General features: G+C 38.7%; 6 protein-coding genes across 7 annotated transcripts; 2 read left to right on the forward strand and 4 right to left on the reverse strand.

The window, feature by feature from the left end:
- Positions 1-17,505: 17,505 nt before the first annotated feature.
- Positions 17,506-20,029, reverse strand: LOC149004824 (wax ester synthase/diacylglycerol acyltransferase 4-like). Its single transcript, XM_089169309.1, has 5 exons — positions 19,786-20,029; positions 19,079-19,657; positions 18,612-18,971; positions 17,967-18,104; positions 17,506-17,725 (listed from the first exon to the last, which is right to left on the reverse strand). Exons 1-5 carry the CDS (start codon positions 19,987-19,989, stop codon positions 17,579-17,581), a joined length of 1,428 nt encoding a protein of 475 aa, XP_089025435.1. The 5' UTR covers positions 19,990-20,029; the 3' UTR covers positions 17,506-17,578.
- Positions 20,030-37,071: 17,042 nt separating this feature from the next.
- On the forward strand, positions 37,072-43,577 carry LOC149004825 (uncharacterized). The gene is made up of 3 exons (XM_089135723.1): positions 37,072-39,669; positions 40,540-42,543; positions 43,539-43,577. The coding sequence occupies exons 1-3, from the start codon at positions 37,072-37,074 to the stop codon at positions 43,575-43,577; spliced, it is 4,641 nt and encodes a 1,546-aa protein (XP_088991849.1).
- A 5,165-nt stretch (positions 43,578-48,742) lies between these two features.
- On the forward strand, positions 48,743-53,012 carry DRP5A (Dynamin related protein 5A). The gene is made up of 8 exons (XM_089169652.1): positions 48,743-49,241; positions 49,511-49,702; positions 49,783-49,989; positions 50,107-50,535; positions 50,639-50,866; positions 50,967-51,165; positions 51,717-52,410; positions 52,521-53,012. Exons 1-8 carry the CDS (start codon positions 48,870-48,872, stop codon positions 52,705-52,707), a joined length of 2,508 nt encoding a protein of 835 aa, XP_089025778.1. The 5' UTR covers positions 48,743-48,869; the 3' UTR covers positions 52,708-53,012.
- Positions 53,013-53,705: 693 nt separating this feature from the next.
- LOC149004827 (endochitinase At2g43590-like) lies at positions 53,706-57,303 on the reverse strand. The gene is made up of 3 exons (XM_089135725.1): positions 57,286-57,303; positions 56,841-56,928; positions 53,706-53,812 (listed from the first exon to the last, which is right to left on the reverse strand). Exons 1-3 carry the CDS (start codon positions 57,301-57,303, stop codon positions 53,706-53,708), a joined length of 213 nt encoding a protein of 70 aa, XP_088991851.1.
- A 5,563-nt stretch (positions 57,304-62,866) lies between these two features.
- On the reverse strand, positions 62,867-100,480 carry LOC149004828 (putative bifunctional methylthioribulose-1-phosphate dehydratase/enolase-phosphatase E1 1). 2 transcript variants are annotated; one of them, XM_089169618.1, is made up of 9 exons: positions 100,101-100,480; positions 99,783-99,919; positions 84,445-84,615; positions 84,071-84,226; positions 81,449-81,598; positions 81,274-81,375; positions 63,458-63,567; positions 63,243-63,361; positions 62,867-63,137 (listed from the first exon to the last, which is right to left on the reverse strand). In XM_089169618.1, exons 1-9 carry the CDS (start codon positions 100,333-100,335, stop codon positions 63,046-63,048), a joined length of 1,272 nt encoding a protein of 423 aa, XP_089025744.1. In that variant the 5' UTR covers positions 100,336-100,480; the 3' UTR covers positions 62,867-63,045. The 2 variants fall into 2 exon arrangements, with proteins under 2 accessions (XP_089025744.1, XP_089025743.1); XM_089169617.1 differs by having other exon boundaries at positions 100,026-100,479.
- A 6,980-nt stretch (positions 100,481-107,460) lies between these two features.
- Positions 107,461-108,117, reverse strand: LOC149004829 (uncharacterized). Its single transcript, XM_089135726.1, has one exon. The coding sequence runs from the start codon at positions 108,115-108,117 to the stop codon at positions 107,461-107,463; it is 657 nt and encodes a 218-aa protein (XP_088991852.1).
- Positions 108,118-121,896: the final 13,779 nt, after the last annotated feature.

The following is a 121,896-nucleotide window of genomic DNA, read 5'->3' on the forward strand; positions in this document are numbered from 1 at the left end:
CGTTCTTGTAGGTTTACTTGTTCGTGTGGTCAAGCAGAATTTTGCAGCAACATCCACCAACTGAAGTGTGGCTGAAGGAAAGCAAGATGAAATCAAGTGAACTAGGAAGTGAGTTTTTTTTTTTGTGTAATTTAAATATTTAAGTGTGGTTTGGTAAAAATCAAAATTTATATTTCCCTTTACCAAATGGGCAAAATAGTCATTTCAATTTTAAAGTTAACACTGTGGGACATTTCATCTTGCCTTTCGCTAGTTGTCGAAACCAGCGAAGCGTCGAAATCTCGACAAGATTTTCCCAATTTATATGGTAAATTTTGTTCAAATTGAAAAGACCTCAATACCTCATTAATGGGTCTATAGTTCCACGTAAGGCTAGAGCATTGCCTCAAATTTCAAGTTTTCAACATCATCCCTCTTCATTTAATGCTCTACCACGTGGCTGTCATGTCTGTCTGTTTCTCTTTCTTTTTTTTTCTTTTTTTATATTTTAAAAACAAGGCAATTTGGCTTCGATTCTTGCCATGCTTATGCGACTACACCAGCAGAAGTATAAGACCCCTTGCTGCGGCCGCTCCGGCAGAGGCCAACACGCATGCACCAACCGTAGAGGAAACACCAAAAGCAGAAGAGGTCATCACAGGGAAGGTAGAGGCAGTAGAGGAGAACTCCGCAAAAGAAGTCAAAGCCATAGAAGCAGCAGCACCAGAGGAGACAAAGGCAGAGGAACCTGCCGCAGTAGAACTGGCAGCGGCTGTTGAAGAAGAAGCCGCACCACCTGCTGGCACAGCTGAGGAAAAGGTAGAGGAACCAACGACCACCGCCATTGAAGAACCAAAAGCTGAGGTAGCCAAGACAAAATCCAAAGCTGAAAAAGAGACCAAGATTGAAGAAGAGAAGGTTGTTGCTGCTTAGTAGAAACAGATTAATTTGCTTTGATATGGTGTTGGGGTTTGTTTGGTATCTCTGGTTACCGATGACGTTCTAAGGCGATATTCTCTGTATTTCGCTAGTTCGCCAGAATATCGCCGGAAAATCGTTTTCCCACAATTTTTGGAAAATATTGCTTTCGCCAGCCGTTTTGGTTCGCTGTCCACCGAAACGACTGAAATTCGCCAAATTTCAGCAAAAAGTTGTTCCTTGGTTAACACAAAAGTTAACAATTGGCAACTTGGAAATTTTTAAAAAAGTGAATTGAGGGCAATTTGAAATTCTTCCCCCCCCCCCCCCCACCCCCCCACCCTCATAAGTCGGCAGTCAATAATTTAAATCTAACTTAAGTGGCCACCATGAACAAAACTTTTCCAACGTATCACATGGTAGACTTTTTTTCTTTTTTCCCTTTGTAAACATCACATGGTAGATATAGGACAAGTATCTCCTATTGGGTAAAAGGTCAGTACAATTATTTACGGAAAAAAAAAAAAAGAAAAGGGATTACCAAAATTAAAATGTCAAAGTTAAAACAACTTATATAAAATCCATATTAAAATACACATAACCAAAATGACATGTTGAAAGATAAAAACCCACTAGTATATACATGGCTAGAAAGTTGTAGTCCATCCTTGTGGACCACGTGGAGTTTGAACCCAAACCCCTGACATAAGGCATAGAAGATCCCATCAACATGGCCAAATTCGAAAGGGAGAGCACAAAAGGCTTTGATATGATATTCATGCATTGTATTGTGGTTAAGTCACACACTTTGAAAACACAAAGATCTCAAACCATAAACATGTTCTTGGTAATCCATTGAAACCTTAAGCATTTTAGATATGCATATCAACCATATTTGGGTCCAATTAAAGAGAATTTACATAGGGAATCGGACAAATATGTTTCTTCACGTGAAATGAAGCTCTTTAAGTCTAGTTTACAGCACAAAAAGAGTCATAGCATTTGAAGTTGTATCAGAAAAGTTATGGCCCCAAGGTTGAAAAGGAATCACAGTATTTGAAGTCGCCTCTATCTCACATGCTAAAAATGATAGAGTCAACGTTCTTAATTGTTTACCAAGAAAATGTTCTCATTGATTCACAGTTATTTAACCAATTTATTAACTCAATGTACCTTCCTAAAGGCATTTTGGTCATTTCTTAAGCTATCTATCTCGGTCATTTATAAGACACTTCAAAACATTAGTTGTATAATACATCTAAGGCTATATATAGACACACATTCTTCATTAATATGTCTTCAATATCACTTTGCATGCATCCAGGGGCGGACCCATGAAGGGGCCGGAGGGGGCCATGGCCCCCCCCCCGGAATTTTTAAAAATTTATGCATATTCGCTTAATTCCTTTAATTTTTCCGGTTTTTTCTCTTCTAACATGTGAAATGTCACTATTTGGCCCCCCCCCAATATTGTGAACAATTTTTAAAGGTAAAATGATGGGTATAAATGTCATTCCTGATAAAAATCTAATTCATCAATCCCTATTTATTCTCCGCTCTCCTCTCTCCCCTCTTTTCTTCCTATTTATTCTCTTCTGTTTCGTGGGTTAAAGGCAATTTTTGAAAAAAAAAATCTTATTAAGTATTCAAAAATCAAAATGTTATTTCTAATTAAAAACTAACTCTTCAATCCCTATTTATTCTCCTATCTCTTCTCTCCTTTTTTTTTTTTTTTTCCTATTTATTCTCTTCCCTTTCTATAAGCGTGGCTTAAGAAAATTTGGAAAACAAATCTACTACACAATTAGGTCTCTTTCTCTTTCTCAATTTATTTATTGTTTCTCTTTTCTTTTTTTGTTATTCTTTTTAATTTGATTTTGTCTATAGTTAGTATATAACTAACTACCATTGATTTGCATCTCTTACCTAAAAAAAAAATTTTGGTTTACATTCTACCAAAGAAAATTTTGATTTGCATCTAACTTTTTAGGGTTGAAGTCATGTGTATATTTTTTTTATAATGTTGCTTTAATTTTACCTATATTTTGTTGAAAAAATATCATTATCAATAATTTATCATTTTTTCAAATATGTGTGGGCCCCATAAAAACATATGTGGGTCTAATCTTTAATTTAATAAAATAGTTTAGAGGAGACCCCAAATGGGAAGGTTATCTGGCTTTCATTCTTTGCCCCCCCCCCCACTATTGCATCCTGGGTCCGCCACTGCATGCATCTACGGTTGGAGCTACTAATTGCACTAGATCTTCCACTACAATCCTAGAGTTTATATTTATTTTCTATGCTTCAAGTTTGTTCCACATGTAAAAAACTACCACTTCTTTTTGTGAAGTTACGATTTTCCATAATATCACAATATGGTGCAATAAATTGGGATAAAAACTAGAGAATGTTTGATAAGTGCGGTCGTTGAAAATCCATATGAATTTTGCTCACATGTAACTCCCAACAAAGAAATATTAAAATGCATTTTTCTAGTTTAAACTAAGTAAAACATGTTATCATTGCTTATACTTTCAGCTTGCATTTCATATATGTACGTTTTTTCCCTTTTTTGTTGGGTTACAAATGCATGCATTACGATTTTCTTATGGAAAACATTGATGTCATGCAATCTATTATACTTATATGGATGTTACCAATTTACACCACTTACTAGAGAATGATTAAATAACGTTGCATTTTCAATTCAAACTAAGAAAATCACATGAAATGTGTACTTGCATTTTATAGTTTATATCAAAAAAATATTTTTCCTTATTCAATTAGGATACAAATATACAATTGGTCATAAAGAAAAATTAAATTTGCAAACATATATAGTTATTTGATGTTACTATAGGTTACAACCAATGACTAGGGGTGCAAGTCTAGCCCTGACGGCCCTGACCCTCCCTAAGCCTGCCCTGAGCCTAAATAGGGCTTGGGCTCAAGATTTTGGCCCTGAGGGTGGGCTAAGGCCAAAATATTCAGGCCCTGATTAGGGCCAAAGGTGAGCCTAAGATTACTCTTTGGCCCGTCGGGCCTGTTCCGACCTGTCCCTGATTTTTGCCTTGACCGTAGCCCTGAGTTTGGCCTTGATTCTGACCCTAATTTTGACCTTGATGTTTGATCTCAATGAATTAGGAACAGGGATAAGGATAGGGCCAATCAGGGCAAGGGCTAGGGACAGGGCCAAGTATAGGGCCAATCAGGGCTAGGGCTAGGGACAGAGCCAAGTATAAGGCCAATCAGAACTAGGGCCAGGGATAGGGCCCATCAGAGCTAGGGCCAAGGATAGGGCCAGTCAGGGGTAGGGGTAGGGCCAATCAAGGTGGGAATGGGCTTCGATTAGAATACATAGGGCTAGGCTTGGGGTTGCAAAAGCCCGCCCTAGCCCGACCCTGTTGCAGCCCTACCAATGACACCTGTGGAACCTATATGGATTTTGTAAACATGTAGCATTTTATAGAAAAGCATTAACCTATTCAACCTGAAAAATGCATATAATATTTTATTCATATTTTTTATATCTCATAAATGCATTTTCCAAATTTAAGTATGATACAGTTCCTTATATTTAGAAAATTGAATGGGCGAATGCATATTTGGTGACCGTTTCCACTATTTTTTGTTTGTATCTCATAAATGTATTCTAAATTTAAGTATGATACAGTTCCTCATATTTAAAAAATTAAATGCGCAAACGCATATTTGGCAACCGTTTCAGAAATATATTGAATAATTCAACTATATAATGTCGCCTTCTCAATTTTGAAATCAGAGTTCCTAGCTTCCAATGGAGAATTCTTCCAGGTAGGTCTCTATTATGGTCTTCTCCTTCTTCTCTTTCTTTCTTTCTTTTTATCAAATTTTGTATCTATGTCCTCCATAAAAAAATTTCGATAGCCCTTATGCATCTCTACCATTTTTCTTTTAAAATATTAGTGAATTACTGTTCTATTGGGTTAGCGTACATTGTCCTTTTCAATTGCTTATGTTCAATCATATATAAATTATTAAATCCTCAACCAGTTGATTCATATGATGAATCTACTTTCATGGATTTGGTTGTTTGTGTTCATTAATATCTAATTGCTTTCATTATTCCTAAATATCACTGATTAATTCCATTTCAATTTCAGGAAATTCAAAAAATACAAGATCCATTGTTTCTGCAAAAGAACAAGAAAAAAGAAAAGATTGGATCATGAAAGAACTTTAGAAGCGAAAAAAATACACTTAAGAAGCGTCATCATCGGATCAACGACTTACCAAGTTCAATGTATGTTCTTTCAATCATATTTCTTTCATTCTTCCACTTTGATTATCTAGGTTCAATATTTATATTTTTGTTTTATACTTTACAATTCCTTTTCTTTTTCTTCCCATTTTTTAAGTTATAAACATCATTCATTTTCTCATATCCTCTGCGTGGTTTTTGAACTTCTCCTTCTAACAAGCCTAGTGTCCTAGCACTCCTAGCTAGGAGTGCTGGTTTCAACCATGGCTGTTTGAACTACCTTCTTCCTCTTGCAATTTTGCATCGGATGTCCCTCAAGGTGACACTATGTGCATTTCTAACTGGTATCCTCATAAATAAACTTCTGCGGCAAACTATAAACATAGGTGGCACCTAGTTCAAGGGGTTCAATCTGAATCTCCTTTTCATAATCTTCCAATACCACAAAAGCAAGTGTATGGTGACCTATTGCACCACTACGAGTGCATTTGTCCGGTGAAACCAGCCTTCCTATAGTCTTTGTATTTGATAGTAGGATTTTTTTCATGCCAGTATTCAAGAGGTAACTTTAGAAAACAAACCCAAACCAATTTAGGAGCCCGATGAATGTCGTTAATGTTGAAGTCTGGACAGAATCTTTGAAATCTAATGAACTATGAAACTTCCACCATCCACAATGCCAAATCTCTACCATGTCACTTTTGCATTTGAAATGAAAGATGATAAAACCTCTCCCTAATGAGTGCATGATCACTCAATCCCATAGCAATAGTTGCCTCAAATACACCGAATATCATAGAAACCTCAAGATTTAAACTTGTGGTCATTATTTAAAATGATATCGAGGATGCCTAGAGGCATCCCAATCTAATTCACTCTTAATCATGGCTGAACAAGGTGAATTATATTAGAAACTTCTAGTCTTACTGCTGAACCAACCAATAAATATGTTACTATAGTGTTCGTCTCTCTGTACCAATTAGAGACTATTCACTAAGTTCAGTTCAAGAATGCCTCAAAACCTCTCCATCTTTGAAGAAGACAGCATGGAATGCATTGCTGTTGACCAGAAAAAAAACACAACTATAGTGTAGTCGCATTCCACAAAAAGACAAGAAAAGTTAGAGTGCATGCCCAGTCTAAGCCATTTTAAAGAGCTTCAAATTCTGCTTTAAAATTTTACTTGATACCCAAAAAAATCATAAAATACCACAGCACCTTTGCCGTATGATATCTAAAAACTCTTCCTGCCCCACACTTCCTGGGTTGGCCAACGAGCTACCATCAATATTTAACTCTACCCAACAATGTGAAGGAGGGAAATGAAATGTTCATTAATGTATTTATTTGTGATTATTTAAATTTTATTTATTATGTGTTCGCTTAATTCCCAAGTGTTAATTTTGTTATTTATCTCTTGAGCTGATCATCTGTGATGGTGACGTCAAGACAAAGTTAAGTGGACTTTAACTAGGATGTGACTTGACCTTGGTCTATGACAGCTCTAATTGGGGGTTGATGTGAGTCAAACATTGTAATGCAATGAGACTTGCACCTAGAGCAACCATGCAGCAAGGTCCATTGGGTTCACCAAATAAGAGCTTTGTTTCAGGATCTAATGGACGCCATCTAGAGGAAACTTCTCCTTCATCCCCATTCAGTATTAGAAGGTAGAAAATGATAATCGACTTGCACAACAATGTCGGAAGAATATCGAATTCTTGTATCTAGTTCAAAGATTAACTTAGTTGGACAAACTGCAATGGTGATTAAGATGATTTGACTTGATGGATCAACCCATTTATTCATTCAGAGTATTATTTGTAAGCCTTTTCTTTCTCCCCAATCCAAATTTTCACTATATCACGTGTCCGCATTTTAGACCACAAGTTAGGATTGGTTTCTTCATCTACTACTGGTTTGATGCCTATAGAGTTGGCTCCTCTTGGTAGCTTGGTGCCTCAAAGCTCATCCCATTCTCACTATTTTGCTTAAGGATTGGCTTCTTCTTCTATTACTGCTTTGATGCCTAAAGAGTTGGCTCATTTGGTGGCTTGGTGCCTCGAAGCTCATCTCATTCGCATTATGCTTCTCAAGGGTTAGGTTATCCACTGGCTTGATTCTTCTAGAAATAAATCTTTCTAGTGGATTGTTGCCTCACGGATCAATTTCTTCTGTTGGATTCCCAAGCAAGACTGGGATTACCCATTTTGCATTGTTTTTTCTTTTTCTTGGGAATTTAACATTTAAAATGAGGTTTTAAGTTCTTTCTTTCTTTGTCTATTAAAAGTTTTATCTTATATGCTATTATCTTAACTTGATTGATACTGGTTCTTTCTTATAATCAAAATGTTATAGTTACTTTCAGGGAGAAGCCCTTTATTCTACCATTATTATAGGAAATGAGGTCCACTCTGAATCAAATAAACATCAAGGTAGCATATGAGTCCTGTTCTGATATCAGTTCTTCCAATTCTTCTGCAGTTTGGCAGCAAAGTACACAGAAGCTGCTTCACTGAAATCATTGAAGTCGACACCTTTGGGAAGTGCCACAGGGTCGCCCCTGTAGGGATCGATACTTCCTGATAAATGACCATCAGGAATACCCAGTGGAACTTGAAGTCAGTCCAAGATCTTGTCCCTTCAAGATTTGGTTAGATTTATGCTTTGAAGCACACTACGTCTCTCACGAAAGGGTCCCTTCAAACTTCACCTACAGCGCCTCTGCAATGCCGGTTGAATCTTCATCCTCTCATGTCTCAGTGCCAGCTGCACCAGTGTGGTGCATTGGATGAATCATATTGACGTGAGGTATTCTTGCATGGTGAATCATACCTTCAGGTGGGCTGAGATGCTGACTTCTCCGGTTTCTTTTTCATCAGAAAATAGTAACCATGTCGGAGCTGTTGTGGCCTTCGTTTTGAAAACTTCTTACCAGCATCTCTCCAACTCACACATGCAATCGGATGCAAAGCTGAACTTTTCTATGCAATCGAGAAGATTGTAAATCATCTCTCAATTATAATCTGGAAGAGTAGACCACGGTCTGTACATTTCGCTCTTCTTGTCATTCTTCTTCTCTGTTTGGGAGTTGGAAACAACAGGTGATGAGACAGAGAAGTCAAAAAGATGGGTCCGATCCCCTTTATTATGGATTGAATTGGGACATTGGCCTCAACATCACCACCAACCAAGCATGGAGCAGCTGTTTTCTTAATATATTTTCCTCTTGACTTTGAATAAAATGAGATGGATTTGGCTTGCTTCTCTAATGTCCTCTAGATGATTTCTGCTAATTCTAATTTGGAATGAGGGTATTACATAATATACTATCAGGTAGAATTGAACCTACAATTTCTTCACTAAGAGGTGATAGTCTTATCGACAATGATTGTTTTATAGGTTTTTCTATTTGATGAATATGCATTCTAAGTTTCTTTTTTCATACATAGTGAACTTCTCAGTTCCGTGCTCTGACATTTTTCTTGTTTGACCCTGTCTATTGCATGTATGACAGTTTGGTCGCTTTCCGGTGAATGCCTCGACTGAAACATCAATCCTATCTTAATCTTCAGCAATTGATTTCCAAACAGAATGTGGTACTTGGATCGCCCAAGTAGTAGTTTCTTCTTTAGGGTATATTGAAACATCATAATTTTCGTGCCTCCATGAAATGTTTTTTGATTGATTAACAACCATAACAGCAACCTTAGTAAAGTTCTTGGCCTTGTAGATGGTATCAAACTCCAAACAAACCTTGCATCTCCATGTTCTCAAGTTGAGCAACCTGAAAAGATAATGACTGTGATTCACTTCGAAATTGAAACCACCTTGGAACTTTTTCCCCATCCAAAACAATGTCAAAGACCTTCCTACTTCTAAGGATTTGGCTCCCTTAAAGTATCTAAAAAAATTATTAAAAAAAATCAAAAAATAAACTAACTAAAAAACGCTCAGTTAATAAGAAAAGGGTTTTATTAGTTGGTCAAAAAAAGGGGTTTCATTAGTTTAGTATTTTTTATGGCTAAAATATCCATGTGTTGTTTTAATATTTTTTTTTTCTTCTTTTATCCAATTTATCAAAATAAAATTGCTAAAAAAACTAAGAAATAAAAAATTATCAAAACAAAGTCCCTCACAAAATGCGAAATGAACAAGTAGGAATGCAACAATCTTTTGGCAAGGTTTCTTGAGTTTGGCTTACATAACAGTGCAAGAGTCGAACCATCTTTGATTGTTCTAGAAGGAACTCTTCATTTTTAAACCTAGTTCTATCGTAAATTATGCTTCTTTGGTTCTTTGGAGTTTTAATCTTAAAAGCAACAGAGTGTTTAGGAAGAGATATTATATTAATTAACCCTTGCAGCCTACTAGGGTTACTACTACCAACTGTGCTTTCTGTTCTTGGTCCAGTTTTTTGTGCCATGGGGGGTTGATGGAGGTGAAATGTACTTCTTGATGTCTATCAAATCCTAGTGTTGAGCCAGGTGTAAAACCCAGCAGGCACCAGAAAAGGTCTTGTAATTTTAATTTAAAGTGATTTGCATTGATTGGTTCTAATAACTAATCTGAAAATTTTGGTTTTCAATGAATTTTTCTATGAAATTCCGTTTCGTTTTCTACAGTTGATGGAATAATCAATAGGGAGTCGATGCCGATGGCAAGGGGACATGTATTGTCTTTTAAACTTTGTTTCAAACTTTGCAGAGGGATTTTTTTGCCTTTTATAATAACAACATAAGTGTACATTGCCATAACAAGTAATCTAATGATAAAAGAATGGTTTCCTTAAGGAATATAGAGTAAAAGTACCAAATCAATTATCAAATTTTATTTGAACAAAAAATAAGGAAGAGAATTATTCTGTATTATATTACAAATTTAAATTTAAATTAAGATCTTTTAATAGCTAAAACTTAGGGGTCAGATTTCATCATAACTATCACTCCCACCCTTTGATCCATCTTTATACTTTGGAAATTAATATTTTTTATTGACAGTCGAGATTCCCTTCCCTATTAACTCACTACATTTCTAGGTGAATTAAAAAGACTAATAGATTAATTAAATTCTATGAATTCCCATGTAACAACTACACAAAGCCTTTAAGTATATTTCTATCCTAAAATGTAATTGATAGTGTTTACTCCAACGAACTAAACACATAAGTTCTCTATCAGTTCATTATGATTAGTGGTCAATTACTTAAAAGCATTAAAATCAAAAGTAAAAACTCAATCAATGAAAACAATATTCAGATTATATCAATGAATCCAATAATAGAAATTCAAAATTAGGCTACATCTAATCAGTAGAAAAATTAAATTAGTTCATTCTAAAAATTAAAAACATCACAAAAGAGTTCAAGAATATTGAAAGAAGATAAAGAAAAACTTATTTCCAACCTCCAAGTCTCCAAAGCCAACCAACTTCTTCAAAATTCGTCATCCACGCTTCTCCCAAAACATCTTCAAGCAAGAATTGTTTTTCTTTTTTACTCAATTTGGTATCATTCTAATTTCCTAGTCTGACTCAACCAAGTAAGGATTTGGCGTACAAATCAGATTGACTTCGAGAGCTCAAAGGCATAATCTCACCATTGGATTTGAAGAGTAAGAAGTTATGAAGCTCCTGTCCAAAAAAATAAGTTTGATCAGACACTAGATGACCGTTCGATGAAGAACTTGATCGAAACTGGACAAAGATACTCAAAAACAAGATTTTTTTTTCCTCTTCCTTCTTTAATCTAGTCCTAAATAGGAAATAAAACCCTAAAGTATGCAAAGAATCTTTCTCTCCACGTTTTTGACTTGAGAAATCCTCTAGAATCTACTCTAACTTGATGAAAAAGACTTTCATTTTTGAGTGGAATAAAATTCAGTTTGGTTCTTTAAGGGCCTGTTTGGTTACTTGAGTCTGTAGATTTCAAAAATTTAGAGATTTCAAATCTACAGACTTCAAATCTCTAGAGTCATGGTTCGTAAAATTAACTGTTTGGTTAGTTTGAATTTTTGGAATGAAATTTCTAGATTTATCCTAAAAAAATATTGATTGAATTATGGTTCAAATCTTTAACGCTTTGATAGTATGGGTGAAATCTCTGGATTTCACCTCATACCCATAAATCTACAGATTCACGTTTTTAGTGTAAAAATGTGAATCTCTAGATTTCATGAATCTAGAGATTCACACAACCAAACAGGTAAAAATCTCCCATTTGTGAATCCAGAGATTTGAAATCTCTGGATTCGCGTAACCAAACAGGCCCTAAGATTCTTTTCGCATAAATTCTCAATAATACCCCTTACAGATTTTGTTCATTTCCTGCAAGCAAAAATAAAAATCTTAATTAAAATTTGCTAAAAAATATATAAAATTACCAAAATTATAGAAGTAAAATCAATTAATTAGTAAATATAAAATCTACTCATGAGATTACCATACACGTTGTTCCATGTTTGTCATATATGGCACAGATCAATCAAACGACTAAGATAATGATTGAATTGGTAAATTCAATTATTTTTAGGTCATCTACTTGTCTATTGTGTTAGTTAACTAAATGATAGTTGGACACTTAGACCTTCTTGGGATTTTTTTTTGGGTAAATATCACTTAGCTCCCCTCTTACCCTGCATTGACAGTTAAGTTGAGATTTCATGAGGCTATCATGATATTATATATGGAGATCATTCCAGGCATTTGAAGATGAATTGATTTTATCTCCTTTAAGCATACCCTTAGAGAGGGTAATAGTGTTGCTGATCGGTTGGCTTCTTTTGCTGTTAGTTCACAATCCTCTTTATTTTTCCTTTTTTCTCCCCCTCCACGATACATTGGCCTTTATATTTTGACTATACAGGTTGTAATTACCCAAGGGGTTTTACTTTCAAATAAATGTCTCTTGACACCAAAAAAAAAAAAAGTGTTTGTAGATGAATAGAATCATATTGTGTATTATTCACCGAGTGGGTACAAACGTATATATACACAAAGAATCAAGTCCACTCAACAACCTAAGAAATTATATGAATACCCTCTACATGGATCTCCCTTCAAATTGGGCCGATGGATGAGGCCCAGTTTTGAACATATGCCTTAATAGCACCTCTTAGTAGTGGCTTATTGAAGGGATAACCCAATTTCTATGGCCACTTTCTATCTTACAAAGTGATAATTTAATTTGATGTGCTTCGTTCAGACATGAAAAACTGGATTCACTGTCATGGGTAAGGCACTGAGATTATCACAAAACAATATTTAATTTGATGTGCTTCGTTAGAACTCTCTCCCATGTTTTTTGTATTTTAGGAACTCTTGTGTTTTAGAACTTTGTGAATAACTCTTGTGTTTTAGGACTCTTGTGGGTGGGAAGATTTTGATTCAAGGCTTTATGGCTATCTTATATGGGATAATTTGAATTATCATATATACTTTAGTCCCACATTGGAAGGGAACTAACGATACTATCACTATATAAAAAGTAATTGCTCCTATAAGGGATGTGTTTAGGAAGAAAATTAAGTATGGACCATATGCATGCACTTCGAGCAAGCCAGGCCGTGGCTGTGGTCCAGGGTCCATATTCATGTAGTGCGACACAAGCCTAGGTTGAACCCTAGTCCAGCCGCGCCATGGGATATATAATATGTATTTAATTAATTAATATTAATATGTTGCATGAGGAGACCTATTTGGTGGATGGGCAGTTGAGTAGGGTGGATCTCTTGGTGGTGCAACATGCTAACATCAAGGTCAATACAGAACCCAGAGAGGTGATTTGGCAGAGGCCTCCTCTTGGGTGGGTTAAGTTAATCGGTCAACTCTTGGGGCCCTTGGTAGGGCAAGAGTGGGTGGTATGATTAAAGATGCAAATGCAAGTCCCAGGGTTATCTCATCGTTCTTGGGGGTGAAGACCAGTAAGAGGGTGAATTTATTGGGGTTTGAAGGGGGCTTTGTGGATAGTATCAAATGGAGGGTCTCACATAACACTGTGTGAAACAAATCCAGTGGCAAACTTTCTTGCAAATCTACAGCAAGGGAGTACTCTGAACTTTCTTTGCTTTGTCATTGGTATGGGAACCAGTGAGGTTAGGTGTAATGGGGGCAACAATGTTCAGCGTATGTTGGTTCTTTTGAGCATGTACTTCCGTTCATAATTTTCATAAAAGTTTGACCCTTTTAATAAAAGTCTAATCTTTTTAGTGAAAAAAAAAAAGTCTATTACTTGGGTCATGGGCCTTGATCTAGAAAGCCCATTGTTGAGTTGTTGTAGAGAGGTGACCATACTGTCACGGCCTTAGTTATTGACTAAGCCAACCGTGCCGGCACTTAGCACTTTCTTGCACTAAGTCAGCCTAAAACCCAGCTAGAGAGAGTAGAAGAAAGCTTAGAGCTCAAAGAGAACCTTGAGAGAACTTGTATTGCTCACTTGTTTGATCCTTTGTACAAATGAGTCCCTCCCCTATTTATAGGTGAGGTAGGATACAATGAATGGTTGTGATTTGTACAAGTGTCTAGAATCTAATGGTTAGGAATATTCTAGTGGGTCTAGATATTTCTAGGGATATTTCTAGAGACAAGATACTTTATAGATGTAGATTCCTCTAGAATCTCCCTCCCTTCTAGAATGTGGGCTAAGTGTAGCCCATTAGTGTTATTTCTAAGTTGGGCTAGTCCATGTGTGGCCCATGAATATTATACCATTGGGCCTATAATAAATTGGGCTGTGTCATTCTCCCCCACCTATTCCGTCGACGTCCTCGTCGTGTTTTCATCGTGGAATCTCCTTATATATTCTTGGAACTGCCACAATGCGTTTTCTGGTTCCCAACTTGCTTCGCTCTCAGGCAATCCCTTCCACTTCACCAAATACTCTCGACTTGGAGGCACCCCACGTTTGCGCATTACTCGATCCGCCATTATATGTTCCGCCTCCTTGTCATAGGATGTTGTTATGCTTGTAGGTGCCCTTGTAGAAGTCCCACGACTAGGATCCTCCGCATCTCCTTGGTAAGGCTTCAACATACTTGCATGGAAGACAGGATGGATCTTGAGCTTTGGTGGGAGGTCTAGTTGGTAGGAAACCTTACCCACTTTCTTCACGATTTTGAACGGCCCTTCATACCGACGGACCAGTCCTTTGTGCACCTTTCGCAAGGACTTGAATTGTTGGGGTAGTAACTTCACCATGACCATGTCCCCTATTGCGAAGTTTGCAGGTCGTCTATCTATGTCGGCCCACTTCTTCATCTTCTTCGTGGCTTTGTCTAAGTAGGACTTAGCCACGTCCAACCTTTTTCGCCTTGGTTGTAGGCTTTTGGGCAACTCAGGGGGCATCACGTCCTTGAACTCCTCTAGAGTTCTCTTGACCTCCTTCGGTCTGGCTGCCTTGGGGACATCCTCCTTGTCTTCCAAGAGTGCTGCCAAATGTGTGACTTGCCCCTCTTCGGCTCCCTTCTTCAATTGCATGGCCGAAAGAAGCTTCGGTCCCTCCTTAGTCCCTTGTATCGTTGGGACCATACAAGGTGCTCCTTCCTCCATAATGCACACCTTGTTTAAGAATGGCATGGGTACGACCTTGACCCGTGTCAAGAATTCCATGCCAAGCACCAAGTCAAAGTCGTCCATTGTCACGACCGACAAGTCCACGGTGCCTTTCCAAGCCCCAATCGTCATCTCGACTCCCTTGGCAACTCCCTCGATAGGGCGTGCCTTCGAGTTGACTGCTTTAAGGCTCCCTCTTTCCTTGCTCGTTTTGAGCCCCAAACGCTTTGCCTCCTCCGTTGAGACAAAGATGTGTGTTGCCCCCGTATCAACTATGGCCCTTGCCATTTTGCCGTTGATACGCGCCTCTACGTACATCAACCCCTTTGTTGATGTAGGGGTTTTGTCTTCCTTGGCCTTGATAGCACCAAGCCGCTGCAATGATCCCATGTGCACCTCCTCTTCACCCGTGTCTTCAAGGAGTGCACTTAGGGCCTTCCGTTTTGGGCAATCCCTAGCCCAATGTGGTCCATCACAAAGGAAGCACTTGTCTTTGGGCTGGAATTTCTTCTTCTTTTCTTGCTTGCCACCCTCCTTGTTTGAAGAGAACTTGTTTATGCCTTCCCTTGTGTGGTCGGTCTTCGACCCCTTCTCTCCCCCACCTTTGCCATTATTGCTCTTCTTGGCCTTAGACTCGTCCCTTCGAAACTCTATTAAGGACTCCGCCGCCGCTATAGCCGTAGCAAGATCTTGTACACCTCGACGTTGTAGCTCTTGCGAGGCCCAATTTTGGAGTCCATCCATGAAGTCGAAGAGAAGTTCCTCTTCGGTCATACTCGGGACCTCCAACATGAGTGTTGAGAACTCCTTCACGTAGTCTCGAATCGACCCCGTGTGCTTTAGCCTCTTGATGTTCTTTCGGGCCAAGAATGCAACATTCTCCGGATAAAATTGTTTCTTAAGCTCTTTCTTGAAGTCTTCCCATGTGTCTATGGTGCACGTACCTTTTTGCATGTTATTGTACCTTCGTCTCCACCATAGAGCTGCGGTCTCGGTGAGGTAGAGTTGCACGGTCTTGATCTTGGTAGACTCGTCCTCCATCGACGTAGCTTCGAAATACCGCTCCATGTGCCATAGGAAGTTGTCAACCTCCCGAGCATCTCTCGTTCCCTCGAATGCCTTAGGCTTTGGCACCTCCACCCTTGGTGCTTCACGCCACACACTCCCACCAGTCGTGGTTCTCCTGCACGTTGCTACCTCTCTACTCAATTCCTGCACACGAGCTTCCACCGTGGCGATCCTTTCCACTACTTGGGTCTGAAGGGCCTCAAACTGTTGTTGTTGTTTGTGCTCCATGGTGTTGAGAGCACCCAATAGGAACTCCTTGAGCTCGTCCATCCGGCCATCGAGCTCATCGGTCCTTTGCTCCCCAACGTCAAGGCGTTCCCTTGCCTCGGCCATCGCCAACTCCACCCGCGTTAGACGTGGCTCCATAGTTGCACTAACTTCAACAGACTTCTCCTTGCCCTTGCGCCTATCCTTGGTGGTGTGGGTCTCCCTCCCACGGTTTAGCTCTTCTTGTGCACCATTGAACGTCTCGGACTCGCTTGTCATCGTGTTTTCCCACACGCTTGACACACCCAACCGAAGCTCTGATACCACAAATGTCACGGCCTTAGTTATTGACTAAGCCAACCGTGCCGGCACTTAGCACTTTCTTGCACTAAGTCAGCCTAAAACCCAGCTAGAGAGAGTAGAAGAAAGCTTAGAGCTCAAAGAGAACCTTGAGAGAACTTGTATTGCTCACTTGTTTGATCCTTTGTACAAATGAGTCCCTCCCCTATTTATAGGTGAGGTAGGATACAATGAATGGTTGTGATTTGTACAAGTGTCTAGAATCTAATGGTTAGGAATATTCTAGTGGGTCTAGATATTTCTAGGGATATTTCTAGAGACAAGATACTTTATAGATGTAGATTCCTCTAGAATCTCCCTCCCTTCTAGAATGTGGGCTAAGTGTAGCCCATTAGTGTTATTTCTAAGTTGGGCTAGTCCATGTGTGGCCCATGAATATTATACCATTGGGCCTATAATAAATTGGGCTGTGTCAATACGGACAATCATAACCCTATCCCTACACCTATTGAGGGCCTGTATGTAGGTGCCATAAGAATTCAGCCAAAGGGCATGTTGTTTCAGTGAGTACAAGTTTTGAATATGAAAATCTTCTTTGTATTCCCTTTTTTTCTTTGAGTGCTGCATATTGCCTTCATACTTCCTTTGTAGATAGTTCTGTTGGGGTGCTAAACCTTAGAACTAGTGGAGTTACTGTATCTTGAAGGTGAGACTGCGAGGTCAAATGGGTATACACTATTTAAGGGCAATCAAACAGCTTAAATACAGTACATCCATGTACACCTTAAATCTTTGTTCGTCATTACTTTGTTGGTCTGGGATTGAAGATCTGCTCTTCACAGGTAAGTGCTTCTAATTGGAGTAATGTTACTTTTATTCATTCTTCTATTCTGTCTATCATGCATTGTTGATTTGTCCTATACATAGTTTATTTTCTATATTTATTCTTAGTTTATTTCTATATTTATTCTAACAATAAGTAAGAGGTGAAGAATTTAAAGCTCATTGACACCAGAGCTTCTCCCCTATATCTGTATCATCCAACCACCTTTGATTTGAAGGTAAAGCACCCTAGTTTCCAGACTTCATTTTTCACACCTATCTTTTTGACTTCAGAGAAATGTAAACAAACTCAAGTTGCTAAAAAAAAATTCACACACAAGTTTTCAATTTACCAACCAAAATAAAAATCCGAAGTACATAATATATATGGAATACATTTTATTTTTTAATTAAAAATCTATTATTATCATACTGAAAAGCCAAGGAAATGAAGAGATTTCGAAAGACACTAAAGGTGAATTATAGTGAAGGACATCAAGGACTGCATGCAGAGGCTCTCAGAATCCTTGTGAAGGCTTTCTCCAAGCAAGAAATATATAATTTCTCATTTATGAAACCTTTTTCTGCTCCGACTGCCACCCTTACTCTTCCCATGTAACTCACAATGGTTATTGCAAGACTCTGCAAATCCCAATATTCATTCCACTAATTACTATTCAAGTAAAACCAAAACCAAAACCAAATCCAAATTACACTACCAAAACAGACATTTAAGAAAAGGGATTCATGGGCCAGGTAGGAATGGGTTTAAGCCCAATGTAAGACCCAAACAAATCCATGTTTGTACTGGTCCGGCCCATGAACCCCAATTCCCTATAGAAGATGACTCTGAGGCACAACAGCTAGGGTTTTGAGTTATTACCTGAGGTGAACCAATCACCATGAAGTACATACCCCTAACAGGATGATCAGCCATTGACATTTTTTCCATTGGTCCAATCATATTTGTGATCGCCATGCTACTGTTATTTAGTGTGCCATGGACATATTGAGCTGTTTTCTGTAAAGAAAATAAAATAACATAAAATTAGATACCTTCCCCTTCTCCAATCAAAGTACCGAAGCCCAATGGGTACTGTGAATTTTGGTTTGTTATCAAATGAATATCTTCTATGAAATTCACAGATTATGACACGTGGCATTTTTAATATTCAATGGTTGTAATCTCTGTGTCGTTGTAATCACAGCTTTTGGATCTAGATTATGACACATAGTATTTTCAATATTCAATGACAATAATCTCGAATCCAGATCATCACCCCGTCTCTGTGCTCCCCGACGACTTTACAACCATAAATTTTGTGAGACCCACAGGTAAAAAATAAATAAATAAATAAATCTTATCACCTAACCCCTGGGTCCTGTATTTATGGTGGTAAAACCGTCCTCCACGGATAGCTGATCCGGACTCAATAATCTCTCCGTCCTTGTAATCACAGCTTTTGGATCTCGAAAATGGTGTGTGATGATTTGAGTAACACTTGTTAAAGTTACAAGCTATACTTGCCTCAGGACCGCTAATTTTCCTCATGGTTTCTAGTAGTGCACCAGTAAGATAAGCCCCTGACGACTGTCTTTTCTTCTTAATTATCTCCCGCACTTCTTGAATGATGTTGAGCGGGTTCACCATTTCAGCATCAGCTAAATTAGGGATCGACAAGTGTAAGAAGACGAACCGGTTGCCCCATGGTGACTTGGAATCTGATTTATTCATCTCTTCGAGTGATTGTTTATAGTTGCTGATGACTCTGGTGTTCAGGAGCACCAGTGCTGTAGATTGTGATTTGCTGGAACCTGGAGGATCCATAGTCTGCATGTAGAGCCGTGTTCCATAGAATACTATCCCAGTAATGACATCATTAATAGTCTGGATTAAGATTAAAAAAAGTAAAATAAATAAGAAATTAATCTTGAACTTAAATGGTGTACGATCTACAGTACTGAAGCTAGCTGCCAGTGTTAAGGAAACATTACCCCACCAAGCTTGTCCTTGATTTGTTTGATCTGCTCCAGAGAGAACGTTACAGTTGAAATGGTGATTGGCCTGAACTCCACACCTTCATGGCCAGACCTGATACGTGACCGATCATCTTCCACAAAACTGCTTTTCAGAATGCTGAAGGCGAAATCTGAGGTGGTGTTCATGAAGGTTGAGAGAAGATCAGTTACTCTCTTAAAGAAACTTCTTTTGTTGCAATCAGAACTCATGAGACCCTGCCTTGATGAAGGAAAAGTTAAAGGAAGAGAAGGGTTATCAGCCCTTCTCAAGCAATTAAATAAGGCTCCCATGAGTGAGAATCCATCACCCAATGCATGGTGAAGCTTAAATACTATATTCCCAGCTGCGTTACTTGTTGGGTACTTGATCAAGTGAATCTCCCACAAGGGCCTGTTCTCTGGGAGCTTTCCCATGGCTATCTTTGACAAATATTCTTGCAAGCACTCCTCGTATGATTCTGGTGATAACCCATCTGGAAAGATAGGGATATGAACATGGTCTTCCACTTTCACATCCACCCTCTTCCATTGTTTCCCACAATGCTCATCTCTAACCTGAGAACCACCAAACAAAATGAGCCAACCAAAGAAATGGTTAAGGTGTTTATAGATAGAGAGAGATAGAGAGAGAGAGAGAGAGAGAGAGAGAGAGAGAGAGAGAGAGAGAGAGAGAGAGAGATTACCATGATAGAGGAGAAGCGAGGGTTGATAGGGAGGAAGAGAGTCCTGAGGAGAAAGTGAGTCTGTGAGGAATCCAAGGGGATATCTGTCTCAAAAATGGCAAGAATAGAGATGGAGAGCACTGAACTGTTGAAGTACTGACCAGTAGGACTCACTGGTTCATCAACTTCTACAGTACCATCAGCTCTTTCTCTCTTGAACTCCATAAGATCCTGATTACTTTGAATACTTTGATATGATTGTTTTTGGTAGAGAATCCTTTGATATGGTATGCCTTACTAAAAGTCGAACCTAACTTTTATAATTGAAACATTTTCCTACTTCATTTTCCTTTTCGTTTTTTTTTTTAATTTTTTTTTTTCTTTCTTTTTGGGAAGAACAATAAAAATTTCTGTACCCTGAAGATGTAAATGCAGATATTAATGGCATATAGTAACTACTAACTAGCAATTATGCAAAGTTGGTACTGCTGTAATTGTGGACATCAAATATGCTAACCGACCTCCCCAGGAATTATAGGATAATATAAAATATTTTCCCAAATTGAGTTATAATTTTCCAAGTCTCTAGTTATGCTTCATTTGATAAAACTATATTAAACATAAAAGCAATGTCTATATGGTGCTTAAACACCTTGAAGAGGAAACAGCCTTAGTTTTGATCAATTGAATGGAATTTCATCCCTACCACTAGGAAATCGTGCTTGTTTCTTTTCTTTTCTTTTCTTCTTCTTCTTTCTTTCTTTTTTTTTTTTTTTTTTTCTTTCTTTTTCTATTCTATCTATCTAAAGATGATTTATATCAAAACTCTACAGAAAAATCATAAAGACAGAAAATGAAATTACTTAGGCAGCATTTATTTCTGGTAACCAACTATGACTTCTTGGGACCAAGTAAAATTACTTAGGCAGCATTTAGTAACCTTTCTTAATGAAAATGAAAATGATTCCACTTCAGCTAATATCCTCTTAGTCTTACTTGGTCCATATCGTCAGAACCAAGTAAACATCTAGGGTTACATTTGATGTATGCATGGCCTCAGAATCTCTGGATTTTTCATTGCCCAGTTCAAACCGAAGCTTCTCTACACTGATTTTTCTTTTTTCTTTCTTTTTTTCTTTTTTTTCTGGGTAAAATCTCCACACTGATTCTGAGACTGGATCTGCCATTCTGATTTCTGTAACAATGCTTTAAAAAATAAATGACACTGTACTGGTTCCCGGAGCCTAGAAGTTTGAAGGAATTAATGCATAGAAGAACATCAACTACTCCTAGAATTTTATTTTATTTTTTCTACCAGAAAAGTCATGTTTTCTTTTTAATTTTAATATTACTAAAAATAAAAGTTACAATTTTTTTTATAGACAATCAAAAGTTTGTTCGATTTACAATAATCAACACCAGGATTGAGCAGGATTTAATCTTTGGCCTGGCCTAGCCCTAGCCAACACCGATCCCAACCCTAATGGTGATTTTGACCCCAGTGTGCAATTCTGATATTGATTTACGTGAGGTATTATGGAATCAATATCTTTTTATTAAAAATAAAATATTTACAAAATCATAAAGAATAATGTTTGATATTTATTACTATATAAATAGTGGAAGGCTATGATAAATATCACCTTAATCATTTTACCCCACTAACACATCCAACCATATGGTGGGAAAGTAATACGAACTTGGACCAAAACATGGATTGACCTAACATGGAAGGGTGGGTTGCTCTTTGATAATGATTGGCATTTCTTAGCGAAGAGGTCATGAAATTGATGCTCCATGTGATATATGTAATAGTCTCTGCTCCTAATATAAAGCTACCAATTTCGAGGGGGGACAAATGAATTGACCAATATTGATTCATGTACTTGGTTTTCACATAGATGTGAAAGTCCTCATCGCTGATTGGGGATGTATTAATTCCTCATTGCTCATTAAATTTTACAAATCATAAATTTGATTTGTTGTTTTATCTCATACCACGAGAATGTAGTCGGGTCTACAATAATTGTGAACCCACTACGCAATAAAGAGATTTGTTTTCTTCAAATAAAATCAAGTCTGACACAAGATATATATGTTTCACCTAACAATGTATGGAATTTTGCTAGGTTAGTGCCATTGACATGGTGGTGGTGCCTGTGGTGCTCAACTTCTAGATGGTCATCACCTAGTTTTTACTAAATCTCAACCAGTCAAAATACTATATGTACATATTATCAAATTAAAATGCTAATTGAGGATTAGTGGAATGGTTGAGAACTTGACTTCTCATGAAGAGGTTGAAAAAGAAGAATCATGTTTTTGGGTGTGCTCTGTCCAGTTTTGATCAAGTCTTTCATTGGATAGTCAATCGACGTTTGATCAAGTTGATTTTTGGACAGTAGCTTCACGACTTCTTGATCTTTAAATTCAATGGTCGGATTGTGCATTTAAGCTCTCGAATCAATGCGATAAATACATCATCTAGACAAACGAATTTTTTAGTTGAATCAAATTAGGAACTTAGAGTTTGTTTCAAACTATGTCAAAAATCATATCCAATTCATTATAATATGTAATGTAAGCAACGAAGAATGCAAAAATATCATTAACGATAATTTCATTCTGATACCAAATCTCATTATAATATGTAATAGAATTCTCAGTATTTCCAATTTTGGTATCAGTTTGTACCGCTTCAACGACAATAAGCCCTTTGGGAGTAGGCACAATACTAGGCTCTTCTAGAGGGGATTCCTGATTCTTTTCCCTTCCTTTTTAAGGAACAGTGTCCTTTGATCCTATCAGTCTACCATGCTTCAAGTGTATAATTTTGATTCATTTTAGCCTATCATTTAGGAATAATTATCCTATCTGGAACATTTAATACTTGTTACCTTAGTAGTATCATTGAATGCATGAAGAAATCTACTGGTCAGAGCCTGTCAATGAATTAGACGTGGTACCTCATTTTCACATTTAGGAGTCCTTGGGTCTAATCCAAATAAAATTCATTGCATTTCAAGAGATATCTTCACATGGCTTCTACTTTGCAACCATGAATTCACAAGTGTCCCAATTGAGGGAAACATTGTCTCATCAAAATGAAAATCGACGAATCTTATAATAAAATGATCACCAGTAAGTAGTTTCAAAAACTTAACAATGAATGGTGGATCAAAACCAACATAAATGCCCAACCGACATTAGGGACCCATTTTAGTCCTTTTTGGTGGTGCTACAGACTCTTGTACCGCACAACCAAAGCGTGTAATTGTGAATTATCAGATTCATAACCGAAAACTATCTAAAGGGGAGATTATAAAAGACTAGTAGTAGGACGCAACCTAATTAGTGTTACCGCATGTAAAACCACATGATCCCATGTGAATCATTGAGACTGATTCTCAATAATAGAGTAAAAGCAATAATTTAGATGCATTTAAGCAATGACTCTGCCGATCTATTTTACATATGAACATATGAAACCAGATGTTCAACCTCGATGCTAAGTGAAACACAATACGTATCAAAACTCTTTGATGTAAATTCATTAGCATTATCCATCCTTGTGTTCTTGATTGAATAATCAGGAAAATGTGCCTATAACTTTATAATCTATACAAGTAATCATACAAAAACAATTTATGCATAGATAATAAGCAAACATGGGACATTTAGAGGATGCATTTAGTAAGAGCATAAAATATTGAAAATGGTCCACTTGGTGATTGTATTGGTCCAGAAATATCACCCTAAATTCTTTGTAAGAATAAAGGGATACAAAATTAACCTTTGTTATAGAAGGCTTAATAATAAATTTTCCCTGTGAACAAGCTTCATAATTATTATTTAATTATTATTCAAACAAACACAAATCTCACTTTTTCTTGGTATTCATCATATGCACTTATATTGATAACTTCAAGTGTCAAGTTTCATAAAATTTGCATATTAATTATAGAATCAGATAGAATCATTAACAAGTCGCAAATATTATTTAATTTTCATAAGTATTTCATTAATAATAACATTAAAAAGTAACAAAAAGGTAAATATATAAAATAAGAAACCACTAAGGAACAAAATTATTAAAATCATAAAATTGATACATGATCAAAGCAGTATAAGGTCCTCAAAAAATCAGTTACATACAAGGATGTATTTGCGACTTTAAGAGCAAGAGGAGTCCCCCCAACAAAAAAACTGATATTGATGGCCTTAGCAGTGATTAACGCAGTAAGATTAATTCAATGGTGTAAGGTTCACTGTGTGGATTAATTTCAATGGCATGAGATTCGCCATGCTTACCCTTATTTTATTTTATTTTTTAATGTTGGGTATAGATTGACATAGTTTTAGCATATGACAAATATGCGACCAATATCCAATCATGCCACAGTGATAGCAAATATATTCACTAACCACATTCATTTCATTAGTCATATCCGTTGGCTTCTTTCCTTTACCATGTTTTGGGCCAATGTCAGATTTTCTAGGGCAGTTAAATTTTTTGCCACCCCTTCAAGGATTATATCCTTGCTTGCGGTCATAGCTCTCAAAATTGCTAGAAGTATTAATAGAATTAGCATGTGCTTCAAACAATGCTTTTGAACTAGCAGGTCTAACATAGTGATTTGTTAGCAGCAGTTCATTGGTTTGCTTAGTTGTTAGGAACACATAAATTAATTCAAAGTATTGACAAATTGATGTTGCTGGTATTACTATTGCCATACTATATTAGAAGCATGAAAGATGAAGAAAGTTTTTTCTAATAATTCTGCATCAGTGAGCTTGATACCACATAACGCAAGCTAAGAAACAATATCAGACAATGCGGAATTATAATTAGACACTAATTTCAAATCTTACAGCCTATGATGCTTTCTAGTCATATTATGCTTGAGGAAGGATAATAGTCTTAGTATGATCGTACATGTCCTTCAACCTTTTCTACAAGGTCTAAGGGTTTCGAATGGATAAATATTGAGTTTGCGTGATCAAATGCAAAGGACAACAAATAAAATTAGTGTGTTTGTTTCATCCTTTTCATTTGAGGTTTAAGTATTTGTAATTACATTAGCGAGACATTGCCCTTGAAGATGCAGTTTTATATCAAAGCACCAAGACAGATAATTACCTTCACTTGCTTCTAGGATGTGGAATTTGGGTTTTTCAATACTTGCCATAATACTGTACCTAAGATCCTTAAATTAATTAGAATAAATGTAAATATCTACCGTCACTTTAGGAGCAGAGGGACATTTTCAAATTAAATAAAAATAAAAATAAATAATTGATAGAAAGAAGATGAAAAAAAATTGATAAAAAATTATACATTTTAGATCAAATCTATTTTCTTAGTTAGTAGATCTTCAAACCTTAGTTGACTATCGGAGAGGTTGTTCTTCCTAATAACGCATTATAAAACTAAAGGAGAACTAGAAGGATATAGTAAAGAGAATAAAATAAATTGAATAAGATGAAAGTGTTATAAAATAAAGAGAAAATATATTAGATACAAAGAAGAAAGACAAGATGAGTTCAATCAGAACTAATTCATTCAGTTGAGTGCATTACATATTTATAGTAGAAGGAGCATCTACTCTGATATGGAAATACAATATATGATTCTTGCATACAATAAGATATTCTTGATATGGAAAGATAGATTGCCGCCCAAGATAGAAGGTGCATAGAATGGAAATATTGACTGCCAATATTGTGTAATGAGATGGTTGTGATCTTCACCAATATTGCATCCTGAGGTAATTGAGATCTTCAATTGGAAGTACAATCTCTTTGGGGTAATGGACATCCATAATAAATATTATTTATAACAGAAAGTAATTTTTATCTATCATATTGTGTTTTGTGCATTCTCTATTTATGGTAAAATTAAGGGTAAATATCACTTGCCTCCCCTCTTAGTTGACCAAATGACACTTGGACGCCCTTTTAGTTGGATAATATCACTTACCTCTTCTCTTAGCTGGCAAAGTTATCAAACACCTCCCTTCTATTAACTTTTTTTCCATTATATTCTATTAATTTCTACTATTAAATACATTTTTGAAATCCCAAATTACCCTCAATTGAAAATATGTTTTAATTTAAATTCTAAGTTACCTTCAATTACTTTAGTAGTTAAAATCTTAAATTACCTTCAATAATATTATTGTTAACCCTCAATTATTTTAATAGTTAAAACCCTAAATTACGCCCAATTAGTTTTATTATTAAAATTTCAAAATGCTCCTATGTTCTTTATCTATATGTTTCTTTTTCATTAGAACTAAAGAAGAAGAGGAAAAAAAGAAAAAAGGGAAATCAATCGAAAAAAATTTAACTATCTTTCTTAAGTTTCATTTTCCTCTTTCTCTCCAAATGAAAGAAATGCATCTAAATTAAAAGAGGTAAGTGATTGATATTATCAAATGGCACTTGGACCCCCCCCCCTCTTAGTTGGATGATATCACTTACCTCCCCTCTTACCTAGCAACGTTATCAAATGCCTCCCTTATGTCAGTTTTTTTTTTTGTTAAGTTCTAACTTTATCATTAAATATTTTTCTAAAATCCCAAGTTACCCTAAATTAAGAGATATTTTAGTTTAAATTCCAAATTACACTCAAGTAATATTATTATTAAAATCCCAAAATACCCTTAATTACCTTAGTAATTAAAACATTAAATTACCCTTAATTAATTTTATTCCAAGACCCACAAATAACCCTGTCTTTTAATTTTGATGATTTCTTTCATTCGGAGAGAAAAAGGAAAAGGAAACTTAAGAAAGACGATTAAATTTTTTTTGATTGATTTCCCTTTTTTTCTTTAGTTTTAATGAAAAAGAATCATATAGATAAAGAACATAGGAGCATTTTGAACTTTTAATAATAAAACTAATTGAAGGTAATTTAGGGTTTTAACTTTTAAAATAATTGAGGGTATTATAGATTTTAACAATAATATTAACTGAAGGTAATTTAAGATTTTAACTACCACAGTAATTGAATGTAATTTATATTTTAAATTAAAACATATTTTCAATTGAAGGTAATTTGGGATTTCAAAAAAATATTAAACGGTAAAAATAGAATTTAATATAAAAAATTAAAAAAATGGAGGTGTTTGATAACTTTGCTAGATACGAGGGGAGGTAAGTGATATTATCCAACTAAGAGGGGGTCCACGTGTCATTTGGTCAATTAAGGGGGAGGTAAGTGATATTTATCCTAGAATAAAGATATTATAATAATTCTTTGACATTAAAATATCAGAGTTTACTAGAAATACAATATATAATATTTAAATTCATTATTGCACACAATAGAGTCTATGATAAAAATTGCATAAAATGAAAATGTGGATCACCAAGATTGTACACTGAGGTGGTATTATCTCTTTGAAGTGGTATTAAATTCATTCTTGCACACAATGGGAATGAAAGTTTTGTGAATCATATAAGGATTAGAGATTTTTTATAAAGCTTTTGGCTTTCTCTTTTCTAAACAAAGCATAAAACCAATTAATATGCCCAATGCGCCAATTAAAATGATAATTGATAAGGAATCAATACGGGTTGGTTTCGAAGTCGGGTACGACAACAAGTGTATGTTTAATACACAGGAAAAGTTCGTTTTTCAATTATATGTTCAGATTAGGGGTGTCAACAGTTCGGGTTGGGCCGGTTTCGGACTGAAAAACACTCAGCCTAAACACAGCCCATTAAGAAAATAACAGTTTCGGGCCGGTTTCGGGCCGGTGACGTTTGGGTCCAGGCTAACTAACGGTTTGGGCTAACGGTTTAGAATTGGGTTTACTAACGGTTTGGGTTCGGGTTTACTAACGGTGTGTTTTGAGTACCTTGTTGATATGTGAAATTTATAAAGAGTATGTGTACACATATAAATATTAAGTTATCTCCAAGTCTTTTGTGTTGGGTATTCAAAACCAAAAACATTTTTATTATAAAGAAATAAAACTTATAGAACTATTATACAAAAGAAAGCTAGCATTTTGATGAATTTTAATGGGTTGTCTCTGCTTATTTTCCTCCTCCTTCTTGACACTTGTAAAAATGGATCAAAATAAAACATAAAAAGATTTTCAAATGATAATACACTTGCTAAATATTTACTAAGCCCATCTTTCAAATGGCGAAAGCTTTGACAAACTTGTTGTTTGCATATTCCAAAGCAAAACAATTAAGGAAAACAAATGGATATTTGGGGTTTTCTTGTCTTTTACATTTAAATTTAAGTTATTTTATTTCTTTATAGCGGGTTTAACGGGCTGGTTCGGGTTGGGGCTGGTTTCGGGCCAAACGGTTCGGGCTAGCAGGCCACACACGGGCTGGCCCGACCCAGCCCGAACCATTGCGGGTTGAGATTGTTCAGCCCAAACACAGCCCATTAAGCTTCGGTTCGGGCCGGTTCAGGCTATAGCGGGCCAGTTCGGTCCGGTTTTAACGGTTCGGGTTAGGTTTTGACACCCCTAGTTCAGATACGTGTATAATACATGTATTTACTAATTGTGGTTATTATTAGGGACTAGAATTAATATATCTTACATATAGGGTTTTTTCCTTATAATATTGTAACTCAATGGTTATATATAAAAATGTCTAATCTCATTTAGAGATGGAGGATTCATTTCATCTTAATATGGTATCATGAGCCTAACTGGTTCTTTGTGGTTCCGGTTTTCTAAACCACTTGGGTTAACTTTTTTAGTTCGTTTTGTTCCTCTTTCTTGTTCTTTACCCTAGTTCTTGATTTTTCTCTCGTTCTTCTGCTTTGTTTTTCCTCTTTGGACGGCGATGGCATCTTCACTTCCTCCGGCGTCTGCTGTATCGATGGCACCATCTGCATCGTCTTTGTTTCCGCTGGTTTCTGCACCTTCTTTGTCTGCATCTCTCACTCCTCCTGCATCCTCGTTCTCTAATTTTCACCATTTTCTAAACATCAAGCTCTCTGGTGATAACTACCTCATTTGGAGATCTCAATTTCTTCCTATGCTAAATAGCTCTGGTTTTATGCATCTTGTTGATGGATCTACCTCTTCTCCATCTCCTGTTCTTGATCCAACTTCCTCCTCCCCTGCTGCTAATCCTGAGTATCTTTCCTGGTATACTCGTGATCAAGTCCTTCTGAGCTGGTTATTGTCCTCTCTCACTAATTCGGTCCACTCACAGGTTGTTGGTCTTCGAACATCTACACAAGTCTGGCAAGCTTTAGCCTCAATCTATGCTTCATCTTCTCAAGCCAGAGTGATGCAATTAAGGATGCAGCTTCACACCATTCGAAAAGGGGCTGATACTATGGCTATATATCTTCTCAAGATCAAGAAACTTGTTGATGATCTTGCTCTTACTTCTCAAGCTCTCTCTGATTCGGATATTGCGCTATTCATACTTGGGGGTTTAGGCTCAGAGTATCAAGCTTTTAACCTCTGTTACGACCAAGGATTCCCCAATCAAGATTGTTGATCTTCATGGTCTCCTATATTGAGAGGAAATGTGAATTGTTTCAACTTTACATGATATCACCAACATCTCTGCAAATCTTGCTTCTGCGTCTCTCAACTCTTCTTCTGGTCGTTCTTCAAGAGGTGTCTATGGCAGAGGTTCTTGCTTTCATGGTCGAACTTCTGGTCAATGTCACTTTCAGAATGGATGAAATGCTAGTCATTCTGTTCATTCTCTGGTTTGTCAATTATGTGATTGGCCAGGGCATCATGCAAAGCATTGCTATCAAGAACTGGAAATCCTTCTTTTGGCCAATCCCCTGTTTCTTCTAATGTTGCTTCAAGCTTTCATTCTCCAAGATCATTTCCTCAAGCACATTATTCTTGGACTTCAACACTTGATCTATTATTGTTCGGCCTTCTTCTTCAAGTTCTCATTCCCTTGCAGTTATGAATTGGATTCCAGATTCAGGAGCATCACATCACATTACATCTAATCTCACTGTTGTCAGTTCTCCTTCGGAATTTTTGGGAGATGATATTGTTCAATTGGTGAGGATCTAGTATGTCTATTAAACAAGTTGGTGATTCTTCTATGTCCCTTGGCAATTCCTCTTACAAGCTTACTGGTGTTCTTCATGTTCCCACGGCATCACAACATTTATTATCTGTGCATAAATTTGCTACTGATAACCATGTCTTCTTTAAATTTCATGCCAACTACTTTCATATTACGGATCTATACTCGAGGCGTGTCCTCCACACAAGACTTGTTAAGAATGGTGTCTATAATCTCCCTGTGAGAATGAAATCAAATAATTTTGTGGTGGCTTTCTCTGCAACTAAAGCTTCACCAAATACTTGGCATTTTCACCTTGGTCATGCCAGTTTTCCTACTGTGAGTACGATTATACAGAAATTTCAATTGCCTTCTGTGGGTGTTAGGCAAACTTCTGTATGTTTTTCATGTCAGTTGGGCAAATCTCATAAACTTCCCTTTTAGTCTTGTGATCATCTTACTACTGCTCCCCTTCAATTAGTCTACTTTGATTTATGGGGGCCTTCACATGTTATATCTAATGAGGGGGCATAGGTTTTATGTCTTTTTTGTTGATGATTATACTTGGTTCACATGGATATATACTATTGTTCATAAATCTGATGCATTACATGTTTTTCAGATTTTTAAGACATTAGTAGAAAATTAGTTTTCTTCTACTATCAAAAATTTACAGTCAAATTGGGGGGGGGTGAATTTCAAGGTTTTTCCTCATTTCTTCAAAAATGTGGTATTCAACATCGATTGTCTTGTCCATTTACTTCTGAACAAAATGGCAAGGTAGAATGTAAGCATCGCCATATTGTTGATATGGGTCTTCTCTTTTGGGTCATTCTGGTTTACCTTTTCATTTTTGGGGAAATGCTTTCATCACTACTATTTTCATTATTAATAGACTTCCTACTGCTATTTTTGGGGTTTGACTCTCCCTTTTATAGAGTTTTTCAACGCTTACCAAATTATAATTTCCTCCGTGTCTTGGGATGCACTTGTTACCCTATGCTTCACCCTATTAAAAGCATAAAATGGAGTTTCAGTCTACTCCTTGTGTTTTTGTAGGATATAGTCCTAGTCATCATGGTTATCGCTGCTTGAATCTCTCTACAGCCGAATTTTCATTTCTAGACATGTTGTATTTGATGAGTCTAGTTTTCCTTTTCAATATCCTGCTCCTTCCCCTTTTGCCTCCCCTTCTAATTCCCCATTGGTTCTACCCTACTCTCCCCAACTTGACACTGCCTCTGTTGAACATACTTCTACTGGTGTTGCTGCTTCACCCATAAAACCTACTACTAATACTCATACTTGTGACATATCTTTGATGGGTTCTACTGCTGTTAATGCTTTATCTGATGTGCTATGTTCAAAGGATTTTTCACATGGGCTTTTTGAAGCTTCTCCAAGTGGGCCTCCTAATATTACTCAATGTCCTAATGAAATCTCTCAAGTACGTGGGTTGCATGTTTTATCTACTAATGGTTCACTACCTATTTCACCACCTATTTCAGATTCAGCCTCTCCACATGGGCCTGGACGTCCTCAAGCTGTTGAAGTTTTACAGATGTCTAGTGGATCTGATAATATTCATTTTAATACTGAAAATTTTGTACTTAATGGATTGTCTGTAGATGGGACTGTTGTTGATACTTCTCATGGTTTAGCTAATTTTGATAAACATGCTACCACACACACTTCTATTTTGGAGCCTCATGGGCCTGTTTTGTTTGATGCTGCCCATTCATCACTACACCAAGACTTGGTAGATTTACAACCCTCTTCAACTCGGGTTCTTTTTTTTTTTTTGGTAACCAACTTCATTAAGTATGGGCTGAAACCGAGGTTGCAGAACTCAACCAAGGAGTGGAAAGCGGCCAATTAGTCGAGCCCAAAATCGACATGGCCTTCCGGGCTAGGTCATGAGCAATTACATTGCAAGATCTAGGAATTACAACAAACAAAGACTCCCTCTTCAACTCGGGTTCATCCCATGGTTACTCGCTCTTTAGATGGGACACGAATCCCTAAGATCCTTAAGAGTTATTATGCTACCAAACATCCTTTGCCATTGGCTTTGCATGCTGTTGGATCTAGTGAAATGGAACCCACTTGTTATAGTCAAGCTACAAAATCCCTTGTTTGGCGTCGCACAATGGACAATGAATTTATTGCCTTGGTCTCTAATCATACATGGATTTTTACTCCTCCTCCAAAGGATTGTCATGTAATTGGGTGTAAGTGGCTTTTTCGCATCAAACGTAAATTTGATGGTACTATTGAACGCCATAAGGCTCAATTGGTTGCAAAGGGCTATACTCAAGAATACGGCTTAGATTATGAAGAAACTTTTAGCCCTGTTGTCAAACCAACTACTATAAGAATCATCCTTGCCATAGCCGTTTCATCAAAATGGCCGATTTGTCAATTAGATGTTAATAATGCCTTTTTAAATGGTGTTATTTCTGAGGATGTCTACATGCAACAACCTTTGGATTAAATTGATTCTAGATATCTGGCCCATGTCTGCAAATTACAACGTTCCTTATATGGCCTTAAACAAGCTCCACGGGCTTGGTTTCAACGTCTTAGTGAATATTTGTTTGAGGGGTCCAAAACCGATTCTTCCCTCTGTATTTGTCGTCATACGTTTGAGCCATTATATGTATTAGTATATGTGGATGATATACTCATTACTGGACCTTCTTCTTAGACTATTGATGCGCTAATGCAATCTCTATCTTCGAAGTTTGCCCTTAAGGATCTTGGTGCTGCTTGATATTTTTTGGGTATTGAATTGATCCCTCTTGGTTTTGGAGTCTTGTTGTCTCAACAAAAATATGTTTACAGTTTGCTTGATCGCGTTGAACTTCTTGATGCTAAACCTGTTTCTACACCTATTGCTCCGTCTCATCATTTAAGCTCTTCTAGAAAGCTCTTGGATGATCCTATGTTGTATCGAAGCTTGGTGGGTGGCTTGCAATATGTCACTCTTACTCGACTTGATTTATCTTACTCGGTCAACAAACTTTGTCAGTTTCTGTCTACGCCAACAGAAGACCATTGATTGACCTTAAAACGTCTATTACGGTATCTAAAAGGCTCTCTTTTATATGGCCTTCATATTACTCCTTCATGTTTTAACACTTTAGATGCCTATTCAGATGCTGACTGAGCAGGATGCCCTGATGACAGAAAATCTCAAGGTGGTTATCTTGTTTTTCTTGGATCCAATCTCATTTCTTGCCAGTCTCGAAAACAAACTATTGTTGCTTGTTCTAGCACGGAGAGTGAGTATCGTGCTCTTGCTTCCGCTACTACCGAACTTACATGGATTCAATCCTTATTGACTGAGCTTGGTGTTTGTGCCATCACTCCTCGTTTATGGTGTGATAATATTGGTGCTACTTTTTGTCTGCCAACCATGTTTTTCATGCTCGTACAAAGCACATTGAGGTTGATTTTCATTTTGTACGTGACAAGGTTGCTAAGAAGGATCTTTAGGTTCATTATATTTCTACTAGTGATTAGTTGGCAGATGTTCTCACCAAAGGTCTCTCTCCTACCCGTAAACATCTTCGGTCCAAACTCAAGGTTCTTGAAGGCCCCTTGACTTTGTGGGAGGGTATTAGGGACTAGAATTAATATATCTTATGTATAGGGTTTTTTCCTTATAATATTGTAACTCAATTGTTATATATAAAAATGTTTGATCTCATTTAGAGATTAGAGGATTCATTTCATTTTAATAGTTATTCCACAAAGTAATACTCATGCCAAATGTAATATGTGATTCCTATGCCCAGTGTAAGCAGAAACACCAAGAAATCAAAAATAAAAAAAGAAACTGTTGTGGAGAACATATATCCCGAGGACCCCCCTCGGGACGAGCGCACACCCCCGCTCGGGATGGAGAAGTCATCTTAAGAGGATTCCAAGAATCCTCTTATGGAGCATAGCACATACCAATCGGGATATGAGTCTTCTGTGGACTCGGGATGAACAGTGCTCTCTCATGAGAGGCACAGAAAACTCCCTCGGGAGGAAGCTTATTGACCCCCCCGGGAGGAAGCATATTCACCCCTTCAGGGAACATGCTCGAAATAAGCTCAAGAAGCCCCTTGGACTAAGTCCAAGAGAGACGTTGAAGATGGCCAGGTCAAAGAGAGTTAGTTACAGATAGCTACTCAGTAAGGCCGTTCCAAGAATTGCGGAGACGAGTCATCAGATAACGGCTCTATCTGGTCCGATAAAGAAGGAGCCGTAACTCCGAAGATATTCCCCTCACTCTTCAACTGTCGATCCGGAACTCAAGGAAGCCCCGCCTCCAGGTATCTTCTATATAAACCCACCTCCTACATGGAGAAAGGTAGGAAAACTTCATATGATCAATTATTCATTACGTTCTTGAGAACTCTCTCAAGAACTCTTATTGTTGCCTAGGCTGACTTGGGCATCGGAGGCGGTTCCTCGGTCAAAACTCGGCTGGACTGTTCTTGTTTTCTTTGTGAGTGCAGGCATCTCAGCTATTCTGACTTGGCTGGGGAGCTCTTAAGGTGGTCATCTCAATATCCGGCCCTCGAAGGAGTTCTAGACGCCACAGAAACAATTCAAAATAAAAGAGATTTAATGTGATTCACATGCAAAAACACAATGTGTTACGTCAACGGGATGAAGAAGAAGAACTCTCACTGTGTTGAAAGAAGATTACAAAGTAGAATAACATTATAATATTCTCATCCAAAACCCTAATGTGGAAACCCCAAATCTCACAATGATTCCATAAGAGGGGACAAGGTAGATATATATAGAGTTTCAATCGGGGGCACAGGTTGACTCGTTAATGATATCTATAGGGACAAGGAATATGGGAGCTCTAATGAAAGCTTGAAAAATGATAAAGGTGTAGATGACAGACAGGTTCTAAGCAGCAATAAAAGGCCAAGCACCTACAATCAAAGTTTTTTAGATGCTAGGTTTCATTTTTTGTTATTGATTTGAATGATATTTTCTTACTGTTTTTTGTGGCATCAAAATGATTGCACCAGAAGTCTCTCTCGGTAGCGGTAAATCTATGGATTCACAAATGGGAGATTTACACCCGTTTGGTTGTGTAAATCTCCGGATTCATGAAATCTAGAGATTCACCTTTTTACACTAAAAACTGTTAACCCACTGTTATTTTGTTTTAATTCCAAAAATACCCTTACTAAAATCTGAGTGAAGAAAAAAACCCATCGTTCTTCAACCGATCATAAATTCTGGGTTCATTCTTCAACCGATCGGTCTTCCTCAAATCACTGAAATTACCTTCTCTGAAAATTCGTTATGGAATCAGTGAAATAGATTACATTTTCATGACTGTCAATATCCAAACCATTGGTGAAGCGAAAAGCTTGGCCTTCAGCTTCAGCGATCGATTCAGCCACCAAACCTCCATTTGTCTTCATTCATTCCATTCCTTAGTTCGGTTCCAACCCTAGCACTAATTTGGTATGGCTTATACAGAGCATAAACTTCTTTAGTACTGGCGCCGGCTATACGATCCTTGTTATGTGGATGCTTCACCTCGCTGGTTCTCCTCGTCTTCCATCTTGGTTGCTTCATATTCCCAAGCATCGACCGCCTTTCAATGAAGAAGAGGAAGGTTACTCCTCTCTCCTCTTCCTCCAGTACTCCATTTCCAGCTCTCAAGTCACCCCAAAAAGCTCTCTCCTCGTCTTGGTCCTTCGTAAAGTGCATCTTCCACTTCAAGAACTACAAATCGCAAGCCCCACGACCTCAGCCGTTTCATCGGCTAGATCATCGCAGCAACTGACTTTCTATACTGATGACTCAGGCTTAGGCTCAGTTCCACTGCACAAGAGGCAAAAGGATTCCTCACTGAAGCTCGACATATCGTTGAATCAATCCTCGTTTTCTCTCTGAAACGATATTTTCCCGTGCCCCATCTGCGGCGAGGTTTTCCAGAAAACGCAACTCCTAGAACAGCACCAATCGGTCAAACACGCAGTTACGGAGCTTTTCGATGGTGATTCAGGAAAGAACATTGTCCAGATCATCTTCAAAGCCAGATGGGAAGATAAAGGTAAGCAAAACCCCATCGTTCACCGAATCCTTAAAATCCATAACAGCCCCAAGATACTCTCCAGGTTCGAAGAGTACAGAGAGATCGTGAAAACCAGAGCGGCACGAATAGGATTGATGAGAAGCAACGAGAGGTGTATCGCCGATGGTAACGAGCTTCTGCGGTTTTACTGTTCTACGTTCGCTTGCGGGCTGGGGGATATAGGGAATTCTAGTATTTGTAACCAGTCCTACTGCAGCGTATGCGGGATCATAAGGTCGGGTTTCTCGTGGTGATCGAATCGATCAGGGAAGGGAAGGGCCAAAGCCCGGGGCCAAAGAGGGGGAAAAAAAAGGAGAAAAAAAAAAAAAAAACAACAACAAAAAAAAGAAGATGAGGGGGGAGGGGAGGTGGAGGGGGGGGGGGGGGGGGGGGGAGGGGGGGAAGGAAGGGAGAGGGTGGGTGAGAGGGGGAAGGGGGGAGGTTTTTTTTCTTCTATAATATGAGTATGGGGGTATGGGAATAAGAAAAAAAAAAAAAAGGGGGATGGAGTAAGAATAGGGGGGAGGGGGGGGGTGTGGGGTGGGGGGGGGGGGGGGTTTGTGTTGTGGGGGGGGGGGGGGGGGGGTGGGGGGGGGGGTGGGGGGGGGGGGGGGGGGATAACCCGAATGAGTGGGTACCGTCATATTAAACGGGTTACACCCGACCCTATCATGATGAAACGTAATCGGGTCCCAGCTGAATGGGGCTCCACATTGCGGTTAGTCGGGAAGGATGCCGATCTTCTATAACCAAAGGCGTAACGTACGCCACAAATATAGCAATCAACCTTGTTATAGAAGGTCAACTCGACAGCTGATTGAATGGGACTAACGACAAGGGAGCATGATCCGAGGAGAAACATCAGCCCTTGTCAGGCCAACTTACCAAACACGTAAAAGGTAACACCCGCACTATAAATACACAGATCTACCCCTCCGGTAAGTAACCAATACACTTTGAGCATAATCTTGTGTAGCTTTTGCACGAGACCTCATTTAGTTCATCATCTAACTTTGCCATCGGAGGCGGTTGCCCGGCACACAAGCCGGCCCGCATCTAACCTTTCTTGCAGGACTCATCGTCCCGGATAGGAGAGGAGGCTCAGTCGGATCCAGAAGCATAACTGATCCGCATCAGTTTGGCGCCGTCTGTGGGAACGACAACATCTTCAAGTCATGGTAAGACGAACAAATGGACGTTCCCGACAAGAAAGTACGGGGGATGATCGGGTAATTCCTGAAGAAACGATTAATCCGTCAGTTCATGAAGAACAAGAGATACTCCCGGACAACATGGTTCTGGATGATCCAATTGAAGAAGGGACATCACGAGGACCCCGGGACCAGGCCATTATGGCAGATATGGACGAACTGCGTAAAGGCATGCTCGAAATGCAAGGGGTATTACATGGTTTAGTACACCAAATTGGGGTCGAGCAAGGACCAAGGCGCAACACCCAGTCGGGAAGGCTAATGAGAGCCTTCAGGACGGTGAGAGGAGCCCGACATCCAAGGCGCATCCCGAGAACAAAAATAACTCGGGACCAAAGGGACGTACAACCTGATCGAAGCAAGCGCCAAACCACGCCTAATGGGACAAGGATCAGTGCTTTAGAACGCATTTCGTTGCCGCCTAAAACAGGGTCCTTGCCCCCCAGGTATAGTCGGGAGCACGTCGATGAGATCGTGGAGAAGGAGGAGGAAGGAGAAAGCCAGCCCCAACCTTCAAGATCAAGAATTTCGACCTCTCGGGCACCATCCCAAAGGAAGGAAACTACAAACCTTCGCTCAAAAAAGGAACGAGTTGAATCCGATGAGGAAGGTACAAGGCAGAATCGGCTGCGGAAGCGAGTGGCTGAGGTCGAGCGAAAACTAGAAGATTGGGATCATGACGAGGATCTTGATGTAGTAGATCGGGAGCCATTCTCAGACGAAATCATGAACATGCCTTTGCCAAGGAATTTTATCATGCCAACCTTCATCCCTTTTGAAGGGAAAACAAATCCAAAAGAGCACATCAGCTACTTTAAATCAGTGATGACGGTGCTAGGTCGGGAGGATGAATTGCTCTGCAGAACCTTTCCAGCATCACTTAAAGGCCCGGCTATAAAATGGTTTAGTAGCCTACGTCCGGCATCAATAAATAATTTCCGGGAGCTGGCCCAAAAATTCATAGCTCGGTTCCGAAGCGCAATCGGGAGTAAAAAGACGTCTGACAGTCTCTTTGGCATACGACAAGGCCGAAATGAGTCCATTCGGGATTATCTGAAAAGATTTGATGAAGTTGCCATCGAGATCGAGGAGCTGGATGACCAAGTGGCGTACAGCGCACTTTGGAGTGGCATTACCCACCAAAGGCTTCTGGAGGTCTTGCTTACGGACAAGCCAAAAACGTACGGCATGCTGTTACGCAGGTGCCAAAAGCAAGCCAGTGTCTATGAGGTGATAGATGCCCGGGTTAAAGCAGATCGGGACAGGAGATCGGATCGGGACAGAAGATCAGATCGTGAGGAAAAACCATCCCCAAGTGACAAGCACCAAAGGCCAAAAAGTAACTGGAAGCGTGAACAAGTAAACTATACTCCTTTAAACTCGAAGCCATCAGAGATTCTGATGAATATCCGGGATAAAAAGGAGTTGAAATGGCCCGGGAAGATACGTGCACCTCCGGAGGATCGGGATATGACAAAATATTGCCGATTCCACCAAGATTACGGGCACCATACGGATGCTTGTCGGAATTTGAAGTTCGAAATAGAGAAATTGATTCAACAAGGAAAGTTGGGTCAATACGTAAGGCAGTCGGGGAAGAGTCAAGCATATTCACCGGCACCAAAGAAAAGAGGTCGATCCCCAAGTCCAAAAGAGCTTGACAAAAAAGCGGATAAAGGGAAAGAGAAGGTAGATCGGGAGGAAACACCCGTGTACGTCATAATGGGGGGACCAACTGTGGAGTCGATCAGAAAGGCAAAACAAAAGGCACGGTTCGTGGGGGCTGTACATTTGCCTAAGAAAAGGCAAAATCCGGTATGTCCCGAGCCTATAACCTTTACGGACGCTGACCTTGATGGTGTCATATCACCGCATGATGACGCAATCATCATCAAAGTCAAAATAGCCAACCGGGAGGTTCACCGAGTTCTGGTGGACACGGGATCCTCTGTCGACCTCATCTCGTATGATGCCTTCAGGAGGTTAAAATTGGCTGATGATTTGTTAACACCATCATCAACGCCACTATATGGTTTCGCGGGATCATCCACAGTAGCAGAAGGAACTATCCATCTGGATCTTAAAGTAGGAGTGTCACCCCGAGATACTTTGGTTCGGGTAAACTTCATGGTGGTTCGGGAACTGTCGGCGTATAACGTCATTCTAGGACGACCAACGCTGAACGCACTCGAAGCAGAGAGTGTCACCAGGCATATGAAGTTAAAGTTCCCGACTGAATACGGAGTCGGGGAATGCTGCTCAGATCAAACGGCTTCCCGACAATGTTATACAAACTATCTGAAGGAAAAGCGTAAGCCAGAAAGTTCGGGAACGGCCATGAACGTCGAGGTTCGGGATGACCGCGATGAAGAAAGCATGCAGCGGGCGGAACCCGTCGAAAAGCTAGAAAGGATCCAACTTAGTCAATCCTTTCCCGATCGAGGAACGTTCATTGGCTCAGAGCAGCCAGGCGATTTCAAGAAGGAGCTTACCCTTTTCTTGTGTGACAATGCAGATATCTTCGCGTGGTCAGCAAATGATATGCCCGGGATAGACAGACGAGTAGCAGAGCACAAACTCTGGATACAGAAAGATGCTACCCCGGTTATCCAAAGACGAAGAAATTTTGCGATTGAAAAGCACGAGGCAATCAGGGTGGAGGTAGAAAAATTGGAGAAGTCGGGTTTCATAGAACCAATCGAATGCCCGACCTGGCTTGCCAATGTAGTTATGGTGAAAAAAGCAAATGGGAAATGGAGGATGTGTACCGATTATACTGACTTGAACAAGGCCTGCCCCAAGGATTGCTATCCTCTCCCAAGGATTGATCTTCTGATCGATGCCACCTGCAGTCATGAGGTCCTTAGCTTCATGGACGCATACTCGGGATATAACCAGATCTTAATGAGTCGGGAAGACGAGAAACACACTTCCTTTATGACAGACCGGGAGAGTTATTACTACCGAGTAATGCCATTCGGGTTAAAGAATGCAGGGGCAACTTATCAGAGAGCTGTCAATAGGATTTTTCAAAAACAGATCGGGCGGAACATGGAGGTATATGTGGACGACATGCTTGTAAAAAGTTTGGTTCGGGCAGGACATTTGGCTGACTTGGAAGAGACATTCGATGTTCTTAGGACATACCGAATGCGCCTGAACCCTGAAAAATGCGCCTTCGGGGTTTCCTCGGGAAAGTTTCTTGGGTTCATGGTTTCCCAAAGAGGGATCGAGGCTAATCCAGAAAAGATTCAAGCATTGGTCAACATGACACCACCAGTTACTATAAAAGAAATCCAGTGTTTAACCGGGAGGGTGGCCGCTTTAAATCGGTTCATATCCCGAGCTGGGGAAAAGTGTAATACATTCTTCAAAGCCTTAAAGACCACGTCAAGTTCGGGAACAATTGCTTGGACACCGGAGTGTCAACAGGCCTTCGATCATCTTGTAACATACCTCGGGACAACACCAGTTTTGGCCCGACCCCTGTCTGGGGAAGCTCTTACGGTTTATCTGGCAATCTCACCAACAGAGGTCAGTGCAGTTTTGGTTCGGGGTGATACCGTTCAGAACCCAATCTACTATGTGAGCCATGTGCTTATAGATGCTGAAAAACGGTACCCGGACATTGATAAGCAAGCATTGGCACTTCTCGTGGCATCACGAAAACTAAGGCCCTACTTCCAGTCGCACCCGATCATCGTCCCGACTAACTTCCCGTTAAAGAAAATACTTCAAAGGCCAGATGTAGCAGGGAGGATGGTCGGGTGGTCCGTGGAACTTAGCGAGTATCAGATTGAGTTCAGGCAGAGGACGGCCATAAAAGCCCAGGTGCTGGCCGACTTTATTGTTGAAAGCACAATACCACAGAAAAGTGACCAAATGCCAACAGAAGGAAAATCCGAGTTGTGGATTCTACATGTTGATGGTTCGAGTAATATTTCAGGATCGGGAGCAGGATTGACTCTCTGTAGTCCCGAGAACTTCACCATCAGCTACGCAATAAGATTCAAATTCCCAGCCTCAAACAATGAGGCAGAGTATGAGGCAGTCATAGCAGGCTTGCGAGTGGCCCGAGCTCTCAGGGTTCGGGAGCTGGAAGTGAGAAGTGATTCTCAATTGGTTGTCAACCAAATCAGGGGGGAGTATGAAGCTAAGGATGAAAGAATGGCTAAATACTTGGTCAAGGTCGGACAGTTTCAAACCTTCTTTGAGCGGGTAACATACCGACAGATACCAAGAAAGGAAAATGAGAATGCAGATGAACTCTCCCGACTGTCAATGGCAAGTTACAAAAACTTGGACTCAGCGGTTTACATTGAAGAATTAAATAGCCCGAGTATCCAGGAACTGGAAACTTTTGAGATCAGCAAAGAGTCAGACTGGACCACACCTCTGATTTCGTATATTCGGGATGACATTCTCCCGACTGATCCGAAAGAAGCAAAGAAAGTTCGGAACCAAGCTGCTCGGTTCACCATGGTCGGGGAGCACCTATATAGAAGGTCCTTCACGAATCCCCTCTTAAGATGTGTAGGGCCATCCCGAGCGAGTTACGCCCTTGCTGAAATCCACGAAGGCATATGTGGTGCGCATATGGGTGGGAAGGCATTAGCACAAAAAGTATTAAGATCGGGAGTATTCTGGCCTACAATACAAAAAGACGCAATTGACTATGTCCGTAAGTGCGAACGATGCCAGAGACACGCTAATGTCCCAAAGTTACCAGCGGTCCCCATGATATCCATCTCCAACCCGACCCCATTTGCGATGTGGGGAATGGACCTAGTCGGGAAACTACCGAAAGCTCCCAAGAATCGGGAGTACATGGTGGTTGCAATAGACTACTTCACAAAGTGGGTCGAAGCTGAGCCGTTATCTTCCATCACGGAGAAACAGATGGAAAAGTTTTTTCAAGAGAAGATAATATACAGGTTCGGGATACCCCGGATACTAGTAACGGACAACGGCAAACAATTTGAAGGTGCCGGGTTCAAAGCCTTTTGTATGAGGTACCATATAGAACATCGATTCGCTTCGGTTGCCTACCCACAGAGCAATGGGCAGGTTGAGGTCACCAACAGGACACTTCTTGATGGGATCAAAAAGAGGTTGGAGGATAATCGGGCAATGTGGGTAGAGGAACTCCCGAGTGTACTCTGGTCATACAGAACTACGGTACGAACCCCAACTGGCGAAACCCCTTTTTGTTTGGCTTATGGGACTGAGGCCCTAGCTCCCGTGGAAGTATTGGCTGGATCATTGCGTTATGATACGTTTAATGAACAACAAAATGATCAAGGACTCAGGGAGAATTTAGATCTCTTACAAGAAACCCGGACAAAAGCACAACAGAAAAATCTATTGTATCAAAAGAGAGCGGCACAGCACTACAACTCTCGGGTTAACAACCGAAGATATAGATCGGGGGATCTGGTTTTAAGACGAACAGGGGCTTCAGACCCAAGAAATCAAGGAAAGTTAGCTCCAACATGGGAAGGACCTTACCTGGTGGAAAAAGAAACAAGGCCAGGATCATACCGACTGAAGAGAATCGAAGACGGAAGCCCGATTGATCGCTCATGGCATTCCACAAATTTGAAGAAGTTTTACCAATAAAGACATCGGGTCAATTCCGTTTGTGACTTCACATTTTACCAGATCGAATCTTTCTAAAGAAGATACAATAAATTCGGGTTGATTCCCGTCTGATTAATTACTCCTTTTTAAAGGAACTTGCATCTTTTCTTAAAGATACCATTCACTCGGGTTGATTCCCGTCTGATTAATTATTCCTTTTTTAAGGAAGATTGCATCTTTTCTTAAAGATACCATTCACTCGGGTTGATTCCCGTCTGATTAATTATTCCTTTTTTAAGGAAGATTGCATCTTTTCTTAAAGATACCATTCACTCGGGTTCACTCCCGTTTGATTAATTACTCCTTTTTAAAGGAACTTGCATCTTTTCTTAAAGATACCATTCACTCGGGTTGATTCCCGTCTGATTAATTATTCCTTTTTTAAGGAAGATTGCATCTTTTCTCAAAGATACCATTCACTCGGGTTGATTCCCGTCTGATTAATTACTCCTTTTTAAAGGAACTTGCATCTTTTCTTAAAGATACCATTCACTCGGGTCGATTCCCGATTGAGTAATTATTCCTTTTTTAAGGAAGATTGCATCTTTTCTTAAAGATACCATTCACTCGGGTTCACTCCCGTTTGATTAATTACTCCTTTTTAAAGGAACTTGCATCTTTTCTTAAAGATACCATTCACTCGGGTTGATTCCCGTCTGATTAATTATTCCTTTTTTAAGGAAGATTGCATCTTTTCTCAAAGATACCATTCACTTGGGTGATTCCCGATTGAGTAATTACTTCTTTCTTAATGGGAATTGCATTTTTTCTTAAAAATACCGTATACTCAGGTTTATGCAAAAACGAAGAAAAATTTGATTCAGTCATAAAAGGATTACAATATTCAGCATTAAGACTTAATCAATTTTAACTGAAGGACTCCCGGGAAGGTCCTCCACAACAGCTGGTTCGGTCACGCCCTCGAGGGACTCCAACAGGCCTACAGTGTTGGCAGGCGAACCTTGGATCTCCTCCTCGCCCCGTTCAGGCTCCTCCGGCAACTCACTATCTCCTTCCCGAACTGTTGTTTCTTCGTCCTCATCTTCCTCCCTTACTTCGTCTTCAGGAGAGGGTTGGGGAAGAGGATCAATGTAATCCACAGCATCAGGAAAGGGGAAATCCTCAATCTCGGGAAGGCCTTCGGGACGAGGGCGTTTGAGTTCATCATAAATCTGAGGGTCCAGTAGCTTCTCCGGCTCTCGGGGGCGAGGAAGGTCAGTTTGCTGCAGAGCCTTCTTAAAGGCAACCCGCATACCTCTCTTAAAGGAGGGAGTAGCAACAGCCAGGAGGAGACTCTTGAACTCTGGAGTCGAGAAGTATTCCTCCAGCACACTTCGCCTTGAAGCTCCTGTACCCGAGGACTCCAGCTCTTTCAACTTGTCTCTCAGCTGGGCATTCTCATTCTTCTCCACCAATAAAAGGGCTTCAGATGCCTTCAGATCCTCGGACACCTTCCCGACTTTCTCTTCCAAGTCACCGACCTTCCCTTTGTATTTGCTCTTGCTTTTGGAAAGGACATCCCTTTCCTTCTTCGAGTTCGCCGCTTTCTCTTCGGCGTCCTTTGATTTCTTCTCCGCATCTTCCTTGGCGTAATAGGCGGTGCGGGCCCGAACGTTCGACTCCCCATGGAGCTGTTCGGCCAGCGCTAATCGCTTGGCTTGGTCCCGAGCTCTGCGAAGAGACTCGGAAAAAAAATGTGCACAAAGACAGCAACATATCTCGAAAAAAGAATTTACCCGGGTAAGAAGATTCATAATAGTGATTCGGGAGAAAAAAGAGGAAAGACAGGTACCTGAATCCCTCATTAAAAAATTCCCTGTTCGGGAGGTTGCACAGATATGTTGCATCAGCATCGTTAGTGGCATCATTTAGCCACTGTTCAGCATACTCCGAGTCGCTGAAAACGGAGTTGAAACCAAGGTCACCACCCGAGGAAGAAGGGGCAACCTCCCGAGCCGGTTCGTCAATACGAACCCTTTTTGAAGGACGAGGGACGCCGTCTCCCTTACGCTTCTCAGCTCCCGAGGAAGGAGCCTTTTTCTTTAAACTCTTGTCCGGGGATGCCCTGGGAGGAAGGGCTACCGCCTTGGCAGCTGCAGGAGTTTGAGCCGGGACTTTTTTGAGTACTCCCGAAGGAGTCTTGCTTGTAGGCACAGGCTTCCGTCGCTTGGCCTCGTCCATGTTCCCGAGCGCCATGGCCAGAAGATCATCTTCGGAGATGTTTTGGCTCACTGAAAGACGAAGAGTACGTATCAGGTCAGCACAACATAGACAACACATAAACAACAAAAAGAGACTTACTCGGGGAGAAACCCCATAGCTGAAGAACTGACTCGTACTCCATGGAATACCCATGGACTGCGAGTTCGTCATCGTCAACCGAGTTTATTATATCTACATAATCTTCCTCCTCGGGATGAAGGGCGACAGGAATATTCAGACGGTCGATCTTCCCCTTGGAGACTTCTTGGAATTGAGTACGGAAGGGCTCGGGAGAAGGTGGTTTAAAAAAGAGATAAAACTCCCGCCATTTCTTGGTAGTGGACGGGAGGGAATCCTTCAGAATAAAGTTCCCTTGAGAAGGGGAAATTCTTTTGGATAAGAAAAACCAGCCGCGTTGGCTGTGAGGATGAAGGGAATAGTAATGGTGGAATAAGCCAAAAGTCGGGAAGACCCCGATCGACTTACAAAAACCGACGAACCCGATCATAATCCTCCAACTGTTCGGGCTCAAATTGGAAGGACTAAGCTTATAATGCTCAAGCACGTCTATGAAAAGATCATGCAACGGGAGGCGTAACCCCCCGATAAAAGCATCATAATATAAGGGATAAAATCCCTCGGGAGGACTATTTACTCTCTGGCTATCAGTCGGGATAATAACCTGATATCCCTCAGGAATACCGAAACTACCCAAAAACCTATCCAAATCCTCGGGAAACAAGGAGCAAAGATAGAATTCAGGTCCCGAGGAGTTCTGGACAAAATTAATGTGCCAGGGAGTTAAGGGTTCGGCTTGAAGAATTTCTAAGGCTGCGGAGTCGAGTTTCTTAACATCAGGTTTACGAGGGATGGCCCCCCAGAAACCGCTAGGACGTTGAAAGGGCGGTCGGGGGGGAGCTTTTGATCTGGATGGTCGGGAGGTAGATGGGACATCAGTTCGAAGAAAGGCTTGGGAAGATACAGCAGGGGGATCTCGGGAAGTGGCCGTAGATTCGGGTCTTAGGGCACTCTGAGCGGAAGGAGTGGCAGAATCAGAAACAGGATCAGGGTTCGAATCGAAACTTTGATCAGGACCCTCCCGGGATTCTACACTTGGAATGGTCTCAACCTCGGCCTCTTCCTCTGCTTCTACCCCGGTCTCTACTTCCCCTTCCACTTCATCGGGTGCGAGGGATGGAGCCGAGGCTTGCATCGCCTGCCTCTCTTTGTCCTTACGGAACATCTCTTGAATCTCGTCATAGAGTCGGGGATCGTCGTCCTGGGTTGAGCAGCTATTAGATTTGGATTTCTCCTCATCAGAAGATTGCTCATGGAGTTCTTTCAGGCGATCCCCGGTCAGGTTGTATTTTTTCGTTTGATCGCTATCACCCTCACTGGTATAACCCTCAGCCCGACGACGTCTATCACGATAGATGGGAACGGGAACCTTGTTTTGATACCTAAACCCTCTCAAGCTTACTTTTGGCTTCTTCGGGGCCTTATATCTTCTCGGGGCCATAAGGAAAAAGAAACTTGCGATTAAAAAGCGAGGGAAGGCTTGAGAAGGCTTGGAAGTCGATCGGGAGCGTCGCTTAGTCGAGAGCGAAGAAAACAAGTGAGAAGAAAAGGAAGGTAAAGGCCCCTATTTATACTGCCGGAAGAGGCGTTACACTTCTTGATCAGACGGTTACGACTCCTGACGATCAACGGTTGCAAAGCAAAAACGGTTCGCCTCCCCCGAGGCTCTCATTATGAAGCCTACGCCTAGCCGCCTGACGTGTCAATCCCAGGTTGGGCGAAGTCCTGAGGACAGCCGTTACAAAAAACGGCTGGTCACTTTAGTGCGCAGGCATTCAATGCGCCCACTAAGGGATATTCCTGGAAATGTCCCGAGGAAAGGGAACTCGTGGAACCTCCCGAGATACGACTCATTCCAACCACTTAACTATCCCGAACATCGCAAGCAACGATCGGGATAGGGGGCTTATGATACGGAATGATATGCACCAGTCGGGTATAACCCGAATGAGTGGGTACCGTCATATTAAACGGGTTACACCCGACCCTATCATGATGAAACGTAATCGGGTCCCAGCTGAATGGGGCTCCACATTGCGGTTAGTCGGGAAGGATGCCGATCTTCTATAACCAAAGGCGTAACGTACGCCACAAATATAGCAATCAACCTTGTTATAGAAGGTCAACTCGACAGCTGATTGAATGGGACTAACGACAAGGGAGCATGATCCGAGGAGAAACATCAGCCCTTGTCAGGCCAACTTACCAAACACGTAAAAGGTAACACCCGCACTATAAATACACAGATCTACCCCTCCGGTAAGTAACCAATACACTTTGAGCATAATCTTGTGTAGCTTTTGCACGAGACCTCATTTAGTTCATCATCTAACTTTGCCATCGGAGGCGGTTGCCCGGCACACAAGCCGGCCCGCATCTAACCTTTCTTGCAGGACTCATCGTCCCGAATGGGGGGGGGGGGGGGGGGGGGGGGGGAGCAAGGGGGGGGCGGCGGGGGGGTGTGTATCCCCTGGTGGGGGGGGGGGGGGTGTTTTTTTTTTTATTAAATAAACATCAATAATTTAAAAATTAGGTGTTTAATTGGTTAAATTTAAAAAAATAAAAAAAAAAGCAAGTAAGGAAGAAAATAGGGAGGTAGGGTTGGGGGTTTGGGGGGGGGTTGGTGTGATGAGTGTTGAGGTTAGGTGGAGGGTGGTGTGTGTGGGGGTGTTTTATGTAAGAAATGTGGTTGGATGTTGTTGTTTGTTGGTTGGTTTTTTTTTTTTTTTTTTTTTTTTTTTTTTTTTTTTTTGGTTGTTTGTGTTTTTTCTCCTTTGAATGAAACTCCTTTGGTTGTGACAAAACAAATATTTAAAAAGATGAAAAAAATGAAGTACCAGTTTGATAATCCATCGAAAAACAGTTTATGTGTTTCTTACTGAATGAAGCGAACACCGTTTCGTGGTGTTCCATTTCGCATGATTTTTGCAACATAAATTGAAGTTCATGAATTTTTTTTTTCAAGAAATACTTATGTATTGCATCTGTTCCTTGAAGCAAAATTGGGTGCTAGTTGAGTTTAAGTGAGGCAGTTTTAGAAGGGATATTTATGAAAGTTGATACTTTAAAAATAACAATGGCAAATCTCATAATAACTTAATGGCACGTGTAAGAAAAGTGTTCTATTTCCAGAACTCTTTAATAACTTAATGGCACGTACTTTCTACCCAAAAAAGAAGACTTAATGGTACGTCTTCAGATAGGACATCCAGAGTCCGGATCAGCTCCCCGTCAGGGTAGCACAAAGTGCTCCCCGTCGGCTTTACCACCATAAAAACAGGGGGGGGCTAGGGGTGGGGTGATGGGAGGGTTTTTTTTTATTTTTTTATTTTTTATAGGTGGGTCCCACCAAATTTGTGGTGGAAAAGCTGCCTCTGTGCTCCCCGTCAAGGGTGATGATCCGAATTCGGACATCCACCACATTCTTAAGATAATTTTTTTATATATATAATTTAAATATATGATGAGATTTTGGCCCTGATCTTAAGGAGATAGTTGAATCATATAGAATAAAAAATTGGATCCAAACCCAAGTAAATCATGGTCTACCAAAAAAAAAAAAAAAAAAGGGTCTATCAATCACACGAGCCTCTTAGCTTTCACCTGCATTAATTAATGGTGGTTATTTTGCAGTGGATCAAAGCTTAGGTTTAAACTTGAGAAGGAAATTCACATTACAATATTTGGGCCCAACGGTTCACGACCCAATTTCAAATTCAAATTCATTTCCCCCTCTGTTTCTCGGTTTCTCTCTCTCATCTCTGAGACCCTGTGAGTCTGTGACTGCAATTTTGGGACGAGGGCGTGAGACGTGAGTTCTCGTGTGTCTCGTTCGAGGTTCAATGGGAAGTCCCAGTAACTTCATCACGACACCAACCAGAACCCCGAATCAGAAATCCGTATCTTCGCGGGTTTCCAGAAAGCTTCAAGAACCGAATTCCATGGATTCCTCTTTGAATCATTCAGCTTCCGATTTCAAGTCAAGGTTTGAAGCCTACAATCGTTTGCAGGCAGCTGCAGTTGCTTTCGGTGAGAAACTCCCCATTCCAGAGATTGTTGCACTTGGCGGCCAATCTGACGGCAAAAGCTCTTTACTTGAAGCCCTACTTGGCTTCCGATTCAATGTTCGGGAGGTTGAAATGGGCACTCGCAGGCCACTCATCCTTCAGATGATCCACGATCCCTCAGCCTTGGAACCTCGATGCAGATTTCAGGTTCTTCCCATTATCTCTCTCTTTTCTTTAGGGTTTCCTTGGGTTCTGGAAAGCATTTGAAGATTGTATTTTAGTATAATTGATGCGCTGGATGATGGTACATATTTAATGTGACAATCTGTGAGAGGAATTCGTTGATTATGATAGGGTCTATTTTTAATGATCCTGATCTGCGGGATTTTGCTTAATCTTCTCATAGTTTTTCAATATTTTATTCTTATCGTGTTTGAATTTTAATGCATTTGTGACTGGACGAATGGATCATATAGGAAGAAGACTCTGAGGAATATGGAAGCCCACTTGTCACGGCATCAGCAATCGCAGATCTTATTAGAATGCGAACTGAGGCACTTTTAAAGAAAACAAAAACATCAGTCTTTGCAAAGCCAATTGTGATGAGAGCAGAATACGCTTATTGCCCTAATCTTACCATTATTGATACTCCCGGTTTTGTTCTTAAGGTGGATATTCTCATCAGTAACTTGAAGTTTTTTTTTTAGTTCGTGTTGAACGATTAAATGCTAACCTGAAACACTTACAGGCAAAGAAGGGGGAACCGGAAAATACACCTGATGAGATCCTGTCAATGGTGAAGTCATTGGCAAGTCCTCCTCATCGCCTTCTCCTGTTCCTTCAGCAAAGTAGTGTGGAATGGTGCTCATCACTTTGGTTGGATGCCATTCGTGAAATTGATCCAACCTTCAGACGGACAATAATTGTTGTCTCTAAGTTTGATAATAGGCTCAAGGTACAAATGTACAAATCATTGTGAGATCATTTCATCTAATGGAAAAATCAAACTTTGGGCTTACTATATAACAAAGTATAACAAAAAGTTCTCTTTTGGTAACAAATGGATATACAGGAGTTCAGTGAACGATCAGAAGTTGATCGGTATTTGAGTGCAAGTGGCTACCTCGGTGACAACATTCACCCATTCTTTGTGGCTCTTCCAAAGGACAGAGGCACAGTTTCAAATGAGGAATTCCGCAGACAAATTTCTCAGGTTGACACAGAAGTCATTCGACATCTACGTGAAGGTGTTATTGGAGGATTTGATGAAGAAAAGTATAGGCCTTTCATTGGTTTTTGTGGTCTTAGAGAATACTTGGAGTCTGAGCTTCAAAAGAGATACAAAGAAGCTGTGCCAGCAACTCTCGCATTGCTCGAACAGCGTTGCAGTGAAGTTACCACAGACTTGGGAAGAATGGACTCCAAGATAACTGCCACATCCGATGTTGCTCATCTTCGGAGATGTGCAATGATGCATGTGGCTTCAATCAGCAGTCATGTGGTATGCAATATGTTGCTTCATACTGTTATTGCTTTCGTTTTGTCCCAAAAGCTTCACAATTATAATTTACAGTGGAATGAAACACACTTCTCTTGTTGTGAAGGGGACATTGATTGATGGAGCTGCAGATCCTTCCCCAGAATGCTGGGGGAAAACAACAATAGAGGAGCAGGCAGAGAGTAGTGTTGGAAGCTGGCCTGGTGTTACTGCTGATATAAAACCTCCAAATGCTACCCTAAGACTCTACGGAGGAGCCGCATTTGAGAGAGTAATGCATGAATTTCGCTGTGCTACTTATTCCATTGAGTGCCCACCTGTGTCTAGGGAGAAGGTAAAACTACTATAGAGCTAGCTGTCTTAGAATTGGACATTAAAGAATTTGATCCTATTAGAATCTAAAAGGTAGAATACTTCATTCTTTGCTGTGACAGGTTGCAAATATACTGATTGCCCATGCTGGCCGAGGTGGGGGTGGAGGAATAACAGAGGCTGCTGCTGAAATAGCACGTGCTGCTGCTCGGTCTTGGCTTGCTCCTCTTCTAGACACTGCCTGCGATAGACTTGCATTTGTTTTGGGGAACTTATTTGAACTTGCTATAGAGCGCAACCGCAGCCATGAATTCTCAGACTGTAAGAAGCCATACTTCAACACTTCATACTTTGCATGCTATCCCTTTATTTGTATTATAATCCTAAATCACTTAGTTCTCTCTTGTATCAGTAGATATAGATTAGCATATTTCATTGACTTCGGTTATCTTCTTGCTAAATTGCTTAAACTTTGGAGTCATTGTAAACAAAGAACTAAAAGACAAAAGGAGGCCACCTGATCCATCCTTTTCCTTGGAGAACTGTATTGTGGACAAGTATTAAGTGGCAAACTGTGATACTGAAATACGATCCTTGTATTTGTTTTCAATAAACAAATTCTAAGGCAGAATGTGCATCTTTTATTTGTTAATCTGAAAATTTATCTGGAACCAGGGGAAGGAAAAAGGGGGGGGGGGGAAGTAAATTGTGCATCCACTTCATATTAATGTCATGTTTATGCTGCTTTTGGAATAACTTGAAGAAAAACTTTATGCTTGTCAAACTCAAACTTCCTTACGATGACTTTAAGAATGCCTTATTTTTCTAAGGTGCCTGGTTCTTATTTCTTGTCATTATCTGCTTGAGAATAGATAGGAGGAAGAAGGGTGATATGGACGGCTATGTTGGTTTTCATGCTGCTTTAAGGCATTCCTACAATTGCTTCATAAGGGATCTTGCCAAAAAATGCAAGCAACTAGTTCGTCACCACCTTGAATCCATTACAAGTCCATATTCTCAAGTCTGCTATGAAAGTGACTACCTTGGAAGCTTTGGCTCAGGTGCAAATCCAACCTATAGAATCAGCCATACTCCAGCTGCTCTATTTAGTCTTGAGCTATCTGATGGAGTAGAAGATGAAAGCATGGGAAGGGATCAAGAGAATATGCTGTCAGAAAGAAATGCTCAACAAACTACACCAGGGAAAAATATAGAAGCAAGAGACGCACTCCGGGATAGCCAAATGACTATACCTGAGACCCCATCTCCTGATCAACCAGGTGATGCAGTATATGGTGGTGTTAGAAGGAAGGAAGTTGGAAACTATGGAGAAGCTGGGGCCAAAAGACGAAGCTCAAGAATGATTGCCAATGGCAAAAATGTTGAGCATCAAAAAGTCCTAACTGGTGGTTCTATGGTATTTGGAAATGGTGACATTGGATCGAAGTCAAGCTCAGCTTACTCAGCTATTTGTTCCTCAGCTGCACAGCATTTTGCAAGAATTCGTGAAGTTCTAGTTGAGCGAACTGTAACATCAACTCTCAACTCTGGATTTTTAACTCCTTGGTAAGCTTTTTCCCAAAGTGAATTAATTTTCAGAAAACAAAATGTCTTCATGTTGTTGATTTATTGTTCTGATACCTTGTTTTATTTCTCTTTAATTGATGACTTTACAGTCGAGATAGGCTTGTGGTGGCACTTGGTCTAGATTTGTTTGCTGTGAATGACGATAAATTCATGGATATGTTTGTGGCACCTGGTGCAATTGATTCCCTTGAGAATGAACGCCAATCCCTTCATAAGCGCCAGAAGATACTTCAGTCTTGCTTGCAGGAGTTCAAGAGCATTGCCCGGGCACTTTGACAGAATGTATTTTGTGGATAAAACTGTCAAAAGAGTGCTGCTGCATTTTCATTTTTTTTCTGCTCTCTTTTCATCTCAATTCTTCACATGATCACATCTGAGTGTACTTTAAAGCAGAGGGAAATTTGGTGCAATTTTCCGTTGCCAGTAAGAAAATGAAAGGCAAGTATTTTCTCAGCAAACACCCTACTAAGTACTAGCAAGCCCATGAGCTAGATGTTGTAGTGAGAAAGAGGGCGCGTGAACTGACAACCAATATTTCTCTGCCCATTTCATGAGTTGGAAGAGCCTCCTCTCCATATGAGTATTGTGTTTATAAATCTAATGCAAAATGCAGGGAAAGTTGACATCCTCAACTGAAGGAGCAACAGCATTAAAAGTTGTTTGAACAGCTAATTGGAATATGACTAGTTAACTTATTAATTAGTTTGAACAGCTCCTTACACTTAAAAAAATAAAGAGAAATTAGATTGAACAATTTGATATTAAAAAACATAGTATGTAGTTTGGAATCTATCCCTGTACAATAATAGAGGCTCTTTTCAGGTCCTTTCAAGGCAATCAAGGTTATCAAAAATAAATAAATAAAAAATATAGATGCACTAAGTAATTTGTAATCTTATTGGTTGGAAAGAAGTTACTTGAAGCCTTACTAGCAAATATACTACGTGCATTGCCAATGGTAGGTTAGTTGAGCGGTTAACCACCCAAACTCCCATGGGGAGGTCTTGGGTTTGCACCCATCCAGCGGTACATATATTAGTAATATCCCCCCCCCCCTTCCTCCATAATATCAACTCGCTAGCTCCAAAAATACTACGTGCATAACCTTAGACTTGCTTGATAAAATTAAAAAAAATTAGAATTGAATGACTTCATGGAGTCTATGTAGTTGGCTTCATTAACAAAGGACTTGGACTGCAAGAGTCACCAATCTCGCATTGAAATCTAAGTGAGTTTGGTTCTTAGTTGAGACTTAAATCGATTAATTATACATTTTATTCTTGTTGGCACATACTTTGACCAGGAACACATGGCTGCTGTGTGTTTGTTGAATCACAAGTAATTCTCGAAGCTCCACCTATCTCTTCTATGTAGCAGAAGACTGTCCACACACACTTAGAAAGCTTTAAAATAGGTATATGCATGATTTTATCTAAGCAATCAAAGACACAAACTAAGAAGTTTGAAGAAATTAATAATGGAAGACTTTTTATTATGAAAAACACTTGCCTCTAGTTTCATGTGATACATGGGCAAAAAAAGGCTACAATCTCTTGGTAATTTTCTAGGGTTGTTCCAGAGGTGCCAAAGCTAGGATATGAATTAAGTGATGTTAGAAATGCATCACGAGTGTAGAAGGTCTTGCTCACACAATTGATTATGCCATTGAAGAATGACTATGTTAGCTATAGACGTCGATCTAGTACTCGGAGTTGGAGTAGAAGAATAACAAAGATCTCCTTGGCATCCAATGCCATAAAAGGTGTGACAACCCTTATAATTCTAACTTGTGATCCGTATTGTAGGTCCGAGTACTTGAAGTTCCTGCCGGAATAAGTTGTGGACTATCCGGATTGAAGCTCATGATCCATACCTTGAGCCCATGGACCTGGATTCTACCATTGAAGAACTTGGCTTACTGGGAAACTGAAGGAAATCCAGTAGAAACCCTGATGGACTAGGAAGGTGGATCTCTAGGTTGAGGCAAGTCGGAAATCCGTATTTTATTCTTGGTTACTAGGTAAGGACCCCCCCACATGTTAGTTTAAGTTAGATTGGTGTTGGGGATCAACCGGTTGAGCAAAGCACCCAAGTACTGAAAAGTACTAGGGGCAGTCGCTTAAGGCGGTTGATTGACCTAACCAACCGCCCCAAGTGACCGGTTTTGCCCCGACTCTCTATAAATAGCCATCCATTACCTAATTTTGTATTATTTATTCGTGGAGGCTACTTGGACGATTAGGAGGTAGAGTACAAGTGGTTGGTGGTGAAGAACGCTCGAATCACAGAGAAGGTTTGATTCTTGCTCAGTCTTTCGAATCGGTTGGAGGTTAATTAATCACACACTCTCCCCACTTGTCTCTCTTTATTAGTAGTGTGCTTTTCTTCCTTCTATGATTTTGTAGATGGTGAGTTGAGATGGTTAGAATCTTTCTATCGATGATCGCGACTAGATTACACCCAAAGATGGATTTCTATATCCAAATCCAAGGTTGATTTAGTTGAAGGAGATGAAGTGGATTTTAATCTTCCTCTTCTGTATTTCTAGAGTGAAATAAACTCTCTAGAATGTTAAGGACAAAATTCAGATTTGGATTATTTTAAAATCAAATCAAGGATGGATGATCAAAAGTTGGAATTTCAGACTTGAAATTCTGCTTGAAGAGGGGGTGGTCGGTTAGGGCGGTTGATTGACCTAACCAACCGCCATAAGCGATCGACAAAGTTGATATCATCTTGATCTTTGCTCTATTTTGACTTTTGATTTTAATGAATCTTCTTAATCCTAATATAAGTGATCTCAAAGGTTTTTTGGACTTGTTACCTATGAAGTTTGATTGTACTTTCAGTAGCTTTTTCACTTTGATAGGTAAGGTTACAATTCTATATATATGAATTGGCATGTAATATGATAAATTGTTTATAACTTTGAATGCATAAGTGATCATATAACTTGTTGTTACAAACTTACAGTAGTTTAAATGATTCATTGATAATAATATGTCGTGAATGATGATTAGATATACTTGAATTATTATGTGATATTGAATGATGAGGTGTTGTAACTATGACTGAGGGTATCCTTACTAGGTGTTCCTAGCTTGGGATATCTGGGACTGTGGTATGGGACACTGTTCTTTGATGCCCCCAACACTATCATGGTTGCTATATTACATACCTAGAAGGTTTAGATTGCATGGTTAGATACCCATATATGCTATTACCCTTTTGGCAAGGGGACCCGTGATAACGATGAAGTGACTCTATTTCATCTTACAATTGTAGCCAGTCCGTGCGGAGACTCATTGGTCTATTGTTAATCATGCATTGATAGGGTTGCATATTTTAGGGTTGGGCTCATGGGCATCCAATAAGTGGCTTGGGAGTCGTGAGGGGAAATGAGAACATTTACCCCAACAATATGTGGATAACCATAGGGTACATTTGGGAATTGAGTCCAACAAAGGTAGCCAGTCCATGAGGATTCTCATTCCTAGGTGGAGAATAATACCGGACCCAGTTGGTTGGTGCCATAGGGGAAGTATCTAGACCATATGTAGTTTGTTACTGTAGGACCTTGCATTGGGTTAGAATCCCTGACATGCGTCAATACTCATGCCAATGGTTGTGGTGAGAGAGTGTGGACCTAAACCCTAGCCATGGTTGATTGACAAGGACCGAACCCCTTGCCCAGGATCCCAACAAAGGTAACCAGTTAGTATGTGATCAGAGTGACTAGACCTACTCAGAGGAGGGCTGGTATTATATCTTAAAGCATGTTTGCCATACTAGAGACTTACATGGTTAGCTACTAGATGCATCTATATTTATGCATATCATCTTTCCCTTATATTATTTACCATGATATGATGTTGACATATATATGAGATTTGTTGCCTTATTGAGTTCGTAGGAACTCACCCTTTTTTTTGACTTTATATTATTCAAATGGCTATCTTGAAACGAAAGAAGTTCCATATGATTGGGAGAAACCTCTTGAAGAGACTCTGAAGGCGTCAATGGAATGTAACGATGTACAACACGAAGCCACCTATGGGGGCAGGGAGTAACAAAATAACAATTGAACTTTGATTTTCTTTTGCTTCCGCTGAGATACCTTTTTGGACTCGTTTACCTTATTCATTCCTTTGATTATATTCTTTCCTCATTGGATTATGGACAATTGTATATCCTTTTTAATTAACTATTAAATTGTTCTTTGCTGTTGATTTTTTATTATGTACATTTATTATCACTGATGGCTACCGTGGATATCACCAACGGGTTGTCGGACAGGATTGATGCCAGCGGGTGGATTGTGACAATAGGCATCTCTAGTTCATAATACCTATATTGGCTACAACATAGGCCTGATGCATAGTTACAAGATGTAGTTGAATAGCTAGGACCTGCATGGCAATCGGTGTCGCGGTAGGTGTCTCTAGTTCCACAATACCCATACTGGCTACAACAAAGGCTTAAAGCACACCCACAATACTTTGCAATTGCAGTTTTTTACACCAAACTTGCCAAAAGTCCAACCAAAGTGATGGTTAGTCGGAAGCTTTTCATTCTGAGAGTTGAGGTAAACACTTGAGAATTAAGAATAAGAATGTATAGAGAGAATACAAAAATTGGGATTTCTGAAAATATTTCATGGGAAGGGTGGGTTTATAGTGCATTAAGTGCTTAGTCCATCCATGTGAAAAGAGATAATTTAAGTCTACAATCCATGGTACATTATGTCGGCAATAATCACCTTGTTGATGGAGGGTGACACAAAAAATGTGACCGACATGAGATTTCCCATAAGTCGATGATATATTGCTGAGAAATCGGCGATATATTGCTAACCTTCAAAATTTTGACCATTTTTAGTGAATTTTCACTCTATTTTTTTGTCATTTTCTCTCTCTTATCCAAAGCTTCTCTCTCCACCTAGGCCTGTAGGACCTCTACAGGCTCTAGGGGTGGCATGTTTGTCAGCAATAGAATGTGAAGCATGTGTTACTCTCAATAGGATGAATTTGTACTTGCCTACATTGATGTACTTTTGTAATAGCATTGTATCTTGGCATCCAGTTCCACAATAGGTGTAACAACCCCTATAATTCTAACCTGGGATCCGTATCATAGGTCTGAGTACCAAAGTTCCAGTAGGAATAAGCTGTGGACTATCTAGATTGAAACACATAATCCATACCTTGAGCCCATGGATCCAGATTTCTACTAATGAAGAACCTGCCTTACTGAGAAACTGAAGGAGATCCAGTAGAAACCCTGATGGACTGGGAAGGTGGATCTCTAGCTTGAGGCAAGTCGAGTTTAAAGATGCTCGAGATTAAGGTAAGGTCCCGCCACGTGTTGGTTTAAGTTAAATTGATGTTGGGGATCAACCGGTTGAGTAAAGCACCCAAGTACTGAAAAGTACTAGGGAGCGGTTGCTTAAGGCAGTTGATTGACCTAAAAGACCACCCCAAGCGACTGGCCAGGTGTGATTGCGGGTTTGAACCTTGTTTTGCCCCGGCTCTCTATAAATAGCCATCCACGACCTAATTTCCTATATTTTATTCGTGGAGGCTACTGTGGACTGTTAGGAAGAGTACACGTGGTTGGTGGTGAAGAATGCTCGAATCACAGAGAAGGTTTGATTCTTGCTCGGTCTTTCGAATTGATTGGAGGTTAGTTAATCACACACTCTCCCCACTTATCTCTCTTTATTAGTAGTGTGCTTTTCTTCCCTCTATGATTCTGTAGATAATGAGTTGAGATGGTTAGAATCTTTCCATCAATGATAGCTACTAGACCACACCCGAAGATGGATTTCTATATCCGAATCCAGGGTTGATTTAGTTGAAGAAGATGAAATGGATTCTAAATCATCCTCTTCTGTATTTCTAGAGTGATATGAACTCTTTAGAATGTTAAGGACGACATTCGGATTTGGATCATCCCAAAATCAGATAGAGGATCGGTGATCAAAATTTGAAATTTCGGATCCAAAGAGGGGGGCGGTCGGTCAGGGAGGTTAATTGACTCAACCAACCACCATGAGCAATCGGTTGGGTCATAGAGGCCCTATCATCTTGATCTTTGCTCTGTTTTGAATTCTGATTTTAATGAATCTTCTTAACCCTAATCTTGGTGATCTCAAAGGTTTTCTAGACTTGTTACTTGTGAAGTTTGATTGTACTTTCAGTAGCTTTTTCAATTCAATAGGTAAGGTTACATTTCTATATATGAATTGGCATGTAATATGATGAATTGTTTATAACTTTGAATGCATAAGTGATCATATAACTTGTTGTTATAGTAGTTTAAATGATTCATTGATAATAATATGTTGTGAATGATGATTAGATGTACTTTAATTATTATGTGATATTGAATGATGAGGTATTGTAACTATGATTGAGGGTATACTTACTAGGTATTCCTAGCTTGGGATATCTGGGACTGTGGTATGAGACATCGTTCTCTGATGTCCCCAGCACTATCATGGTTGTTGGATTAATCTAGAATTCTATAATCGAGTACAATCGCTGGCGTAGAGTCAAAAATGAATTTTCCCCGAAGTCCATTCCTCCTTTGACTAGAAGGTAATCAAACGATTGTTACATCCTAGGAGGTTTAGATTGCATGGTTAGATACCCATACATGCTACTACCCTTTCGGCAGGGGTATTAAAGTCGAATGACCCATGATAATGGTGACGTGACTCTATTTCATCCTACAGTGGTAGCCAGTCTGTGCTGAGACTCATTGGTCCATTGTAAATCATGCATTGATAGGGTTGTATATGTTAGGGTTGGGCTCATAAGCGTTCAATAAGCGGCTTGGGAATCGTGAGGGGATATGAGAGCCTCTACCCCAACAATATGTGGATGACCATAGGGTTAGGGAATGGGAGTCCAACAGAGATAGTTAGTCCATGAGGATTCTCATTCCTAGGTGGCCAAAGAGGGATACTAGACCCACTTGGTTGGTGCCATAGGGGAAGTATCTGAACCATATGTAGTATGTTACTGTATGACATTGCATTGTATTAGAATCTCTGACATGCGCCAGTACTCATGCCAACGGTTGTGGTGAGAGAGTGTGGACCTAAACCCTACCCATGGTTGAGTGATGAGGACTAAACCCCTTGCCTAGGATCCCAACAGTGGTAATCAGTCTGTGAGGGATCGGAGTGACTAGACCTACCCAGAGGAGGGCTGGTGTTATATCTTAAAACACGTTTGTCATACTAGAGACTTGCATGGTTATTAGCTACTAGATGCATCCATATTTATCCATGTCATCTTTCCCTTATATTATTTACCATGATATGATGTTGACATGTATATGAAATTTGTTGTCTTACTGAGTTCATTAGAACTCACCCTTTTTGTGAATTACTTTATATTATTCAGATGGCTATTTTGAAACGGGAGAAGTTCCATATGACTAGGAGAACCCCCTTAAAGAGTCTTTGGAGGCATCAATGGGATGTAGCAATGTACAGCAAGAAGCCACCTGCAGGGGACAGAGTGCGCTTATAGCTCCTATTAATGGCAAAAGAATCCAAGTGGTTCACCATTTTGATATGTCAATGAAGGAGGGTTTCTTGACTTCTTTCATTGAGAGACTAGAAGAGAAGTTTATAGCCTTGAGAAAGAACAAAATAACAATTGAACTTTGATTTTCTTTTGCTTCCGCTAAGATACCTTTTTGGACACGTTTTCCTTATTCATTTCTTTGATTATATTCTTTCCTCATCGGACTCTGGACACTTGTATATACTTTTTAATTAATTATTAAGTTGTTCTTTGCTCTTGATTTATTATTATGTGTATTTATTATCACTGATGGCTATGGATCTTGTGATTGTAAATGGATCGCACCCATGGGTTGTCGGGCTGGACCAATACTGATGGGTGGGTGTGACAGTAGGCATCTCCAATTCCACAATACCCATATTGGCTACTATATAGGCTTGATGCACAGTTACAAGCTGTAGTTGAATAGCAAGGACTCGCTTGGCAACCAGTGCCACGGTAGGCGTATCCAATTCCACAATACCTATACTAGCTACAACAATGGCTTAAAGCACACCCAGAATTCTGAGTAATGGCAATTTTTAACACCAAACTTGCCAAAAGTCCAACCAAAGTGATGGTTAGTAGGAAACTTTTCATTTTGGGAGTTGAGGTAAACATTGGAGAATTAAGAATAAGAATGTATAGAGAGAATGCAAAACTTGGGATTTGTGAAAATATTTCACAGGAAGGGTGGGTTTATAGTACATTAAATGCTTAGTCCATCCGTGTGAAAAGAGATAATTTAAGTCTACAATCCATGGTACATTATGTCGGCATTAATTGCAGTGTTGATGGAGGGCGACACAAAAAATGTGACCGACATGAGATTTCTCATAGGTTGACGATATATTGCTGAGAAATCGGCGATATATTGCTAGCCTACAAATTTTCGACCATTTTTAGTGATTTTTCACTCTATTTTTTTGTCAATCTCTGTCTCTTCTCTAAAGCTTCCCAAAGCTTCTCTCTCCACCTAGGCATGTAGGTCCTCTAGACCCCCATTGGGGCGGCCTGTTTGTCGGCAATAGAATGTGAAGCATGTGTCATACTCAATAGGATGACTCTATGTACTTGCTGACATTGATGGACTTTTGTAATAGCATTGTATCTTGTAATTGTGAAATGAATTATAGATTTTAGTTATTTTCACTAGTTGTGTATTTGTGTTCTCTTTTCTCTTTGCAGGTTTACACTGTGTTTATAAGTTTTCCAAACTTCCAGTTTCGCTCGGATATAGTTAGAAATGTGCCGATCAAGAACAATTAGTTTAGGTGATGTTTTAGGCCAAAATAATGCTCCTAGTATGTTTGTTGGTCTCAAATTAGGCTACACAACAAAATTCAAGCCAAAATGACTTTGGATACCCTCGGAAACCGAGGGTCAATTTTTACCGACACCTTGCCAAAAATCAGCGAAATGTCGGTGCGACAGCCACCGACATGCCGAAATTATGTGACATTTTGAACCTTGCTACAATCTACATCAAATGTGTCCCAGAAAATACAAAAAATAAATTAAGAACGGATCGCATCAAGACTCCGGAGTTGTTTGACTGGTCTTGGATATTAGAAATGTCTTACTATCATGGCCCATGTTAGATTAGCAATGTTGTGTTTGTATCAGCTGAGCCATTAGCTAGGTTTACTAATTGCCAACTCCTTTCTCTTTATATCATATTTGAAAATTTCACTTATTCTACTTCCCCCTAATATCATTCTTAGAACAATTTGTAAACCACAGTTTCCAAAAATATTCTTTACCAGAGCATAGTGGCTCTGGATGAACAATTGCCACTCAATCATGATTTCAGGGCAAAGGTTTGGGGCAACCATCCAAGCCATCAATGGTGTAATTGAATGCAATGGCAGAAACACAGCAGCCATGAAGGAAAAGGGTTGCATGATGGCGCTCTTTCTGATCAAAGTAAGAACCTATGGTAAGTTCCATTCGCCTAGTGTTTAACTCAATAATAATGTAGGTTACAAACTATATAATTACATCAAGGAGGGAAATTCAATCTGTTAATAACACTGAGATAAGCAAATCCCAAATCCACAAGATCCAAACTTGACCTAAGCACTACCAAATTTTTGGCAACCATCAGAGAGCATCTAGTGTCTTGCATACCAAAACATGCCCTTAATGCCTTCTGGGTCAGTTTCAAACCCTAGATTCCTATTGGAATCAACAACTGCAATAATAGAAAGGGAAAAAGATAATATCAAACCCACACACCCAAAAAGAAAAAAAGAAGAGAAGCAAGATCAACCTATTTGCCTCCAGTGCCAGAGAGGTTCTAAAGCAAGTGACACTCACAAATCTAACTTCCCAAGGACAAATGGCAGATGTCCCAAATAGAAAAACTAAATACAGAGTAGTGATGGTTATTTAGTTAAGGCAAAAAATTTAAAATATAAAAATCACACAAATGTTTAATCCAGTATCTTCCCTTAGAAAAACCCAAATCCATCTGCTGCATTTAGCCTTCAATAACAACATCCAAGTCTTATCCCAACTTAATGAGATCGACTCTCTATTTTAACCTTCCTCATTGGAAATTTATCATAAATTATATATGAAATTTTTTTCTTCCCAGATTAGTTTGGCTGGATTTAAATCTTCTACTACTGTTATCTATTTTTATTAGATCTCTTTGTACCAATATTTTGTTGGTCTTTTCCGGAATTTATGAGTAGCCCCTGCATGGCTCCTTTGCTGTTAGGACAGAGGCCGGATGGGCTAACCTTTAATATAAAAGTTATGGCTGCTTTTATAAAATTTCAAAAACTAAACAAACAGGTAATGCTCAGGCAGAAAGAATGAGAATGCCCCATAAGTTGCAAAAACATGAGAAATAGAAACCATAATAGCACTTCCTCAGCTTATTTCCCATTCACCATTATGGCATCACCTTTACACTATAATTCTATTTTTCCTTTTTGCCCACAAGTATTTTAGAACTGTATTGTTTGTTTCTCTATCAAAATATTTATGAACTAAATTTACATCTTAATAATATATAGCATTAGTCATTTCAGATTTCCAACAAGGTCCGGACAGTCTTGAACCCATGATTCTCTGGAATTGGTGCATTTCCTGGTCGGACCGAAATTATCACTTCTAAACCTGAAAAATGGACCAGTATTTACTGAAAGTGCAGAACCTGAACAAAGCTTTGCAAAATCTAAATAAGAACATATCAGAATTCTCTGAAAAATTGGTAGCAATTACCTGCTGCTTTTGCAGCCACAGCTTCCTGAATGACATCGGTGACAAATAAGATATCCGATGGTTCATCTACTCCAAGTGACTGTGAGATCTCAAGGTAACTGCGTGTTTCTTTCTTGTTTCTGCACCAGCACCACCGACCATATAAAGAAAATCAGAGTTGGTACAACATTCAAAATGAACACTTGAGAAACAGATTATACTAAGAAAAGCCATACCCTACGGCGGTATCAAAATATCCACATAAATATTTTCGCAAGTCACCATGATTTGAATTGCCAAAGATAAGACGTTGAGCCTCTCTGCTACCACTAGAATAAATATAAACCTGATAAAGAGAAAGAGCCAAGATAATTAGCCTTCAAAAATATAGCTGTTTAAAGCAAAAATAGGAACATAACACAACAATGCAAATAGTAACTGCAATATGAACCAATAAAAGGATTTAATGAAGGTAATAGCTCCAGGGGTGGAACTATGTAGGGGCCAGGGGGGCATGGCCCCCCTGATTTTTAAAATTTTTTGATTAATTCCTTAATTTTCCCTTATTTTTCTCTTTCTCCACATGAAATACCAATATTTGCCCCCCCACCCCACCCCAATAGTGGAAACAGTTTTAGAGGTAAAGATAAAGGTATATATATATATATATATATATATATATATATATATATGTGTCATTCTTATTTTCTATCTAACTGTAATAATTAAAATCCAATTTCTAAGGAGGAAACAATTAACTCCCAATTAGAAACGAACTCATGATCCTAAATTTCCCCCTATTTATTCTCTAATTTGCTCTCCTCTTTCCTCACACACAACTAAAGGGAAAACTTGGATTTGAAAAGGCTAAATTTTTCTCCTAAATCTTCTCCGAAGGACCACAATCAAGTATTCTTATTTCTCTCTCTTTTTTTGGGGTTTATTCTTTCTCCTTTTTCTTTTTTAAATGTTGAATATAGAGTATTGAAGTTTCTTGCAGTTTTTTTTATTAATTACTTATTTTTATTTGTGGTTGATGTCACAGAGCATGTATTTTTAACACACCAAATCAAATTCAAAATTTAAATTCAAACCCAATGAAATACAAACTCTCCTAGAATTCAAAACACAATAGAATGGGAGAGTTTGTATTATATCTAGAGTTCTCGACTCTAACACCTGCAACATTGGAAAAGATTCTGTACACTTGAATTTTGAAAAGATTGGTGTAAATCAAATCAATCATTGAGGATTTTTGCGATCCCAAAGATCGTCGAGTTCCATAATGATATTTATGCTAGAAATATGTTTTGTGGCTTTTCACTTGTTCTTGTTTTTCTATGAATTTAATATAGATTTTGATTATTACCAGCATGATTTTCTTTCTAAACATTAGAACTAGAAATTTTGTAATTATTATTCGGCCCCCCAATGTTGAATCCTGGGTCCACCCTTGAATAGCTGAATGGATGCTTCAAACTTTACACGTCTCCCAAAATAAGCAACTACCAATCCGAAGGACAGTCCAAATATCACATAAAAATCAGAAAAGAAAACTTAGCAAATTGGCAACTAAACCAATAATAATAGACACATATTTTACATGCACTAACAAAAGTAGTACCAGACCATGCAAAGAAGTTGTTTTCCTTTCATCCCCCCCCCCCCAAAAAAAAAAAAAAAAGAAGTTTTAAATAAGCATAAAAGATTCATCTGACAAAATTTAAAATGTGTCTTGGGACTGATGAAAATGTCTTGGTCTACCCTCAAAAGAAGTCTAACCATTTTGGCAGAAAACTGGCTTTTTCTTGAAAAATTTGTTTTGGGATCTGTTTACAAAGTGAATGTTATTATAACTCTGACATCATTTTTAATCAAATATTAAAAACTTATTTTCATTTCTTCTCCATTGACAACCAGACATAAACAATCTATTTTTCTCTACTCTCTTCATCTCTCTAGAACCAAATACAACCTAAATGAACTAAAGCACCAAGGAAAATCATACATCCGAGCTCTCTCTCATGTCATTAAAAGACATCACATTGTGTTATGAGAGTGGGGATATTCTCCTTGAACTAATGCTAGCATAAGTTTGAGAGTGCAAATCCAATTACAACAACAACGACAAGCTTTGTCCCAACTAAATGGGTCGGTTACATGGGTTCTTGCCTTCCGATCAACTCTTTTTCAGGCCATACTAGATATAAGGCTCAAACTATGCATATTCTCTCTCACCACTTCTCTTAAGGTCATCTTAGGTCTGCCCCTAACTCTTCTAATTCCTTCAATATGGATTAAATCATTTCACCATACAAGGGCATTTACAAGCCTTTGTTGAACATGACCATGCCACCTCAAACGACTTTCTCGAAGCTTATCACCTACCAGAGCTACTCCTAGACAGCTCGGATATTAGTTTTTCCATTCATCCATCTTAGCATCCTCATTTCAATTACACTGAGTTTATCTGTATGATGTTTCTTAACAGCCCAACATTTTGCACCATACATCATAATTGGTCGTACTATTGTCCTATAAAATTTCCCTTAGAGCTTTAAAGGAATATGTCGATTGCATAAGACCCTGGATGCACCTCTCCACTTCATCCACCTTATTTTAATTATTAAGGAAACATTAACCTCTATATCACCTTTTTTTATTTATGACTGAGCCAAGATACATAAAACAATCACCTTGAGGAATCTCCTTCTCATCAAATTTTACCATCCCATCATCTGCCCGATCAAGACTAAAATTACAAACTAGATATTTCGTTTTCGTTCTACTTGAATTAGGACTTCCTCTTTAAGTCCTTGTATAAGTCTTTAGTAATCTATTTAGTTTTGTACTCCTATTCTCTAAGTTGGTTCTAGCTTATATTTGTAAACCTATAAATACACTACAAGGGCAATGGATGAAATCAACCTTTCTCAAAGCAATTTTCACTCATCCTCCACACATTGCCTCCTTATTGATGCAACGAAAAATGTAAATGGAATCCAAGGGGGCCATAAGGAGTTTACATTCACCCTCATAGAAGGGTTTCTACTTATATTAGTTCTTAAGCTGGCTGCAGTCATGTGATTTAGAGCAATTCATGTGTTAGATTTACGATATAGAACGCAAATTTTCAAGGGTTTAACTTGTAATGACTTCTTAACACCACAAAGAGAGAGAGAGTCAGGAGAGAGGGAGAGAGATTGTAATGGCTTAATTTAACTTCAATTCTAAAATATTAATAAGAACTAGCACAATTGGTTTAGAAGGGGGAGAGAGAGATTGTAATGGCTTAATTTAACTTCAATTCTAAATATGTGTAAGAGTTAACACAGTTGGGTTGGAAGGGGCATCATCATCGAGCTCTAGATCATCTCTACCTCTTTAAACCCTCTCTTCCCTATTCAACGATGTCTTTATCTCTGTCCCTCTCTTCCCTTTCTTCTCTCTCGTTCTATCTCTTTATCTTTGTCTCTCTTTCTCTTTATACACTCTCTTCTCTCTTCTTTTTTGTCTCTCTTCCTTCTCTCAACCTCTCTCATTCGCTCTCTTCTCTCTCCGGTGACATCTCCACACCATCTGTCTCTTCCCTCTCTTCCTTCTCTCACCCTCTCGCATTTTGTCTCTCTATCTCTCTTATTATACCCTCTCTTCCCTCTCCGATGACATCTCCATCATCTTCTCTCTATATGTTTGTCCCTTTCTTCTCTCTCGTTCTATTCTCTCTCTCTCTCTCTCTCTCTCTCTCTCTCTCTCTCTCATGCTGCCTCTCGACTTTTGCTTACTCTTCCTCTGTCTTCCTTTCTTCCTGATTCGTTCTCACCATGTTGAGAGCTATCTTAACCCTCTTCGGCTATGCTATTGCAAGTTTTGAATCCTATAATGTTGCTCTAGGTAGTAAAGAAGCATCTAAGTCGAGAATTCCCTCTAATTCGATGATCTGCCACCTATGATGCTTGCCAAGTCAAGAAGGAAAAGATTAGTGAGCTTTCTAGTTTTGGCTTAGTTGAGTTTGGCTTCTTGGCCTTGTCTTTTGGTCCATTAATACCTAGTGCAATGTATTTCTTTCTCTTTGTGCACCCTTTTAGCTTTGTTGTAAGACTAGATGCTGCATGTTGAGCCCTCTTGGTTCCCTTTTGCATTTTCTTCCTCCCTTCCCCCCCAGATCTGGACTCATCTCCTCTCTCTATCTCTCTTCTTCACTCCCTCTTCCCTGTTCTGTTTCTGGTTTCAACTTCTTCATCGAAGGTTCTTCTCCCGAATGGCTTCTCTGGCGTCGGGGGAAGCCATGACGGCCGTCATTGTTGTTCTCTCTGAATCGGTTCGATCTCTAATCCAGTTTATTCTTCCTCCCACTGTCTCTCCTTCTCTCTCCCTCTCCCCTTTCTGTTTCAAGGATTCGCTTCTGTTTGTCGAGGGCTCCAGCCTTTGATGACCTTTCTGGCTTTGGGGAAAAGCCATAAGGGCCATCATTGTTGAACTCTCCGAATTATTTTTGAACTCTGATCTATTCTTTTCATTCTTCATCTCAAATCTTGTGTTGCTTCCTTCCCTAGCGTCTATGGCAGTGCAGCGTATGTCCCTACTACGTGTCCTGCGCATTGTTGCAATGGAGGCTTTTCATGTCTCTAATCGATCAGGATACTGCATCGGTCTTGTTGGGTGTGCTCCCTTTTTGGTTCACTTTTGGTTGTGTTTTTTGGTCTGATTGTAAAGCTTTGGGTCACTTGTGCTTGTATGACTAGTTTGCTTTTATTGTTGCTCTTAGGTAGTTGCTAGGCTTGATGCCACGTAGGTTGCTTGTTAGTTGAGCCCTCAGTCTCGCTTTGCCTAGGCTTTGTCCCTTGTGCTCTTGTATTTCCTTTGTTCTCTTTGATAATGAATTTATTTATTCATCCCTCAACCCAAAAAAAAAAACACAAATTACGTTGATTATAACGAGTAATCAGAAACATCAACCTTAAGAGAGATATAAGGGTAAGCTACCTATATGCATACAGAAAATTTCATGCAGGTAAAGTCAACTAAGGGGCTCACCTTATTGGAAACAAGCCTTGGGTTAGGTTGTGTTGTATATACGTTGGGCCTTTGAATCCATATTCTTTGAAATGGGCAAGTTTAATGGGCTTGAGCTAGTGACTGAGTATGATAACAGGCTTATTACACTAGTTTAGTCCATGGAAGAAAACTCGATTGAAATGGTCGAAATTTCGATCGAAATGCCTGCAAAAATCCAACTCGAAACGAAATACAGTAGTAGGCACAAAAAGTATCCATTTCGTTTCGTATCGACCGAAATTTCGGTCGATACGAGTCGATATTTCAGCCCGATACCATATCGGGCCGAAACGACACTTGCGTAGGCTTTAAAATACCCAAAATCGAGCTCATTTTCGACCTACCGTCAGTTTCGACTGTTTCGAGCGATATCGCCCAGGAGATTTCGACCTGATTATGCAATTTTTGCTGATTTCTCTTGCTTTCATCCCATTCTACACCTAATTTCTAGTATTCCATTTCCTTCAAACACTTGATTTGCTCCTCCATTTGTGCATTTTCTCAAATCTTGTAAGGTGAGTAACCAACTTCCTCATTTTTTTATTTTTGTTTCATTTGTGCCTTAAATCATGTTAGATTGCTTCCAAATTTATATATGTTTACTTTAGAGTGATGATCTATGAATTTGTAGAGTCAAAATTATTTTTTGATTCTTCCTACTATTTTTTTATTTTTCTGTTATTAAAAATTATTTACTAAATTATGTATATTGTTAAAAATGTTTATGTATAGTACATGTATAAGCTTCAAATGGATGTATGTGAGAGTTGAGACACCATATTGCTGTGATGGTGTTGAATTAATTTTTTTTTCTGTTAATTATGTAATTTTACTGTATTTAATATATATTTAAATAATTTAAAAAATATTTAAATATTAAAAAAATAATTAATTTCTGTTTTAAATTTAAAAATAGGAGAGTATTAGTGGAAGCATGTATGCAATTTTTTGAGCATGTTGTGGATATTTTTAAGATAGTGTGTATTTTATATATTTTAAAATTATTTATATATTAAAAAATACTTATATAGTTATACATTTTTTTTTAATATTTAAAAAAGGAGGTTATTATTAGGAGCATGTATGTCATTTTTTGAACATATTGTGGAGCTTTTCAAGATACTTAGTGTGTGTTTCTTGTATCAGGCACTCTATTTTAAAGATGTCAGACATAGCTTGGGATCATGGGAGGCCACTGACAGCTGATAAGAGGAAGAGTGAGTGTAATTACTGTAAGAAACAAATTGGAGGAGGTGGGGCCACTAGATTGAAGGTGCATCTAGCTGGTGGCAACAGGGATGTAACAGGGTGCCCAAAGGTGCCTGTAGAGGTCAAGAGGGCAATGGCCTCATATATTAGTGGTGGAAAGCAAAAGAGGAAAGAGAAGAGAACACAGAGGGATGAGTTCGAGGATGCCTGCTTAGATGACCTTCCAGATCCTGAGGGTTATGGTAGGGATGAGCCAGGAGACAGTGACCCTGATCCAGAGGCCGATCAGTTGAGGAGGGCGATGATGATGAGTAGGGAGCAACAGAGGATTGATGACATCAGGAGGCAACAGAGGGGTCTGGGTTGTGGGTCCTCTAGAGAGCCAGTAGGTATGGGAGGCATAAGTGGCTCCCAAGTCCCTATGAGGAGGTCTCAGAGTGTAAGGCAGGAGGCTCCTATCCCACGGGCCCCTACAAGGGGTCGAGCTTCCTCAGCACATCCTACAAATCCGGATCTTGAGATTTTTCGCAATGATTCGGCCATATTTGCGAGGCCTGAGAATAAACAGAGAAAGTTGAAGCACTTTTGGGGGAGTGTGAAGGAGAAAGTGGGGATGGCTTTCTCCAAATGGGCGCATTACCATAGTGTTCCAGCACATACAACTCAGGGGCCCTACTATAGAGATATAATTGAGCAGATAGGCAAGGCTGGGAGTGGTGTACAGGGCCCCACTCCATATGAGATATATAATGTGTATTTGCCTAAGCATAAAGAGGACATAAATGAATACATTAAGGGATTAAAGCCCATGTGGAATCATTATGGAGTGACTCTGATGGCTGATGGTTGGACTGGTCCCACTAGACAGTCCATCATCAATTTCATGTTGAATTGTGATGGGAGGACAGTGTTCCTCAAGTCAGTAGATGCATCCGGTGAGAAGAAGGATGCAAAATACATTTACAAATTACTAAAGCAAGTGGTGAAGGAGGTTGGAGTGGAAAATGTAGTTTAAATTGTGAGTGATAATGGCTTTAACTACAAGAAAGCTGGGTTGAAGATGCAAGAGAACTCCAGGTATCTAAAGTCTAAACATATAGTATTAATTTTCATTTATAAATACATATATTTACATTACACATATACATGTACACTTTATAACTTTGTATTGATGGCTTGATGCCTTGATGGATGGACAGATATAGGCTCTTTTGGACTCCTTGTGCTGCTCACTGCATTGACTTAATGTTGAAGGAGATTGGAAAGGTCAAGCTTGTGAAGAATACGGTGGACCAAGCTCGACATGTTAGCACATTCATATATAACCACACCTATGCATTAAGGATGATGAGGGACAAGCGTCAGGGTGAGTTAGTGAGGCCAGGCATAACCAAATTTGCTACTAATTGAATAGCACTACAGAGCTTTGAGAGTAGGAAGACTGGCCTTAGGAGTATGTTTGCATCAGAGGAGTGGTTTAACTGGGAGGGTTCTTCATCAGTGGGAGGAAGGAGAGCTTAGTTGACTATCCTTGATGAGAGTTTCTAGCACAATGTGAGGATAGTAGTGAAGATGCTTGAGCCTGTGGTGAATGTGTTGAGGATGGTAGATCAGCAAAGAAAACCTACTCTAGCACACATATTTGCTGCGAGTAGATAGGATGAAGCGAGCAAGTTGCTCGAGTCCACCCACGCGGCAACAAGAAAGTCCTTCAAATCATCAACGATAGATGGGAGTCTATGTTGCAGCATCCACTGCATAAGGCTGGTGAGTTGTTAAGTTGTTAAGTACTTAAGTCTAGTATTTAATTTAATTTTCATTATGTTATCACACTATTAAGGCTTAAGCATTAACTATTCCCTTTTATGACATACTTTTTCTTACACAACATACTATTTAAATCCCAAGTACCATTACAAGGACAATCTTGGGATGAGGTAAGATTTGATGGATGCTGTCCAAACTGTAGTGGAGAAGTTCGAACCGGATACGACTAAACAAGCGGTCATCCTTATGGAGGTGAGATAGTGATTAGAATCATTTGATATTCACAATTCGTAGTTTTATACTAAGTCATTAACCTAGTAACTACTAACTAGTTATTGTTTTTTCTCTTTATATATTAGATAAAGGCTTTGAGGGATGCCACTGGGAGCTTCGGTCATACTGTGGCCGTATCGGGTCAGGAAACCGCCCTTGCGGGTAAGTTCATTCATTTATTTCATTATACATTTAATTATTATATTCAATCTTTAATTTAGTTATTTAAGTATTAAAATGACTTGGAGTCTATGTTTGTTGCAGCTAAGTGGTGGTTGCAATTTGGACGTGATTCACACAACTTGAGTAGGATTGCAAGCAAAGTGCTCTCCCAAACATGTTCTGCCACTGGTTGTGAGCGAAATTGGAGCACCTTCAGCCTCATTCACTCGAAGAGGCGCAACCGATTGGGTGTGAAGCGTCTAGAGGACCTTGTCTACCTACACTATAATATGAGACTGAGAGAGGATCATATTAGACAGGGGATGGACAGAGAGAGCACCAATATTGAGTTGGCCGACATATTTGAGATGGATGATGATGATAACCCGATAGTTGATTTGGATCGGGGATAGTGGAGACGGATTCTTTGGATGAGGATGGAGGTCTTCCCAATAGTCGATTGCGAGAGGAGATGGGGGCTGATGTGGGGGACTTCATGGCCCGGGAGGGGAGGCCACATGCGAGCCCGCCCGTCCCTTTGTGCCACACCCTAGTGCATCCACCCAGAGTGAGGATTTGATTTTCTGGTCCGACACTGAGGATGAGGTGACTCAGGCCTCCGGCGATGACGACGATGGTGGTGATGATGACGGTGATGGTGATGATGGAGGGGATGAGGAGGGTGTGGGACCTCGTGATCAGGATTCAGCTGATCCTAGGGAGAGACCACCACCACCTGCTGGACGTGAGAGTCAAAGGGGGGGAGGACGACCACCGAGATTCACAGGAGAGAGTCAGTTCACCCACGTGACACAGGATTCAGACCATATTGGAGCTGCATCTCGAGGCAAAAATGTTTCCTCTACATATTCGAGGAAGGGGAAGGGGAGACAGCATGGCTGGAGCACAGAGGACACGCCATCATATGGGTCCTACTGTCCATCTGATGCCGAGAGCTTGGTGGGATCTATGAGATCGATGAGCATTGATGATGCTAGAGACTCCTCCACCTCCAGAGGATCCGGATGGCATAGGCCTGCAGAGTCCTCATATGATACTGCTGTGGAGAGTATTGGTTCTACCGAATCGACTTATGGTTATGGTCCTTATGGTTATGGACCATATGGTGTCCCTCCTGGTTATCAGATTCAGGGTCAGGCCAGTCAGCCACGATTGGAGCCTTATGGTTATGGAGCGGCCTATGGAGCTTATGGTGTCCCTCCCACTGTCGATTATCGGAGTCAGCCACTGCGACCTTATCAGTATCTTTATCCTTCTCCTAGTCCTGAGAGCAAGGGCAGGGTGGTCTTTCATTTGTTGAGCAGATCTTCCACACTATTCCACAGCCACAAGGCCCACCACCACCAGTTCCTTTGGAGATTCACAACTTCCCACCGTTAGGGAATCTTATGCATGTGGATGAGGCCACATACAGAGGTGCAGTTTTTGACTATGTCCAAAACTATATGGGGCGGGGGCAAACATCATGGGAGTTATATTGTCATTTGTATGGGGTGCAGACGGAAGAGGGAGACCTTGAGGCTTGAATAGAATAGACTTGTAAGTTGTAACTTGTAACTTGTAAGTAATAACAATACAGCTTCTTCTTTGATTCATGTACTACATACTTGGAATGTTGCATGTTACATTTTCAGTAGCTTTTTAGTAAATTAGTAGTTATTATAGTGTTTATTATGCTTGAAATAGCTAGTATGCAAAAATCCAAATCAATTTGAGTGCATTTGAGGCTCGAAATTGAGTTTTCAAGAATCAGGAAAAAAGTATCCAGTTTCGGTCGAAATTTCGACCGAAACCTCGAAATTTCGACCTTTTCCAAGGTCGAAATGTTCATTTCGATCGAATTTTTTACCTTGGTTTAGTCATGTTTTGAGTCATTTCAGACATTAATTCATCAGATTAGTTAGTCTTCTTTGAGTCAGTTCTTTCATTATTTTAGTTTGCAGATCAGTCTATTATTGTAGTTTCGTAGTCAGTACTGAGGTGCAGACACCATGTACTAGAGATTTTCCTGCTTTCCTGGGCTATCCCCTTTGCTTTAACTGTCATTTTTCATTTTCATTTTCATTTCCTTTTTATATTTCCCTTGTCTTATTTCGTAAAATTTACAATAAGATCAATGTAGCCGAACCCATTTAGTTGGGATAATCTGAGACGTTGTTGGTTTAGCCTTAAGCTTTTAAAGTTTGAATCCACTTTTTAGTCTATAAAAGTTTGTTAAGACAGAAGAGCCATAATTCAATGATGAGATTCAGAAGCAACACAGCTTTGTGCTTTTCTCTGTGAGAGAGTATGGAGAAAGTTGATGCAGATCCAGCACTGAATTGGGTTAATTTTCGTTGGAAACAATTTAAGGTTGACAAATGTGAGTGTTGAGGCTTTTCCCCATAGGTTTATGTGGTCATAGACAGTAGGCCTACCAAAGTGGTACATGAGTCTAATTCTTTTAGTTAGTTTAATAATGTTTTAGAGGTCAAGTGACCGCTAAAAGTCCTGTGACGTGACTTCATCAGAATTAGTTGGGTTACTTTTGGTACACTTAAGGGTAGATAGGACTTTTTATATTTTAGTTAGCTGCCAGGATTATTTTCCTCTTCAAGTTGAAGTTAGTCCTAAATGTGAATGGGATTCTAGTTTGTAAGGCTGACTAGCAGAAAAGAGCTTCATTAACGTTTTGTGTGACTTTTCCCTGAATAAGCTATTGCTATTTTCCTTTTTTGAGGACTTCATCTAGATCAGGAAGTCCAAATGCTTGGGTTCCTTGGTGGTTAGTCCAAGGTAGTTTGAGGCATCTATTTTCTAAATCTAGACTGCCTGCTGCAGCTGTAGATTCAGTCTTCCTTATTGAAGATCCATCATCCTCATCAAGCTGCTGATCAAGAGTTGACCACCAAGCTGCTGTTACAAAAGCACCATTGGACCAGTAAGTTCCCAGCAGTATTTCATTAAAACATTAAACCTAACTTGATCCCCCCCCCCCCCACTTCTCCAGCTCCTATTCAATACCCACCTCTTCAGCCCCTTCCTACCATTTAGAATGCTGCACCCCCCTCCCCCCCAATAAAGTTCCATTCCCCACTGTTGTTTTTCTCTAAACCAAAGACCTTATCAAGTTCCATGAACAAATACCTCTAAAATCAGAATAAGAAGAAGAAAAAAAATTAGTAGAGATAAGAATGAGAGAAAATAGGCTAAGAGAAGATATTAAGAGAGGAAGTAGATGATCTGTGGTTCTATTGAGAAAACCATTGCCTCCGTGCTACAAACAAATTTAATAATGTTCTATTTCATATTTTTACTCCCAATATTGTAGTAACAATTCTCCTTTCTGGCAGATACAAGCAGGATGTTTTTTCATAGACTTTTAAGCCGGCCTTATCTAACCCATCAGATCGTACCCTCTTTTTAACTGCATCACCCCCTCAACCTTTAAATCCATTGATCTAGCCATCTGCCCCATCTATACCTAGACCCTAGTTCCTGGAAAACCCCAAGTCACCTCTAAAACCCTAAATTTCAAAAACTATTTTTCTGTTCAGCAAAAATTGTCCAAAAGCTTGATACTGTTACCACCACTAGTCAAACACGGTCCAAACCCTAATTCCAACTTGTCCCAAAAAAAAATTTCCAAAAAACCCTAAGTTCAGCCTTACTCAAATCTGGTTGGGATTCTAGATCCTACAATTGGGCCTCAGAAAAACTGAGGCTACATCTCTGACTGTGAGTGAGAGACCCAAGTGTGAGAGGGACTACCCTATCCCCCTTGTTTTCCCTTTCTTTCTTTCTTTTTTCCCCCTATACAATTTCTTTTTTATTTATTGTTGTGAAATTTCCTGAAATTCTGAGAACAATAGAAGTATTCACTATTGATGGCCCTGAAGTTTCTGATCCTCATGTGGACTGGTCTACATTATGAGTCCAACATACCAGACCTATACCAGGAAAATGTGCTGAACACCAACGATTTAAAACTCAGTACTGGAAACAAAATGCTACACAATCTTTTGGACAGTGATGTAAACCCAAGTCTAAGTTTGGCTTCTAAGATGAATCCCCTAAAATTTAGGGTTTCCTCAGACTCTTCTAGCAAATAAACCAAAAATAATTATCCAGTGGTTACTGGAAAGTGAAGCTCTTAGAAACGATATGGATTGTTCTGATTTAGATGGGAATTGGAGGGAAAGATAAGGAAATTGGGATCCTAATTCCTAAGGGTTGTTAGGGTTTTAAGGAAATCTATATGGGCTGGCTTGAGATTCCAAGAATTACCATAGAGCTGAAAGGAAAGGTTTTTAGGGATATGCGAAAAAGGTTTGGATTTAAAATTGGAAGATTCTTGGATGGATCTTGGGCAATCTTTTGAATCTTTTCTTTTCTTCTCTATTTTCTTTCTTCCTTTTTCTATTCTTTCTTTTTCTGTTTTTCAGACTTGCCGCAAGTCAGTAGGCGATGGAAGAGGGGACCCAAAGGGTTAGAAAGGGAAAGGAGGGTCCCGGGGTAGGAGAGAGGTGGGGGCAAGGCAGGGCAGTATCGTAGGGGGGAGGGGTTTAGGGGATCGTGGGGGCCTGGGAAGGTGCTGCCAGTAGTGCAGCAGTAAGGGGAGGGGGAAAACTAGGGTTGTGCAGGGTATGGGAAGAAGGCAAGACAAAGTAGTAGGGCAGGGGCTGGGGAGGGCATTTACTCCGGTTTGCAGAAAAAACTCTTAAAGGATGCTCGTTGGAATTGTTGATTGACTGCTGTAGTGTTGCTTGATTGCTTGCTGGATCACAGGAAAGAGAAGAATTTGAGAGAACTAGACAACAGCAAGGTCCTACCCGAAGAGGATCCTGCTGCACCTTTCTTCACTGCAATTATCAGTAAATTTTATTCATCCAGACTTAAGGAATACAAAGAAAGAATAGGCTATTTATAGCCTACTAAAAGACCTTGACTCTAAGTGGGATTCCTTTATAGATTACGATCCCACCACATTAATCACAACCATCCAAAGAAATAATAAAAGATCTAACAGAATCTCCTTGAAAATAGATTCCCCCCAGGACTAATAAAGGAACTCTTCTTGTAAATTGTAATTAAAGATTGTGAAGAGTCTTATCTTAATGAAGAGTCCCAAGACTTAAAGTAACTCCTCTTCAACTTAAACTGAACTTCCTAACAGACTAAAACTCTTCAGGAAAATAAAAAGAAAATTCTGCAAAAATAAACCAGCAAGTAAATTAGGGCTAGATTGACCAGAATACCTCCTACTGGGTTCAACCAGCCCTAGGTGCACTCTAAGGGGCGGCTGTGGGGCCCACTTCAGGGTTTTGGCCAGGGGGTCAACCTTGTCCACATCAACTCTTCACTTCTTGAAAGCATTCATCTTCTAATAAATGTGCTGACCGAATGCTCCTAGTCTGGTTCTCTGGAGATGTCTAGTATGAACTCGTCCTTGCACCTTGCAGGGCGGAGGGAGTAATAAGTGTTCTGCTGTTAGTATTGCTCCAAGACAACTTTAGGAAAATGATAAGACAAGGGATGTAATCTTCTAGTCTAGGAACCTTCTTCTTAAAGAACCAAGGGGTTTGATGAAGGCTTCACGTCCAAGGTTAGAGTCATCAATGATAGTATGATACTCCTGTAGTTCTTCTTGTCTGCCGTGATTCCATAGTGCATTACTGATGTGGTTCCTGCAGCATACCCTTTGAGATCTAGGGTGGGTCCACTGTAGCTTGGAATAGAGGCTAGTGCTTCTTTGAAACTCATGGGCAGCAACTCTGTAACATCAGTGTCAAGGGCATGGTGATCTTCAAGTTGAGAAATTGCTTTCTTAGGCCTGTCTTCAGCTGGTGTTGTTGCTTTGACCATGTCCCTATACTTCTTGGAGGCATTCTCTACATCTGTTATGACCTTGTCTTCAGGGGCTAGAGTTTCGTCCTAGTTTCCCACGATTTTGACCTTGTGGTCCATTCGAAGCTCCTTTGTCATTACTCTACAATGCATGGGCAGCATTGTTGTATCCTCTACTATCTCATCAAGATCCTGGTGGCTGTCCTCATGTCCTCCTTCATCAAATAGATCTTCTTGGGCTACTTCTAGAGGTGGACACTGTACTTCTTTTAGAGGAATTGGTTGGTAGATTTGGGAGACTATATCTCCCCTCTTTGAGGACACTCACTGGCTAGCTAATCCTTGTTGTAGTAGCTCGATTGCTGTAGTTGTTGTGGCATGTCCTTTTGTAGTCTATCCTAGGAGGTTGTGAAAAATTTGAGGGAGGATTGGTGGGTGGCGGATCCCTCCTATAGACAGTACTCTGGTGGTGATGCAATTCTTGGTCATAGTCACGAAGGTAATAAGACCCAATGATCTCTTCTAGGGTGGGTGGGTAGTAATGAAGAGACCTTTCATTATCTTCAAACAAAGGGTTCTCATACCTGAATTTGCTGACGCAATTACCCCTGTTTCTTTCTCTTCTGTACCAATCCTCCTGTTGTTGGTCTCGTCCAGCTGGATGTTCTCCTGGGAAAAATAGATGGCTTAAAGCTTTTGACAACTCTTCCGAAGTGTTAGGCTCATTATCATCATATCTTAGTCCTCTCCCTTTGTGTCCCACTGTTCATGGGCATATCCCACCAACTGATCACACATTAGCCTCATCTTACCAAACTCTTTTAAGTAGTAAAATACTTGTCTAGATCATATAACCGCTCATAGAAAATTTGGAGATCACGGACACCATCATAAGTTCCCAACTAGTACATCTCTGGAGGTCTTCGTGGTTGTTGTTACCCCTCTACAGATACAATGATGAGACTGCAAGTAATCTCATGATGAGACTGCAAGTAATCTTTAGTTGGTTCTTCCATGGCTTTGGCTACTACTGGTTCATCTATGATGGTATTGGGGTTTGGGTTGGTCCAATTGGGCTGAAGCTAGGAAGGAAGGTAACTAGTGTTAGGGAGATGGTGTTCCTCAAGTTTGTGACAGATCTAACGATTAGACTGCCATAGATCTGACCTTGAAACTTAGGTCTACAAATAAATCCAAAAATTGCAGAAAATTTCTGGAAAATAGGAAAGGGGTGGCAAGGGTATTAGAGTTTGCTGGAAGTTGTATCTCTGATACCAAATGATGTAAACCCAATTTTAGGGTTTAGATTTTCTAGGATGAATTCCCTAAAATTTAGGGTTTGGCCAAAATCTTCCAGCAAATAAACTAGAAGATATCATGGGATATCTAGGGGTTACTGGAAAAGTTGTGGAAAGCTCTTAGGAATGATATGGGCTGTTCTGATTTAGATGGGAACTGGAGGAAAGATAAGGAAACAAAAGTGGGATCCTAAGGGTTGTTATGGTTTTAACAAAATCTATATGGACTGGTCTGAGATTCCTAAAATTACCACAGAGCTGAAAGGAAAGATTTTTAGAGACATGGGGAAAAGGTCTGGGTTAAAAATTGGGAGTTGGATCGATCTTGGGCAGTCTTTTGAATCTTTTCTTTTCTTCTTTCTTTTCTTTCTTCCTTTTTCTCTTTTCTTTCTTTTTCTGTTTTTCAGACTTGCCGCAAGTCAGCAAGGGGTGGGAGAGCGGGCCGAAAGGGTTGGGAAGGGAAAGGGAGGGGTCATCGGGTAGGGAAGAGGTGGGGGACGGGAAGGGCAGTATCGTAGGGAGTAGGGGGCAAGGAAGGCAAAATCGCCAAATTTCCGCAATATATCGCCAAAATTCGGTGATTTCGGTGCTGGGAGGAATGAACCTAGCACTGAAATTCGACGAAATCTCCAAACTCACCAAAAATAGCGATTTCTCGGTGATAACACTACCGTCACAACACCACTATCCATCATAGAAGCTTATTCATGGTGAGCAAACGTCGTTGACGCTCCTAGTGTTCGGAAGAGCAAACTCAAACTTTTGGATTCTGACTTTTGTTCAGGCAAGGATGGAGGAGGAAGATGAACAGTAGATTGCATATTTTAAGCCACACACATGGTTCATTTAAGACCATGGAATTATATAAAAAAATTAATAATAATAAACGTAAACATCTCTCTGTACATGACTTGACTGTGGAGGACATGACTTGACCTATTTGCTTTTAAGTTTTATTTTATTATTTTTTAAACTTGACAGTTGACAAAACAACTTGACATTAACGTTTTGCAATGATTATATTATATTATTTATTATTATTTAAACTTTTACATTTGCATTTTGCAGTTTTGCTTTTGCGTATTTCGGCAAAATCTCGACGAGATTCGCCGGTTCGCCTAGTTCGCCAGGTAGCAAACCGGCGAATCAAGCCAAGATTTCGTTCCTTGGTAGGGGGAGGGGTTCTGGGGATCTTGGGGGGCCTGGGACGGTGCTGCCACTTGCCAGTAGTGTGGCAGTAAGGGGAGGGGGAAAACTAGGATTGCACAGGGTAAGGGAAGAGGGGAAAAAGGGAAAAAGAAGTAGGGCAGCGGTTGGGGAGGGGTTTTACTCCCTGGTTTGCAGAAAAGTTCTTGTAGGATGCTAACTGTTGATTGGCCACTGTAACGTTGCTGGACAGACTACTGGATTGCAGGAAAGAGAGAGGAATTTGAGAGTAATAAACAACCGCAAGGTCCTACACAAAGAGGACCCTACTGCACCTTTTTTGGCCGCAATTATCAGTAATTTTTATTCATCCAAACTTAGGAATACAAAGGAACTATTTATAGCCAACTAAAAGACCTTGACTCTAAGTGGGATTCCTTTATAGATTAGGATCCCACCACGTTAATCACAACCGTCCAAATAAATAATAAAGGATTTAATGGAATCTCCTTGAGAATAGATTCTCCTTAAGACTTAAACACTAAAGGAACTCTTCTTTAATTAAAGACTGTTAAGAGTCTTATTTTACAGAAAAGCCCAAGACTCAAGAACTCTTCAAACTTAAATTGGACTTCCTAACTGACTAAAACTCTTCAGAAAAATAAAAGGAAAATTCTGGAAAAACAAACCAGCAACTAAAGTGGGGATAGTTGACCAGAATACCCCTATAGGGTTAGGCCAGCCCTAGGTGCACCCTTAGGAGTGGCCATCGGGCCACTCCAGGGTTTCGGCCAAGGGGGGTCAACCCAGTTCACATCAGACTGATTCTTAAATTAGGTGATACACTTCATCCAATCTTGTACTTGAATCCTCGCTGAACACTACAATTCGGTTTTCTAGAAGCAGGTCACCTATTTTTCTAGGTAAACTTGATGTCTCTTACTGAGTATGTACATGTGCATGCTTGCAGGTGTAGGTAAGGTTTTAAAACAGTGCATGTAAAACCAAGATACCAGAATCTATTCCCTTCTCTTTTTAAGTACTATATGCAAAAATCCACTAAGAAAACCAAAGAAAGCATAGTAAAGGTATAAAGTTCTAGTCAATAAATACTAAATCAATTGAAAATTATTGTTGCTATTTTAAGCTTTCAATAACCACTCATGTATAGTAGGGGTAATATCCTGTAGAAAAGCTAGTATTCAATCTCACCATCTAACTTATACATGCCCTGTTTAGGAAGATCATGTATACTGAAGCAACTAAAACAGAACAGTAGAAAAAACAATAACCTTGATGCCTGAAGCATGCCATTTCTGAAGAGCATCTGGTACATCGTCAAAAACTACTCCCTGCAGTTCATCATTTTGAAACCCAGTTCTCCATATATGACCCTGCATTCATAAATTAAGGAAGTGAGTAGGAAACTTGATTACATGCAGCAGCCATAAGTATTAGTTTTCTTACCTGTAGCTGCTTCAGGGCAGAAACTTTTCTGTCAGCATTAATCATTGCTTCAACATTAGCTACCAAAGATGCTATCACCTCATCTTTCCCGGCATCACTAGTAGGTATGGGTACAGCATCAGCGACCCCTTTTCGCAGATCTTCATCAACCTACACAAGATGTTAACCCTCAAAATTCCATTGTTCGGCACTAACATTTCACCTCCCCCCCCCCCCCCCCCAAAAAAAAAAAAAGAAGGATTCTGCAACCTATGTAAGATGTTTAAACCTATTCTAAGTCCACTACACAAGCACTAAAATCTGAAATTAGTTTTTAACTACCTCCACCTTTGATAATACAACTTGATATTAAAATACATTATGATCTAGAACCATGCCTAGGGGGCTCTTCAGTGCAAGAATTCTGTTCACTCTTCCAGTCTAGACATTACTTCAATAAATCTTAGTTCACTGGTTTCCTTGGTTCTATTAGCACATGTTATCCCATCTAGAAGAGTAAGGAACAAATTCATCTTTTCAAAAATAAACCAAATCCTGATACTGCATTATTCACTACAAAGAAATGGATTAGGGGAATGACTCCAGAACCTCTTACCAAGGAGTCTCCTAATTCATTCCACCCTGGTCCTTGCTCAGTTTTTCAACCTAGATAGTCAAACATGTCTAGTATTATTCTGCTGCACACTTATCTCTCACCAATGTAGCCCTCTCTGACTGGGCTTTTTGTCTTGTACATAATGGCGAATGCATCACCGTAATAGCAAGTTCATTTTTGTCTATTGAACCAGCTTGAACCTGCCTTTCTGGATATCGGAAGTGACCTTAAAGGAAAAGAAGCTTTGCTTGCAACCTGCAGAAATCTGAACAAGACCATCAAATCTTGGGCCATCAGGATTACCATGGCCAATACAAGTTACTCCGTTGTTAATACAAATCTCTGATCTTCGTGGTGCTGCCATATTTTGGAAAGCCTTGAATGATGGTATTTTTGGGTTATGTACATTGCTTGGTTCTCTTAGCTATAAAACAGGATACCAACCCAAGTTGTGCTCCAAGATAACTATGTATTTCTTTTTAAAGAAATGGTAGTTTTCTTTCTCATCTGGAAAAAGAAATGCTGGCAACTAACTACTGAATTCATGCCTTTTATAAAGGACAGGTGAATCTGAAACAACCTTCAACCAGTTTGAAGGGTGGTAATGAATAACAATATTCGATCGAACGGAGCTGGTAAGCAAAGGGAGAAACAGCAAAACTGCACTATTACTTGTCTGGTTGTCCCCCACACTGCCCCCCCCCCCCCCCAAAAAAAAAAATCAAAAAAAATCAAAAGATTAAGGCTCTCTTTGGCATAATTTATAATTATGTTTATGACCTATTTATGAATAATCAATTATGATAACGGGTTACGAGTGATAAACAATTTTTGTTTGGTTACTACTAGGCATAATATATTATGTAACAAGAAATAGGTTTGCTACCAGTGAGTGAATAATATATTTGACCAAAGAAAGTGAATAATATATTATGTATCAACAACTTGGTTTTCGGTTTACCTCGTAAAATATCTTTTGGCTTTAATTTTAGTTTTGGCTCCCTTCTACTGGTTTGGGCTAGTTTTGATTCCTAACATAATGTTTAAGTGGAGATGGGAGCAATGTAAGGTTAGAGAGAGAGAGAAATTTAAAAAAAAAAAAAAGGTTTTCTCCTTATTTTTTGGAACTTTACCTTTCTACCCTACTTAAGTTGTACTTCTGCACATGTTCACTAAAGGTAAATGCATAAACAAAAATTAACAATTTACAATGATAAATCATAAACAGCCCTTGATCTATTTATGATTTTGTTTTTAAATGAATTTATTTTAATGAGAAACAGAGGTCATAAATCATACTAAATACATCTATTTATGTTTATAGATCAAATAAGCCTAAGACAACCAAAACAGTGCTATAGAAATAACTCACGAATACAATGAAAACAGGCACATCAAGAAGAATTGCACCGGATGAGATGGCCCCATATAAAATGAATCTTTCACTGTCCAATTTCATCCCAAACCATTCTGGTGGGATTAGGCCTGTAAATAAAGCATATATTTGGATTTTGTATGTCATCATATTGCAATTTGTTGCATACTAAAGTCTAAGACTACTACTAATAAATATAATTCATGCATTAAAAAACTAATATTTGCTAGTGATAGTACTAAAGCAGGAGCTCAAATGCATTGGAACTCGTAACGCCTTGACAACTATGGTTAACATGACATGGTATTGTTCACAACAGTAGCCGCCTTAGATGGGGAATTACTGAATGAACTCGAGAACATTGCTTCGGTTACAGGAGAGAATCCCCTGTTCGAAAGCTTATATAGCTACGGCTGAGAGACCTAGGACCGAGAAAGTCCAACCCTATCTTTTTGTCCATCTTCTTCAATCTTTTATGATTCTCATTTTCCAATCAAATAATTGTTTCATGTTCTGCTGCAAGCTATCATTGACCCTACTATAGAGTGGCTCTCTGTTGAGCTACTCCTAAAATAGGAATTCATCTAGAACCAAAAGAAAAAAACCCACTGCATACATGGCAAGTTATGTGAAGAAAGGTAGAGAACCTTACTTGAGCACGCAGTAACTTTATATCATCCTGAGTTTCTTCAGTGTCATATGTCAAATATAAATGCTTTCCCACGTTATCACGAGCATAAGGGAAAAGAGAATCTGTAACGAATGATATAGGAGTTGTAGTCCCCTCGATGTCAAGAACAATACAATGCTGCAAATATCAGAAACAGATTAATAAAACATAATTTCAATCCACATCAGGCAATAGGTAGAGCAACCACATAATGACAATAAATGTTGCCTACTAAAGTGAGGGTTCATATCTAGGCTCCAGTTAGCTAATCCCCTAAAACCAACATAAAAAGAATGGAAATGGCATCCTGGAAACCAAGATTTTTCCATAAAAAAGAAAAGACTTCCAGAACTTACGTGTGATGGCTTCGCTGCATTCTTCAAATTCACAGCTGCATTTGCGGTCATGTTTGTATTCCTCTGATGAGCAAAAACTCTTTGAATTGGACCATGGCTTGGCACAGACCAGTACAAGCCCAACTGAAAATTTCTGATAGCAGCATCAAAGAGATAGTGATAGCGTCCAGCCTGACATGATGAGTGCAGAACATTACCGGATAGAATGCAATTTCACTCCATAAAGTCAAAGACTAAATCACATAATGAGTGCCATGCTATAAAGCCTCTGGACACTTCTATAGTTTAAAAATCGTTGAATGACGCAATCACAAACAAATATTTTGTGTCAGCGTACCCAAATTAAACACTGTTAACATTAGTCTTGAGTGGTACATTAAAGTGCAACTTGATAGGAGTTTTGTCCTCTATTGAAAGTTGTCTTCCGGGGTTTTCAAGTCCTAGTTTACTCAAGTCAGTGTTCAAATTAGCTTCAATTTTTAGTCCTAAAGTTGTATTTAGAGTTTATCTCCAATTCCCATTACAAATAGGAGTCTTGAGTTATGTTATCTGTTGGATATATATAAGACATTGCAGGGGCTGCCAAGTATTGATCTGAGCTCTCTAGAGGAGTCTCCTTTCCACCATCCTCTTCTCTTCTCTTTTACTCTGCTTAATAATTTGAGGATAGGGAAGTCTTCATACAAAGTGTGGTCAAGAGGGCATAAAAAGAGACTACATTTGTCTTCAACCATAAAAATTCCTGAATTGCAGACTATCAACTGGGGTGAGGATTTGGTAAGGCTGAGAATCACTTGAGTTTTCACCAACGACATTACCTAAATAGCTTTGAGGTAAGAACGTACAACTCAGATCCCTATTCACCTCAGCGGAGAGGGTTAGTTGGAGGGAGTCAAGTTCTCTAAGAACATTGAGCATACAATCGATCATATCTAGTGAGCTGTTCAGTTATGACCTGAAGACAACAACAACAACAACAACAACAACAACAACAACAACAACAAGCCTTGTCCCAACTAAATAGGGTCATGGATCCTTGCCTTCGAATCAGCTCCAGATATGACCTGAAGAAGTTCATTAATTGCTAAAGCCAGTGCTGAGGTTTTGAGGAAGGTAAATTCCAAGAAGTCTTCCCTACTTGTATGGTAAAATGGAAAAGATGAAGGATCATGTGGCAGCAACCACACCACATGATGTTAGAAGCCACATTCAGATAGTTCAAGATAGTTCAAAGAGCTAACTTATGCATTAATAGCACAAGTATAATAAGTTTTTTCTATATCCCACAGAAGACAAATTGCTTTCCTTACAACTTCATAAACATAGACAAGTTCTCGCATAATTTTCACCCTACCATCTGTATCCCAAGTTCCACGACAAGCACAACTTGGAACATATCCAGAACTGATAGATGCAGTGCAAAATGTGGTGGCCAAGCTGGAGCCTGACCTAGATATGCAATTGGTAACAAGAGTGAAGTGAATTTATAGTTTCTTATGTACTTGAAATGTACCTATGTACTCCTATTATTGGACTGATGTTGATTTACCATTTTTCCCAAAAAAAAAAAAAATGAAAGATGAAGACCTCAGGAAATGCCCATGAGCCTTTGAGCAGTGCAGCCACAAGGTCTAGTCAGACAAGATTGCTCATGTTAAGCCCTTAACTTTTTTTTTTTATTCAAAAAAATATGAATCAATTAAATTCTTTTACCAAGTTTGTTCCAATACAGGTGAGTCATGGATGTTATGTGGGAGATGAACCTAACTTCAGAAAAATTGCAACTTCAGGTGCTCATCCAGACATTTTTTGCTTTTGGATGCAAGCACAACAGGAGTACATTATTGATTGGATCACAAATTTCTAGAACTTGTGTATGTGCACTACAACATGAAATTAAACATGCAGCTCATATGCATGGTCATGGACAAGACAAGGAACCAATCAAGCTCAGCAACATCTTCCTGGAAGAGTCGAATGAAGAGGTCCCTTGTATGAGCAGCTAAGGGATCTTGGTGACCCTACGGTGAACCAACCCACTGGTTGGCCAGACCTTGAGATTCTTACATGGATGTTAGAGTTATTAGCAAGTTCATGGCTTCACAAGAGTCCATTTTTACATACACTATAACCTTTTGAGTCACAGCTTAGTGGTGATGATGTGGATATTGACTGATTGCACTATAGTTTCCATGCTCACACGTTATCTTCATATAGTGGTGGAATGCATGGGGTGGTGGTGTCAAAAGATTTGAATGCATGGTTGTCAAGGTGGCAAGGTGACCAAAGCGATTGAGGCTCCGCCTAGGCGATTAGGCGATAAAGCGGCACTTAGGTAGCAATAAGGCAACCGCGATCAAAGCGGTTGGGTCAAAATTTTTCAATACAACTACTTTCTATAATAAGCTAAACAAATATTCAATAGTCACATTCATCCAGAAAAACAAGCATTCAAGAATCATAATTATGAAAAATTATTCAAAAAAGGAACACAAACATAAGTACATCTCATTAAACCATGGTTGCCAAAGCGTCCGCCTCGGCATTTACTAATTCATTGATTCTTGATGTTGAGTACAGCTTATGCTTCACATTCTGTTGCCAACGGGCACGGGAGTTCCTTTGGAGATTGGGCGTCAATTAAGCGGTTCAAAACAAAGCGGTTGAAAAACCGCTTTGCCGCCTAGGCGGACGCTTTGACAACCATGTTTGAATGCCTTGACCAGGCAGATTTGGATGTAGAGGCAAAGAATATGTGATTCACTGAAGAGACTCAGTTTGATCATGCTGATGCTACGGAAGCCAACATAATGAATGTATTCCCACATTAGCATGTGATTCCATAGGCCCATAGCACAGGTTCAGACTAGACGCAGGGCATGCCAACATTAGCCCAAAGGTAGATAATTCTTCGTTATGTAGCATATTTTAATGGGGACTGAAGTATGATGAAGAATGAAAGGAAAACGTGAAGAGGAGCAGAGCAGAGACACATGAAGTATAAGAATAGCAGACAAAGGGAGGACATAGAATAAGCAGAAAGAAGGGGTAAGATTAGGTGCACACACAAAGACAACCCCATTCTTCAATTCATTATTTTATATTCCATTCTCAATACAGTGATTACAAGCATATAAACAATAGAAGAACAGACTTCATAACAAAACAATTGCACTAGGACTCCACAAACGATTTTAAAAATAGAAAGTATCACATATCTAAACCAGATTAAAAATCTGCTCACCTGATCATTCTGTAAAAATAATTGAATCCCTTGGATGATCAACGTGACCCCCAAGCCTCTAATTTATAATAATGTGAAATACAAAAAAGTTATATAATTACCCTCACTAAACAACTGAATAATAATAATCTGAACCACTACTTATAACTAAACCAACCCACAAATAAACCGAACCAACCAATACTCCCCCTTAAGTTGAGGCATGGATGTTAATCATGCCCAACTTGCTCAAAATAGGGTAGAAGTCTCCTTCCCTCAATCCTTTAGTAAAGATGTCAACTACTTGATCTCCATATCTCACAAAAGGCATGCATATTAGCCCTTGTTCCAACTTTCGTTTGACAAAAAATATATCTATCTCAATATGTTTTGTACAATCATGTTGCACTAGATTATTGGCTATACTAATGGCAGCCTTGTTGTCACAATACAACATCATGAGGCTTGTAACTGGAAACCTAATATCTTCTAATAGACCCTTCAACCATAAAAGCTCATATACTCCTCGAACCATGGATCTATGCTCGGCCTCTGTACAAGACAATGCCAATATGCCACCACATTTTGCTTCTTACTCCTCCAAGTCACTAGGTTGCCCCCAACAAATGTACATTATCCTAATGTTGACTTTCTGTCAGGTGAACTAGCCCAATCAACATCTGTATAAGCTTCCACTTTCAAATTATTTGAGGGTGATAGCAGAAGTGTTCCCTTTCCTAGTGTGGACTTCAAATACTGAAGCATTCTAGTAACAACATTTATATGAGTCGAGTATGGCTCATGCATAAACTGGCTTACTAGGCTTACTATAAAAGCAATGTCGGGTCGGTTGTGGGATAAACAAATCAATTTTCCAACCAGCCTCTGATATCTCCCTTTATCTACTGGTACTCCCTCTTTCTCTTTAAGCTTAATGCTTGCTTCAATTGGGGTGTCCATGGCTTTACATCCCAACATTCCCACTTCAATGTAAGTATAGGATATACTTACTCTGGGACAAATAGATGCCTTTTTCTGACCAAACAACCTCAATTCCCAAGAAGTACTTGAGTTTCCCAAGATCTTTAACCACAAATTCCTTGCAAAGAAAGCTCTTTAGCGTTTGTATTTCTACCCCATCATTCTCAGTGATGACAATGTCATCCACATAGACAATTAAGAAGAGTAATGAGTTCTTGACCTTTTCACAAAAAGAGTATGGTTAGCATTACTTTGCTTGTAACCAATTGATGTCACAGCCTTTTAGAGGCGTCCAAACCAACACCTGGGAGATCGCTTCAACCCATAAATCAACCTCTTTAACCAAAAAACCTTCTCTTTTGTTTTGCTATTAGATAAGCAATGTGGTATTTCCATGTAGACCTCTTTTTTCAATTCTCCATACAGAAATGCATTCTTTACATCTAATTCATGTAAATGCTAATCTTGATTCATAGCTACTAATAACAAGACCCTAACTGCATTCAATTTTGCAACAGGAGCAAAGGTTTCTTGATAATCAATTCCATAAATCTAGGTGAACCCTTTGCAACCAATCTAGCTTTCAACCTGTTGATTGAACCATCCGTGTTCTGTTTCACCACAAACACCCACTTACAACCTACCAATTGTTTCCCTAAAGGAAGAATAATGAACTCCCAAGCATAGTTGTCAAAGCGTCCGCCTAGGCGCGCCTAAGCGACAAAGCGGTTTTTCAACCGCTTTATTTTGAACCGCTTAGTTGATGCCCAATCTGCAAAGGAACTCCAAGGCCCAAAGTGACATAGAACCTATTTTTTGCTTCGGGGCAGCCTCCCTGGATCCCCGCCAGTTCACCGAGGAGCGGGACCTCGTGCCCGTCGGCAATAGAATATGAAGTATAAGCCATACTCAACATCAAGAATCAATGAATCAGTAAATGCCTAGGTGAACACTTTGACAACCATGGTTTGATGAGATGAACTTATGTTTGTGTTCCTTTTTTGAATAATTTTTCATAATTATGATTCTTGAATGCTTTCTTTTTTGGATGAATGAGACTGCTGAATATTTGTTTAGCTTATTATAGAAAGTAGTTGTATTGAAAAGTAGTTTAAAAATAGTTATATTGAAACATTTTGACCCAACCGCTTTGGTCGCCTTATTACAGCCTAGGTGCCGCTTTGTCACCTAAATGCCTAGCCGGAGCCCCAATCGCTTCGGTCGCCTTACTTCTTTGACAACTATGCTCCCAAGTACCATTCTTCTTCATTGCCTTCATTTCCTTTACCATGTTGCCTTCCAATTTTTATCAGCATAGGCTTCTTGCCAAGTCTTTGGAACAAATGCAGTAGATAAAAAAGATATGAAAGCTCAGTAGGAGTCAGACAAAGAATCATAGGAAATATATTTAGCTATAGAAGGCTGAGTACATGATCTGACTTCTTTTCTAATAGCAATAGAAAGGTCAAAAGAAGATACCTTAGGAGTACTTACAAGACTTGAATCTGAATTAGGAGACTGGAGTGATAACCTATCAACCTTCTCTACTTACTATTGCCGATTGGTTTTCTTCCTCTAATAGGTCTACGCATTCAGCATCCTTGCTCTGGTCAATTTACTTTTAGAATACCTTAATGGTGAGTCTCACAGGAGTGGTTTCCCCCTGAATAGGATCCTCACAAGGTTCAGAAGAGGAAAGGGGAGACTAAGTGTCTGCAGGTATGTTGGCTGAATGCTCCCCTTGGTTAGGAATCTCTTCTTAAACCTCTAAATGGGGATAAATTGGGTTTGGTAGGTCTCTCTACATGTGACAGGAATGTCCATAGTGGGAAAGAACACCTCTACTCATAGAGTGTCCCCCTAGAGAGGTGTATAATAAGGACTAGAATCATTAAAGATGAAATCCATAGACACAATTGTCCTACTGGAAGGAGGATGGTGACACTTATAACCCTTTTGAGTAGTAGAATACCCCAGAAAAATGCAACGAAGGCCACGAGGTTCCAACTTACTCTTCTGGGTCGAATTCCTGGCATAACACACACAGCCAAATATCTTAGAGGAACTATAAAGGAAGACGTCCTTAAAGAACCTCATTGGGGCATTTGAAGTCAAGGATTCTACTAAGCATCCTATTCATGAGGTAGGATGCAGTGACAACTGCATCACTCCAATGTTGGTCGGGGACATTTATGGCAATTAGAAGATAACGAGCAATCTCTAAGAGATGCCTCTTTTTTCTTTCGGCCACTCAATTTTGGGCAGCTATATTAACACAACTAGTCTGGTGTATTATACCATAATTAGAGAGGTAATCTCTAGAATTCTTTTTCACTATACTCGGTTCCATTGTCAATGCGAAGGACCTTCACAGTGGCATTGAATTGAGTTTTAACCATGTTATGAAAATCTTGAAACATTAAAAAACTTCAAATTTTTTTTTTTAAAGATAAACCTATGTGGATCTATAATGAGAATCAATAAAAGTAACAAAATAAAAATGGCTAGTAACAAACATGCGTTGACAAGGCCCCCACACATCAATATGAATTAATATAAAAGGAATGAAACTTCTATTATTATTAGAAGGCAAATAACTTGAACGAGTCTGTTTTCAAAAACATAAGCTTCACAAAAAAAAATCCTTATTGACAAGATGAGACAAAATCAGGAAAAGTTTTCTTAAGAGTTCCTATGGGGGGATGTCCTACCTACGATGCCACTAGAGGAGGGCTGACAAATTTGTATTGACCTTATGAGGAGTAGCAAGCATAGCAGAAGAAGAGGCTCCATTCAATTCCAACAAGTAAAGTCCTTTGTTCAGTTTACCACATCCAATCTCCTTCCCCATCAGCAGATCCTAAAACACAGTAGGAAGGAAAAAATGTTACCTTACAGTTCAAGTCATCAGTAAGACTACTAAAGGTTAGTAGAAAAAGATGGAACATGTACTGAGGACAAAGAAAGGGATGGTGAATGTTGTATAGTTCCCTTTCCAGCAATGGAAGAGTAAGAGCCATCAGCTATACGGACCTTATCTTTTCCTGAGGTAGGTAACTAATTCAAGAAAAAAGAAGCACGACCTCTCATATGGTTTACTGCTCCAGTATCAATGATCCATGAAGCAGAAGCTAAGGAAGCATGGAAGCCTGTAAATATGGTACCTGAAGTAGCAAGGTAGGAGTTCAAATGTGCAGTTGAAGGAGCATTGAAAGAGGCAGCAGCAGCGGTAGAAGACTATAGAATGCTCCTTAGATCAAGCAACTATTCTTGGGAAAAACCTATAGTTGGAGTAGGTGCTACAGAAACAGTCTTTGAATGATTAGCCTTTGGTTTACCCTTCCTTTGGGCCCTTTTTTGTTCAAAATCAGTAGGCTTCATGTAATTTCCCACATCTGGCTTTGGTATGATATGGCTTGTGGCAATGCTCACACTTAACTACATCTTTAGCTGATTCAGCTTTGGACACCATGCTCACACTTTAAAGAGCAAATTTTTCCATTACCGGGTTGTGCAACATAGCCAAACAACGACTCTCCTCACATTGAACAAGTGCATAGGATTGTTCCAATGTAGGAAAGGAAGAACGACTCAAAAACTGTACTTGGATCTGATCATACTCTACATTTAATCTAGCCAAAAATCATACATCCAAATTTTGTCAACATGCTTGGGTTTTTTTTTTTTTTTTTTTTTTTTTAGGGTAAGTGGGTTATTTAATGTTAAGTGAGCTTTGGGTTGATCCATGAGTTGTTTCACTTAAGTGTATTTTTTTCATATTTCCAGTTTTCACTTTAGTATCAAAATATTAGTACGAAGACTATCTAGGGTATTGAACTTTTGGAATTTTCTTAATAAGAAGAATTGTATCCACGATGAGAAACCATTGAAATAAATGGGAATCTTTTTTTCTTCAAAAGAACCCTCTCTCTCCTAGCGTCATTCTCCTCTCTCTTACTCGGCAAGCTCTCTTCCTTCCATGAAACTAAACACTACCCACTCTCCATTTCTGTCCAGCAGTGTTTACTGATTCCCTTCCCCCCCCCCCTCCTTTTTTCCCTCTCTTTCTTTCTTTTCTGCTCCCTGTCAACAGCCCTCTGCTGTCGCTCATCTTTTCTTCTTAGGTTTCCTTACCCTTTTCCCAGCAGGAGCCCTTCCCCTACATTCTTTACGGCAGCTCCTTTCTGCCTCCTTCCATTTAATCCTAAGCTTTGTTTCTTTTATTTTTTTCCAGTTATCTTTATAACTGTTGTTTTGCAGCCATACCCAGGGCGAGTAGGTACTTTATTTCTGTTGTTGTTAACTAATCCCTTCCCCTGTTTGATAAGGTAATATGCACCTGCTGCGAGTAGGTACTTTATTTCTGTTGTTTTTCTACCTTAAGCCAGATTGTTTATCTCTCTTCCTGCGGTAGGTTTATTTGCAATCAATTCCAGGATCTTCTCACATTGTTATTTGCTGAACTTTATTGTTAGTTGTAGGATCTTTTCAACCAGGACAGCATCTCTACTTTTGGAACTTTTGATAAACTTGCACTCAACTAGGTGTATGTTGCCATGATCCCCACCCCATGAGTCCCCATTGAATTTTGACTTAGTCTAGAATGTTATCTAGGCTGTTATTGAATATTAGTCTATTTATTTTTGTCTAAGTTGCATTTCAGTCTTTTATTTGCTGCTACAATTCCCCCTTTTGTTTGATATTTTCTCATCAGGACTCACACCCACGTAGAGTACACTTGACCAGCCCTTGTAGGATCCCTAGCCTCCCCCTATATCAAACTCATTTCACAGAAATCTTGTCTAAATAAAGTCAATATATTTTCTTCAATCTTCAAATGCAAACATCTAATCAAGTTAAGTAATGTGAAGAGAATAAATTTATTTTTGTCCAGAATGGTGTTCCAACAAGAACAAGCTCCATGTTATTAAAGTCTATTACATGAAAAAAAATGATTTATATGACAAAGGTCAACAAGAAATAGCAGCAAGGAAAACTATTAACTACCAAACATGTAAAGGAAAAATACTGCCTCACTAAGAGATTATGTGAGATCTCCTTCATGAGCAGTTGATGAGAACATCAGTGGTCAGTTCCAAGTTTACCAGCGATGTTGGCATAGAGATCATCCCAAGACAGTATCTATGTGGATGGACGACGAGTTCAGAGGATATCGAATCGGATTGCTAGGGTCCTATGGTTCGATAAGGAGCACTGCTCATAGGCAATTTGGGCATTAGTTTGCTGTTGATTTTTTTTATTTTTATGTCTGTAGTCTTTGTGGCTGGGCCTAGAGAATTTTTTTGCCCAATTTTGAATTAGTTTGGGTTGGGATTATATTTGCTACTTTATTTGGGGTTAATTTGGGAATTCAGCATGTAGGGTTGGGACGGATTAGTTCTATTATCTAAATCTTGTATGAGAACCATTTGGAGCATGACTGAATGAAAACAGAAAAAGATTTCTCTCTCTTGCGCAAATCTCTCTTGGCATGGATTCTTTCCTCTCTCGGGTAAGTTCCTCTTCTCTTCTCCTACCTTCTCTCTTGCATGAATCAGGATTTCTCTTTCTTTTCCTTCTTCTTAAGTTGCTATCTTTTCTCTTCTTTCTTTCTATCGTTTCTTTCTATTCTTCTCTCGGTTTTTTTTTTCTTTTTTTCCTTTTCAATCATTCTTCTTCTTTCACTGCTATTCTATCCATCATAATTCTTTTTCTTTCTCTACCGAATCCTTTTTTCTTGACTTCTTCTCTTTTTCTCCTTCTCTATTCTCACTTCTTGAATAGCAGCTTTGTTGTCTTTCTCCTTTCTAACCCTACTGTCCATTCTTGGGTTTCATCATTGTTTAGAAATATTGTTCTTTCTATTATTTATGTTCCTAGATGTTTTCTAACCCCTGTTCTGGCAGCTAGAACCAACAAGTAACTTTATCTCTCCTTAATATTTCTCATTGTATAATTATTCTTTGGAGTAGTTTCTTTAAAACAAAACTCCCAAGGATTCCCTTTGCATTCTTAATTGCTGAATTCTTTGTTAAAAATCTGATATTGACTAGAACAGCTCTATTTTCTTTAAGTTTCTTAATACTCTTGCATTCAATTTAGTGTTATGGTGCCAAGATCTCCATCCCCTTGTTTCTCTATTGATTCTTGTTAGTTGTTCTCATCAGTTAGGACTTATTGTGTTTTTTTCTCTGCTTTAACTGTATTTATATGCATGCTTAATCAGAATTCAGATTCTGCAATTCCTTTTTTTCTTTTACTACTTGTCAAGAATAGGTGTCTCATTCTAAGAGTCAAGTAGCCCACTTTGTAGGTTCCTAAGTTTCTAGGGTTTCCCCTGCATCAACAGTGTTCTTTACTATTGGGACCACAGGCTCATCATGATAACCATGCCCATCAATCCCTTTAATCATCTCCATATGAGTAATCTAACAATCGACAAATTTTTTTACCAAAAACACCAAATTCATAAACTAAAAGATGAAAATACATTTAAGGAAAAAGTGAACAATAGCATACAACCCTTGAAATTCTATTAACAAATTTAGTAAATGTATTTTCTTCCAACTACATCGTGCAAATGCTATGAGATTTGGTCAATATGTCATTCACACTAGCATATTGACGTAACTATCCACACAACAACAAAGAATTAAAACTAGAGGTACTATTTGGGAAATTACAAGGAGATAATCCAACTTCAATCAATGTCTAGAATATGTCACCAAACAGGAAATTCAAGGTGCAACCAAAGTTAATCGCCATTTGAAATTATCTGGAGGTTCTTACCCCTGCATGTGTTGAGAAAAAACTCAACCACTAAAGTGGGTATGCGGTGCTCCCTCCATGCCCATCCATGAAAAAGTGGAGGCAATTTATAATGTGGCCGATGGGATGTAATAGCACCCAAAAATAAAAGCAGAAAAGTTCCTTATCCGGGTGCAACATTTGCTCTGTTTCAGACCTTTTCTCATTTACCCCATGAAGTACAATTCTCTGTAGTTCTTGAACGTAAATTAGAAAATATAACTCAATTTGGCACATAACAGTCTACAAAGGCCTTCAAGTCTCTTACTTTCAGAATAGTCTGACAGCAAATAGGAGAAATATTAGAAGAGTGAGTTATAAATCAATCCAACGCATTCTTGCCATAATTCTAACATATGCTTGGGGTCTAATTGCAAGAGCACATTGCTAAAGCAAGGCACAAGATACCAAAGAGAGTAAAGACACCTATGGTATACTTTGCCCAAGAGAAAGACCACTACCCATGGTAAACAATATAAAAAGGCCTTGTAGTCAACCAGCATCAGCATGCATACAAGCAGTTGCACTGTTGCATAAGTATTGTATCACAAGTGCGCTAGTGAGTACTAGTATCTATTTTCTGAAGCTTATGTCCACAGTGAGATAGTGTTCGTCTAATGCATTCTGAATATGTGATATATGCATCCTAATTGATGCACATGGTGTTGTTCGAAAAGGACATCATGTGGGACTCAGTAAATTCAGAGAAAAGACAAATTGCATGTGATGGATCACCAACAGTTCGAAAATTGAAAATGAAAAACATGAAAGACACTGTTCCTGACTCATGGACTGTTAAGCACTACCATGAGGAGGCAAAATACTCTTCATAACAGAGATGCCACAGGATTTATTCGACAATGATATCCAGCAAGGAAGAAAGACAGAGGATTCCTCATAAAAGAGTAGGGACAGAGAAGAAATCAGGAGAATTTCATGCACAGAAAAGGGGTGCCACCAAAGCCTTATGCCAGCCCAACAAGTACTTCAAGCATCCAGCATCACTATTCATTATATCAAAACCCTATGAGTTCATGATTCTTCACTACAGTTTAGCAGAAGCAGTGCAACATTGGTTGCTGCCAACCAAAGGAGAAAGTAAACCTGAAGAAACTCTTAAAACCAAGGAGAAGTGCAAGACATGATAAGATCAGCTCTGATATCATGTAAAGATGTGAAAACTTGTTACCAGTACTCAAACAGAAAGAGAGATAAGAGAACTAAGGACATAGCTGCATATATTATATTATGAAATCTACTCCTATTAGGAAACTAATGGTCAAAGCTAATTACAGACGAATACTGAATAATAACATAGATTGAAACAACTCAACTCTCACTACTTAACAAAGATTATAACTCACTCCCCTTTGCAGTACTTCTTAACAGGAAGGAATAAGTACTGACCCATTTTAGCAGCAGCAACACACAAGAAACCAATGGACCATAGGGAAGGGAAGCTAATCATCAACTCACAACCAAACTAATATCATGAAACTAACCAACATCAAACTCTGTCATGTAATGCATTGCATGTGTTAGATAAAAGAAAACCGGGGATATCCCCACTCTTCTTCTGCCAAAGCTAACAGGAGGCAAGGGGTAAATTTTTGTTCCTTTAACTTTTGCAAAAAATACTTTACATGAGAGTACAAGTAAATAATGTCATTGGTTTTTGTCTGTTACTTCCACATATCCTTCTATTCATTAAGTACGTGGACAGAAAATAATCGAAAGACAGCAATCAGTAAATGGCCGCCAGGTAGGGGGTGAATTCAAACAGGGAGTTCTTATGGCAGATTTGGTCTTCGATCCAGAACTTGAGTTCACTCACTTGGAGAATACTAACTCTAAAACTGATTTACGAGTAAAATTCCCATAAATTATTCTATCTGCAACTCAGGTTAAGTACTTCCTGCCAAGAACTCCAAGCTCAATAAGAAACTAATATTTGAACCGAAGCTTAATCCAGTGGACATTATTGTTATAGCACCTTGCACGAGTGGATGCTTTTACTGCCTTGGAGGAGCATGCCACATGCGTTCACTAAAAATTAGGCAATCAAATTTTATTCATAGGAATATTAAAGTGAAAAGAAATCTTTTGCTACTTCTCTCTATGGGAAAAAAATTCTAGCGAGACTCAAGTTTCAACCAAGTGAAAATGGGAAACTTAAGTGGAAACCTAGGAAATTTCGATAAAACTTGGGACTTTTTGTGCAAGTTTCAACATCAAGCTTCGATAGGTTTTAGGGAGTACTTTGGGGTGGGACTCTACATTTAAGTTAAATAGAGTATACAGAACACATTAGCACATGCATTTTGCTAAAAAAGTCAATGTAGATATGTCATTCAATGTACATAATATCAATATAGAGTTGTCCGAGAAGTACACTAAACTTAACTACTTAAGTACATAACACTCAATATATAACTTCTGAGTTCAAATCATCAAATACAAAGTAACTGACAATAAAAGGAAAGTACAACTCAATGCCAAGAGGAGTGCATCAGCAAATCCATCTCGTGAGCCATGTAGTAATGTGCCTGTAACATCCTCTCCTCCGACCAACAATCATAGACTTCCCATGACATGTTATGCCTATGGTTGTCGAGGTAATTGACAACTACAACTCTATAAGTTTGGTCATCAACATGCCTAAGATAACCAATCTAAGGGAACACACAATTTGGATAGGGAAGTCCTGATGGAGGGGGTATTGGTTGTGGTATTTGGGAAAACATAAAAGAAAAATAAATTTGAAAATTTGGTGAAACCATGAAACTTGCAGGAAAAAGTCCCCGGCTTTCCTCGAATTTTTTCTCATGAACCGGCTGGTCCAGCCAGGTCAAACCAGTTTTCAACCCCGTTGGGGGAAATTTCCTAGTTTTGCATGGTTTTGTAAAAAATTTCCCAAGTTTCAATCAAAACCTAAGACTTTTTTTGGTTCCCTCATGGTTTCATTGGAAATTTTGCGGGTTTCAATCGAATTTTATTCAATGCATCTGTCCCCCAAAATTGTTGTGGTTAGGATGAAACTCCATTCAAAAGATGCATGCTCTCTTCACAGTGCATTAAGGTAAATACATGTCCAATAGAGATTTAGTGTACGTCATCATTAACTTACTCAATTGAATAGCATGCCTTGAAATTGCAATAAAAGTTGGGAAAGTCATTCAAGCTTAGAGCTGAGGACGCAAGGTATTTAATTAAGGTCATGCAACCATCCTTCAGACTGAATTTACAACGATTTGCAAGATATCCTACCATTTGCTTGCCGTCTACAACATGCAGGGAAGAGCTTCAAGATTCATCATATTAAATGTGCAGATAGTAAAAGTAAGAAGAAAAGAAAAAAAAATTGAAAGAAACCAGAAGGAAATAAAAGGCTGACATATACAGGCAGGGCAGCATTAATATCACAAAGAGAAAGAGAGGAACAATCTATTCCATAGAGTCAGCAAACCAAAATTTACTCAAAATCTTTTGAGGAGGGTTGGATCATTGTCACAATACAAGACTCCATTTCATGGCTGGGAATGACAGCAAAAGCATTTCACATCTCATATGCCTAAGAAGCGAGGAAAATGTTTATAAAAGAGGGGGGGGGGGGGGGGGAAAATCGACCTATCATAGTTTTGCACAATGAATTTCACCCCCGGGGGGGGTGTTGTTGAATGGAGAAACTTCGAAGAGGAGAAATGCATGGTGAACAGATTAGAAGTGGAACCTTTGATATGAGATGCATTTATCATAGATAAAAATTCTAGTTTTGGGTGGGTAAAGAACCAAAATGAATTTTCCAGATCGAAGGTGGAATAAGGCATTTATAAAAATTTATATTAATTACTTCATGCTAGGGGCTTAGATTCTTTGTGATACAGAATGTTTGAAAGAAAAATTGGACAAAGCTCTATGCCTATGACAATTATGTCGTAGGTCAAAAAACAGAGAATTCTTCACTAAATGGATCAATGAAAATTCTGCATATGATACTGTTTCAAGTCTCAGCCACAACCACACATAACCAGGGTCAAGCCAATCTTATCATCAATAATTCAGACATTATATAGTTCCACTTCAATTGTCAAAAATCAGAAAATTCCCACAATATTTTTCTGATTACCTTTTTTTTTTTCCCCCGCAAATAAACAGAATTCATTTTCTGACATTTATTTCTTTAACCATGTATGTCTCTAGTACATTACAACATTTGGTCCCAGAGCCAAGACCTACACCATTTTCTGTTTTTAGGCAAAAAAAACCTACACCATTTGATGGCTACATCACAGAACAACGATCCAAATGAAATAGAAATTGTAGATACCTCCATGAAGAGAGGAGCACAGTCGATACACTTGGGATGCTTATGGGGATAAGGCTTAGGAGAAGGAGTGGACAGAATGCACCCAGTTGAAGAAAGCACATACATATCCTCAGGGAGCATCCTTTCCTTCTGAACACCTAAATGCAATTAAAAAAGCAGGAGTAAACAAAACAGAACCACCCAGATACAAAAAACAAGTGAAAACGATAAAAGAGAGGAAGGTGGGGGAGAGAAGTGGCATACCAGAAGGGGACATGACAATAAGCTGTTGTGATTTGGGAATTGAATCATCATGAACATTCATGGTGACGCTGCCACCTGTTCCGGAGACCCATCTCTTTGTATAAAAATGCCGGCAAAGCTCCGCAACCCCCTCCTTATTCTCTCTCACGAATTTGCTCTCCAGGTATGCCTGACAAGCGCCGTTCGCCACACTTAATGCTGCTGCTGTCGCCATATTCTTGGTTGTGTAGTTTGCGGCAGCAAAGGAGGGAAGATGTAACTTAGAAATAGAAATCGACAGAGAAGATAACGAACAGGTTGGCATGCGCATTTGCAGAGGTGTAAGTAGATTGGTAACGAAAGGTCACAATTGATTGTTTATTTCCTCTTTGATCATGATCATGGATCAGCCATAGTTGTTTGTCAGCAGTAAATTTTTTTCCTTTTCTTTTTTTCTTTTTCTTTTACATTCGATTTGAGATTAGTCGGAATTTCGGAACTTCAGACTAGCGGGACTGGTTGGTACCTACTGAAGGAGTGATCTTTCTTTTTCAAAATATTATCAACTTAAGTGGTTGTATGCATTGTGGGCCAAAATTCCCCCCTCCAGAAAAGAATTCACATTTTATGCTTCGGTACAAAAGTGGGCAAATTTGGCACAAAATCATTATCGTAATCTTATATGGTTGGACGCAGATGGGCACATTTCTCTGGCCCAACTTGGCACATAATCTTGTATAGTATATACGACTTCTGTGCCAAAATTGGCACATTTTTTAATAAAATGTTTAAAAAGATAAATATAAAATAAGTAAAAATAAGTAAATATGCTGGGTCAATTCATACATAGGTGCTTACATAAAATCAAGTGAGATTATAATGTTTTCAAGTGATTAGTGGGAGTCTCGCTCTTGCTACCAATTCATTTGCAATTTTCTTCTTTTGCTCTTCCATTTTTCTTGCTTCTGATTGGGTGTTATCAGGGGGATCAGGATCCGATATTACTTCTGCAGATATCCAATCCGGGTTTCCGAATTCTGAGAACTTTTTGTCAGCAATTTGCTCATCACGGATGAAGTTATGAATAGCACAACAAGCAACGACAATTTTGGCTTGAGTACGTAATGTGAACCCGTGACCCATTTTACTCAAAATTGGAAACCTGCTCTTTCAGCATCCAAAAGACCTTTCTATAACATTCCTTACTGAAGAGTGCCTGTGGTTGAAAAGTTCAATAGCAGTCCTAGGCCCTCGACCTCTAGCTCCCCCTGAAATCTCGCAAATGATACCGAGTACCTTGAATGGTGTCATGAATACAGATAAAGTCGGGTATCCGGATTCAACCACATAATACTTACCTACGACAATTTAAGATAATAAAAGTTAGTCCAATAAGTTTAAATATGATGAAGGCTAAAAAAAATATTGATAAAGTAGTTGTATTAAATTTACCTGGAGGAGAACATGGAAAATTTATCGCAGGGTCTGTAATCGCTTGTCTAAAAACTTTGTAATCATTTGAAGAACCTTCCCAACCAGAATAGACAAATGTGAATTTCATGTCAAAGGAACACGCACACATGATATTTTGTGTGGTAGATTCCTTTTCTTCCACGATATGGTACTTGTTTTTCAGCCGGTATCATTGCATGCACATGGGTGCCATCGATTGTACCAATACAATCCTAGTACAATGAACATTCTCAAACCCATTAATAGAAGTGGTGAGGAGCATAAAGCATACATGTGGGAGATTGTATTCCAATAATAAAAGCTTGTATCCTACCTTAAAGTAAGGAAAGTGTTTTGGATTTGTGAGTATCTCTGGCGGAATTGCATCAAGGTTAGGAGGCCTCATGTTTTCTCTGCTTAACATCACAAAAGATTTTAACACTCTCTTGAATACTCTTATGATTGTCTCAGGCGAATGTTGGAAATCTTCGGCCACATCTCTATATTTAAAGTCTCAACCAAGTAATGTCATAAATATACCAAGTTGCTCATCAACACGAATATACCTAGTATTATCTAACCATCCTCGATGCCGCATCTTCACCTCTAAGTTATAAAACACATGTCGTTTCATCTTGAATCTCTCGAAGACACAATCTACTTGTCCCTCTAATATTTCTCTAACACATTCCAGACCCGTGAGTTTGCTATCTCTTATTGGCTCAGGGACACGGGTCACTTGTGTTTGATCCGTCAGTAGCATTTCCAAACCTAAAAACTCGATAAGAGTCTCTTCATCAGAATCACTAGATGTTGACATATTATGACGATAGTCCTTGAAAATAATCTTACAAACCATGTTATTTTTAATAGAAAGCACAACTAAATCTTCATAATGCATAATCTATTAAAAAACACACATAATGCATAACATGTAAATCCAAAGTATTATACTCCATACCCTATTTAAAGCAAACACATGCATACACTGCAAATTCAAAGTAAGAAGGTCCATACCATATTTCAAAATACTTATCATCCATACAATCCATAACTTAAAATTAAAAAATTAAAAACATAACTAGAAAATATATATATATATATATATATATATATATATATATATATATATATATATATATATATATATATATATATATATATATATATATATATATATATATATATATATCTCCCAAACATAATACAGACCAATTGCATATAATATTATCCTCAAAAAACAGATATAGAAAACATCATGTAAACACAAATGGTTCAACTTTAAGTAGGATCACGGGGTGGCTTGGGTAGGTGAAACAACCGTTTTAGTGTAAGATGTCTGACTTCGGGGGGGCACATATTATCACTTCTCTGAAAGTTGGATCCAACTTAACATGCAAGATTGCATCGCCTAATGTGTCAGGATCCAAATTCATTGACATCAGAACATCAAAGGTCCTAGCAATGCTGAAGTCATAACTAACAACGGATGTTGCTGTAGTCTGAGCTAGGTACTTGTCCCGCTTTGCCAAACACATTTCTGAGAAGGTCTGAATTGCAGTAGAATTGCTTAATCCTGGGCTTGTGCTCTTTCTCTTCCTTCTCTTTGCATTGGAGTCTTGTCATGTCTTTCAGTTGGAGGGACCGATCCATTGGGTGTCTGAAGCTGATGGGAAGATGACATCTCAGGAATGACATTAGAAAACATATTCGTGTTATCTTCATCTGAGCTACCAACACCCACGAACTCATCATTATCCATGCTCAAGTCCATTGAAGACAGCAGTGCAGTGTCAAAAGTAATCGCTTCATCACCAGTAGCATAAGTACCTCCAAAATTTTACACAAGTCTTCCCACTCAGTAAGGCCATGCTTCCTAAACTTAGCCCAGCCTGGATTGTCCTATCATAAACATTGCAAGTCATTGTACATAAGCATACGGTTCATATTCTATTATTAAAAAAAAAAACATTAATACCATAAAATGTATGAATTTTAATAAAATATATAAACAGTGGCACTATGGCCGAAATTACCTTGATGCGCATTTTCCATAATGACTCATCCTCAACAGTGGCAATTTTGGTGATAGGATTCCACCCAAATCCTGACGTTTCCATCAATTTCTTGAAACTAGCATACTGCTGCCTTAACTTGTTGAACTTGTTTGTCAGGTGCTTCATTTCATAATTGATATTTGATCTACTTTGAAATTTCTCCAAAATATTTTTTCACCCTACCTTGTTGAATGTGGATGTTGTTCTATTGCCTACCTTAACCTCCTAAACCATTATTTCAATAAAAAGCTTTGTATTTTGTTGGCTCCAAGTGGCAGTTTGAGTGCTTGATGTTGCCATTTTTGAAACTATTAATTCGTACAAATAATGATGATATGTTATACTAGTTACAATATATGTAATACTAATCAAATTACAACTAGAAGCCATAATATCAGTTTACATAAGAGCAGTCATAATATCAGTTAATAGTCCATAACAACATAGCAACATAACAAACTACTACACTGCAAGTGAACCAAATAAGAAAAAAAAAATACACCACATAATATAACTACTCCTATCACTAAATGTTTAATTAACATTACATCATTCTCTATGCTCTCCATGTGTTTCATTCCCCTTTTTTGGGACTTCAACAGTTCCCTAACTAGTGGGTCATCTTGGTTTCTTTCAATCCCAAGTGAAGGAGTGGGTGTCGGCACTTCTCCTATTGGTTCACACCATTGAAAAAAACTACATCCCCTCGGAAATGATGCACATACTTGATATAACCTATTAGGATGTCAGACTGATGTTGAAATTTTTACTGCAGCTATGTTCCCACAATTGCAATTTGTAGTGTTGAACTTCAAATAAGAACTTCTGACATCATTGACACTGGATGTTGACATCCTGATACGAAGTTCTTGTATTTAAAAAATAGACCACAAAGTAAAGTATCCAACTAAACTATAAATCAAACTAGATGCAGTTCGAACACATATGTTAAACAATCATAAGTCCTTGGCCTTTAAATCAAAGATCAAAAGTAACAAGCAACATCAACTTAATTAAGTTAATGGAGGGAGAGTAATGGAGGCACATAAATTACAAGAAACGATCAAAAGTGCAAAGTAACAAGTAACATCAACTTAACTGAGTTAATCAAAGAACATGGAAAAATTCTAGCTTTTTTCAAATATAACAAAGCATCTATAATCTATCATACAAATAGATGACATGTCCATTTCAATCGAAGGAACAAGGAGGAGGAGGTTGGAAGAGAAGAAGAAGAAGAGAGGATGAAATTTCACAAGCCAATAAAAGAGTCAAGAGTTGTTAAGAGTACCTTAATATTTAAACCATTCTAAATCTTAATTTGTTTTGAAACTCATTAAAAATGAATGCTAGGTATGGGGGGACTACCCATACAAGATCATGTATTCATTTCTAGTTACTATTTCTATAATGACCTGTTTGGCTACAGTAGCTTCTTCTAAAATACTTTAATTTTATTCCAATATCAGAAAACCTTTATTTCATAGCCATTTATGTTGGTTGTGCTTGTTCTATTTTCAAGCTTGGTTTTAGACTTCATAGTTAAGAAGATACCTGGTGGCAGCGGTAGTATACCACAGAAGAAGAAGAAGAGTGTCAGTTGCAGAGAGCTTGACAAGTTAAGTGAGATGAGAGAGACGAGATGAGGGACCTTGAGAGCAAAATCCAGAAAAACTCTTCGGTAGCCAAAAGCTCGAACTATAGAGCAGAATCCACAATCAACACATATTAGTCGGACATTAGAGCTCAAATGGGTAACACTAATTTCACTACAATCCGAAGATAAAATCTTGGGGGGAAAAATAAGTAGAGAAAAACATACCAGGGCGATATTGTTAAGAGACAAAGGAGGAAGGCAGTCAAGATGCAAGGGCTCCTCTTCTCGCAAAACCAACCCGACTTGATGCTCTTCTTCAACCTCCAATACAAAGCAGGCAGACAAACTTGTGAGAGAGTCCAGCAACCCAGATCCTTGAGCCAGACGAGACAGAGACAAAGAGAGACGATACCTCATAGAGAGACAAGACAGTTGAGAGAGTTGAGAGAGAGACGAGAAAGAGAACTTATCTAGGGCTCGAGAGATGACCGTTGAGAGAGAACCAGAGCGTCGAGAGAGTTAAGAGCTACGAGAGGTCGCTAGGAGCTTTTAGGGTTATCGATCAAATTACATCGATAACCCTAAGTACCGTCAACGACGAGCTTGTGCCCCGCATTTTTGACAGAATTGCTTCTATGCCCAAGAAGCTCCAATTTGGAGCTTCTCTGGCACAAGGAAAAAGTGTGCCAAATGCCTGGTTCAGCACAGTTTTGCTGAACCAGCACAGAAAAGTTGAATCGGTTTACCATACATGTTTTTGCTGACTTCTGTGCCAAAGTGGGCAAATGGCATAGAATAAGTGTACCATAATGGTTACCATACAACCCCTAAACAACCCTCCAATAGTGATATGTATTTTTATAATTTACTAGTAAGGATGCACGTGTATATACACGAGTGGTTTGTTCACGTCGATTTAGCATTCGTCGTAAATATAGTGGTATTCTTTATTTTGGTTTTATTTTATTTTTGATAGGTCGGTATTGTTCATTTGTTTGCTATTGGATTTATATATTTGAGGAATAATTTAATAAGTTTTTTTTTTTAAGTAATACCATTGATTTTGTTTGTTTGTTTGTTTGAGTTTGGATTTATGTTAAGAATAAGTGATTTGTAGTGAATTTGTTTAATTATGAAAATCAGGGACAATGATGAACTATTGTTTGAAAGAATGTAGTTTTTGTATAATATTAAAAATGTTATGTACAATAATTATTTTTTTATTTCTTAATTCTGAAGTTTCACATTCTGCGTTCTACATGTTTTGCAATGAAGTTTTTACGTAAGTTAGTATGTATGCAAGCAATGAGAAGTATTTGTTTATATTGAGGTAGCAAAATTAATGTAGTATAATTTTTTACCTTCTTTGAAGTATTCTACTGCTTCTTTTAACTGAGTCGATGTTGATTGGTCTCTTGATAATGTAACGTATAGTTGTCCATGTGAGAATACCGGTTCAGGGAGATAGATACCGATCTTTGGTATTGTTTGCCCTTGTGACTTATTAGTCGTCATTGTAAAGATGAGTCGTATTGAGAACTACTTTCTTTTTAGACGAAAGGGATATCCTTCATTTTCTACTAGGCATAATGGTATTCTTGAAATTGAAACCAAATTTCCCTAGAGTTGACCAACTGCAATTTTAGCTAGAAGGACATTCTTTTGAAGTTGTCAACAAACCAATCTTGTTCCATTGCATTCTCCTTGTGCAGGATTTAAGTTTCTTAGGAGCATCACAAGATAATTTTTTTTCAATATCAAACGGTGAGGTGGCAATCCATTTGGTGCCAATGAATTAAGAAATTCATCAAGGTATTGTGTGTTTGCATCATCTATTATTGAATTATAGCTATAGTATGTCAGACGTTCACCTGAGAATCGATCAATCATTATCTCATTTATGTTGTCAACTATTTCATTCTTAGTTGTTAAAATTGTTCTTTCTATGATCTCCTTTGCTGAATAGACCTATTGTTGCTATTCAGGGAATATTTCCTTTATTAATTGTTCTTTTCCTGCTTTATCATCTTCCATTTTGATCAACATTTCATTTGGTATTTTTATTATATCATCCTCTTGTGTGGCTTCTTCTCCATTTCCCACCCTCAATAAATATTCACTAAATCTGGAATCATTTTATGGCCCTCATATTTGTTGTTAGTTGTAACTTTTGCATGGTAGGCCATAAGTATGATCTAACCAAACAGGATTCCACTGTTTGGGTTCTGGTTCCACGAGGTACAACAGGTAATACTTGTCTAAACTCTCCTCCAAAGACGACAACTTTCTCTCCAAATGGTGTTGTATTACCTATTATATCTTGGAATGTTCTGTCAATTGCCTCAATTGCTTATCTTTTAACCATTGGTGCTTCATCCCATATAATCAACTTTGCTCTTTGAATCAATTCTACTGTCACACTTTGCTTGGAGAAATTGCAGATACTTGAATCTTCAATGTTAATTGGAATTTTAAATCTTGAATGTGTTGTTCTTCCTCCTGGCAATATTGAAGCCGCAACTCCAGATGTTGTTGTTGCAATAGTTATTCCATTTTCTGCTCTTATTTTTGCCAGTATTGCCTTGTATTGAAATGTTTTTTCGGTTCCTCCTAGTCCATCAATAATGAATGTCCCACCTGTGTTGGCTTTAACTGCCTCTAAAATGATATTTGTATGTCCTTTTTGTTTGGCATTCATTCTGGTTGGTGCTTCATAATCTTCATTATGAATTCGAATTGCATATTCATCTTGAATTTCCTTAAGACGATTTATAATCGTTTCATTAATTTGTCCATCAAGCTTTGGGAGGTCATATTGGTCTAACCTATGGCCCATTGACTGTAAAAAGTTATTAACACTTTTCAAGGTTTCATTAGTTTTCTCTCTTATGCATGCAGTTGCTTTATTGAAGTCTTCAAATAAGACTTCAAAATGTTCTTCCCATAGTTTTCGAACATCTGCTGGTTCACAATAAACCAATATTGTTGCAAAAAGTTTTCGGACCATTATTGGCATGTTGAATAATACTCCATCTCCCAAGCATTCAGAGATTGTGTTGTCGCTTTTAAGTAGTCCTATTATTCTTGCAGCTTCTCGGAAAGTGTTGCATTGTTCTCCATTTACACACATAAGATTTTCAAATGATGTTGCTCCTTTGATGTTATTCAGTAGCATTCTCAAATAGAATCGCTCTCCTTCAATTGGGTTAGTCAAGTTGATTCGTCCAATTGCCTCTTTAATTTTTCTTCTTGTCCAGCATTTTCCTTGATTATTCCACACAAAATTCTCTGGAAATTCTTTGTATAAATAATTATTGGCATCTTCACATACTGTGATCATTCTGAAGAATTCAGTCAACATTGTTCTTGTCTTATTATCAGACTGAATCACATTAATGAGATCTCTATTCTTCAAGTACCAAATGAGTTGCTTGTTTGGTAGATGCAATTGAAGGTTTATCACATAAGGGAACAATTCATTTAAATTGTATTCAAAGATTCTCCACATTGCTTATTGTGCTGATACCCACCTTGCATCCCTATAATGCTTTATTTCATCCATTAAATAATCTTCAGTGTTGTATGCTAGGGAAATTGCAACCCGATCATGCCCCTTATATACATACTTATAGAAATATTTTACTGCTTTTAACCTGGAGCATATCTCTACGTTTATATGGCAATCATATACTTGTCACAGATATGGGTTATAAGGTACAACCCATCTATTATCCAACAGATGTTTCCTTATCATGATTTGTCTTTTATTATTCGTTCTTCTGTAAATTGGGTATGAATCTTGTCATTGCATTATTTTTTCATTGTAAGATCTTGGGTAACGATTCTTATAAACCCCGTTCCTCATGCAAGCATTATGTCTTTTCAGATCTCCGCACGATCCATGCATCATATGCTTGAGATCCTTCTCATATATTTGTTGTTTTTCTGCATTTGGAATTTCAGCGAAAACATATTTGTCAAAAGTATCTGGATTTGTGGTTTTTTGTTCTTTTTGAAAAATAACTAACATGTGTGCATGTAGTAGTTCCCTTTTCTAGAATTCAATGACATGTACGTGTGCACAAACTTTGCCAAGTGTTGATTTCTTAAGCAACTACTCTTTAAGGTCGTGTAGCTTCGCTACAAAAATCCTTGCAGTAAGATCTGGCCTATCCTGTGGAACTTGTCATTTTTGTAATTCTTGTTGAATCTCAATCCACTTGAGATTATAGGTCATAGTGATTAAGAGATCTTGTTTACTATATTTTTGGACCAAAGCTAATGTATCAAGATATCTTCTACGCATGTCTCTTGGGCCTCCAATAAATGAAGCAGGTAGGACCATTTTCTTCCCAACATGATTTCCTCTTGTTTCTCCAGTTGATATACTATCAACAATTCCTTGGTACAATTCAGCTCGGATGTTTGAATGTCTGCAGTGGAAGAAATTCAATCCTATTGCCTCAATTTTTATGTACATGTCCCCCACGAATTGATGTAGCAATCTTCCAAAGTGTAATAGGATTGAATTATCATCAGCTCTGATTTGTAACTTGTAGCAATAATATGATCTATGAGATATATTATTTTTTCCTCTCATCAAAACCTACAATATAAAAAATTTTATTAAATTTTTTTCCTTCAGGACAATATAAATATTTTGGTTGATATATATATATATATATATATATATATATATATATATATATGTGTGTGTGTGTGTGTGTGTGTGTGTGTGTGTGTGTGTGTGTGTGTGTGTGTGTGTGTGTGTGTGTGTGTGTGTGTGTGTGTGTGTGTGTGTGTGTGTGTTACCTACGTCATGTTGTCATTCACCTTGAAAATGTGCTTCCTCCTCTGAAGTAATTCATGTTGGAATTGTTGTTGAGGCCTTTTTTTTTAATATTTCAATGCCAACCGACTTCTCCATTTGAGTATAACAATGGACAATGCAACGCATCATAGCATCTATAGTGATGCTTCACTGAGTGTTTTTTTCCTTGGATAACTATGTCACATCTTTCTTTGTTGTTTGGATTATTTCCGTCAATCCATATGCCTGCTACTTGATCAACTGTAGGCTTGTTATAGACTCTTTGGTTTATATTGTGATTTGTCCAAAATATGCTCAACCCTTAGATCACTGATGAATGACCTCCAAAACAATCGTCAGATGTGGCCCGATTGTGGGCGTTGGGAGTCCACCTCCGATAGCTAAGTCAGTAGTTGGAACACCATAGAGCTCTGGCCTGTTGCAGAGCTTAATTGAGAGATAGAATGGAAGAAGAACGATTCAGTTACCTTATTCGTACGTAGGTTATGACTTGTATAGAATGTACCTTCTAATCCTGTCTATTGAACTTGTTCGAGCCTTCTCCTGGTGACCGTCAGATCTTGACGGTTAGACCTGTTAGTGGGGTGATGGACAACTTCCCTTGATCACATGATCTTTTACCCTAGGTGAATGGCAGTTACCATGTCCTCCACGATCGCCAACTTCCATTAGCGATAACAACTACTTCTTGATTCGTTATCTATTTCGAATCTCATGGGTTTGTGCTTATCCTTGGAATCGCATGGTTCCTTCCTCATCACGCTATAATGAGCCAATCGAATGTCCGAACCCGACCATGATGGTCACACCCGACGATGATGGCCGAACCCGACCATGATGGCCAAACCCAATCGTGATGGCCAAACCGAACAGAATGTCCAAACCTGATCATAATGGCCGAACCCGACCATGGGGTCAAGCCGTCCTCGACCGGGGTCAAAGACTGAACCGAAGATGAACCCGGTTCAGTTATATTTTATCCACAACAGATTGATGTCACTCTTAATTACTATTTCACGAGACTCCATAGAACCAACATCTTTCAAGCTTCTGAAGAATCTTGCATATGGATTATTTGAAAGTATTTGCATTATTTTCAACACTATTGGCTCTTTCAATTTCATATCTTGAAGTATCTTAATTCTGTTTTCCATCTCATTATATGTGTCAAAGATATACAATTGCAAATAGCACGGGCTCTATCTTTCTAGTATTATTGGAGGGCCGTTCATGATAGATTTGTCCTTGAGCTCTAAATGTATAAACTCCTTATTTTGCATTTGCTAGTTCTTTATCAACATGTACTCCAAAAGAAGTAAATGAAAAGATACTATTATATGCCTGTATATATATTTTCTAAAATCTTGACTCTCTATTGTTTGATTAGTGAAAAGCTCATACAGGTCAGTTGGAATTGTTGTTGGTGCTAGTTCAACATTTCCATTTAAGCAGCATAATGAAGGAGCTTCGTATTGAAATTTCTTTGCTCCACAGTATATGCATGGTGGAACTTATAGTAATTTGTGTATGTTGGAGCATTGTAGTTCCAAATCTGTTGTATTGACATAGTACATTAGTTTGCTATGATAGATATAAAGAGTTTTTGTGAGAATTTTTTGGTACAATGGATCATGATATGTCTTACCTTCTATAATTTATGATTCATTTTGAATTTGATTTGAGCAGTTTGAACTTTCGTCATATTGTGTTACTATGTGCAACTGATTCCTTGGTTTTTGGGCTTTTTGTCATTTTTAGCCTTCTAAATTCATTGTACTTTTTCCTTTGGTGTTTTGAATGCTTATTTATCGGTTGCATAGTAATTTACTATGGAGAACAAAAATGATATGTAATTATTTATTTAAAATTTCTGTATGTAATTGTGGATGTATGTTAATAATGGATTGTGTAATTTATAAAAGATTTTGCATTCTGATATAGTTGGTTATATTGTGGCCACACTTTTTATGGTGTAATAAAGAATAATAGTTTTGATATATATTGTAATTAATAAAGTAGTCATTAATCCAATTAGAGAATATCTAAAGATAGAATTCAGAATTAAAAATGGAAACAGTAGTTTGGAGAAGTAATTAATTTATTTATGAATCTTCAATTTTAATCTTTTTCTTCCTTAGGCTCTCGTCCGTTACATCTGTTATTGATTAATTGTTGACGCGGTTTGTTTCTTTGAGTATTTCTGCAATAATACTTCTTCTTAATCTACTTTGTTGATTTTAATTGTCTATCTTGAAATAGAAGTTGCAAAACTTTGAGATGAATTTACGAAGGGATTGTTGGTTCTGCAACAAATTATTATTATATAAGTTTTTCGGAATAATTGAATAGAATAATGAAATAATATGAAATGTTTTTATGATTTTTTACCTCTGTTAATCTCTCATTGTAATCAGTTGCAGCACATTTCAATAGCATTTTCGTCTCATCGAAAATAGTGATGTGGAATTTTTCAATTGCATCTAACACTCTGAATTTAAACATGTATTTGTGAGTAGAAAAAATAATTTTGTTAGCTATTCAACCAAATTGGCAATATTATTTCATTTTTGTATGACATTATTACCTTTTGTAGTACGTTATGTTGTTTCCACATTTAGTACATGTCCTTTTTTCTTTTTGAAGTTGGACATTTTTGTTGCACTTGTTGCATATGTTGTACCATGGTTCATCTATGTCAACTCCCAACACTATTTCACGGATGTAGTAGTGTTGTTTCTGAAAAAATATTTTTTTGAATAATCTTATGACATTAACATTTTTTTATAATTTGATTACAGTATAACATTACAAAGTTGTAGGTGATATACCTTGAATGAGTCTAGTTCATTTTTCACCAAAATTTACAAAGTTATTTGTTTAGCATCTTTGTACTTAAAGTACAATGAAGTTAACGGGTCGGTTCTCTCCATTTTAACTTCTGTTGTAGACCTATCATAACAGCAAAAAGATTTTAGTTCTGTATATTTTGCAAGAGTATGTAATGTTGTGATAATAGCTTGTGTTAGTATCATTACCAGTTCAATAGTTCTTTGATCTCGGATTCTGGGTTGATCTCAATTGTTGCTGCTTCCGTTGTTGATAGTGATAGTTTTCTTGTTGTTGGATTGAATTTCGTTGTTAATTCTGAAGATACTACTTGATTTGTTTGAACTATATTGTCAAATAATGTTATTACATTGATATGATGATATTTTTACTAACATTAATGCTATAAGTGTTTTGTGAGATATTGTTTAATGTTCTTTTTCTTCCTCTAGTGTTGTGTGGTTCCCCCACAATGTTACTGTCATGTCGTCCAACCTGTTAATAATGATAGAAAATAATAATTTTAATAGTGTTTGTTTATAGTTGTATAAAACTAAATTTATAATGTTGTAAGCTTATTCTTTGCTGCATATATGGATGTCTCTTTTTAATCGCCGTTCATCCAACTGGATTATCCTCTGCATTTTTTTTAGAATTCCAATCACATCTGTATGAACTTGATACAATGTTAATTAGTAGTATAATATTTAAGTAATAGTATAAATTAATTTAGGGTATATTGTTACGACTGCTTACCAATTATCAAGTTCTTCTTCATAGGAATATGCAGATGTTGATTTAGGATGCTAGCTTATGTGTATTGAAAAATACCATATTGCCATTCATTCCAAGTTCTTGAATTATCTTGGGGTTGTAGTATTGCTTTAATATTTGCATTATAAAATTCAGGGGAAGGGAAACTTGATTCCTAACACACTAGTCACTCACTAAGTTTCTTCCATTGCTTAATCTACATTTTAGTTCCTTAGTTTTCTTTACTTGTCATTTGGTTATTTAGTTAGTCAATCACCAATCAACCTTGTTAATTTCATTTAAATCAATTTTACTTTTACATTGAAAGTTAAGGATATAATTCTCCGTGGGATCGATACTTTACTTATCATTTATTACTTGATTGCGATACGTATACTTGCGTAACATCTTGGTACATAAACAACATGCACCTAACCTTTTCCTCCGGCCTAAGCGTTGTAGAGATGGTTGCAAAATTATCTGTAATCTCTGTGGTTTCCCCTAAGTATTTCTTACTATTAGGGTTTCATTGTTTTCCACGTTTGTTAATTTCTATTTTGGTATGTCAGTTTCTCAATTTGAGCTTAACGAAATGAGGGTTATTGTGGATGTGTGTCATGTAAGTCTTAATTTGAAAAGAATATTTAAGATGTTAGAGGTCCGCTTGCATAGATCCTGAAGATAAGATCCTCGACACTAATTTTTGGATGTGTCTTTTCTTCTTTTGCAGGGTTCCGTGGTCAATCTCAAATTGACGTTGATAGATCGTACTTTGGTCGCCTTCTTACCCCCTGTCATCTCAACGATGGCAGAGTTCAGGTTTTCATTTCTAAATGAGCCTTAGATTTTACTTTTACCCTATAAGCTAAACTCTTAACCCATAACTACTATCAACCTAAATTTTAACCCATAACTACTGTTAGATATCCTGGATAGTACTTAACCATCAAGCCATAAGTATTTCACTTGATTTTTTCAACTATGATATAATCCAACAACATTTCAATTCCAATTCAAGCAGAATCCATGATTGGTTACTCTTCCTTTCTTTTTTGCTCACAACCCACTCTCCTTCATCTGCCGTTGTGTTGCGCTTGCATAAGCTTGAACTAATCGCTCATATGACCTAAAGCTTTCTAAGGCTGAACTGAGTGGGTGAAACTTCACTCAGCTTGTAGTAGCATAATGTGAGTTCAGTCTAATTTGACTTATTTATTTGGATTAGTAGCATAATGTGAGTGCTGATTGTGGTTTGTTCTTTTTAGTGCCTCCGTAACTTTTATGATTATCTATGAATTCAAAGAGTTTCTATTCTGAACTACTGTCTATAACTTGTTTGATTAGCCACAAATTCAAAGAAATGGTGCTTGAACGAGTTTTTAACATTACTCATTCTGGATTTTACATTCGATTTAACTTGATGTACACCTTCAATCAATTGGGGGGGGGGGGGGTTGCCCCGCTGTTTGGCCACTTGAAAAATACCCATGCTGGCATTCGAGCGAAGGCTGCAGAGGTGGTTAGTAGCATTGTTCAGAACAACCCCAAGAGCCAGCAACTTGTAATGGAAGCAAATGGCCTAGAACCTCTTCTTCATAACCTATGGAACTTAATTTCGGCGAAATATCGCCGAAATTCGCTGATGTAGGTAGTCAGCGAACCGAAAGGGTAGGGCGAAACGAGATGGGTTAAACATCACCGGGATTGATTTTCCGGCAAATCAGCGAAAAATGCCAAAATAAATCGCCTGAAAACCGTAGGAGAAGAAGAAGAAGAAAGAAAGAGAGGCTCGGTCCTTGCATCACTCATGAGCACCAAACTTGCCAAAGCAACGACGACTTCGATAAATGTTTCTCTTTCATGGAGATCAACATCGAACCAGGGAAATCATTGAAGGAATTAGACGCCGTCGTTCGTTATGCTCGCCAGGTCAGTGGTCATCGGAAGTGATCGCTAGGTCAGTGATCATCGGAAGTGAGCATCTGTTGGAGATCCTTGCTCTGATATTATCGGTGCTCTCTTCTAGTCTTCCTTCCCATTCTCGGTGAAAATGCAGGGTGAAATTGCAGAATTGTAGAGATAAAACTCCACTGCCATTCTCTAGCTTATTAGGAAAGTTTTAATGTTTTATTATCAAGCAAAAGACAAAGCTTTAAATGTAATGGGACCCATTGTCCCATCACTTTCTCTTTATATTTTGGTAATCCAACTTCCAACCCATCACTTTCTCTTGCATACCATGTGAACTCAAAATTTCATTTGATGGTGACCTTTGGTTGATCGAAATGAAATATTGGAATTCGGAAGAGATCGAAATTTCGACGAATAACTGGCGATATTTCGCCAGTTCGCCCGGTTCGCCGGGTAGCGAACCGGGCGAAATTATCGAAACTTCGTTCCATGTTCATAACTTTGCTTCAGTTCTTGACATAACAGTCCGAACCAAAGCGCTTGGGGCAATATCCTATAAGTTATTTTTTCCTCGCCTACCCATGATAAAGTTGTTTTTGTTTGGCACCAGTTGACTGCAAACTTGATGTGTTTCTTTGCTGTTAAGCCCTTGCATTTCGTGGGTTGCTATTTATTACTCAGTGAGGCTCATGTTTGAATTGTAGGTATTTGAGAGGCATATAGGTTTTCATTTCTTGTTATCTCTCTTTCATTCTTCTTCAAATTTGTTGGTTATTTTAGTGTTTGCAATTAATTTCTATGTTTGGTAACTTGGGAAATCGGGTAAGCGGTCTTTTTAGTTTGTGCTTCCAAGCTCTAATGATGGGATGAATTCCCAAAGTGGGTAAAAAATGTTACCTTTGTTGTAGGCTTCCTATGGGAATAAACTTAATTTGTTTTGATTCGGACAAGTGTCCTGCTGGTAAATCATCTCGTTGTCTTTGTTACCCTCTCTTCTACCCAAAAATATTAAAGAGAGAGAGAGAGATCCATCTTCCCTTGTGCATTTGTAAGTTAATCATAGACAGACTGCTAATATATGGAATTTCTAAATGAGCCTTAGATATTACTTTTACCCTATAAGCTAAACTTTTAACCCATAACTACTGTCAAGCTAAACTTTTAACCCATAATTATTGTCAGATATCCTAGATAGTACTTAGCCATCGAGCCATAAGTATTTCACTCTTTTTTTTCAACTGTCACATAATCCAACAACATTTGAATTCGAATTCAAGTAGAATCCATGATTGCTGACTCTTCCTTTCTCTTTTGGTCACAACCCACTTTTCTCCTTCTGCCGCTGTGTTGGGCTAGCATAAGCTTGAACTAATCGCTCATATGACCTCAAGCTTTCTGAGGCTGAACTAAGTGGGTGAAACTTCACTCAGCTTGGCTCATCATTGACAGCTGAGCAACTTAGTACTTCTAGTAGCATCATGTGAGTTCAGTCTAATTTGACTTATTTGTTTGGATTAGTAGCTATGGAGCACCTTTGCAGAAGTAGAATTTCAGGTGGTGATTGCGGTTTGTTCTTTTTGTGCCTCCATAACTTGTATGATTATCTATGAATTCAAAGAATTGCTATTCTAAACTAATGTCTGCAAGTTGTGTGATGACGCATGGATTCAAATAATTTGTGTTTGAATGGCTGAGTTTTTAACATTACTCATTTTGAATTTTACATTCGATTTTAGTTGATGTAAACGTTCACTCAATTGGGGGGGTTTGGCCCGCTGGTTGGCCACTTGAAAAATATCCATGCTGGCAATTGAGCGAAGGCTGTAGAGGTGGTTAGTAGCATTGTTCAGAACAACCCCAAGAGCCAGCAACTTGTAATGGAAGCAAATGGCATAGAACTTCTTCTCCATAAGTTCGCTTCAGTTTCTGACATAACAGTATGATCCAAAGGGCTTGGGGCAATATCCTGTAAGGTCTTTTGTCCTCCCCTACCCATAATAAAGTTGTTTTCATTTGGCACCAGTTGACTGCAAACTTGATGTGTTTCTTTGATGTTAAGCCCTCCGCTAGTGTTTTGCTGCCGGTCCCAAGCCCGGGTAAAGGAGGAGGGTTGGTGCGTCAGGTCGGCAGCCGGCACCGGAAAAAATCTAGCCAAACCTTTTTTCATGGATTCGACCTTATATGATAAAAGCTATGCTAGGGCGTTCCTCGACAAAAGAAGCGACGCGCTACACTATGGCCCGGGTGTAGTGATAAGTTGGCAAGGGTTAGCTAGGGCGTCCCCTGTAAGCGACGCGTCGCATCGGCGCCCGGATGCGGTGATAAGTAGGCAAGGGTTCCCGCGCCGTGGACGAGTGCGGGTAAAGAAGCTAGTCCATAAGCGTAGGATTAGATTGGCATCTTGGAACATAGGATCTTTAACTGGTAAGAGCTTAGAATTGATTGATGTTATGAGGAGAAGAAGGATTAATGTAGCTTGCATCCAAGAGACTAGATGGAGGGGTAAAAAAGCCAAAGAGTTGGATGACTTTAAACTTTGGTATATTGGGGATAAAACAAATAAAAATGGAGTGGGTATAATAGTGGATAAAGATTTAAAAAAATGATGTGGTGGATGTTAAAAGAGTGGGTGATAGGATTATTGCTATCAAGCTGGTAATGGAGAAAGAATGCATAAGTATAATTTGTGCATATGCACCTCAAGTAGGATTAGATGAAAGTCTAAAGCTAGAATTTTGGGAAAGTATGGATGGATTAATGCAAGGAATTCGTCAAGGAGAAAAGATTATCATAGGAGGTGATTTAAATGGACATATTGGAAAAGATCAAAAAGGATATGAGAGTGTTCATGGAGGATATGGTTTTGGAGAAAGGAATGAGGAGGGGATTTCAATTTTGGATTTTGCTACTGCTTTTGATCTATCTATATTAAATACTTACTTCAAAAAGAGAGATGAACATTTAATTACTTTCAAAAGTGGACAGCATAGAAGCCAAATAGATTTCTTCCTAACTAGAAGGACTGATAGATTGTTGTGCAAGGATTGCAAGGTGATACCGGGGGAAAGCTTAACTGCACAACATAGACTTGTGGTCTTGGATATGTGCTTAGTCCCAAGAACACATAAAAGGTCCAAGGTAAACTATCCCAGAATAAGATGGTGGAATTTGAAAGGAGAGTACTCTAAATCCTTCATTAATGAAGTAGTCAAACAAGGAAAATGGGATTTTAAAGGGGATACCAATGCAATGTGGAATGAGATGGCTATGTGTATTAAGAAGGTGGCTAAAGATGTTCTAGGTGAATCAAAAGGAAAGACTCATTCTTATAGAGAGACGTGGTGGTGGGATAGTGAGGTTTAAGTTGCCATTAGGAATAAAAAAGCTAGTTTTAAGGCATGGCAAAGAACTAAAGATGTTGAGGATCTTCATAGGTATAGGTTGGATAGAAATGAAGCTAAGAAAATTGCAGGAAAAGCAAGGGAAAGGAAATATGAAGAGTTGTATAATAAATTGGGCACAAAGGAAGGGGAAAAATCTATTTATAAGATAGCTAAGATGAGGGATAGGAAGAGTAGAGGTCTTGACCATGTTAGATGTATTAAAAATGGAGATGGTAAAGTATTAGTTTGTGAGGAGGATATTAAGAAAAGATGGGAAACCTATTTCTCTAGTTTACTAAATGAGCATTCTTCAAGCACTTATGTTTCGGACGATTACACTTTTCACCAAGGCACCAAGGTCCGAACTTATATACGTAGAATTTCGATGTCCGAAGTAAAATAAGCTTTAAGGAGGATGAAACTCGGCAAGACACAAGGTCCTGATGAAATCTCAATTGAAGTATGGAAGAGCTTAGGAACCCATGGACTAGTTTGGTTGACTAAGTTGCTTAATAAGATTATGAGCACAGGGAAAATGCCAGATGATTGGAGGAGAAGTGTTGTGGTTCCAATTTACAAAAATAAAGGAGATATTCAAAGTTGTAATAACTATAGGGGCATTAAATTGATGAGCCATATGATGAAATTATGGGAGAGAATAATTGAAACCCGTTTGAGACACTTAACTACGATTTACGGAGAACCAATTTGGGTTTATGCCAGGAAGATCTACAACGGAGGCTATTTACTTAATTAGGAGACTTATGGAAAGGTATAGAGAATGTAGGAAAGATCTTCATATGTTATTTATTGACCTATAAAAAGCTTATGATAGAGTCCCTAGAGCGTTAATTTGGCAAGTACTAGAGAAAAGAAGTGTTGCAAGTAAATATATAGATATAGTTAAGGATATGTATGATGGTTCGGTGACTAGTGTTAGAACAGTGGGGGGACAAAGTAATGAATTCCCGATAACAGTTGGGCTACATCAAGGGTCAACTTTAAGCCCATATCTATTTGCACTGGTAATGGACGAATTAACCAAAGACATTCAAGATGAGGTCCCCTGGTGTATGCTTTTTGCGGATGATATTGTGTTGATTGATGAGACCCAAGTGGGGATTAATACCAAATTAGAATCATGGAGATTAGCTTTGGTATCAAAAGGCTTTAAACTTAGTAGATCGAAGACAGAATATTTAGTTTGTAACTTTAGTCATGATCGGCCAGATGATGAGGTGGTGATACTTGACGATAAAGAGATTTCTCAGAGTGATTGTTTTAGGTACCTAGGTTCAATCATAAGTAAAAGAGGTGATTTGGAAGATGAGGTTTCCCAAAGAATTAAAATAGGGTGGATGAAGTGGAGGGGTGCGTCCGGGGTCTTGTGTGATCGGCGTATTCCATTAAAGCTTAAAGGAAAATTTTATAGGACCGTTGTTCAACCAGCTATGATGTACGGTGCAGAGTGTTGGGCTATTAAAAAGAATCATATAGATAAACTCAGTGTAGCAGAAATGAGGATGCTAAGATGGATGAGTGGCAAAACTAGGATGGATAAGATAAGAAACGATCATATTAGAGTTGGGCTGGGAGTTGCTCCCATAAGTGATAAGCTTAGAGAAAGTCGTTTGAGGTGGCACGGCCACGTTCAACGGAGACCTATAAATGCTCCTGTACGGAGAAGTGATATAATCCATATTGAAGGAACTAGAAGAGCTAGGGGTAGACCTAAGATAACCTTAGGAGAAGTGGTGAGAAAGGATATGTATAGCTTAGGCCTTGTATCTACCATGGCCTTGAATAGAACTGATTGGAGGGCAAGAATCCATGTAGCCGACCCCATTTAGTTGGGACAAGGCTTATTGTTGTCGTTGTATAGGTTTTCATTTCTTGATATCTCTTTTTCATTTGGTCACAGAATCCCCCATTCTTCTCCAAATTTGTTGGTTATTTTAGTGTTTGCAGTTAATTTCTATGTTCGGTAACTTAGGAAATAGGGTAAGCACCCTCTTTAGTTTGTGCTTCCGATGCTCTAATGATGGGATGAATTCCAAAACTTGGTGAAAAATCTTACCTTTGTTGTTGGGTTCCTATGGGAATCATCTTTAATTTGTTATGATTCGGACAAGCATCCTGCTGCTAAAGCATCTCGTTGTGTCTTTGTCACCCTTTCTTGTGAGTGTCTTTGTTTTTATTTTCATGTGCTGATTATTATTAAATATTTTGTTAATGTGAAGTATTAAGTTCTGAGTTTCTTATGGAGAGTTTTTTCGTTACTATGCATTGATATTGGGTATTTAGTTGTCTCTCCCGCAACCCGCTTTCTGTATTTCTTTCTATTAGCAAAGATAGTTGTGGTAATTGTCCTATGAAGTTGCATTTTCTGCCTTTTTTGTTGGGGGTTTTGGTTGGGGGGGGGGGATATGAGTTGGCAAACTCATGGTCATGTCAGTTGGGTAGTTGGGATTTATTTAGACTGAAATCATGATATTGGAAATTCATTTACCTATTCAGTGAGAATAGCATTGTTTTTTATGATTTGTAATTTCTGTTGGTAGTTCAATATTGTTGCATTTATTTATCAAAAGTCGTTAAACCCTAAACTTGGGAAATGAAACCTGAAATTGAAGTACAACAAGGTTCAGGACTAAATTTCAATCAACCATAGTTCCAAGCTATAATTAAACCTAGCCTTTCTATATTCCCAACTGTAGAATCCCCTATTCAGCCCTAATCCTACAACTATAGTATATTAAAGCCCTAGATTTCTGCTGGTCCGCTTGCATATATCCTGAAAATAGATGCTAGATAGTAAGTTTTGGTTATGTCTTTTCTTCTTTTGCAGGATTTTTTTGTTGCTTGTGTATTAGCTATGATGCTGCGTTTATTTTGAGTCTTTATTTGGAGTTGAATTAATAGGTAGACACAAGGAAGCATGCAGACTGGCTATCATGATGTCCCAATTTGGAGTTCAATCAAAGTGATTTGAATCATCTTAGGTATAAACATAATAGATAACAAACAACATAGGTAGGAAACTTAGTGGGTAAACATAATGGATTTTTGTTAGTTCCCTATC

The sequence above is a fragment of the Hakea prostrata genome, chromosome 9 (genome assembly GCF_041222555.1).
Source record: "Hakea prostrata isolate BN-2017 chromosome 9, UWA_Hpros_2, whole genome shotgun sequence".
NCBI lineage: Eukaryota > Viridiplantae > Streptophyta > Magnoliopsida > Proteales > Proteaceae > Hakea > Hakea prostrata.

Bases quoted from the DNA above. Each gene is read 5' to 3' on its own strand.
- DRP5A (XM_089169652.1), top strand. From the start codon at position 48,870: ATGGGAAGTCCCAGTAACTTCATCACGACACCAACCAGAACCCCGAAT. The intron at 50,867-50,966 runs GTAAAACTACTA...TTGCTGTGACAG, and splicing joins CACCTGTGTCTAGGGAGAAG to GTTGCAAATATACTGATTGC. The intron at 51,166-51,716 runs GTAAGAAGCCAT...GCTTGAGAATAG, and splicing joins CAGCCATGAATTCTCAGACT to ATAGGAGGAAGAAGGGTGAT.
- LOC149004828 (XM_089169617.1), bottom strand. From the start codon at position 100,335: ATGCGCATGCCAACCTGTTCGTTATCTTCTCTGTCGATTTCTATTTCT. The intron at 99,920-100,025 runs GTATGCCACTTC...AATTGCATTTAG, and splicing joins TATTGTCATGTCCCCTTCTG to GTGTTCAGAAGGAAAGGATG. The intron at 81,599-84,070 runs GTAAGGTTCTCT...CATCTTGTGTAG, and splicing joins TAAAGTTACTGCGTGCTCAA to GTTGATGAAGATCTGCGAAA.
- LOC149004827 (XM_089135725.1), bottom strand. The intron at 53,813-56,840 runs GTCCTAGCTATT...GTGTGTGGACAG, and splicing joins CGACACCGATTGCCATGCAG to TCTTCTGCTACATAGAAGAG.
- LOC149004829 (XM_089135726.1), bottom strand. From the start codon at position 108,117: ATGGTCCGAAAACTTTTTGCAACAATATTGGTTTATTGTGAACCAGCA.
- LOC149004825 (XM_089135723.1), top strand. From the start codon at position 37,072: ATGGTAAGACGAACAAATGGACGTTCCCGACAAGAAAGTACGGGGGAT. The intron at 39,670-40,539 runs GTAGCAGAGCAC...GAGTGTCAACAG, and splicing joins TGCCCGGGATAGACAGACGA to GCCTTCGATCATCTTGTAAC. The intron at 42,544-43,538 runs GTTTTAAGACGA...CCGTATACTCAG, and splicing joins GATATAGATCGGGGGATCTG to GTTTATGCAAAAACGAAGAA.
- LOC149004824 (XM_089169309.1), bottom strand. From the start codon at position 19,989: ATGGAGTTCAAGAGAGAAAGAGCTGATGGTACTGTAGAAGTTGATGAA. The intron at 18,972-19,078 runs GTAATGTTTCCT...ATCTTAATCCAG, and splicing joins TCAAGGACAAGCTTGGTGGG to ACTATTAATGATGTCATTAC. The intron at 17,726-17,966 runs GTAATAACTCAA...TGGGATTTGCAG, and splicing joins TGGTGATTGGTTCACCTCAG to AGTCTTGCAATAACCATTGT.